The 135239-nt window shown below is 37.5% G+C and overlaps 6 protein-coding genes and 1 long non-coding RNA gene across 13 annotated transcripts; 2 read left to right on the forward strand and 5 right to left on the reverse strand.

The window, feature by feature from the left end:
- Positions 1 to 7280: 7280 nt before the first annotated feature.
- Positions 7281 to 10308, forward strand: LOC126824267 (trissin receptor-like). Its single transcript, XM_050553465.1, has 4 exons — positions 7281 to 7605; positions 8251 to 8687; positions 9382 to 9486; positions 9825 to 10308. The coding sequence occupies exons 1-4, from the start codon at positions 7281 to 7283 to the stop codon at positions 10092 to 10094; spliced, it is 1137 nt and encodes a 378-aa protein (XP_050409422.1). The 3' UTR covers positions 10095 to 10308.
- A 5802-nt stretch (positions 10309 to 16110) lies between these two features.
- Positions 16111 to 19905, reverse strand: LOC126824268 (probable cytochrome P450 12d1 distal, mitochondrial). The gene is made up of 4 exons (XM_056101698.1): positions 19771 to 19905; positions 18904 to 19094; positions 18129 to 18321; positions 16111 to 16258 (listed from the first exon to the last, which is right to left on the reverse strand). Exons 1-4 carry the CDS (start codon positions 19824 to 19826, stop codon positions 16111 to 16113), a joined length of 588 nt encoding a protein of 195 aa, XP_055957673.1. The 5' UTR covers positions 19827 to 19905.
- A 3625-nt stretch (positions 19906 to 23530) lies between these two features.
- On the reverse strand, positions 23531 to 27706 carry LOC130013215 (zinc finger and BTB domain-containing protein 17-like). Its single transcript, XM_056101961.1, has 2 exons — positions 26836 to 27706; positions 23531 to 26640 (listed from the first exon to the last, which is right to left on the reverse strand). Exons 1-2 carry the CDS (start codon positions 27690 to 27692, stop codon positions 24768 to 24770), a joined length of 2730 nt encoding a protein of 909 aa, XP_055957936.1. The 5' UTR covers positions 27693 to 27706; the 3' UTR covers positions 23531 to 24767.
- Positions 27707 to 28737: 1031 nt separating this feature from the next.
- On the reverse strand, positions 28738 to 38041 carry LOC126823547 (zinc finger and BTB domain-containing protein 49). Its single transcript, XM_050552443.2, has 5 exons — positions 37939 to 38041; positions 34944 to 35326; positions 33986 to 34161; positions 32041 to 32915; positions 28738 to 31845 (listed from the first exon to the last, which is right to left on the reverse strand). Exons 2-5 carry the CDS (start codon positions 35272 to 35274, stop codon positions 29973 to 29975), a joined length of 3255 nt encoding a protein of 1084 aa, XP_050408400.1. The 5' UTR covers positions 35275 to 35326; positions 37939 to 38041; the 3' UTR covers positions 28738 to 29972.
- Positions 38042 to 38441: 400 nt separating this feature from the next.
- On the forward strand, positions 38442 to 54901 carry LOC126824001 (acyl-CoA synthetase short-chain family member 3, mitochondrial). The gene is made up of 16 exons (XM_056102020.1): positions 38442 to 38739; positions 40146 to 40290; positions 41295 to 41483; positions 42393 to 42524; positions 43494 to 43637; positions 44663 to 44743; positions 45515 to 45610; positions 46000 to 46110; positions 46597 to 46640; positions 47829 to 47932; positions 48494 to 48589; positions 48917 to 48980; positions 50136 to 50217; positions 50915 to 51137; positions 51581 to 51756; positions 52530 to 54901. The coding sequence occupies exons 1-16, from the start codon at positions 38483 to 38485 to the stop codon at positions 52611 to 52613; spliced, it is 2028 nt and encodes a 675-aa protein (XP_055957995.1). The 5' UTR covers positions 38442 to 38482; the 3' UTR covers positions 52614 to 54901.
- Positions 54902 to 61019: 6118 nt separating this feature from the next.
- LOC126824595 (TNF receptor-associated factor 6) lies at positions 61020 to 94614 on the reverse strand. 3 transcript variants are annotated; one of them, XM_050553853.2, is made up of 8 exons: positions 94396 to 94614; positions 90539 to 90606; positions 84161 to 84499; positions 82528 to 82684; positions 80681 to 80842; positions 64381 to 64452; positions 63577 to 63654; positions 61020 to 62491 (listed from the first exon to the last, which is right to left on the reverse strand). In XM_050553853.2, exons 3-8 carry the CDS (start codon positions 84391 to 84393, stop codon positions 61466 to 61468), a joined length of 1728 nt encoding a protein of 575 aa, XP_050409810.1. In that variant the 5' UTR covers positions 84394 to 84499; positions 90539 to 90606; positions 94396 to 94614; the 3' UTR covers positions 61020 to 61465. The 3 variants fall into 3 exon arrangements, with proteins under 3 accessions (XP_050409810.1, XP_050409809.1, XP_050409811.1); XM_050553852.2 differs by lacking the exon at positions 90539 to 90606; XM_050553854.2 differs by lacking the exons at positions 90539 to 90606; positions 94396 to 94614 and adding an exon at positions 92536 to 92765.
- A 5303-nt stretch (positions 94615 to 99917) lies between these two features.
- Positions 99918 to 115869, reverse strand: LOC126824608 (uncharacterized). Of its 5 annotated transcripts, none has more exons than XR_007681579.1 (10): positions 115735 to 115869; positions 112019 to 112116; positions 111128 to 111250; positions 108772 to 108868; positions 107275 to 107408; positions 106699 to 106752; positions 103845 to 103927; positions 103670 to 103688; positions 101716 to 101760; positions 99918 to 100107 (listed from the first exon to the last, which is right to left on the reverse strand). It is a non-coding gene; the product is annotated as an uncharacterized LOC126824608 (long non-coding RNA). The 5 variants fall into 5 exon arrangements; XR_007681575.1 differs by having other exon boundaries at positions 106699 to 106755; XR_007681578.2 differs by having other exon boundaries at positions 106699 to 106755; positions 115834 to 115851.
- Between the last annotated feature and the right edge of the window lie 19370 nt (positions 115870 to 135239).

Raw genomic sequence — 135239 nt, forward strand, 5'->3', positions numbered from 1 at the left:
CACTATTAGTCCCGAAATGACCTTGTTTGTGTCGTGTGGGTTTTCTTTGTGTCTTCCGGTTTCCCCCTGCTAAAAGACTCCCACGCGCAAGCGAATTACTGAAAAACAATTAAACCATGGCCTGGTCTCTCTCTCTCTCTCTCTCTCTCTCTCTTTTTCTCTCTCTCTCCCTTTTGAATAATAGAGAACTATCCTAGGATGTAAATCGGTAATGTCTTCTCTAATTCATCAATCAACTAGATATAAGAGGTTTAACCAAGTAAATCTGAACTGTCATAAGGGCAATTTCTGTAACTGGTACATAAAAACATATAGGCCAATTTTAAAACAAAAACTCAGTCAGTTGGTGAAATCTAATATTAGAATACATATATTTTATATTGGAGTTGGCCAATTTTAAAACCAAAATTAAGTCAATTGATTAAATCTACTATTAGACTATATTCTATATATGTAACCAGGAAATCTGTATAATATATAGTGTTATGTTTGACAATCCTCTTTATATAACAAACTATATCGATATTTTAATTTCAACATCCACCATGAAACAATTGACTTAAAATAGTAGTGAAATGAAATGGGGTTTAACGTGCTATTGTTCTGCCCCGATTGGGCTAATGAAGACAGGCATATGCCATACAGTGTGCTATGAGGGGAATTTTGCCCGGGCAGCGGCACTATGGCCGACTCTTATATCGAATTCCAATTCCCAAGGGATCTTTTACGGGCACGCCAATTTATACACGGGACCTCGGTTTTTTGTCTCATCCGAACGACTAGACAGCTGTCCTTGTCAGGCCCTCTGTCCTGCACCACTGACAAGGGAAACCACGCCGGAAATCAAAATAGTAGAACTGTGTTGTACAATATATGTTTTTGATTACAACCTATCACTTTCTAAGAAGTCTCATCTTTAGATGATAATGTCTGTCATTGATCCAAATGGTGTGGCTACGATCCCAGGCGTGTACGTGACCAGTAGTGGTGGCCTACCCAGTCCAGTGGGCTTTCTTTGGGTCCTCCGATTTTCTTCCATTGCCAAAGTCCTACTTTGTGACGAATGGACTTAAAGTCTCCTATTGGTGTAAAATATCTACATGTATAATCTCCTTAAAATATTCAATTTAATTATAAAGTTCTCTTATATCTTATTTAAAGCGCATTTACATCGATAAATACAAGGAAACAAGATAAATGTCTAAACATGAAAGTGTGTGTGTGTGTGAGAGAGAGAGAGAGAGAGAGAGAGAGAGAGAGAGAGAGATGGGGTTTAACGTCCACTCGACACAAACTAGGTCATTTCGGAACAAACATATGGTTCAATTTTATTTCCATAATTCGCTTGCGCGTAGTGGTCTTTAGCAGTGGGAGGAAACCGGAGGACCCGGAGAAAACCCACGGGGTTGGACAGGCGACCCTACTCCTTGTCACGTACAACCGGTGAATCGAAACCACGCCAGTTGACTCAATGACAGACTTTATGATACAGCGCACACGTGCTAACCATTCAGCCATCCAACCCCCCTAAACATGAAAGTGTAGCATCAGATGTCACCATTATTGAAAATCGTCAAGATAGAATTTAATCAAATGCTTACAATATTTATATTTATAATGTCAATCTCAATTAGACTTGGATTTCCTTTTCATGGAACAAAAGAATATTTAAGTTTTCAAACTATTATATATAACAGGCATCATTATTCTACACACTGAGATCCATCTACTTCATACATCGAGAATAGATCTCTGCCCTAAATGGCGGCCATATCCAAAAATTAGTATATTGTTTTGTAATGCGGTTCTACTCCGTTTCACATCTGGCATACACACAAAGACTAAATAATACTTTTCAGTTTTACTGATTATAGCAGAATATATACTTCTCACAATTCGCGAAATATACTTAGTGTTTTCGACTAAAATCATAGATTTATGACTTAAAATGTCGGTCAACTAGCTTAGTGTATGTTGTCAGGCAGCCTAAGTTTAGTATGATTATATATCAACAGTCGCCATGTGACTAAGTGTTGTGTAACTTACACGCCAAAGGCAGATACACGTGCTCGCCTACGTCACCGCCATGTCATCAAGATAAAAAAATAAACCTCTCGATATGAAAATATTTTGGTCATGGTGTCCTCTTTGATAACTGAAGCATCATTTGCTAGCTGCGTATCATCTTTGTTAATCGCTGGAATTATTTGACGAGTCGGAGCACCCCATTTTCAACTGCGAAGCCATCTTCCGAGGACGCTGCGAAGCTGACTGGTGTCGGCTTTACGACTCATTGCTCCAATTTAGCGAACAACCCAAAGTTATTTATTTCAACTTGATTACAGTTTATTATTCAATCAATTTTGATTGACTTTCTTTATATCTACGCCATCCAGTTTTAAACTTGTGTACAGTGTTATTTGGTCGTGTGTTGCTGCCACTGCAGTCAGACTGTCGTCAAAAGTGGGTGGGAGGGGGATCCGCCGCGTCCTCCGATTTTCTCCCACGGCTAAAGACCCCTACGCGCAAAAGAATTATTGAAATAAAATTGAACCATACGTTAGTCCCGAAATGACCTAGTTTGTGTCGAGTGGACGTTAAACCCCATTTCTCTCCGTGTGTGTCATCAAAAGAATTATGACTTTTGTCAAGATTGGGCTAAATCAATTCAGTATTGTCTTAAATGCAGTACTTTCAGTTATTTTCAGCTGTACTGTTTGGGCTATTGGAGTTGTGGGTGTATTTTATAGTTTTGTTTCGCCGTTAGTGTCTTCTTATCAGCCAAGCAATACGACTGTCAAATAGATGGTTTATGCACGTGGGGAGTCATGGTGACTCAGAGAGTAAAGGAGAGAAACAGGGATTTTCCAGTGTGGCTTTTCTATGTCATTGGTGCAGGACGTGGGGGGCGGGGGACGGGGGTCTGGTAGAGAACAATGTGTAGTCGTTCGGATGATACGAAAACCGATGTCCAGTGCGTACATAGGCGTTTACGTAAAAGAACAATTAACAGAATTCGAAATAATAGTAGCCCGTAGAGTCGCTGTCCGGGCAAATTTTCCCTCATAGCACACTGCATAACGTATGCCCATCTTCATTATGCACGCGTCACAATAACCTAGCAGTCAATTTCGTTTTAATTCTGATGTTGTGCGATATTGACTAGCCTAGGTCACCCATAAGCGTCCATTGCGCCATACAGTACCGGGCCTTTAACGATACACGCTTCACTCAAATAACCAACAACAATGATTCTCAAGAAAATGAATTGAAATGGGGTTTAACGTCCTACTGTTCTGCTCCCATACTGGGCTAATGAAGACGTCCATATGCCATACAGTGTGCTATGAGGGAAATTTTGCCCGGGCAGCGGCGCTATCGCCTACTCTTATATCGAATTCAAACTGCCAAGGGATCTTTTACGTGCATTCCAATGTATACACGGGACCTCGGTTTTTCGTCTCATCCGAAGGACTAGACAGCTGTCCTTGTCAGGCCCTCCGTTCTGCACCACTGACAAGGGGAAACAACGTCGGAAAATCCCGATGAACTTTCTCGGCCAATGCTGGGATCGAACATCCGACCTCCAGGCTAGCGAGCCAGCGTCTTAATCACCTAGCCACCGTGGCTCCCGATTCTCAAGAAAGATGCAATAGAAATAATACGACAGGGTCTTGGCGGTGGTCATGTCCTGAATACCGTTTCCTGATAGCGATAGTCGGCCAGTTAAAATCATGAATAAGAACGTAAACGATTAAAAGATATAAGAGCGATAAACCGGGTAAGATTTCGGAAAACGCTAGGAAATAATAAACGGCCACAGATCACTAATGATTTCCGAATTCATTTTAATGTTATTTTTTGTTTCTTAGACTGGCTCTAACTTTACCCCAAATTTTCGTTTGGTGGAACGCTTTCTATCACAGATGGAGCAACATGTGGCAACCTATTGCCCAAAAGCACGTATGAGGTTCTTCATAAAAAAAACTTGAGACGCACATGCTGGAAGTAAACATGCAATTTTCGGCCCTACATTTCAACCTAACCAACCTCTCAACTTTTGTATCCTTCCGCCTCAAAATCATGAATATTCACCAAAACCTAGCAGAAAATGTATTTTCAAGCCCTTTTGTCCGATTCTACACCAAAAGGTCAACAAAAATCGCCATGCAAAAGTGGGGGAAAGGAAAAGGGAGAGAAAGACTAAAAATAGTTTTGGGTGACGGCGTAGGAATATTTGCTGAGCTGTGTCCTATAATAATGATAGTCTAACTGTTGATCATAGACAAGGGGACATAACTCACAAATAAAGGCACAAAGACTGGCAGGCCCCTTTCAGCATCATCATGATTACTGTATTTTTAAAACAATATGCCCATCAATTGTAGTTACATAATGCATATCAATCGAATATATTGACAGATTTGACGTAGTTTGTCTGCATGTGATGACGTATGAAACATGAATGAAGTCATAAAGGTTATAGCACTCGATATAATAGTCCAATATGGCTCTCGTCACGAAGTATTGTTTTTGTTCTTTATGATAATTAGTCCGTATCATAGAGCTTGTTAATTCAAATTGTCATGGTAACTGTCTATTTAGTAGTAAATAATGAGGAAATGTTTCTCCCCAAAGATAAATTTCTCTTTTGGCCTGTTTTTTTACCCGTCTATATGAGTACGATTGAGGTAGAAAAGTAGATCGGTAAACACAATTTGATTTAATATTTTGCTGCGATTTAAATCGGCTAAACCAGATTCTGACCCGAACCTTTATTCGCTACACGTGTAATTATCCCAGTCGGTACAGAAAAGTAAGACGTTAAACAGCATTTCATTTCATTTATCAACTTATGCGGAAACATTTGATATTTTACTTTTATGAAAAAAAGTATTGAAAAAATAATAACAATGACTAAATGATAATTTGTATCTATTATTTGCTTTGCTTCATCAAAAAGCAAAATATCGACATTTTATGAAATTTTGCTAATCCAGAAAAAAAAGGAGTACAAAAAATATGTGTCTCTTGATTAACGAATTAAAATCAATGAAATCTATGAGATACGGATTAAATATGACGAAATAAATATTTTTGCATTCCTTTGCCAATATTTTTAAAAAAATCCATATACAAATTTTTTTCTTAAAATAAAGTTGGGAAATCTGACCTATATAATTATGATAGAATGTTGTCGAAGATTATTAGATTGTAATGGACTTCGGTTTTTCGTCCCATCCAAACAACTCTAGGTTGTCCCTTGCCAGGTCATCCGTCCTGCACCTCTGCCAAGGGGGACCTACGCCGGAAAATCTTGAAGAAGAGGAATCGAACACGAGACCTCCAGTTTAGCGAGCCAACGTCTTACGCACTAAGCCACAGTGCCCCCCCCCCCTCCCATGAGAAATAAAGGAGTCGGGTAGAATCAACAGAAGGTAAAGTGAAATTCGCATGGCCATACTTTAATGTAGGAATTATCAGATATTAATAACTATTGGAACAACATGCTTGTGTAAGATTACTTTTTTTTATTGTGGTCTGCCTCAAAGCCTATATTTACCGTTTATTCTATAGCATTTGGTCGTTAAGCATGCATATGATTATATTAAGTTATATTAAAGTAACGATGCGTCATTTGCATTATTCGCTGAACACCATTGCTTAATCAAAGCTAATATGTACGCCGACTGATTATTTAACATTTAATCAAGAAAACAAAATCAATATATCAATACTAGATAACCTCATTACTCACATTCAGTCAGATTTAAAACATGTTTAACACTTCTGTTCACCTACAACAAAATGGCGGCTGGCTTTCTATAGCATAGACCTATGAAATTTCAATTCAACATATCTTTGTAAATAACGAACGGAATAGGACCATTTTGGACCGATATTCCTATTAGAGAGACAAATCTTTCATAATATTATAGTTTGCAAGGGAATGAAATGAAAATGAAATGGGGTTTAACGTCCTTCTGTTCTGCTCCGACTGGGGTAATGAAGACGGACATACGTCATACAGTGTGCTATGAGGGAAATTTTGCCCAAACAACTGCCATAGAATCGTTTACGTGCACGCCAATGTGTTCACGGAACCTCGATTTTTTGTCCCATCCGAATGACTAGACAGGTGTCCTAATCAGGCCCTCCGTCCTGCACCACTGACAAGAGAAAACAATGCCGGTCAGTTTGCAAGGGATTCGTATGACGCAATGGGACTTTAATACTTCCAGTATCGATACTGGACCACTAAAGACCAATAAATAAAAGAGGCGGATTTTTTTTGTTATAACCTTCCTGTTATCAGGTCTGATGACTTTAGTTCACCGATCGTCCTGGCACCGAGAGGGGAATAATCTATAAACCGCAAGTTCAACGTATTTATTTATCAATTCTAATGACAATATTTGTTTACAGTTAGATTGTTTATGATTGACACATTGTTTAAACCCGGTATTTCACTTCTCAACACCTTTCATCTCTGACTTAACAGGTGCGCGAATCCCACACTTATTGTAAAATGGCGTCTTTGTAATATTTCTGAACGACAGAATAATATATAGAAGAAAATTAATTTACGATACTTAACTTATTCAGATTTCTCTCAGACACAAAAAGTTTCACTAACCCCCATTGATAGATCAGTATCATCAACACACAGACGAGATGGTCTATGAGAACAGACAGGTCCGTGGACTTCAAATAATCTTGGAAGACGTTTAGTCATGACATAAAATCAGTTTTAGAAATCTAGTTATTGCGTACGAACTTCAAAGAACAATTCTTTTTATATTTTTTGTATTTTCTAAATATAAATTGTGAACAAACTCAGGGACAGTTTCGACATCAAGCGTTAGTGGAACGTTGAATCTATGTGGTTAGGGATAATGCCTCAAGAGTACAATATGAACCAGCTTGATTTGTTTTCTTTATTTGGTGCAACATGTCAGATTCAGCTCTAATATTATATGTTCTAGGATAACCTTCATTCAACTTTTCTTATTGGAGATACGGTGATTTCTGATCTAACATTAAATAACTTCATTAGTAGTTTATTGGACTAGAACTACAGCGAATTATATGAATGAATTCCTTTAACTAGTTTATATATTATATTCTGAACTGCAAACAGTATTTTTTAGCCGTTAACCTTTGGTAGTTCAACTGAATAATGATTCATTGATATGATGTTATGAACATATAATGATGACTTCCTTTAACTAGAGTTTACATATATTCTGCACTTAAAACAGTAATATTTAACCGTTAACATGAAGTGTCCATCACAGACTGAGATAGACCTAAGTATGATTGAATTCCCTGGGAAACAAAAAGAGATTGAGACATGGGAATTGTGTTTGAAGATAGGCGTGGTGATACTGCTAGAACTGATGGCTTTAATTGGCAATGTTCTAGTTATTATGATTGTGCTGCAGTCGAAGAAAATGCGGACAACGACCAACTTATATATAGTTAACCTCGCCATAGCAGATCTCTTCATGGCGAGTTTTCCTATGTGGATAGTTGTCGTTGATGACGTCACTAATACGTGGGTACTTGGAGAATTTCTGTGCAAATTCAATGCATTTTTGCAAGGTAAGTTGTTTCAAATACTCAGATCATTGTTAAACCTAGTTTGGATAATGATCACTAACCGGATTGGACAAATTTTATCATTGTAACAGAAATCTGATCTTTGTGCTGAAAAATGGCGGCTTTTTGTAGCAAAGTAATTTCTTCTTTTTTAGAAAAAAAGTACTTAATTAAGATGGTCCACGATTTTTCTACATTTTAATAATTGTCGTCATTGTCTATCTTTCGTTAGAATATAGAAATGGACTATAGACATTTAGTTCGACAGGGAAAAACATACAGGAAATAACGTCGAGTCTCACAAAAAAATAAGATACAAAGATGTCTGATGTTGTCATTGCTTCAAGAAGTTCTCATTTGATTCTTTTTAGCGAGGAATCAAAAGGGAAGCACGGTGACTCGGTGGCGCTCCCGGTGTGGCCGAAAAAGTTCCTCAGAATTTTCGGGCGTGGTTTCCAAATGTTAGTGGTGCAGAAAATAGGACCTGGCAAAGAATCACGTCTACTCGGAACGGAAACATGAGGTCCCGGGTACGCATTGGTGTGAACGTACCCCCACCCCCTTAGTACACGATGTGGTTTATGCCCGTCTTCCTTAGCCCTATACGTTAAATCCACTTTAATTTCAATTTATTTCGGTTCTTTTCAGTAACGGCTATGTGCGCTAGCACTTTTACCCTTCTGGTTATAGCTGGGGATCGTTTCTTTGCCATTATCTATCCACTGAATGCTCGAGTTACTCAACGTAAAGTCAGCGTCATGGTTATTGGTATCTGGTTGTCCGCCATTGCTGTAGGATCGGCGCCATTGTTCACCTACACTTACAAGGAAAGAACATGGAAGAATTATGTGGAGAAGTTTTGTACCGATGTATGGCCGACTTATACCATTAAGGAGAAGTGTGATAATGGTCTGACGTCTAAGAGAGCTTTCTGGACGATGGTATCTGTAGTATTAAACTGGGTACCAATGATAGTGATGACCATTCTCTATACCATCATTATACTGAATTTAAGGTTTAATAGAGTTGTACCCAGTAGTGGTGAACTCTCGTTATCTGCTATACAAAGACGTTCTAAAAGTAAGGTAAGTGCAACATCTACAGTCACGCCCAAGGAGAGGGGTCGAAGGGATGGCGGGTGTGTCTGGGGGCTATACATATCTATTTAATTTTTCTTAACGTCGGCATGATGGGTATTTGTGCTACAAAGCCCGACAATCGATCCCGGATGCCCTGATCTGGCTGTGCTGGGGTAAGTGTATCTGGATTGTATTGCCCCCTCCATCCGCGTGTTTGAAGGCATAAGTCCTGACCATTCGCACATTTCGACAGTAAAACAAATATATTATTGTAAAGGCTATGGTGGATGAATAAGATCTTCGCAATTTCACAATAACCCTCAGAACTGAATGAGTAGATTGAACGACACCACGGTTAGAAAATGATAAATAACTTTCGGTATCAACATGTTCTTACTCGAAGGTGATGAGCAAGTGGATGGGTGGATCGAGATCTATCCCATACTAAACTGTCTACAGTTAGCTCCGCTTGAGAAGTACGAAGTAGGTGGCTCTCTATGTGCAGAATGGATTTATCCGCGGGTTATTCGTTAGGAATGTAATCTTTCTAATGATGCATTAGAAGTGATCCATTTGAATAACAATGTTTATATCTTCAGGTTGTAAAGATGTTATTTTCGGTGTCGAATAACAATGTTTATATCTTCAGGTTGTAAAGATGTTATTTTCGGTGTCGAATAACAATAGTTTATATCTTCAGGTTGTAAAGATGTTATTTTCGGTGTTGATTGTATTTATGATCTGTACAGTTCCATTTCAAATAACAAAACTGTATGAACTTTATCGTGAAGAACAATCAGAACGGGTTAGTTATTTTTTTATAGCTTCCATTAGGCGATTGAGTGGTTTACTAGTCTAACGCGTGCGCTTTAGATCATAAGGTCTGTCATTGAATCAAGTGGCGCGGGTTCCCCGGTTTCTTCCCACTGCTAAAGACCCACTGCTATATTCAACAATTAATATGATTAAAAACTGATTTTAATTAATTTTCAAATTTGTAAGCCATAACATTTTGTCATTAAAATGATAAAATATTATGGCTTGCGAATGTGAAAATCGAGAATTTCTTAATTAATTGAAGTTTTATTTTATATAGCGTTTCATAGAAAATTTTTATTTTTATTTATTATTTATTTATTACAGCTACCAATGTGGTATACCCCATTTTACTTCACCTCGATAATCTTAATGTACACCAACACCGCTGTCAACCCTATTCTCTATGGTGGATTTAACGAGAACTTCCGGAATGGCTTTAAAGACCTGATAAATCGAGTATTAAGACGTCAGGGAAGCCACGGAATCAGTCTGATGAATGGTACTGGAAGACCGAGACCGAGTATTGTGGAAGAGCTGAGAATACGACCTTATGCTGCTAGTTCAGGACGACGCATGTCTTCTTTATACTGTTGACACAACGGAACCTAAAAACAAAATATGATTTGCATTTAAATCGCTTTGATAAGCAGGGATTGGCACTGCATGGAGGTATTTGTCAAAAATTAATGAACGGACACAAAATGGCTGTCCTAGGCATGACTTTGATGTTTGTTGAAGAGCGTTGTGAGAAGGGCAATGTTTGATTATTGTTTTGGGACGATGTTTGCAGACGGGGATCCGAGGATCTGATGTTCTTGATATTGGGTGGTGTATGGGATCGTGGAATTAGTGTTCTTATGCCATGATGCGATTGAAGAATAGAACACACGATAATGGATTTACGTATCATAATAAAATTTATATTGAATAATTATGTCTTGTAATTATGTTTCGGAGTTTTGTGATAAATTAGTATATTCTTAAATTTTTATATTTAATTTATAGATCTAATTATTTTCTTTTAAAGAGGTTTTGTCGCTTTTAGGCCGGTAAAAATAATATTCTTTCAATTTAACGTGGTTTGACTAAGTTCAAGTTAGATGGCCGAATGGTTTGCATGTGCGTGCTGCGCTGTATCATACGGTCTGTCATTGAGTCAGCTGGCGTGGTTTCGAATCCCCGGTTGTACGTGACAAGGAGTAGGGTCGCCTGTCCAACCTCGTGGGTTTTCTCCGGGCCCTCCGGTTTCCTCCCACTGCTAAAGACCCCTACACGCAAGCGAATTATTGAAATAAAATTAAACCATATGTTAGTCCCGAAATGACCTAGTTTGTGTCGAGTGGACGTTAAACCCCATCTCTCTCTCTCTCTCTCTCTCTCTCTCATTAGACTTTTTGCAAAATTTGGGATATAATTATCTACCAAGCTATTGCTGAGATATATTCGTATTAGCTTCAATATACCAGTCGTACTCATTTTGCACAGATTTGGAGGGAGTTTAAACAACGCCCGTTGAAAACACGTGACTCTTATGAGAACAATGTTTGGCTAAAGGAGGGTGGGGTGTCTATGTTTATTTTGATTAAGATATTGTTCCAAAATTAATCTCATTCATAACAACGCCTCTTTAAAAATATACGTTGTAGAATATCCTAAACAAATAATAAAGTATTCATGTATATATATGTGTGTCATAATTTTATTAAAATAAGAAAAGTAAGAAATACAACAAAACAATAAATATTATGAATCACGGTTACATATTATTTAAATATAACAATTTATATTTCACAATTACATATTATTTAAATGCCAATCAAACGATCGCCAAATCTCATAGACGGTGCCGACACAATTGATGCCTATTTCTAGTACAAATTTCATAATTACATATTATTTTAATAAAGGATTTATATTTCCAATAAAAGCCATAAGCATACTTTAATAAAGCCACAGTCTTATTAAAATTAGACTCCAATTTCTCTTCGTTTATTTATTTATTTATTTTTTTTTTTTTTTGAATTTGACAATACGGAATAATTTCAAGACAATAAACGACATCTAATTTTAACTAGATTGACATCGGTACATACAAATAAAACTTGTCGGTACCTTCATCCAGCTTGTTATAATACAAGGCAGTCATCAAGACATTGTCCATAAAAAAAAATTACACATTCTATTGGTTGAAAAATCATATTCTAAAATGCAGGAGCAAGCTTCGTCACTCTTAAATGCGACATTGTGGAAGCCGGCGTAAAACGACCAAGGAACTACATGTACTACTACTAATGTTGCAAAGACTAAATTTATTTAAAGATGCGTCATGTAAGAGCCCAATTTGCCTATTGCGGGTCTTTGACGTGGCTTCAAATTAATTAGACAGTTATTCATATGACAAGCCCATAATAAACCCTCAAGACTATCGGATGTCCGTGATTTTTAATGGATTAAAACCAGATCGCCATTTAATAATTTCATGTAAAGTGGATAATCGAGACTTTGTTTAATAACGTCACAAAAGTACTTGAAAATCGCGACAATATTGTCAAAACTTCAAACACACATAACTTCACCCAGAATAAAGAAAATTGACTGAAATATGCAATATATTCATTTCTAATATTATCTATTTTAGAATTATTTTAGCAGGTGCGGGCAGCTATTTATCTAAATCTTACATAATGCATCTTTAATCCAACCAGTTAATTTCTGAAAGATTATTTTCTAGTATTTCTCAAGCTCTTAAACTCAAGCATATGGTCGTGATATTTAGATAACATGGCTGAACCATGCTTATTCATTTAAGCTTCCGGTCTCTCTCTTGACGAAATTCAATACAAATTTCAATCATAGATGATGGAACATAGTTTATAGTTCACGTCTGTCTTTCTTTAAATGTATAGGATACTGGTTCTGCTGGAGCATTCAAGAATTGCATCTTTATTGGTAGATCTTTTTTACTTTCAGCAATTTCAAACCTTTGTAAAATCTGTAAGTATAAGTTGATATCTAGTTATTAAAGATATTCGATTTCTGAAACAACGTAGTCATAACGGGGCGTCTTCGTCGTTCGTCGTAGCTGACCGGGCCCCCTTAGTTCACAAAGAATTCTCAGACTTAAGTTAAGAATTACCTGAACTTTCAACCACTGTTTATGAGAAATATATTTGATCCAGAAACACAACACTTTGCACATAGTTTCTTATTGATGTTTTTAATACATTAAAACAACAAAGGTTTTAGTTAAGATAAGGCGAATAATTGTGAAAAATTATTAACTAAAGTTTGAGAATGTTTTGTTAATTCAGGGCCATTTTCCATTCCGGTTTTCCCCTTGTCAGAGGTCCTGGCAAGAAGAAATGTCTTTTCGTTCGCATGGGACGAAACACTCAGGTCCTGTGTATAATTGAGGATGCTAGTGCCTAGTGCAATAAGGTGGACAAGTGCCCTTGTTTTTGAGGATGCTAGTGCCTAGTGCAATAAGGTGGACGAGTGCCCTTGTTTTTGAGGATGCTAGTGCCTAGTGCAATAAGGTGGACAAGTGCCCTTGTTTTTGAGGATGCTAGTGCCTAGTGCAATAAGGTGGACAAGTGCCCTTGTTTTTGAGGATGCTAGTGCCTAGTGCAATAAGGTGGACAAGTGCCCTTGTTTTTGAGGATGCTAGTGCCTAGTGCAATAAGGTGGACAAGTGCCCTTGTTTTTAAATAAAATCATTTGATTTTTTCAAATAAATCCATTTTAGCAGATTTTCTTAACAACTTGTTCCTTTTTATCGTTCTGATACCTTTTATCACAGTTTGTGTCAATTTTAGTTTTCTGGTCTAAAAATATGCAAAAATACTATTTTTGGCAGATTGTGTGAAATGGCACTCGTCCACCTTACCTTATTAAACTAGCATCCTCAGTTCAGTTCAAAATTTCGTTTTACTTGTCTTCACTACACTAGGATCTGGAAGAGTTGTTATATAAGCCGCGTTCTGGTCAATGTGGGGATTAACCAATGAAGCGATCTGTTACTGCGCACGGAACTGTGGGTAAACCACTAGAAACGTCAACGCTGTTTGATTAATCAATGTCTTACGCCATAGGGTCAAAAGCCGCTCGTATGACCTCTATCACTACAACCGGGGGGGGGGGGGGGTCTTCATGTAGTGTACGCCATCAAAAGTATAAAAAAACGAAACGAAATATAGATCTGTATTTTAATCAGATTGTATCTAACTGGATGATGGTGCATAAAAACAAGATGTCAAAATACATTTCATTTCAAACAAATTTTAATTTGTTTAAAAACAAACAAACCTTTATTAGAATGAGAGAAACTTCTTGGGATGCTAATCTTCTTGCCGGACAGGAACGTGGTCCAAAACCAAATGGAACGGCTACATAAGGAAATGCGTTGGTTTTATTTGTTCTCAACCACCTCTCAGGTTTGAAACTCTCCGGTTCAGCTATATATTGTCCGTTTTTGCCAGCCATATCATAGTGAAGAACAATATTAGTCTGAAAAAAAAAACGAAATTGTAAAGAAAAATCAAAACAAACCAATAGTCAAGTTGTTGTATAACAAATTCGCAAAATGTAATTATTGGTGTTTTTTTATAATAACATTTCGCAATGGGCATGTCAGAACAGATTTAAAGCTTCGTAGTTTGTCTACAATATCACGCTGTGAAGGCAGGCGTTAAAAATAAACATATTGCACAGAAAGCTTCGCTGTGCAAAGGGACAGTCGCAAAATTTCAACACTTGCATCTAAATGAAAAGCCCTTGATAGATCTCGTCCTGCACCCATCCACCTGCCCATCCACGACAACGGAGTAAAAAAATGTAAGACATATTTCTGTTTATGATTAAATATCTAATTCATCATTTTCTATCCGTGGTGTCGTTCAACCCACTCACCCAGTTCCAGGGGTTATTCGTTTGTGGGGGTTGGGTAGCCGAATAGTTAACCCGTGCGCGTTGGATGAGAAGGTCTGCCATTAAGTCAATTCGCGTGGTTTGTATGGGTGGTCGAATGGTTTACGCGTGCGTTTTGGATCAGAAGGTCTCATTGAGTCAAGTGGCGTGGTTTTGATTCTCCGCTTGTACGTGATAAGATGTAGGGCCGCCTGTCCAACCACTTCGGTTTTTCCGGGTCCTCCGGTTTAAAGACCCTTACATGCAAGCGAATTATTGAAATGAAACTGAACCATATGTAAGTCCCGAAACGACCTAGTTTGTGTCGAGTGCTACCCCCCCCTCTCTCTCTCTCTCTCTCTCTCTCTCTCTCTCTCTCTTATTCATTTGTACTGAAAAGTTGAAATTTAGCGATGGTTCTTGATTCTTAGGTGCAATGACAAAGAACTGTACGATGCATCGCCGACATTATCTAAATGCCTCTTAGTTTGTGGCACTAGTCTCGCTTGTCGCGTCAGTCACAGAATTAGTTGTTATGTCTATGGGAAACTAAGAATCAATGTCTCTGGACAACTAAGACTATTGACCAAACATATTTGTTTCTCAGACTTATGTAAAGTCTTAAATCCTTGCAAATAAAATATTCTCCAACTTTGCAACAACCCTACGAAACAACCATTAGGCATTGTATTAAACGTATGCCGTAATATAAGTGAGCTTTTATCATATTTGATGAAATAATTTATGTGAAGTAATATATTACCTGTGCTGGGATGTGATATCCAGCAATAGTTGTTGGTTTTGATGTTGTTCGACCTAAACCAGGTGCTACAGGATACATTCTATAAAATAACAAAATTCCTCTTTACGTATCTTTATTATCTAAGGCCCCCAAAAATACCTGTGACCCTTTTTTTGTAGGCCCCATCCTCATTCCCCATGTCCTATGTTCTGAAATTTCGGTATTATAGCAGTTCGAATCGTCGTTAATTTAAAGAAACTTTACATCTCATCCATGGGGAACAAGAACCCAAAATTTTATTGAGTCTATGTGTTGGCTGGGTTGTCGGTGGCTTGGGCAGGGGTAAGAGGTCCCTTCGAGAAATTTTGGGCCGTGTGGGACAGACTACAGTCGATTTGTAGCATATTTGACACTGGCCGAACAAATGATTATAAAGCAATGAATTTCAGAATATGCTAATAGCGTTGATACAGTATGTTGTGAGGGAAATTTGCTCGGATAGCGGCACTCTGGCCTACTCTTATATCGAATTCCAAATGCAAAGTGATCTCTTACATGCAAGCCAATGTATATATCCGGCACGACTAACATAGGGTAACCACGTCGGAAAATCAAGATGAACTTCCTCGGCCAATGCAGGTATCGAACACACGATCTCCAGGACAGCGAGATCTCTAAAAGGAATATCCGCCCAATAATGGTTCAATTCCGTTCAGTATTTACAAATATGAGATTAATTAAAATTTGTCAACACTCGGCATCATTTGTAGATATAATTGGGATAAACAAGCCAGCACCACCTGTGCATTTTGCCAATGTATACACGGGACCTCGCTTTTTCGTCCGAACGACTGGACAGCTGCCCTTGTCAGGCCCTCCATCCGGCACCACTGACAAGGGTAGACCCCTGAAACAAAGTGTGCCATTGTGTCTCTTTCAGTTTTACGGTGACTAGAAATAAACCTACCTTAATGTTTCTTTAAGGAAAGCTCTAAGATAAGATGTGTGATCTAAAGCACCATTATTAATGTCACGTGGTGATAAGGATTTAATCTCATCATATACTTTCTGTTGAACTTCCGGGTGTCGTGACAGCGCGTGGAGAGAAAATGCCAAGCAATGACCAGTCTGAAAGACATAGAAATACAGTTAAATGACGCTTAACGTTGTACTTTTTGGCTCCAAGGGTTCTTTTACGTGCACGTCAATGTGTACACGGGCCCTCGGATATTATTCCACCCAATGAACCACCCAGGCTCTCCAACAGAAAGAAATAGAAACAATCGTTTATTGCAACGCCAATTATAGCATATTAGCAACCCTTGGTATATCACGATAAAAGAACGGTTCACGAGTGAAATTGGATTTAGATGGGATCTATTTTATTTCAAAGACTATTTATCGAGATTTAAATACTGTTTTTTTGTAATATGCAGTTTGCTATCTGTAGCAAAACAGTAGGCGTCCGAGGGTCTGACAGCAGATATAAGAGGGAGGGGGGGCTACTCTAAAAAAGCAAACGGGCTAAGACTAGTAATGTAGTGCGAGTTATAAATAGACAATTTTTCCCTTAATTTTTTTCTCCCCTCTTCCTGCATTTTTGGGTTGACTTTTTGGTCTAGAATTGGAGAAAAGGGATCAAATTTGCAATTTCATAGCAGTTTTGGGTAATACTGATGATATTACAGCGGAGGGATAGGGGGTGTAAAGTGTCCTTCTGCAGAGCAATCATTGTGTCGGAAGTCAGATTTTCACCCCAGTCAACTTCAAATCCGCGTAGCAAAAAATCTAAATGGTCAACCCACTATTATGATGAGGAGATTGCCAAACGTTGTCCCCATTGTCCCTATAAAGATTGGAACCAACGGAATGTTGAGCAAAAAGCTACAGCCTGTGATGTTACAGCCATTTAACATTGAAGTCAATGGGCAAATAATTGCTAGTCTGAGACCAAACAAACCAAGAACAGGACAGCTAGTGACGGCCATTTTAATAAGAAAACGTTCTTCAACTCACTGAATCTATTCCACCAAAGAATATTTCACTCAGAAACGTAAAGACTTGTCTATAGGATAATTTAGACTTATAGGTAAGATGTTGAACTAGATTCAGCGAATCATCTTCAAATGGCTTTTTAAATGCTGCATCCATATATTTCTCAGATAAACTGAAAACAAACATAAGCTAATATTTATTTGCTATGACCTTTGAATAATTGCGAATTCAAATGAATGGCGTTTTCTGAAACCAACTGCCTTCATCGAAGGTATATTATGGACATGATTGTATATTATGTAAATGACATGAAATGAGGTTTAACGTCTCACTTTTAAGAACGGACTGAGCTGAGATGAACTATGATGAGTGATTTTTTGGCCCGGAGATCGGTGGTATAGCCTACTCTATTTTCGGATTTCAACTGTCAAAGGTTCTTTTACGTGCACACCAATGTGTACACGGGACCTCGGTTTTTCGTCCGACTAGACATTATCTTTGTCAGACCCTGCGTCCTGCACCACTGACATGGTGAAACCGTGCCGGAAAATTCCTATATTCTCGGGTAACACCGGGGGCGAATCCGACACCTCCAGGTTAGAGAGAAAAGGTCTTACTCACTGAGTAAACCCAGGCGCGGTCCCAGGGGGGCCCGCACCCGTCGCAAGCCCCCCCCCCCCCTATTTTTGCGGTGGCGAACAATTTGTGGGAAAGGAAAACAAAAATAATTTAAAATGGTAGTGATCCCCGTCGTAATTTACTCCGAAACGAGGCGGTTGGTGATTTGGTTGATTGCCCGTCATTCCGCCCACCGAGGGCCGCCTCGCCCCTTTTCTGAAAATCCTGGATCCGCCCCTGAACCCGACTCCCTAAAATATTATTAGCGCTGGCAAAGATTTACCAAAGTAGCTATGAATATGTATTAAATTCAATTACTTTGTTTTAATAAACACATGAAATATGCAGAGATTTAGTTGAATACTTACTTTTTAATGATATTCATGGCACGGCAGTATTTATTAAACATTGATGTATTCATTATTTTATATAACGGTATGGATGATAATTCTTTCTGGGTTAACGTAAGTGATGTGCTCACAGCTTCAATAAACTGTTGTCCTTCTGTGTTGTCCGGATCCATAACACCTAAACGACCATCAAAACACACGATTCCTATAGCTGAAAACACACAAGTTAAAATTACTGTTACTTATTGTGTATGCTGTCCTTGGTGGGTGCATTGATACAATAAAAAATCTTATCTTATCTTATATTATCTTATCTTATTTGATCTTATCTTATATACCAGGGGCAGATCCAGAGGGGAGGGGGATATACTCCGCCCCCCCCCCCCCCCCACATAACACACAACACTTTTTATGAGAAAAGTGTCACGGTCGTGTGCTCTATCCTTTCTCCTCAGATGGTGGGATGGGATGGGCATTCAAAGCGCGAGATAATGATATAGCCATATGTAATATGTAATATCACAATTAATGCTTTGCATCAATAAAATTGGATCACATTGTCATCGTATTAATTTATAAATTGGTTTTCTCTCTGTATTTCGCAAAAATTTTCAAGGCCGGACAGACACCCCCCCCCCCTTTCCACTAAAGATACGTTGTCCCAGGTACCGGGCAAACCCCCCTCCTGTAAAAAATCCCGGATCCGTCCCTGTATACATCATGAACTGTTTGGTTCGTGCCTGTGTGTAGGGGCGGATCGGGTCTCAAATTAAATTATAACATAATAGCCTACCTTCAGTAACATACTTATATATTTCTGGTAAGAAGTCTGTTACTGTGCCATCTTTATCTCTTAATCCTGTTAATCTCTCGAGAAACTCTTCTGCCACTGACATCTGGTTCTTGACGTAAGCTCTCGCGGCACGTGGTGAAGATATCTCCTGCTGTATCTCGCGGCGCATGTGCTGCCACGCTTGACCCTGACTGTAAACAATTAATGTGATTAGAATCGTGGTGAGACGATTAGTTAATATTACTGGGTCAATGACCGCGTGTGTGATAGTTTTCTAGACACAACAGTAAGAGTAAAATAGTTATACGTTTGCAGAATCTGACCACAGAATTTTGGCGTTTATCTTATAGACTTTCGTGGGCTGGCAACAGGGGCGGATACAGGGTGTTCGAAAAGGGGACGGGGTGCAAATAAAAGTGTTGGCGAGAGTAGAGAAACAAAATAGGACACTTTCTAGTGATTGTTTTCAAACTCATTGTTACTATAGTGTTATTAGTACATGTAAGTCGAGTGGAAGATATAGATGTCCGCCGAGAGTCAGTCAGATACTGTCAATAACAAACCATAATGTGGTAGTTGGAAGACATCTATACGATGATGGCATGTCTGACAGGACTAGATTAAAGTTGCATGGGGCCCATAGGGCATATTGTGCCCATTGCCCGTCACAATCACATAGATAAAATACATTATTCTTTTTAGAACTAATTTGGAGGCCCCTTTAATATTAGGGCCCCTGGCTGCAGCCCAGCTAGCACGCCTTTAATCTGGGCCTGATATCTGGGTTACCAAGTACGTCAACAACTTCTCTGCGAGTCACGTATTAAAATTAAACTCATAATTATGTAATGATTTTAACATTTTTACCTTGTTAGAAGTCCCTGCACGTCTTGGTTGTACAGCTGGTTATAACGTTTTAACATGCCAAATAGCGCCCTTGTTGGTAGATCTCCTTCCGCTTTATAAACATCAACAAAATGCTCTGGGTTATAAAGGCGTATAACTGTGAATCCCGGAACTATTTCTTCTCTTACAATATCACCATAAAGACCTTGAAGCCGCCTCACAGATTCATTAAAATCCAATCCATAAAATCTACCTAAACACCAAAATGTCGGAATACATTAAAGATGCCGGGTCACTATGAAGGAGAAGACAACCGTCAAAATATTATGTATATCATACTATTACCATACGCCGGATTTAGATGACGAGGCGCCTTTTGCACGTTAAGGAACCCTTGTCAAATGAGTTTCGATGAGGAGTATGCGGACACGCCTAAGTGCAAAACGTCCCTAGTAGCACTCCGGTTGCTACAAAAAGGTACGACGTTAAATCCAATTCAATTTCACTTTTTCGACTACCAGATTTCAGGAAACTAGCGAAACAAAGTTCTCTTACCTCCTGGTAAATATTGCCACAATGCTCCTATTAAAGGTAGACTTGCAGGTCCAGGAATGCTGCTGGTTGGATTTGAAGCCACATGGCCCATTTGTTCCGACAGGTTTGGTAAACCAGATGCCATCTTCAGATCATGAACCGAAAGACTATCACTATGACCATGTCGGGATAAAATCTTCTGGCCACCAGCTACAAAGTTTCTCAACGCCTTCATGACTCTTTAAGAATTAAAAAAATAAGATGGCTGATGATGATCAGAAATTAAGTGGGGAGTTGAGGTGGAATAGCCTAGGGTTTATCTTCATCGGCACGAACCAGGCCCGTAACTGGGGGGGGGGGGGCGAAAATAGATATACATTGTCCGTCAATTTTACAGCACCCCTGAGAACACTTTCCGCCACTCGTTGCTCTGAGCTAGTTACGACCCTGGCACTAACATACAATTTGATTTGTAACTTTGTTGTTTGTCCGTGTCAAATTAATAAAAAGAACTATAATGTAAACATTACAATGACAATATATATTAAAGTTTAATCTTACCTTGTAAACAATTCCTTATTATGAAATATAGTATAAGGCAGAATTTGTAGAATGTATTTATTTATACTTACAACTTTCGTCATTTATAAATCTTATTACAACTTAATTCGCCATCCTGGAGAGGCACTGCCGTCTTCATACGCATGTCTAAAATCCAACTCTGGATTGACGTCAACCTTCCGAGTGGAGGTAAGTCAGGGCATTCGGAAGACCCATCGTCATAAACCATTAATGAATTGCTGAGTATGCTGTATATTCGATATGTCCCACAAGCAAAGAGGTGTGGCTTCGCGACGATGTAAGCGTGGTATGCGATGATAGGTTTTTATTTTGTTTATGATTTTTTTATGTCAAGAATTTATGTCTTGCAGGGAACCATAGCTGTAATGACGATAGTCTGAATGCCATACTTCGACAGGTTCTGAAATGATCTTATAACTGATCATTTACTATTAAATGGAACAGACAACATGGGACTCGGTTAGGTTAGTTACAAAGTACGTGACCAGTTCGTCAGTCCTTACAAAAGTAGGGCGCGATGTCAGAACCTGTGTATACACACATTTTCTTAACCCTACTATGCAATCCCTTGTAGACTGTATAATCCTGGCGTATAATAATGATACTTCGTTTCGTTATATTTTCGTTCCTTTTTATAAGTTCTCACTTTACCATACTGACACAGTATTCGGACACAATTTTCGTGGGATTTTGAACACTTTCTAACACAGATGGAGCAACATGTGGCAACCTCTTGCTTAAAAGCATGCATGAGGTTCACCATATGAGTAGCATACAAGTAAACATACAACTATTTTTTGCGGTGGTGAACAATTTTTTTACCCCATATTATTCTCGCGGGAAAGGAGAACAAAAATATATACTTAAAAATGGTAGTAATTCCCGTCGTAATTTACTCCGAAACGAGCCGGTTGGTGACATGGTTGATTGCCCGTCAGTCCGTCCACCGGGGGCCGGGCTTCGCACTCCCAAGTGGAGCAGCACGCCCCCTTTCTGTAAATCCTGGATCCGCTCCTGACTGTACGTTCTACATGTCAACGTAACCAACATCTTAACTCTCTTATCCTTCCACCTCAAAGTCATGAGGCAGAAAATGTATATTCAAACCCCTTTCTTCAATTCTACACCAAAAAGTCGAAACGACTCGCCATGCAAAAGGGGGAAAGGGAATGGGAGAAAACGACTATAAATAACTTTTACACTAAAAATTAAAGCCAACTGCAGATTTGGAAACCCAAAATGGGAAATCCCGAAGAAAGAAACCAGGACCTCCGGGTTATTGAGTCATAGCGCCATACTGGGTCATCGTGGCCTCTGGTATATAACACGGTTAATGTCAGCGGAGATAGATTATAGACTGGAGGCTCAGTGCGGGGGGTGTCCATAAAATGGCACAAAACCAGACCCAACTTTTCTAGAGTAAAATTTTGCGTAGAATACGATGCCGAGTGGTAATCAGTCCGCCGTTGGGTCGTTTTCGAGATGTTCGGGGTCAAAGGTCAAATGAGGTCATTTGCACTGAAAGAGAATGCGCAGACATTCTTATATATCTTGAAAACATGCTGAAAATGATCGAAGGTAATCAATCATTCTTTGAATAAAAAAGTAAACTTGCTAAATTCACCTTTGTTGTTTGTGACCCCGGGGGTCAAAAGGTCAAATTTCCAATTTTTACACTAGGAAGATTTAAAGCAATAAATATCAGCGTAAAATATAAAAATTAAAGCGAAATCTGTTCTAATTAAAAATAGGAGCCTTTAAAACTTACATTTAGGTGGTCTTAGCACCGTACATTTACATTGGAACGTCGAAAAAGATCTTGCATAACAGAACCAAAACAGTTGGGTCTGATTTTGTCCCCATTTAATGGACACCCCCCCCCCCCTCGCCCTGAGCCTCCAGACTATTATGAACAGGTATAGATTCCCCAAACACTACTTGTCAATCACCTAGAATGTATTAAACTATGAAATAGGTGCTAATTTGAGGGTAAGTCTATTAATATTGGTTAATGTCGTCAGTGGACACCGTGTCGAAAGGGACTTAATAATCTCATCTCTGAAATTTGACTGGGCCAAAGCCGTTGGACCATGACCTGGTGGTAGATGATAATGGACATTTTATACTAATGCTAGCTCTCTACTAGAACCTTTACAGAATTGGTATGGGAAAAGTTTAAGGCTGTAGTGTTCCAAAATTACTTTTTCATTATTAATGTGTGGGGCAATGTTTTGGGGTTTTGTATGGCCCAAAATCTTATCCAATATCATATTTATAAGAATGGGCCGAATTTTAATGTCTCTTCAAAATATCTTCAGTGATTTAGAGACTACTATATGGTTAGTTCCCTATCACTTCGTGTACAATGATAGGGAAGGGTATTTTGATTTGACAGTGACATTTCCTTGTGCTCTTCATCGACTTATGACTGTGTAGGGGTTTTTTTCACACAGAAATAGGTACATGGTTTGGTTCTTCTCGACCCTTACTGGGATTCAGCTCGATCCAGTTTAGTTTATTTACTGCTCGAGAACCTTGAACATCTTCGTAACCAGGTATAGACAGTGTTTAGGTTAGTCCAAAGATGGTCGTCTCCTTACTAGTAACCATAAAAATCCCCAAGCCCGTTATTGGGAAATGGGTTTTGGAAAAAAGAAGACAAACACCCATTTGAAACCAACTTTAATCATACAGATCTCTGCACTCGTATGTTAATAGAAAACAATAATAATATTCTTGATGTTGCCAGATATGCGAGTCCATATTCAGCAAATGTCATTGACCAAACAAACTGTAAATTCACACTAGAAAAACAACCAACATTAGTTCGGATGTTGTATCAACCAACATTAGCCCACATGTTGTAGCAACCAACATTAGTACAGATGTTGAAGCAACCAACATTAGTTCAGATGTTGAAGCAACCAACATTAGTTCAGATGTTGAAGTAACCAACATTAGTTCAGATGTTGAAGCAACCAACATGAGTTCAGATGTTGAAGCAACCAACATTAGTTCAGATGTTGTAGCAACCAACGTTAGTCTAGATGTTGAAGCAACCAACATTAGTCCACATTAGCCACCAACATTAGTTCAGATGTTGTAGCGACCAACGTTAGTCCAGATATTGAAGCAACCAATATTAGTCCAGATGTTGAAGCCATCAACATTAGCCCAGATGATGTAGCAACCAACATTAGTCCAGATGTTGAAGCAACCAATATTAGTCCAGATGTTGAAGCAACCAACATTAGTTCAGATGTTGTAGCAACCAACTTTAGCCAGATGTTAAAGAAACCAACATTATTTCAGATGTTGTAGCAACCAACGTTAGTCTAGATGTTGAAGCAACCAACATTAGTCCACATTAGCAACCAACATTAGTCAGTATGTTAAAATAACGAACATTGCCCAGAATGCTGAGCTAAACCCCTTTGATTTTTTTTTTTGGGGGGGGGGGGGCTGAATAGTTAGCGCGTGCGCGTTGTATCATAAAGTCTTTCATTGAGTCAGTTGGCGCGGTATCGATTTCCCGGTTTTACATGACAAGGAGTTGGTTCGCCTGTCCAACCTCGTCGGTTTTCTCCGGATCCTCCCACTGCTAAAGACCCCTAAGCGCAAGCGAATTATTGAAAATAAAATTGAACCATACGTTAGTCCCGAGTGGACGTTACACCCCATTTCTTTCTCTTTCTTTGATTTGGATCAAAAATATAATATTAAATTGGGTTACTAGTGTGTTACTTTGATTGCTACTCGGGCTCTATACGAATACATTTTCGTTCCGAAAGATTAAGCGGAAGTCGGCTTGTGTACTTCTTTTAGCTTAAATTCTGTCTTTTCGATATAAAAAGATAAATCGGCTTCGTCTTAACTATAGCTTTATGAAAAACAAACACAGCTTAATAACCTTGTTGATAGAAATTTTGTTGTTGGTAATAAACTTGTAAAAGGGCCGTGTCATATTGTTGTTGGTTGTAACTCGAATCAACGTCACCATCCGATACAATACCGCCATCTTGCCCCATAGACTGTGCGGTTTGAAGATTAACGGGAGAAACGCTATTGATGTTCTGGTATGACTGATTTGGTGACATCGTTGGTGCTGGTGGACTAATGGGCGAGTTGGAGAGATTATGTGCATAGGTTTGATAGGACATGTTGATTTGTGGTGGGCTGATTGGCGAATTCACCATATTGGATGCAGATGGGTAAGGCGAGTGGGATGTGGGTGGAGGGGGTGTGATTGGTGAACTAATCATATTATGCGGTGTCTGGAAATGCCCATCGGGAGAAACGGTTGCAGCAGGACTTATAGGTGAGTGTTGCATATAAAGATGTGATGACTGTTGCGCTGGTGGTGGTGTCAAAGACACAGGTTTTAGGGTGGTCGTCGTTCTCTCAGGGTCCACTCCCAGTGATTTTACATTGAGTAGATCCGAACTCGGCACTAGTGTATACGTCGTGTAGGTTGACGTACCATCTGACGAAGGCTGGTTTGTCTGAGAGACCGGAAGCAAAATGGCCGACCCGCTTGAAGATTGGGGTAAGGCACACGTGTAAGCATCCTGTCCATTCTGTTCGCCAATGTCCATCCATTTTATGCCACTGCACTTCCTTAGCACAGTCGTTAGTTTGTCCATCGATAAGATCTCCACGGGAAGAGTGGTGGCTACAGAAGCAGGATTTGCTAACGGAACAGTCGTAGCTATCGGGACAGACGAGTCTATCGGAACGGATGTGCATGTAGCAACTTGCACGAGATTTTCTACCGGAACGGCGATGTCGATCTCTAGTGCTTCAGCTTCTTTAATCTCTTTGACAATATTAGCCATATCAGCTGGAGGCATTCCGCTTGTCATTTTTTGCATAAGAAGCTGGACATTATCGACATTATGTTTATGTTTATTTGTAAGATGGAGTCTCATGTTACCCCGAGTTGTGCTTTTATAATCACATTCTGGACAAGAAAAGGGTTTTTCACCAGTGTGTGTCCGGTAATGGACGCTCATCTGTGTTTTTGTTTTAAATTTCTTTTTACATTCAGGGCAGCCATGTTTCCTCACCTCTTTATGTCGATGAAACACGTGACTGTTTAAACAGGTGCGTGTTTTGAAACCCTGTCCACATGTTTCACAAATAAATGGCGTGTCTTCTTTATGGGTTAATTTGTGGTCCTTCAACATAAACTTGGTAAAATATTCTTTACCGCATTGGTCACATTTGTAAATCTCCCAGCCTTGTGGTAAGGGCACGCCATGTTTGAAATATTTATGATAATGAATGTAACAGAAGTTTTGGTCTTTGGTTTTGTATCCACAAATATCACACACCTTGGGCGACGACTCATCCTTGCTCCGGATAATTACGTTTGGGATAACATTGGTTTCTTCAACACCATGGGTCTTCACCATGTGGCTTATACAACGTTTCGCAAACACAAACTCATTTCCACAAAGATTACATTTAAATTGTCTTTCATTCTCCGGAATGTGTTCAGCCATATTTTCAATGTCACTAGCAATTGCTACAAGATTCTTCGATTTTCCCCATCTACTATTGCGGCGCCTTTTATTTCTTTGACTAGGGGATTTCTTGGGAGATGATTTCGCTTTTGGTGTTTGGACTTGTGCCTCTGCAGGGACAGAAAACACAGTTATGGGAAGCTCGTCATCAACAGCTTCACATAAATGATCTTCACTCAACTGCAGCTCCATTTTAGCTCGTTTCTTTGGTGGAGGTCTAACTGTCATTTGATTTCCGGTCCCAATTTTCCTACATAAAAGAAAAATAACATTTGTTAAATCCATATCTCTGTAGAAAAGGTACTAGTAAATAATAACAAGATACCTTGATGACAATTTACTTCAAAAACGAATTTAGATTAAGCAGAATTCAATTTAATATTAATGAATTCAAATTGATTGTTTAGACTACGAGTCTAGGCTATCTTTTCAATGCAATATTTACCTAAAACGTCCTCTCTTAGCTGACGCATTTTGATCATCAGGAGAACTTGGGACAAACGATGTGGCGGATGCATCATTGACATCAGACAGATTGAGAGGAGCAGCAACAAAATTCTCATTGTCAACTAACTCGATCTTCCGTCGGAACTTGCCCCTTGTTTTTGGAGGTTGTACCTCGGGAGTATCTTGTTTTGGAGCACCAGCGAGCAGACGACTCTTCTTTCCCCTGTAAACTTCTGGACGAGCTTGAGGTACTTCAATGCCTTTGTCTCCTGCGGCCGCCTCTTCCATATCTTTCTTGGATTGTTCTTCAAGATATGTTTTACGTCTTGACTTGGGAGTTCCTTGGGATGCGGTCGATCTGGTACCGTAAGTGTGAGCCGCCGATGAAACTAGTTGGGATTTCTTTGGTAACTTTTTACAAACAGGCCTTTCGTCAGTGCCGTTATCATCTAGAAAGGTGCTAGGGGGAGATGAGGTGCTATTATCAAACGAACTGTCCGTATTAATTCCTTGCTCTGTTGTCAACACCAAGGAACTGGTATCAATACACTGATCTCGCCGTTCACAGACATCTATCACCGTAGGCTGGACATCAAAAAGTTTATCCCCACTGACTAGATTATCGTTTCCGGATAACTTCACAATAAGGTCTTTCAGCACCTGTATCTTAAAGATGTTAGCGAGGGCGGCGATATCACGGATGTTCTCAGATGTTAGATCAGCTTTTCCCAAGTAGAGAAATGATATAAATGTCTTGAGTGCCTCCATTGTAACTGTTACCGGCAGTCGTAGTTGTATCATCTTGAGGTTATCGTATCGTTTCAGCAGTGTCAATAAATAATCACTAGAAGACATGAGTATCAGTTTGTGGACCTGTTGAAATAAAAACATGAAACTATTAGTGTCCCATCCCAATAGCGAGAGAGAGGGCAAAATGCGATTTTACCTCAACTTGAAACAAACTATATGGCATATTGGGACTAACATATGGAACAATTGTATTTCAATCGTTCACTTGCATGCAGGGGACTTCAGCAATGGGAGGAAACTGGAGGTTGGGCTGTCGGTCTTACTCCTTGTCATGTAGAAGCTTGAGATCGAAACCACACCCTTGACTCTGTGACAGACCTTATGATTTAAAGCGCACGGGTTAGGCCAATCAGCCCAATCCATCCCAGCCTACGGACAGCCATCGTAACAAGGCAAACAGCTAATGGAATGGAATAGTTTTTACCATTTCGATAATTAATCTGGGTCCCTTTGGGACAGATATCTTTTCAGGTCAACATTAGTTTCACAGTTAAAGTTTTATAAATGTGAGCCGCCGATGAAACTAGTTGGGATTTCTTTGGTAACTTTTTACAAACAGGCCTTTCGTCAGTGCCGTTACAGAATTGGTATGGGAAAAGTTTAAGGCTGTAGTGTTCCAAAATTACTTTTTCATTATTAATGTGTGGGGCAATGTTTTGGGGTTTTGTATGGCCCAAAATCTTATCCAATATCATATTTATAAGAATGGGCCGAATTTTAATGTCTCTTCAAAATATCTTCAGTGATTTAGAGACTACTATATGGTTAGTTCCCTATCACTTCGTGTACAATGATAGGGAAGGGTATTTTGATTTGACAGTGACATTTCCTTGTGCTCTTCATCGACTTATGACTGTGTAGGGGTTTTTTTCACACAGAAATAGGTACATGGTTTGGTTCTTCTCGACCCTTACTGGGATTCAGCTCGATCCAGTTTAGTTTATTTACTGCTCGAGAACCTTGAACATCTTCGTAACCAGGTATAGACAGTGTTTAGGTTAGTCCAAAGATGGTCGTCTCCTTACTAGTAACCATAAAAATCCCCAAGCCCGTTATTGGGAAATGGGTTTTGGAAAAAAGAAGACAAACACCCATTTGAAACCAACTTTAATCATACAGATCTCTGCACTCGTATGTTAATAGAAAACAATAATAATATTCTTGATGTTGCCAGATATGCGAGTCCATATTCAGCAAATGTCATTGACCAAACAAACTGTAAATTCACACTAGAAAAACAACCAACATTAGTTCGGATGTTGTATCAACCAACATTAGCCCACATGTTGTAGCAACCAACATTAGTACAGATGTTGAAGCAACCAACATTAGTTCAGATGTTGAAGCAACCAACATTAGTTCAGATGTTGAAGTAACCAACATTAGTTCAGATGTTGAAGCAACCAACATGAGTTCAGATGTTGAAGCAACCAACATTAGTTCAGATGTTGTAGCAACCAACGTTAGTCTAGATGTTGAAGCAACCAACATTAGTCCACATTAGCCACCAACATTAGTTCAGATGTTGTAGCGACCAACGTTAGTCCAGATATTGAAGCAACCAATATTAGTCCAGATGTTGAAGCCATCAACATTAGCCCAGATGATGTAGCAACCAACATTAGTCCAGATGTTGAAGCAACCAATATTAGTCCAGATGTTGAAGCAACCAACATTAGTTCAGATGTTGTAGCAACCAACTTTAGCCAGATGTTAAAGAAACCAACATTATTTCAGATGTTGTAGCAACCAACGTTAGTCTAGATGTTGAAGCAACCAACATTAGTCCACATTAGCAACCAACATTAGTCAGTATGTTAAAATAACGAACATTGCCCAGAATGCTGAGCTAAACCCCTTTGATTTTTTTTTTTGGGGGGGGGGGCTGAATAGTTAGCGCGTGCGCGTTGTATCATAAAGTCTTTCATTGAGTCAGTTGGCGCGGTATCGATTTCCCGGTTTTACATGACAAGGAGTTGGTTCGCCTGTCCAACCTCGTCGGTTTTCTCCGGATCCTCCCACTGCTAAAGACCCCTAAGCGCAAGCGAATTATTGAAAATAAAATTGAACCATACGTTAGTCCCGAGTGGACGTTACACCCCATTTCTTTCTCTTTCTTTGATTTGGATCAAAAATATAATATTAAATTGGGTTACTAGTGTGTTACTTTGATTGCTACTCGGGCTCTATACGAATACATTTTCGTTCCGAAAGATTAAGCGGAAGTCGGCTTGTGTACTTCTTTTAGCTTAAATTCTGTCTTTTCGATATAAAAAGATAAATCGGCTTCGTCTTAACTATAGCTTTATGAAAAACAAACACAGCTTAATAACCTTGTTGATAGAAATTTTGTTGTTGGTAATAAACTTGTAAAAGGGCCGTGTCATATTGTTGTTGGTTGTAACTCGAATCAACGTCACCATCCGATACAATACCGCCATCTTGCCCCATAGACTGTGCGGTTTGAAGATTAACGGGAGAAACGCTATTGATGTTCTGGTATGACTGATTTGGTGACATCGTTGGTGCTGGTGGACTAATGGGCGAGTTGGAGAGATTATGTGCATAGGTTTGATAGGACATGTTGATTTGTGGTGGGCTGATTGGCGAATTCACCATATTGGATGCAGATGGGTAAGGCGAGTGGGATGTGGGTGGAGGGGGTGTGATTGGTGAACTAATCATATTATGCGGTGTCTGGAAATGCCCATCGGGAGAAACGGTTGCAGCAGGACTTATAGGTGAGTGTTGCATATAAAGATGTGATGACTGTTGCGCTGGTGGTGGTGTCAAAGACACAGGTTTTAGGGTGGTCGTCGTTCTCTCAGGGTCCACTCCCAGTGATTTTACATTGAGTAGATCCGAACTCGGCACTAGTGTATACGTCGTGTAGGTTGACGTACCATCTGACGAAGGCTGGTTTGTCTGAGAGACCGGAAGCAAAATGGCCGACCCGCTTGAAGATTGGGGTAAGGCACACGTGTAAGCATCCTGTCCATTCTGTTCGCCAATGTCCATCCATTTTATGCCACTGCACTTCCTTAGCACAGTCGTTAGTTTGTCCATCGATAAGATCTCCACGGGAAGAGTGGTGGCTACAGAAGCAGGATTTGCTAACGGAACAGTCGTAGCTATCGGGACAGACGAGTCTATCGGAACGGATGTGCATGTAGCAACTTGCACGAGATTTTCTACCGGAACGGCGATGTCGATCTCTAGTGCTTCAGCTTCTTTAATCTCTTTGACAATATTAGCCATATCAGCTGGAGGCATTCCGCTTGTCATTTTTTGCATAAGAAGCTGGACATTATCGACATTATGTTTATGTTTATTTGTAAGATGGAGTCTCATGTTACCCCGAGTTGTGCTTTTATAATCACATTCTGGACAAGAAAAGGGTTTTTCACCAGTGTGTGTCCGGTAATGGACGCTCATCTGTGTTTTTGTTTTAAATTTCTTTTTACATTCAGGGCAGCCATGTTTCCTCACCTCTTTATGTCGATGAAACACGTGACTGTTTAAACAGGTGCGTGTTTTGAAACCCTGTCCACATGTTTCACAAATAAATGGCGTGTCTTCTTTATGGGTTAATTTGTGGTCCTTCAACATAAACTTGGTAAAATATTCTTTACCGCATTGGTCACATTTGTAAATCTCCCAGCCTTGTGGTAAGGGCACGCCATGTTTGAAATATTTATGATAATGAATGTAACAGAAGTTTTGGTCTTTGGTTTTGTATCCACAAATATCACACACCTTGGGCGACGACTCATCCTTGCTCCGGATAATTACGTTTGGGATAACATTGGTTTCTTCAACACCATGGGTCTTCACCATGTGGCTTATACAACGTTTCGCAAACACAAACTCATTTCCACAAAGATTACATTTAAATTGTCTTTCATTCTCCGGAATGTGTTCAGCCATATTTTCAATGTCACTAGCAATTGCTACAAGATTCTTCGATTTTCCCCATCTACTATTGCGGCGCCTTTTATTTCTTTGACTAGGGGATTTCTTGGGAGATGATTTCGCTTTTGGTGTTTGGACTTGTGCCTCTGCAGGGACAGAAAACACAGTTATGGGAAGCTCGTCATCAACAGCTTCACATAAATGATCTTCACTCAACTGCAGCTCCATTTTAGCTCGTTTCTTTGGTGGAGGTCTAACTGTCATTTGATTTCCGGTCCCAATTTTCCTACATAAAAGAAAAATAACATTTGTTAAATCCATATCTCTGTAGAAAAGGTACTAGTAAATAATAACAAGATACCTTGATGACAATTTACTTCAAAAACGAATTTAGATTAAGCAGAATTCAATTTAATATTAATGAATTCAAATTGATTGTTTAGACTACGAGTCTAGGCTATCTTTTCAATGCAATATTTACCTAAAACGTCCTCTCTTAGCTGACGCATTTTGATCATCAGGAGAACTTGGGACAAACGATGTGGCGGATGCATCATTGACATCAGACAGATTGAGAGGAGCAGCAACAAAATTCTCATTGTCAACTAACTCGATCTTCCGTCGGAACTTGCCCCTTGTTTTTGGAGGTTGTACCTCGGGAGTATCTTGTTTTGGAGCACCAGCGAGCAGACGACTCTTCTTTCCCCTGTAAACTTCTGGACGAGCTTGAGGTACTTCAATGCCTTTGTCTCCTGCGGCCGCCTCTTCCATATCTTTCTTGGATTGTTCTTCAAGATATGTTTTACGTCTTGACTTGGGAGTTCCTTGGGATGCGGTCGATCTGGTACCGTAAGTGTGAGCCGCCGATGAAACTAGTTGGGATTTCTTTGGTAACTTTTTACAAACAGGCCTTTCGTCAGTGCCGTTATCATCTAGAAAGGTGCTAGGGGGAGATGAGGTGCTATTATCAAACGAACTGTCCGTATTAATTCCTTGCTCTGTTGTCAACACCAAGGAACTGGTATCAATACACTGATCTCGCCGTTCACAGACATCTATCACCGTAGGCTGGACATCAAAAAGTTTATCCCCACTGACTAGATTATCGTTTCCGGATAACTTCACAATAAGGTCTTTCAGCACCTGTATCTTAAAGATGTTAGCGAGGGCGGCGATATCACGGATGTTCTCAGATGTTAGATCAGCTTTTCCCAAGTAGAGAAATGATATAAATGTCTTGAGTGCCTCCATTGTAACTGTTACCGGCAGTCGTAGTTGTATCATCTTGAGGTTATCGTATCGTTTCAGCAGTGTCAATAAATAATCACTAGAAGACATGAGTATCAGTTTGTGGACCTGTTGAAATAAAAACATGAAACTATTAGTGTCCCATCCCAATAGCGAGAGAGAGGGCAAAATGCGATTTTACCTCAACTTGAAACAAACTATATGGCATATTGGGACTAACATATGGAACAATTGTATTTCAATCGTTCACTTGCATGCAGGGGACTTCAGCAATGGGAGGAAACTGGAGGTTGGGCTGTCGGTCTTACTCCTTGTCATGTAGAAGCTTGAGATCGAAACCACACCCTTGACTCTGTGACAGACCTTATGATTTAAAGCGCACGGGTTAGGCCAATCAGCCCAATCCATCCCAGCCTACGGACAGCCATCGTAACAAGGCAAACAGCTAATGGAATGGAATAGTTTTTACCATTTCGATAATTAATCTGGGTCCCTTTGGGACAGATATCTTTTCAGGTCAACATTAGTTTCACAGTTAAAGTTTTATAAATGTCATTGATGGCAACATTTTGTATTTGTTGTTACATGTATAAAAGTGGAAATTACCGTGCATCGATGAAATGCGAACGAGAAATTATTAGTAAAAAACACTGTCAAAATGAAATGAAATGAGGTTTAAAGTCCTACTGTTCTGTCCCGACGCTGAAGACGGGCATACGTCATATCAGGGAAATTTTGCCCGTACATCGGCACTACGGCCTAATCTATATCGAATTCCAACTGTCAAGGGATCTTTTACGTGCATGCCAATATGTACACGGGACCTCGGTTTTTCGTCACATCCAAACGACTAGACAGCTTTCCTTGTCAGGCCCTCCGTCCTGCATCAGTGACAAGAGAGAACGACGCCGGAAAATCTGGATAAACTTTCTCGGCCAATGCAGGGATCGAACACGCGAACTCCAGGCTAGCGAGCCGACACTGTCACATCGTACATTTTGAATAATGGTCATCCGTGTAAGTTTCATTAAACTGAGATCTCGATAGGTCATCTGCCATTCAGGACGGGTCAGTTCAGGTCTACAACAGGATTTTCCAGCCCCCCCCCCCCCACACACACACACCCAATTAAACTTTTTTGTTTAAGTCTATAGACTATTGGATACATTCTTACTCACCTTTATTTGTTGAGTATTTGTTAATATTATTGTATCACACATCATATCAACTTCCATTAACTGATGCATGTTTTTGTGTAGAATATCTGTCCAACCTATACCACCAACTTCAACACGATGTGATGGAGGGTTCGATTGCTCTACACCCCATCTCCCCATCGGTGCTTTGGCTAAACCTGTAATTAAATTAAACTAATTAATATTAAAATAAAACATGGCTTCTATAGTAGTAGGTTGCTGATTTTTTTTTTATTCGTATGCCAATCTTTGACATGTATAGGTAGACATAAAGTTTATTCGGGCCAAAATGTTTGATGGATCATTGTCCAATATGGATTCTTGTTTACAAGGAACCGCGGTTGTTCGGTGTGTGGAGTGCTGGCTCGCTAATTAGGAGGTCCCTGGTTCGCTAATTAGGAAGTCCCTGGTTCGATCCCGGTGTTGTTCGAGAAGGTTCTTCAGGATGGTGCACAGGATTTCCCCTGTTGCACAGCGAAGGACTTGGATAGAATGAAAGACAGGGGTCTCGGGTACAATAACCCTTGACAGTTGGAATTCAGTTGCTGACCGGCTAAATTTTTTCATTAGCTCGGTTGGAGGAGAAAAATAAAACCTTAAACCCCATTTCATTCATTGTTTTATTTACAAAACAAGTCTTAAGAATGTTCAACTTAGGGTTCAAAGGCATAGTCTCGGGTTTTATAACGAAACTGTGTTTCAATTTTTACCTTAAGTAAGAGTAAAAGAAGATGAATCAAAAAATAATTCGGAATCCGATTTGGCCGGAATCGTTTAAGACTTTGGGACTTTGGGTTAAAGGGAGGTAACTACATTGAAGTAAGGTTTTAAAAAGTCGAAATTCTAGCACGTTTTTTAAATGTGATGGATAAGACCGATTACTTCTGGTTCCTTTTAAAGGAACTAGATTACCCCCAAAAGGTTCAAATGAAGTGCCTACCTGAATTTGACCATGAAGATCCTAGAGATGAACTAAGGGATAGTTGTTGATCAGATATTGGGGAGATTGCCGTGGGATAACCACTGGTCATTTGTCCATCCCCATATCCCACAGTATGTCCCAGGCCGACATATGATTGGCCTGCATAATCTGTCAGATGACTGGTTTGTAAGTCATTATTTGGGTGGATATTTGCATTATGTAAGGAAATATGTGATTGGTTGTCGCCTTGGTAATGTTGCAATGTGCTGATATCAACCAATCCATGAAGGTTATACTGGGGTTGGTAACTGTAGTTTGGTAGGGCTTCATCTTCGGACAGATTTTCCATTTAGAAATTATTTCTGTGCTGTTTACATAACTTTATCCATCTCTTCTCAAATCTGAAATATAAAATATTTGAATGTTATAGTTATAATGACTATTTATAACGCCCATCGCTATGGAATACACAAACCTTGACAATAGTAAAGTATATATCATTCAATGGTCACAGTTTTAACACCTTGGTGACAAAACACCTACTTAATGACTACTGTCTGATTACTAACAATTTTAACTAATACACATTATGTATATAAACTGACGACTTTGATCTATTAGTGTCGTATATTTTCATTTATAACAGTTATTTGTTACTTAGTCAACGATATGAACGTTACAGTATATCTAATAATATAATAATCTTTATTCCAAATCTTCATCAGACGATATATAAATACAGTCGAACATGACAATCAATCTGTTTAAACATTTACCTACAGCCATTTACATTTAATTTATCGTGAATAAAAGCTTATTTACTAAAGTGATTTAATATAACTTATATAAATTTAAATAATTTGATTAAGTTTGTGCCTTTAACATTAAATAAATCTTTCATTTTATGTATAGGTTGAGGGAGATGTGTTATAAAAACGAGTTAAATATACCGCCCTTTCTTTAAGAAAAAGCCATCGCGAATCACACGTGCATTATAACTGAGCAAAAACCGTGACATTTTCCGGTAACACAACTTAAACATACATTATGCAAGAGCTAAATCTGCCTATTGCAGGTCTTTCTTTAGGCCTGAATTGTTATTTAAATTATTAATTATACATTAATTAACTTATCCAGGCTATAATCAACTCTCGATATGAACGCCAGCTTGCGATATTTACTGGATTAGGATCCGATTTGCTGCTCAACTTTCATTCATGACTTAATCATGAAATGGATAATCGAGACTATGTTTTTTACGTACCGACTTTAGTAATGATGATCGCGAATAGGCCGAAAATTCAATCGCTGAAATCTCGGTTCAGAGTGGATCAATTTGACTGAAATTTTCAGCAAATTCCCTTTACATCTAGTTTTTAACTATTATATATGAGAACTGCCAGTTCTTTATCTAATCTCCCATAATGTATCTTTAACGAAAATATTTGCAATTGCCATGGGCGCAAGTTTTGGCGAGATAGTAGGGCCTATATGCTTGATTGCTCATACTGTTATACAATCTTAATTTTGGACTGATACACGCATTAATGAACAAGTGAGTCTGCAAGGTGAAATTAAATGGATCCAATCGTAGCTTAGATCAAAACTCCCAAAAACTTCAGATTATCTGAACGTTTTAGCGATGTTCTGGTTGTTTTGTGTCTAATTTAAAGATGCTATCCCACGTAAAAATTGTGTGATTTGATGATATATTTGGGCTACAAATATCTTCAAATTAATTGATTTGTCAAAAGGTTTGCTTGAAATCCGTCTCAAAACACTATAATCGAGAGAAACTGTCCCAAACCGTAAAAAATCTATTTTAAGCAGTCTTTTTGGCACGGGTGAAGGGGGGGGGGCTCTTTTAGATTTTATTTGTCCATTTAACATATAATATTGAAGCCTTAATTTCATTCTTGAATTATCCTGTGTCAACATTATTGTCCGCCGTTTAATCGCAGTCTACTACAACTATGTTGGTGTCTGTCACTATTCTCACACCCTCTCGTCATACTAAGCACTCTTAAAGGATCCTACTCCTTGTCACACACAAGCGGGGAATCGAAATTAACCACGCAACTTAATTGACTCGATGGCAGCCCTAATTATGACCCAACGCGTACGCGTTAATCATTCGGTCACCCCATATCTTGCATCTAAATATCGGTAGGCCTACTCGTAAATAATCTATGATTGCTAATAATCTTCTTCCTATATGTATGACGCCACCGGGTTTATTTTATTGAAGGGCTGTTAAATATTATTACATAATCAAGTCTTTCAATCATATCACAAGACAATGAAGACAATACGTCTCATAAATTCCCTGCGGCTTTGGTTATAATTACGGCTAAGGTGTCGGTGAATCATTTCAAATTCTAAGTTGAACATTCCATATTTTCTTGCCTTTTTTTTCAGTTTAATTGTTTTCTTTTTTATTTATTTAATCTGCTTCCTTATTAAACGCATTATTTTTTCTTAAGACTTGGGGCCCACCCTAAGTCGTTTGTAATTTTTGTGTGAAAAAGGGGTAAATTAAACATTAAAATCTCAGTAACTGGCTGGGGGATATGGTCACAATTCATAAACAAATTATAAAACCTTCTCGGCTGGGATTTCCACTTAAACAGAACAAACTATACTATAAAAATATCGGCTGCTATGGCTATGCTTTGTATCAAATAAGTAGAATGTTACACAAAACAGGCACCGGTCTGTCATCCTTTTCTGTCCCAGACCGATTTGTCAACACGTAAAAAAGACATTACAAGTATAATACAATACAAATAAATATGGTTTAACCCTAAAAATATAATAATGTTCGTCATCTTTACAAATCAAGCCAGCAATGGCCTAAATTCTTCGTAAAATCAATGAAGCCGACCGGTAGCCCTTGTTTGTCGCCAAATTCTACCTAAATTAGACTGTTTTCGGAATGTTAAATACTTCAAACATGTTACGATAGACCTGTAGAAACGCTGTATGTTATTCAAATTCAAATAAATTAACTTACCGCTGGATAATAACAATAAATATCGAATGGAAACCAAACAGTAACAAAAATGGAGAACAGACTTCAAGCCAAGGTGAGGCGTAAACGTGACCTAGAGAAATACTGCTCTTTGATTGGCTGACGATCGGAGCTGTCGGAGAATCCATCTATATAATGCACAGTAAATATAAATACTCCCATTCATTTTTACCGTTTTCTTATCGTACTTCGCTGATAACGCCGTTGTAACTGATTAGATATCGTTCACGAAAACAAATTTCAGATGACCGTGCATGATGTTGCAAATAAATAAAATGAGAGCTATGGAACTTTTTAATATTTGTTGTTTTTTTTTAAAAAAACTGAAACATTATTGTGTAGTTACTGAAATTCATAATAAAATTAACTTTTAACCCAGAACGTTTGACTTATCTTTTTTTATATTGCCCAATGTATAATAATAAAATCACTTGTGAAAGAGCCAAGTTTATTTACCCGTTATCAAGTTACGAAAGTTTGTTAGGAAGCTTACTTTTCGGTCAAGGTCGTTTGATAAAGCTTCAAAATGGTATTGAAACGGCTGTTCGTTTCGCTAAACTATCGTTTAAAAGACGATTCCAATCTGCTGAGTTTATTTAGTAAATGGCGACGACAGCATAAGTATGCCGCTTACGCGGGGAACAAGCAGAATCTTTATGACAAGGCCTTCTCACGAGCAAATAATACACCTGAAGAGTTCTGGGCGGAGGCAGCCGATGGTGTTGTATGGAGTAGAAAGTGGAGCAAAGTGCTCGACAACTCAAATGCCCCTTTCACAAAATGGTAAACTTATACACTACATGTTTTTTTCAGCATGTAGGCCTATTGGATTTTTTTCTCTTTTTTTATATCTAGTTTTTCGAACTGAATGCAAACATCTCATTAAGATGTTATACTGAAATGAAATAGAGTTCAACGTCCTACTGTTCTACTCCTGTCCTAGTCCTGTTGCCATATACAATGTGCTATGAGGGAAATAGAAAGACCCTATTCTACATTAGCCCAGTGCACCAGTCAGAACAGAACAGTAGGACAATAAACCCCATTTCATTTCATTTCTAAGGAATACATGTATCTGATATGTCTCGTACATATTTCAAATGATTTTTTTGTTATTTGACTTATTACACTACCATACTGAGTAAATTTTACTATGATACAGATACATATCATACATGTCATTCTCCATCAATTAAAGGTGCATTATGTAAGATTTAGATATAGAGTTGACATATGTTGCTTTAAGTTCAAAAATAGATATAAAGTTATCGGTGTGTGAAGTTGTACATAGATTGTTTATTATCATAGCAACGATACTTGACAATCTAGACTAAGCCTCGATTATCCATTTTTAAATTAGATTATTAAATGTTTCAATCCAATTAAATCTCGACCATCCGATAGTTGATTATACACTTGCCTAGATAATAATAATTTTAAGAACACTGAACATTCAGTGAGTTTGACTGCTCTGTGGATAACCTCATAGACAATAAGCACAGGTAAAACAAAATTATCAGACATGCACATGTTTCATATGCACAAAATATGACACAAATTTAATTTTGATAATTAATTTGAATATTTTCTTCTTTTAAACCCTAGCTTGTTCAGGGTTGAAATACACTGGCTATTCTGGACAGTGTTTGGAGAGAGATCAACTGTCAAGTTCAACTTAAAGTTGCATGTCTTCTGCATAGAGGTGCTAATTAGGCCTGCTTCACAAATGATGTCACTGATTGGAGCAGTGTAGACTTTATATAGCATTAAAAAACAAAATAAAAGACCTGCAAAAGGCAGATTTAGCTCTAACATCATGCATCTTTAACCCCTCTTGTGGCAACAAAATAGAGAGAGAGAGAAATGGGGTTTAACGTCCACTCGACACAAACTAGGTCATTTCGGGACTAACATATGGTTTAATTTTATTTCAATAATTCGCTTGCGCATAGGGGTCTTTAGCAGTGGGAGGAAACCGGAGGACCCGGAGAAAACCCACGAGGTTGGACAGGCGACCCTACTCCTTGTCACGTACAACCGGGGATTCGAAACCACGCCAGTCGACTCAGTGACAGACTTTATGATACAGCGAGCGCACGCTAACCATTCAGCCATCCAACCCCCCAGCAACAAAATATAATCCCAGTTTTGGTTGTTATAGTACCTATATGCTACTGTATATTTTGTAGGTTCAGCGGTGGGGAGATAAGTACGTGTTACAATGCTGTTGATCGGCATGTTGAAGCTGGCAAGGGAGACAATCTGGCTATAATACATGACAGCCCAGTTACAAATACCATAGAAAAAATAACATATAAACAATTACTAGAACAGGTAAATATATTTATTAATTGGAATATATTTCTGTGCATCTATAGAGATTATAGAATATCCTATAATTTTCTAGTCTTTCAGATGGGTTTATAAACCAGAGAGAGAGAAATGGGGTTTAACATCCACTCGACACAAACTAATATATTGACTAACATATAGTTTAATTTTATTTCAATAATTCTCTTGCGCGTAGGGGTCTTTAGCAGTGGGAGGAAACCAGAGGACCCGGAGAAAACCCACGAGTTTGGACAGGTGACCCTACTTCTTGTCACATACAACCGGGGAATCGAAACCACGCCAGTTGACTCAATGACAGGCCTTACGATACAGCGAGAACATGCTAACCATTCGGCCATCCAACCCGCCTGGCTTATAAACCAATGTCAGAATATATTTTAAAGTCTTTTCGATACATATTGTCAGTAAAGAAATACAAATCGAAAAAAAATAACAAAGTATCTGCATCAAGTTCGACAAGTTTCCGGTGAGCTTTGTCAAGTTTCGGTCATGAACCAAACCAACTGTTCACAGGACACTAGTAGCAACAAGACGCCATATGGTGCTAGCAGCACTGGCTAAAAATAGACAAATGTCACAATTTGAAAATTGTTCCATTTACTGTTTTACGGGGATCACGGTGGCTAAATAGTTAAGACGCTGGCTCGCTAGCCTGGAGGTTGGGTGTTCGATCCCTGCATTGACTGAGAAAGTTCATCAAAATTTTCCGGCGTGGTTCGCTCTTGTCAGTGATGCAGGGCGGAGGACCTGACTAGGACAGCTGTCCAGTCATTTGAATGGGATGAAAAAACGAGGTCCTGTGTACACATTGGTGTGCACGTGAAAGATCCCTTGCCACTGTCTGGGCAAAATTTCCCTCATAGCACACTGTATGGCGTATGCCCGTCTTCATTAGCCCAGGTCGGAGCAGAACAGTAGGACGTTAAACTTCATTTCATTTCATTTTACTGTTTTACTTATTGTTGCTACTTGTTATATTGATACAGGTGAGTGTATTTGCGGGTGTATTAAGGAAGCATGGTGTTGGAAAGGGAGATGTAGTGTTAATATATATGCCCATGATTCCACAAGCTGTGATCGCCATGTTGGCATGTACGAGACTAGGTGCTATACATTCTCTTGTATTTGGTGGTTTTGCTGCCAAGGAGCTCTCCACAAGAATAACTCACGCGGAGGTAGGTATTTCTGTTAGTCATTTTAATATGTGAAATAGGAAATATTCTGAACAAAATATAATGTACTGGCGCACAAGTAACCTATCAAACAAAAAAGTGAATTTAAAGCTCATAGCTGCATGAACTTACAATAAGGGGGAGATAAATGAGGTTTAATATATCCACTAGATACAAAACGAGAAATCTGCTCAAAAAAATACTGGCACACACACATATCAATCAAATGACAGAGTTGTTAGCTGCATGGACTTATAATAAGTGATGGAGATGCATACTCCTCGCATTGTTTCGTTGGGTTATACCTAATCGCACTAACCACTGCTTTAACGAAAGCAAATTTCTGTTCCACATTATGACTGGTCAATAGTCTGATTACAAACCAATAGCTAACTGTGTTACAAAAGCATTACGCTTAAAACAGAGCTCCAAATTGGACCAAATATGTTTACATAACATTACGTCATGACTCACGATTTTATTATGCCCAATTAACCAGTGCATTGCAGAATATTGCAGAAAAACTAATTGTGTGACAAACGAGGCTATCAAATCGAAAACAATGTAACCAATACTGTTTGGAGACAAACATACTTTCACCGTTTTTGATTCCTTAAATCACTGTCCAAAGTTTAGGGAAGACCCAGATTAAACGAAGGGCTGTCATGTTGCTGTACTTGGGATAGATTTGATTTCAATAATTTGTTTGCATACATAGTAGTCTTTAGCTGTGAGATGAAATTGCAGAACCCACAGAAAACCCATAAGGTTAGGAAAGCCACCCTGTACCTTGCCATGTTCAAGTCTGGGTTCGAAACTACACCACTTGACTCTGTGACAGACCTTATGATCTAAATCGCATGTATTCTCCATATTTGAATGTTTTCTATGTGTTATATTATATAATTTCAGCCTAAGGTGATAGTGAGTGCTAACTGTGGAGTTGAACCTAACCGAATTGTACCATATAAACCAATGTTAACAGAAGCCTTAAATAATACACAATTTAAACCAAATAAATGTATAATATTTAATAGACCTGGGGTAAGTTTCTTGTGGTTTATTTAAGGCCCATGTCAACAAGCCTGGAAATAAGGCACCTGTCACTGACAATGTCAGACACAGATTCAGGCTTTGTCAGGCACTAAACCTCTGGTGCCTGTCATTTTGTCTGGCACTGATTTGTCTTTTTTATTGATATTATTAATGTCTGGCACTAAGTTGAAAATGTCAGGTACTATTTCATTAGTGCTGGACATTTTGTCAGGCACATGTAAAACTGTTATTTCCAGGCCTGCCTGTCAATAACAAAATGACAAAGAAGCTGCAGTGACGGAGAGAGAGAGAAATGGGGTTTAACGTCCACTCGACACAAACTAGGTCATTTTGGGACTAACACATGGTTCAATTTTATTTGGCATTGGGAGGAAACCAGAGGACCCGGTGAAAACCCAAAAGGTTGGACAGTCGACCCTACTCCTTGTCACATACAACTGGGGAATCGAAACCACACAAGTTGACTCAATGACAGACCTTACGATACAGCTCGTGCATGCTAACCATTCGGCCATCCAACTCCCCAAGAAGCTGCAGTTGTTCAGTGTGTAAGACCATGGCTCGCGAACCAGGAGGTCTTGAGTTCGCTCCCGGTGTTTGTTGAGAAAGTTCCTCTAGATTTGCTGGCATGGTTTTCCTTTGTCATTGGTGCAGAACGGAGGACCTGACAAGGAAGAGTGTCTAGTCATTAGAATGGGATAAAAAAAAAACAGGGTTCCATATACATATTGGCATGCACGTAAAAGAACCCTTGACAGTTGGAAGAAGGTAGTGCCGCTGTCTTTGCAACATTTCCCACATAGCACACTTTATGACGTATGCTGGTCTTCATTTCCCCTGTCAGTCCAGAATTCTGATTTTTACTGATGACTCCTTATAGTAAAACCAATAAATTATTTTTGCTTTATACAACATACCTAGAAATTATCTTGTTTTTCAATCCAAATTTTCTTCCAGTTGGATAAAGCTCCATTGAATAAGAATATTGATGCATGTTGGGAAGATGAAATGGCTTCCACTAATCCTGTTGATTGTGTTCCAGTTTCTGCTACTGATCCTGTTTATATACTATATACGTCTGGTACAACCGGACTACCAAAGGTTGGTTATCCAGTGTAATATTTACCTCATGTATCCTGAACAGGAGTGGATTGCAAATAATTTTGTATATGATTAAAATTTTGCAATATTGTAATATGCAATCTTTAAGTTTTGGGAAGTCACAGCGGCTCATTGAGTAAGGTGATGACTCACTAACCAAAACAGTATTGTCCAGTATGGTTTCTCCTTGAGGGGGGGGGGGTTACAGTGGCTCGGTGGGTAGAACGTTGGCTCGATCCCTGCGTTTTCCAAGAAAATTCATCAGGTATTTCCTGCTTGGTCCCTACTTGTCAGTGGTGCGAGGTCCCGCGTACACATTGGTGTGCATGTAAAAGATCCCTCGGCAGTTGGAATTCAATATAAGAGTAGGCCGTAGCACCGCTGTCTGTGCAAAATTTCTCTCATAGCACAATGCATGGCATAAGCCTGTCTTCATTGCCCCAGTCGGAGCAGACGTTAAACCCTATTTCATTTGATTTCATTTTTGGTTTCACCTTGTCAGTCATGCAGGATTGTCAGCCTTGCTTGACTTTTGGAATTTGAAATAATTTCCCAAATAGCACAATGCATGGTATATGCCTGTCTTCAATAGTCCGGTTAATGCAGAAAAGTAGGACGTTTGGGAGTTATCTTTTCATTCTCAATTTTACTTTCAAAACTTGAGACATAGCTTTAAAGCTAGTATATAGATATTCAGGGGATTATGTTGCTATAATGCATTATTTCTAATTTCGGGGGGTTGGATGGCTGAATGGTTAGTGTGCGCGCTGTATCATAAAGTCTGTCATTGAGTCGACTGGCGTGGTTTCAAATCCCCGGTTCTACGTGACAAGGAGTAGGGTCGCCTGTCCAACCTCGTGGGTTTTCTCCGGGTCCTCCGGTTTCCCCCCACTGCTAAAGACCCCTATGCGCAAGCGAATTATTGAAATAAAATTAAACCATATGTTAGTCCCGAAATGACCTAGTTTGTGTCGAGTGGACATTAAACCCCATTTCTCTCTCTCTCTCTCTATTTGTAATTTCAGGCTGTTGTACGACCTAATGCAGGTCATGCTGTTATGTTAAACTGGTCAATGAAAGCTGTATTTGATATTAATCCAGGAGAGGTATAGTGAAATTTTTTTTATCCTTTTAATAATAATGTTTATTTCTTGAGCCCCAAATCCATTCATAAGCATGCTCAAACCACTTTTAAAAGGTAAATTGTTACGCAAAGCTTCTATCTCGGAACTGTTTTAATTTTGATGATGCGATCTGAAAGTACAAGTTGGCAGATATACAGTAAGTAGTCCTGAAAGGTACATGGGAGTTGTACCCTTTTGACTCTAAAATCTCAGACATAAACATGTGAATCGTGAATCAGAAGGGATTTCAAGAAAGAAATAAATGGATGAAATGGTGTTTAACGTCCCACTGTTCTGCTCCTACTGAGCTAATGAGGACGGCCATACGCAATGCTGTGTGCTATGAGGGAAATTTTGCCAGGGCAGCGGCGGTATGGCCTACCCTTATTTCCAATTCCAACTGCCAAGGGTCCTTTTACATGCACGCCAATGTGTACACAGGACCTCAGTTTTTCGTCCCATTCGAACAACTATACGTTGTCCCTTGCCAGGCCCTCCATCCTACACCACTGACAATGGGGAACCACATCGGAAAATCCTGATGAACTTTCTTGGCCAACACAAGGGTTTGAGCAAGGAATCTCCAGGTTAGCAAGCCAACGTCCTACTCACTGAAAAATTGTGGCTCCCTTCAAGAAAGAGGTTATATGTGACGACTTGTTTTGACAATAATTCTGGCAGCTGTATTGTTTTATGAAGATACGATCCTTTGACAGTATGTCTGTAAGAATGTTATTGTTGTATAATTTTCAGGTATGGTGGGCAGCATCAGATCTGGGATGGGTTGTCGGACATTCCTATATAGCTTATGCTCCCTTATTGAATGGTTGTACTTCTATTATATTTGAGGTCAGTTAATATTCTAAAATTCATCTTTGACACCAAATAATTTATTAATATAGTTTGATCACATTTAGTTACTCCTTTGGAAATTTTTAAATACTTTGTTGAAAGATTAAAAAGGAATGCAATAAATACCTAGAGTATTTGATGTTTTTGTATATTGTCGTCAACTCTGTCCATCATTTAGACTATTAGTCCTACTGTCTTTTCACAATTCTTCTAATCACTGTACGGGTCACAGGTTTTGATACACTTTTTTTTAAACTTTGGCTGGATGAACCCTTTTGAAATTCAGAGTTTGGCATCATTTTTATATGGAGTTGTTGCCCCTGTCACAGAAACCCTGTAAACACTGATGGTATTCGTCAGCTAATAAGCCGTACTGTTAATTTCAGGGTAAACCTGTAGGAACACCAGATGCTGGAACATTTTTTCGTGTTATAAAAGAGCATGGAGTACATGGTATGTTTACAGCACCAACAGCATTACGAGCCATCAGGGCTGCTGTAAGTTTTTAATATATCTTTATTGAAGTTACAGTAATTTCATATATCACTACAGTAACAGTATTTCTTTTCGATGTCCTTTATTGTAACCGCTAAAACAGAGTGGCTGCTGTACAGATTCTTCTGTGTGTTAAATTCTTAATGGAAGGGAAAATGATTTGCATTGTTGGACTAATTCGATGGTTTCCCCTTGTCAGTGGTGCAGGACGGATGGTATGAAAAACCAAGAGCCTGTGTATACATTGGCGTGCACATAAAAGATACCTTGGCAGTTGGAATTCTTTATAAGGATAGGCCATAGTAATCTGTATGGCGTATGCCCGTCTTTATTAGCCCAGTTGTAGCATTAGCCCATATCTAAAAACTACATTTATTTGAGATAAAGTCACAGCTGTGCAATAGTAATTGGAAAGTAATTTGGTCCACATCGGAGGTAAGCATGTATTCTATAAATGTCAATGTAATTTTTTTTTTTTTTTTTTTTAGAACTCTAGTCAAGAATTTAAAAATAAATATTTGCCATTTACACAGTAAGTTGCATTCCTAATATATAAACTAACTTTTATTATATTAACTAACATTTACACAGTAAGTTGCATTATATAAACTAACTTTTATAATATTAACTAATATTTACATGGTAATTCCTAATATATAAACTAACTTTTATAATATTTACTAATATTTACACGGTAATTCCTAATATATAAACTATCTTTTATAATATTTACTAATATTTACACGGTAATTCCTAATATATAAACTATCTTTTATAATGTTTACTAATATTTACACAGTAAGTTGCATTCCTAATATATAAACTAACATTTACACAGTAAGTTGCATTCCTAATATATAAACTAACTTTTATAATATTAACTAATATTTACACGGTAATTCATAATATATAAACTAACTTTTATAATATTAACTAATATTTATTAGATAATCTAAAACCTGGTAAATCTGAAGTTGCTAATCAATTTTGTTTACATTAGCAAGATATTCTTTTAAAGTGAGGGGTTAGGTGGCCGAATGGTTAGCATGTACAAGCTTTATCATAGTCTGTCATTGAGTCAAATGGCATGGTTTCGATTCCCCTATTGTACGTGACAAGGAATAGGGTCTCCTGTCCAATCTCGTGGGTTTTCTCTCGGTCCTTTGGTTTCATCCCACTGCTAAAGACCGAAAGTTAGTCCCGAAAAGACCTTGTTTGTATCGAGTGGACATTTTGAATGTGTTTCTACACTGTATTTATTGTTATTTAATTTCTTGGAAATTCTGTGGGGGGGGTGGGGTGGATGGCCGATTGGTTAGCGCGTGCGTGTTGTATTATAAGTTCTGTCATTGAGTCAACTGGCATGGTTTTGATTCCCCGGTTGTACGTCACCAGGAGTAGAGTCACCTGTCTAACCTCATGGGTTTTCTTCGGGTCCTCTGGTTTTCTCGCACTGCTAAAGACCACTACGCGCAAGCGAATTACTGAAATAAAAATGAACCATATGTTAGTCCCGAAATGACCTAGTTTGTGTTGAGTGGATGTTAAGCCCCATTTCTCTCTCTCTTTTGGAAATTCTGATTATATTGACTGACAGATAAGTTCTGGAGCCAGTCAATTTCCACTATCAGTCAGTCAAGACTGGCTAATATGACTCAAGGGAGAACCATTGAAAAAAAAAACCATCAGTAAAAATCTAAGTAACTCTTATACATTTCAGATTTCGGTCATTATTTGTTGCGGGAGAACATTGTGATCATGAAACATTGGATTGGGCCAAAGAGAATTTTAAAACACCAGTCTTAGATAACTGGTGGCAAACCGGTATGGTTACTTTTGTTAATATTTAATTTCTTAATTCACTCAATAAATTTGTTAGGACGAAAAAATATTATCAAAATATGGAGAGAGAGACTATAGTTTTCTGTCTGTTCTATAAATAAATATTATTTTTAAAAAATATTAAAAAAGTAATGGAGCATAATGTGCAAATTTTTAATTCATGTGAAACATACCTACATCTAGATGTCTTTTAATCGATTGATTTTAACTAGAGAATAGTTTGTTCATAGATGAAGCGGGTGGGGGTTGGGTGACTGAATGGTTTAACACATGCACTTTAGACCGTAAGGTCTGTCATTGAGTCAAGTGGTGTGGTTTCAGTTTCTCACATGTACATGACGAGGAGTAGGGTCACCTGTCCAACCTCATGAGTTTTCTCTGGGTCCTCCAGTTTCCTCTGCTGCTGAACCCCCTACACTCAATCAAATTATTGAAATAAAATTAAAGCGTATGTTAGTCCTGAATTGCCCTATTTTGTGTCGAGTGGACATCAAACCCCATTTCTCTTTTTATATCTATATATATAGATGATTATCATTACAGAAACTGGAAGTCCAATAACATCAACATGTTTAGGTTTAGGAATGGAAAAATATCCACCACCAGGTGTAGCAGGTAAACCTGTACCAGGATGGAATGGTAAGTATCATGTACATATAATATATATATATGTGTAAAATATTCACCAGGTTATTTATGACCACTGTTTACGAATAAAGATAACCACATGACCACACTGTTGAAAAATAAAGATTATCTCATAACCACACTGTTGAAAAATAAAGATTATCTCATAACCACACTGTTGAAAAATAAAGATTACCTTGTAAATACTGTATTTATGAATTACGTTTATCATGTAAATACTAAATTTATTAATTCGATTACATCGTACATACAGTATTCATGAATTATGAAACCTTTTACTTTTTTTTACCCAATTTTTATATTTATTTTTGTTTTTAGTTGAAGTTTTAAGACCAGATGGCAACCGTTGTGATCCACATGAACTTGGTCAAATCGCAGTCAAGTAGGATTTATTTTTTATTATGTCATAATTTAATTAGTATTAGTTTAGCACATTTAGTTTATTTCTAAACCTCTTTGTTTTAAGTTGAATTAAAATGTTGATTTAATTTGATTTTATGTGTTTATTTCAATTAAAGGTGGGACAAGTCTACAGGATTAAATCAACACATACATTTAAACTAAATCAATACTTTTTTAATTTACCCAAATCAGAGAGAGAGAGAGTGAGAGAGAGAGAGAGAGTGAATGTGAGTGAGTGTGAGAGAGAGTGTGAGAGTGTTTAACGCCCACTCGACACAAACTAGGTCCTAGGTCATTTCAGGACTAACATGGTTCGATTTTATTTCAATAATTTGCTTGCGCGTAGGGTTCTTTAGCATTGCGAGGAAACCGGAGGACCTGGACAAAACCCACAAGGTTGGACATGTGACCCTACTCTTTGTCACATACTACCAGGGCCAGATCAAAGAGGCCTAGTCATTTTAACCAGAATTCTTGTAACATCTTTCTTTTATAGGGTAATTAATTGCTGGCCTCTGTTTATAGCAATGGATAAACATTTTTACCATCAATTTGAATTTCATTTTAAACCATGATTACAGATCCATCAGTACATGTATCAGTGTGATTTATCATGGCTGAGGTAACAGCCAGATCCTAGCTAATTATATGGATTAAATGTGACATTCACATTATGTCCCTTTCCTCCACATTATGTCCCTTTCCTCCACATTATGTCCCTTTCCTCCACATTATGTCCCTTTCCTCCACATTATGTCCCTTTCCTCCACATTATGTCCCTTTCCTCCACATTATGTCTGAGAAATCCAACACATTATGTCCCTTTACTCTTTACCGTAAACTCTGACACTAGAAATTCAGCTCCCTTTCAAGCCTGACTGACACCAGAAATCCAATACATTATGTCACTTGACTGACACTAGAATACCCATAGGTGCATATCAGTAGGAAAAGAACTGTGGGTTTGGTGCTAATGTTTACATTTGCACAATAGCAGATCTAGACGAAGCACATTTCCAGCTTTAGGCAATACTACTGTTAACTTCTTTGAATACTGAAATATCTTTCAAGTGACAAATTTCACAACTCTATACCGTTTATTCTCAACTAAAGTGTGTATTATTTTATTTTTCAGACTGCCATTACCACCAAGTTCTTTCTCTACTTTGTATAAAAATGATGAACGATTCCACGATACCTACTTTAAAACAATTCCTGTAGGTGTGAAACATTTTACTGTTTAATTTTCATTCATTCTGAACATTCAGTTTAAATTTTTCTGGCCGGCCAAATTTTTCCCCTAGCTCAATCACTGCATGTTGTATGCCGGTCTTCATTAGTCCAGTTGATGCAAGAAAGTTCCATTTCCTTTCATTTTGTTGCCTGGCAGCACTGTTTATATTTTATTAAATGAAATGAAATGGGGTTTAACATCCTAATGTTCTGCTCCAACTGGGCTAATGAAGACGGGCATATGCCATACAGTGTGCTATGAGGGAAATTTTGCCTGGGCAGCGGCACTTTGGCCTACTCTTATATCAAATTCCAACTGCCAAGGGATCTTTTACGTGCACGTCAATGTATACACGAGACCTAGTTTTTATCCCATCCGAACGACTAGACAGGTGTCCTTGTCAGGCCCTCCGTGCTACACCACTGACGGGAAACCACGCTGAAAAATCCTGATGAACTTTCTCAGTCAATGCAGGGATCGAACACGCGACCTCCAGACTAATGAGCCAGCGTCTTACCCACTTAGCCATCGTGGATCCCCGATATTTTATTAAAGGATTACATTGTATATATATGTTACAGGGTTATTATGATACTATGGATTCTGGGTTTATGAATGAGAATGATTGTTTATATGTTACAGGGTTATTACGATACTTGTAATGTGTTTATATTTTACAGGGTTATTATGATACAATGGATTCCGGGTTTATAAATGAGAATGGTTATATAGCTGTAATGGCTAGAACAGATGATATTATAAACGTAGCTGGTCATAGATTATCAACAGGAGCTCTAGAAGAGGCCATATTAGAGAATGATGACATAGCCGAGGCAGCTGTGATTGGAGTTAAAGATGCGTTAAAGGGTCAAGTACCTGTTGCTCTTTGTATCGTTAAAAAAGGTAAACATTTATGATATTTGTCCCCAAATAAAATCTATTCATTATTTTTTCAAACTCCATTATAAACTATATAGCCTACTCTTATATAGAATACCAACTGCCAAGGGATCTTTTACATGCACACTAATGGGTAAATGGGACCTTGATTTTCCATCCCATCCGAACGACTATACGTTGTCCCTTGCCAGGTCGTCAGTCTGTCTTGCACCCCTGACAAAGGGAGAACCATGCCGGAGAATACCGATGAACTTTCTCGGTCAATACAGGGATTGAACATGCGACCTAAAGATTAGCAAGCTAACGTCCTACCTGCTGAGCCACCGTGGCCCCTCATAGCACACGGTATGGTGATTGGTTGTCTCCATTTCCTCGGTTGGTGCAAAAAGACATAAAACCCTATTTCATTTATTTATTTAATTTATTTGTATTTACCCATGCTTTAGGTGTAACTAAACCAGAAAGTCAGATTATAGAAGAAGTGATAGCTGCTGTGAGAAAAAATATTGGACCAGTTGCTGCCTTTAAAAAAGCAGTAATTGTTCCTGCTTTACCAAAAACTAGATCAGGAAAAATAGCACGAAAAACTATTGCATCTCTGGCTGTCGGAGAAGAGTTTACGGTAATATTTTATTACAGTTCAAAGTAACAATCACTTAAGCATTTAAAAAAGGTTCCGTATAAGGGGTGCTTATATAAGAGAAAATTGTAGACAAGATCCCGAGTTGTCAGAGGGGTTGGGTGGCCGAATAATTTAAAGAGAGAGAGAGAGAAATGGGGTTTAACGTCCACTCAACACAAACTAGGTCATTTCGGGACTAACATATGGTTTAATTTTATTTCTATAATTCGCTTGCGCGTAGGGGTCTTTAGCAGTGGGAGGAAACTGGAGGACCCAGAGAAAACCCATGAGGTTGGACAGGTGACCCTACTCCTTGTCACATACAACCGGGGATTCGAAACCACGCCAGTTGACTCAATGACAGGCCATATGATACAGCACGCACATGCTAAGCATTCGGCCATCCACCCCATTCGGCCATTGTATTCATTTGAAAAGGATTGAACAGACAAAGCCTATATAAGTTCTTTCCCAGGATACAGAAAATAATAAACGATCTAATACATAAAAATAAGATTAAATGTAATAAATTGTGAAACCGAACATATATACAGTTTCGTGTGGAAATGATATATATGAAATATAGTTGATGCAATTATTTGATATTATACAATATGTTATGTCTTTATAACTCTGATATTGAATGATATTAAAACATGTTATGTTTTTATAACTCTTAATTTGAAAGACATTAAAGTCCATTATGTTTTTATAACTCTTAATTTGAAAGACATTAAAGTCCATTATGTTTTATAACTTTTGTATAATTCTAGATTCCAGTTACAATAGAAGATGCATCTGTTTATCCTGCTATTAAAAAATCTTTACAGACAATTGGACTGGCTCTCGATTCCTAAACTATACAGTTATACACTACCGCCTGAACTCTTTTATTAAATTTAAAAGAAAATGGTCCATGCATTGTGGAATTCTTTTTGATTTACTCGTCCATCAGTCACATGTGATAAGCAAAATTGTGCCTTATCAGCAATTGTTTTATATTTTACCGGGTTTTCTAATGAATTGTGTAGTAACTTAATTATTATCTTCATATATTGATAGATTTGTTATTTTGGTATTTTTTTTAAGTAGAAAATATTTGTATTGTCAAAGCATACAGGTGGTTATATATGTTTTATATCCAGCTAATACTTTTGATATTATAAAACAAAATGGAAAACATTCATAAGCAAAATTGTGCCTTATCAGCAATTGTTTTATATTTTACCGGGTTTTCTAATGAATTGTGTAGTAACTTAATTATTATCTTCATATATTGATAGATTTGTTATTTTGGTATTTTTTTTAAGTAGAAAATATTTGTATTGTCAAAGCGTACAGGTTGTTATATATGTTTTATATCCAGCTAATACTTTTGATATTATAAAACAAAATGGAAAACATTCATGTTTTTGTTTATGAAAATATATTATGTAGTTATTAGACTTTTTGAGATGACTCCTAGTTTGACGGTCAACAGAATAAGAGACAACAAAGGAATGGACTTTGTCAATGAAAAAGGAGAAAAGGTGCCTATTGTTTTGAGTTGTGAAGAAAGCAAGCACTGCTAGAGTGTTTTGTATTTTATTTTATGCCTTCTGATTTATATTAGGATTATATTTGTGCAATAATTTCTACAAAATCTTTTTCTATCCAATACGGACATATTTATATATTTTTCATATTGTCCGCTATATGAAACTGGCAGTATAATATTATAGTAGGCATAAAACTCTAATATTGTCCATGTCCAAGATATATGTAACTAGCCTGGCTCCCGGATCCACTCACTTGAATTGATTGTCCTTTTATTGTTGGAGCTGCAGTGGCTCAGTGAGTAAATCCCTGGCTTGCTAGCCTGGAGTTCTCGGGTTCACTCCTGGTGTTGGCCGAGAATAATTATTTCTCTTACCTGATATTGCTCAATTTCTTTATCTATTAATGTACCTATATATATATTTGATATATTAATTGTTTTCTATTAATGTAAGCTATATATGATCCGTATATTTGATACATTATATTAATTGTTTTCTCTATATTTTTGATAAAATAATATTTTATATTCATATATAATGTTTGAAAGGGGATTGTGGCTGGGACTGCTGTATTTTTCAGGGTTTAAGTCGATATTTTTTTCATTTTCAGCAGAAGTCGAGCCTTCTTCTGATATATGGATGATGTTTCACTTTGACATATATTTTTGGATGGTTGTCAGAAAAACAGTAAAATATGACTTATGTCCACTCCAACTTGTAGACCCTGTAAAACACAGTATATAGATCCTCTTCTCAATGTAATTTATGTACTCCCATTAATTTATAGGGCATAATTCTAGTTTGTATATGGAGATTATGAAACTTTAAGAGTTTGTTTTTTTTCACAATCACAGGATATTTCATTGGGTTGTATGGCATTTTGCACCATTGCGTCCAAATTACTTTCTATTGTGAACTCGTGGGTGTTGTTGATAGAAATTTTTGAAACCACACTTGTTTATTCAGGTTGTTTTAAGGAGATTATATATGAAGCTATACATGCTTGAAAATGTAGATAAACAGATTATGTTTTTTTATACATCCATATTTAAGGTGTAGTATACCATTGTCAGCTTCCAGCGACTTCCCATCAGAATTTCTTATAACCAATCTACAGGATGGTTTTTTGAGATTTTTTTCATATTTTCAGGATTTTGTCAAGTCCAAATTCAGAAATTTCTGATGGCATATAGCAGAGTTTACCCCTATTGACAATGTTTTGTTTCTTGTGTGTGTTTTAGGGGACCTGACGTGTCCCCATTTTTCTTCATGTATTGTTTTTGTTGATTTTCAAATATTAACTATACTTGTATGTGTGACTTAATGCAATATTTTATAATAAATGATTTACATTGTATTTATAATTCTCTTGTTACAAATACAATTCCTTACTCAAAAGTATTACCGCCAAATCATAGCAGGTCAAGTACTAATCAATTTTAAAGTCGGAAGTAATATTTTCAAAATGCTTGAAATTTTTGTTCAACAAAAAGCTTTATTAAAATATATTATAGAGTTATTACCTTCATTTAATTGGCTTTGTTTGTGTAATTAAAACTACATTTATTTTTGTATTCCAAATAATCAAACTAAATCCAAGTAAATAAACTGAGCGCCATGGAAAAATCACTTAGTTTTTCGTATAACAAAATGATCCTGTAAACATATCTTATTTATTTTGCTTCTAATTGTGAACAATATTCAAATGGGAACACATCAATAACAACACATTTGTACACTTATGGATGTTTAATCTGTAATCAACGGTACAAAGTCAGAGAGGTCAAAACCAAAAGTACGACACAGATGTCGGTAGCGCGTGTGACCTCCACGGGCTCTTACGCATGCTGTGCAGCGACGTCGCATGGAATTTACCAATGTTTGAAAGAAGGCCTGGGGCAAATGGTTCCATTCTTGGACAAGAGCAGCTTCTAAAGCAGCAATGGTGTGCATATGTGGTCATGATAGAGACGGCGTCCAATCTCATCCAAGACATGTTCTATCGGTGCCATGTCCGGAGACATGGCTGGCCAGTCCAAGACATTGATGTTGTTAGCAGCCAGGTAGTTCATACTAAAACGGGCGGTATGCAGACGTGCATTATCCTGTTGGAAGTGCTGAAGTTGTGGGTGCGCTTGAAACATCGGAACAACAATTGGTTGTAAGACATCATCACGGTAGGCTACAGCATTAACCCGATCCCTGCAAATGTGTAGGGCAGTCCGGTGATGAAATGTGAAGCCTCCCCACACCATTACGGGGTTGGCACTTACTTGTCCTTGTCCTCCGACGACTGCTGCACTTGTTCGAGTCGCTGGGCGGAATCTGTCACGCAGATGAGTGACCCGGATGTAGCGGTCTTGAGCCTGGGTTGTAATGCGTTGTGGACCAGGATGTTGACGGTCACCTGTTGATCCAGTAACTCGAACACGTTCCACCAACCTTACAATAGTGGACTGATGACAATTGAAGTGTCTGGCAATAGCACGTGTAGACATGCCAGCCCTGGACATTCCCATGGCTTCTTTCCGTTGATTTTCAGTTAGTTTCGGCATCTCTAGCAGATTGACCTTTCACAGTTCATGTACTGTACATTAAGTTGAAAACATGCTTTTAAAGGGCTCACACACAATGCTGCACGTGAATATTGGGTTTTTCATGTGCATCTCGTGCAATTTTTTTTGTGCAATTGCGTTTTGGAGCATTGTGTGAAACAATAGTTCATAGTATTGCATAATATTATACATACAAAACCACCTAGTAATAAAATATTTGGGAAAAAAAGTGATGCGTTTTCCATGGCGCTCAGTATATTAAATTGTAGTACTTTACATTTCAATGAAATAAAACAGAGTTGTCTCCCCTGGCATATCAGAGCTTCCCTCTCCCACTGTTTCTCACACGATTGGGCCCCTACTTCAATTGGAAGGAAATGAAATGGGGGTTTAACATCCTACTGTTCTGCTCCATCTGGGCTAATGACGACAGGCATAGGCCATGCAGTGTGGTATGGCTCATACCGTATGAGGGAATTTCGCCCAGGCAGTGGCACTATGGAGCCCATAGTGTATACCGAATTCCAACTGCCAAAAGATGTTTTACGTGCATGCCAATGTGTACAAGGGACCTCAGGTTTTTCATCCCTTCTGAATGACTAGACAGAAGGCCATGTCAGGCCCTCTGACAGGTTTCTTCAGATACATTCTCCATGGAATGCATAGAGAGCAGGTATGTCTCTATATTCTACAAAGCTTTTTCAAAATCTGGCCTTTGTACGCCTATTTTAAAAACTTTCCATGACACATTGGGACTGGATCAACACAGTTTCAGACAAGCACATGGTTCCACCAAACAAACAGTTGACACTGCCCAACTAATTCTTCAAGCACGCACTATTAATTATTAGATAAAAAAATATATAGTATTATGGTAATGTCTTTCATTCAGCTCAAATTCTCCCTCATAGTGTACACTGTAGTTCATAATAACACAACTTTATGGATTTACTACTTCTTGATTTATTATATGCAATGTATCAAGCAATCCTACTTTTCTGCATCCACTGGGATAATGATTACAGGCCTCCACCATACTGTATGCTATGAGGGAGAGAGAGAGAGAAATGGGGTTTAACGTCCACTCGACACAAACTAGGTCATTTCGGGACTAACATATGGTTTAATTTTATTTCAATAATTCGCTTGCGCATAGGGGTCTTTAGCAGTGGGAGGAAACTGGAGGACCCGGAGAAAACCCACGAGGTTGGACAGGCGACCCTACACCTTGTCACGTCCAACCGGGGATTCGAAACCACACCAGTCGACTCAATGACAGACTTTATGATACAGCACGCGCACGCTAACCATTCAGCCATCCAACCCCCCATGCTATAAGGGAAATTCAGCCCGGACAGAAGTGCTACAGCCTACTCTTATTTCAAATTCCAACTGTTCCAAGGGTTCTTTTACATGCAAGCCAATATGTACACAGGACCTCATTTTTTCGTACTATCCAAACAACTATACATTGTTCCTTACCAGACCCTATACAATAAGACAAACCAGCATACAAGACACAACAAGTAATAAACAACAAAAGTACTATCAAATTAAGGGGATGAATTTCATTTCATATATTCTAAAATTGTTTATTTAAAGATATACATTTGAAATATTAAACATCATGTACAAGATACACTGTTAAATATTAAACTTCATGTATAAGATACTCTGTTAAATACTAAACTTCTGATATTAAAATTCATGTACAAGATACACTGTCCAATATTAAACTTAATGTACAAATACACTGTCTGATATTAAAATTCATGTACAAGATACATTGTCCAATATCAAACTTCATGTACAAGATACACTGTTCAATATCAAACTTCATGTACGAGATACACTGTCCAATATTAAACATCATGTACAAGATATACTGTCCAATATTAAGTTTCATGTACAAGATACACTGTCCAATATCAAACTTCATGTACAAGATACACTGTCCAATATCAAACTTCATGTACAAGATACACTGTCCAATATTAAGATTCATGTACAAGATACATTGTTAAATATTCAACTTCTGTACATGTACAAGATACACTGCTAAATATTAAATTTCAACTACAAGATACACTGTTAAATATTAAATTTTATGTAAAAGTAATAATATAATATAAACAGTGATGGATTCTTTCTAAAACAATTCTATTATAAATTACCTCCAATCGAAGAATACATTATATTATACATATATAGTACAGGGTAATTATCACAGGTATTCAAATATTCTAATTCAATACAAAAAGGGGAGAGAGAGAAATGAGGTTTAATGTCCACTTGACACAAACTAGGTCATTTCGGGACTAACACATGGTTCAATTTTATTTCAATATTTCGCTGGCATGTAGGGTTTTTTTAGCAGTGGAAGGAAATCGGAGAGGCAACCCTACTACTTGTCAGTACAACTGGGGAATCAAAACCATGCTTGACTCAATGACAGACTTTATGATACATCGTGCCTGGAAACTATAAAAAGCGTGCCTGGAAACTATAAAAAGCGGCAGCAAAGTAATTTAAAGTTACAATTTCATATTTTCTAAGAAAGTCAAAACATAATTATTTCTATGTCTTTTGCTCAATAGGTTGTCAATTCACTATTATACAATCATAGGTTATCTTTCTCACACTTAAAATTCTTCACACCAGAAATAATAACACAATTACCTCCCTTGTTTTACTATTCCCCCACCATTTAAAGCTATCTTTAAACGTTTGAATTTGAAGTTGAAAATGATATTTTTGCCAATTTCTCAACTGGCAATAGTGAATTATAGGATTGTTCTTTAACAAGGTAGGACTATTTATAGATACCATCTATTTTAGGGCTTTATTTTAATACATTTTAAAAATATAACTTAAAAATATGAAAATGTAACTTTAACGCATCACCTTTATTTTTGCATTTAAATCTTGTATTTTATGCACAAATGTTACATATTTTAAAAAAAAAGTCTAAACATAATTATTTCTATATTTATTGCTTAACAGGTTTTCAAATCACTATCATACAATCATAGGAATCATTCTAGCATTTAAAATAGTATTAACACAGAAAATAGTCGCAAAATTACCTCCCTTGTTTCTATACGCTACATGGAAAAGGCAAAGCTCAACATTGACATTTCATGTTGAAAATGATATATTTGCCAATAGTGAATTATAGGATTAATGAGATTATTTTTTAACAAGGTAGGACTCTGTCTGTACAGAATCCATGTTTTTTTTAAGACTTAGCTTGAAAATATTTTAACCATTTGACTTTAAAAAATGCAACTATCAGGTTAAAATATTGTTAAGCACATTTTCTGCTATTACCCTCTAGTATATATGAATAGTTTATTATAAACTACAAATTCTATTGTAAAACCAATAACAACTGTTATACTGTATATACCTAACACACTTGTAAGGGTTTCAAATCAACCAGTTCAATCAAGAACAATTATAATAAGTTTAATGAATAAAGAACAATTATAATCATTTTACTGAATCAAGAAGAATTAGAATCATTTTAATGAATCAAGAACAATTATAACAGTCTTAATGGATCAAGAACAATTAGAATCATTTTAATGAATCAAGAACAATTATAACAGACTTAATGAATCCAGAACAATTATAATAATTTTAATGAATCAATCAAGAACAATTATAATGATCTTAACAAATTAAAAACAATTATAATAATTCTAATGAATCAAGAACAATTATAATGATCTTAAATTAAAAACAATTATAATTAACAAACTACTTCTACAAATAAAAAAATTAAATTGTTAGATCCACGTGCAACAATCTTACTACAGTTTGAGTCATACTAAAATGAATTTCAATTTCAATGATTTGTGATTGCCTACATATAAAACATATTTTAAAATTTAAAAATACCGTAATTATGTATAATTAATTCAATCTGCTTCTACACTTGATGATTTGAAAGAACAAATGGTGAAAGATTCAGATAAACGTTATTTTCTTCTTATTCATAAATTCCAAGCATTGAGGGGTTTTTGAATTCCTTGTTATATTGTGAAAATTGCGCTAAACATTAAGGACTGAAACACAGAGTGGAAGAAAGTTGGTAATTAATAGCTTTATACCGTCAAGATGTATGTCAAAATAATTGTACATTCTCACCTTCTTTCGCTTGAATTTTATAGAACACACTAGTACAGTTAAAAAAATAATTTTAACCGATACAAAGCTAACCAGAAAACCAATACTAGTTACTTTCAGAATGCTTGTAATGCTTTCAATCTTACTTTTATAATTTTTGGAACAATACTTTGAAACAATGTCTATATAACTCCTCTTTATTGGCTTAAAAAATGTGCAAGATAATTCTAATTTTAAGAAGAAATATGTATTATATTTGACTCTCCACTGTCATTTTAAAATAAACAATATTGGGAAACAGGCTTATCTTGACATTAAGACTATTGGAACAACAATTTTAGATGATCTTTAAATTCTGATTTTTTTTTTCACCCCAAAATACAAGGTTGACCAAAGCAGGCAAGGTTTCAAACATAATAATCCTATAGAGGTATTTAGTAACTGGACAGAGCAATAAACTATTACAAAATAACACATTTATTGAAGAACAACTGATAATTTATTGTGAAATGTAGTTCAATAAATTAATAATTGTTCTTCCATAACTATGTGTTATAGTTTATTGTTCCAAACATATTTCATAATAGTCAATCTGATTATAATACAGATCTATATTTCATTTCCTTTTTTTATACATTCGATGGCCTGTACTACATGAACATCTGACCAGTTGTAGTGGGAGGTCATGTCAGGGGTCATACGAGCAGCTTTTGACCCTATGACATCAGGCATTTGTTTAACCAATCAGCATTGATGTTTCTGGTAGGAAATCCACAGTTCAGTGCATCACACGCCAAGAACTTGCTGCAACAGACTGTTTCATTGGCTAATCTCCCACATCAACTAGAACCCTTGTTATATAACAGCTCTTCAAGATCTTAGTGTGGTAAAGACAAGTAAAATGAAATTTTGAACTATAAAAAACGAAATAGGATATGGGTTTTAACACTAAGGACCGGGTATCATGCAGATTTGATGAAAAAAGGAAAGAAACTGAGCTTACCATCTATAATCTAATACACGTATTCAGTTAATAGATTGCCATGCAGAAAGTATTAAATACCATCAAGATTCATGAAATAATGCCCAGTTTTTGCTACCGTTTAGTTTAAGAAACACCATTTAGTTTTGACATCGGTCATCTAGTTTATGACCATTTAGTTTAGTTTTGATATTGGTCATCCAGTTTATGACCATTTAGTTTCATAAACTAGACAACCGATGTCAAACTAAACGGTAGCACAAACTGGGCATTATTTGATGAATCTTGATGGTATTTAATACTTTCTGCATGGCAATCTATTAAGTGAATATGTGTATTAGATTATAGATGGTAAGCTCAGTTTCTTTCCTTTTTTCATCAAATCTGAATGATACCCGGTCCCTAGTGTAATCAGATTGCATAATAGCTAGATATTGAGAAAACTGTAGATTTGTACACATTAAGTAGTCATTAAATTTCATTTATTTATTTTTTTGGTTTATTTATCCATTTGGTATGACATGAGCTTTTATAATTAATGTGTCATTTTTAATAAAATGTCCGCTGTCCAAAGCAGCTAAGGGAACAAACTCCATGTAACCAAATCCCTTGTGGTTACGAGGTGTGGTAGGTTTTTGAAATGCAGCTAAAGTTGGCTTAGCCATTAAAGTTTCGACAATATGCCTTCTGTATTCACAAATGGAATTTTGGTCCAGAACTGAAAGTATTATTCTTCCATTAAAAGGCCATTCCAAAATATCGTCATATTCTCCTTGCAGAAAATGTACAAACACAGATAGGCAGACGCCTTTTGCATTATCCACACCATTTAGGTTAACGCGCACACACAACTTGTATCCATAGTAACTAGAATAAAATGGCGGACTATGTATGGCCGTTGTATCACCTTGTTGAGCCTCACGTTTAAGTTTATAATATTCCTTTATCTTCCATATATAAATCCCATTACAAGAACGTCCGTCCATTTCAGCAATATTATTTTCTAAAGATCTCATCTTTAGTTTTAATTCACGATTCATTCTCTCCATGTTTCTGTATTTTTCTTGCATCTCAGTGAGTTCCTGGGTGTGTCGCGCCAGACTCTCATCCTGAAGACTATTCTGTTGTCGTAGCGATTTGAAATCATTTTCGTAAATGGTTGATTTATAACTCTGTAAGTTTGTCATGCCATACATGTCTTCGTTATTCGATGGTTTGGATGTATAGCTCAAAAGAGCTTCGTCCATATTCGATGAATGTTTGAGAGCATTTTCATCTTGCGATTTCAAGGCAGTTTGATGAGTTGTCAGATTTAATTGTTGTAGAACTGGAGAAATATTAACTAGCATGTCCTCCGATACCTGTGTAGCGTGCATACTAGATGTCGTGTCACTCTCACCCGTCATAAAGAAGTGACGTCCAGGTGGAATGCTCAACCACCGACTTATCTGAATAACTTTACCACACAGTAACTCAAGATGTTCCGATGTAGCTGTATTCATATGCTCTTTAGATAAATTTTTCTGCATCTGAAAAATGCACAGCAATGTCAGACAAATTGAAATTATATTCTTATAAAGAAAAAAAAGGAGCTAGGGGTTTAACGTTCCCTAAGTCATTTTGGTACTAACATATAGTCTTTCGCAGTTGGCAGAAAATCAAAGGACATGGAGATAACCACAAGGTTGGACAGGTGACCCTTGAAATTATATTCTTACAAAGAAAAAAAAGGAGCTAGGGGTTTAACGTTCCCTAAGTCATTTTGGTACTAACATATGGTCTTTCACAGTTGGCAGAAAACCAAAGGACATGGAGATAACCACAAGGTTGGACAGGTGACCCTTATGCCTTGTCACATAGCACAAACCCAAGCAACTCGACTCAATGACAGACCTTATGATCTAAAGAAATGAAATGAAATGAAATGGGGTTTAACGTCCTACTGTTCTGCCCCTATGCTGGGCTAATGAAGACGGGCATACGCCATACAGTGTGCTATGAGGTGAATTTTGCCCGGGCAGCGGCACTATCGCCTACTCTTATATCGAATTCCAACTGCCAGGGGATCTTTTATGTGCATTCCAATATATACAAGGGACCTTGGTTTTTCGTCTCATCCGAAGGACTAGTCAGCTAAAGTGTATGGATGGTCATTATTTGAGGGATCCCTTGCAAACTTCAATATTGTGAAAGGCTACACTACTCCTTGACTAAATGACAGACCTCTTGATCTAAAGTGCATATGTTACACCATTCAGCGACCTAGCTAACATCCTTCCCCCGCCACCGCCTCATGCTATTGTTGATTTTAATACCCAAACGAATGATAACATCAGTAGGGAGAGAGATAGAAATGGAGTTTAACGTCCACTCGACACAAACTAGGTCATTTCGGGACTAACATATGGTTTAATTTTATTTTAATAATTCGCTTGCCCTGTACAACCAGTGAATAGAAACCACACCAGTTGACTCAATGACAGACCTTATGATGCAACGTGCACGCTTAACCATGCAGCCATCCCCCCAAATAACATCAGTAGGAATGCAATGATCGGTAATAAAGATCCTTGCTTTCATTGTCATATCAAATATTGTAGAGTTTGTTACATACCTTTTCTTCACATCCTAATGGTTGAAACATACAATTTACAACAGCCTTTTCACAATCACAATTCTCATGTTGTTGTATCTGCAATATGAACAATTATCAGATTAATATTAATAAGACAACTCTTGTTGACTCTACTATAAAGTTAAATAATCCTACATAAATTGGCTTTCAGAATATAAATAACTTACCAGTATATAAAAATAACATTATCATGGACTTTCTGGTTACAATTTCATTACTAGGCATAGTTTTCATTTTTTACAATTTCTTTGTTTTCAAACATATCTAGACCAGGGCCCTTATTCACGAAAACTTAAACTAAGTTACAACCAAAATTTTAAGAAATACTGCAACTTCATTGGATATATGCAAATTGATTTTACTGGTCAGCCAATCGAATTGCAGTATTTCTTAAAATTTCGATTGTATCTTAGTTTTAAGTTTTCGTGAATAAGGGCCCTGACCAGTGTTGCTATTTCAAAAATGTTCTTGTCAGATATTCTTACCGAAAATAGAGGGACATAACTCTTATCATTATTTAAACAGATGGGTTCAGACCACAATATAAAAAGACAAATGTATGTAAGATGAATCATTAGTTGGAGGGCCAGCTTATGGAACATATACTAGTTGGAGATCTGATTTTTGGAAATTATAAGGTGTTTAATTGTTGCTGTTATTTGCTCCTGAAATAAAGTGTTGAAGATCCATTCCAAGAATTTGTATTCAGTTCCGATACTTAGAGAACACACGTCAATGAGCTACATTCCCTGAAAGTTGACAATGTTAAAAAGAAATATTTACCTTCTTCCTCGCCATTTCCAATCCACAAAATTTACATTTAACTTGAAATTCTTGACAACGGTAATGATGTTTCTGTAATGTTAAATTAAATGTCATTCATGTAATAATTAATTTGTTTAATGAATAGTGAGAAATACGGAAGATTATAAAAACAGATTTAAAGGTGGGTTACCCGGCAACGGAACATACATTCACCTTCAGCTTAGTCATATGGACCGGTTTATGAAGGTTGCCACTAAATGAATGTATTGTCCAGAGTTTCAGAAAATTTGAAAAAAGAAATCCAAGGGCAATTGAAACAAGCGGTTGCCATGCAAGATACGCCCACATTTTGCAAGAGATGGACAGAGAACAAGCTCAAAAAAAGAAGTGATTTTTTTTCGTACAATCAAGGGCCATAATTCAGGAAGTTACAATCCGATATGCATGAATATTGAAAGGAACCAAGATCTTTGGGTTATAAATATGTATTTCAAGTTACATCAAAATCGGATCAAAATTGTGTCCACTCTCTAGAGGGTCCAAAACCTTGATATACAATATTTTTACAATATTTGCGTACGAGGGGCAGCCATTTTGTCCGGCAGTTTTGGTCCTATTTGTACGAAATTCGGACTCAACCATCATAAGGGTTTGACAGGGATATATTCAAACGTTTTTTTAAAATCGAATAAAAATTGTGACATCTAGAGGGATCACATCCTAAAAAGGCAACTTTTCGTACAATCAAGGGCCATAATTCAGGAAGTTATGATCCAAAATGTGCGTATATCGAAAGGAACCAAGATCTTTGGGTTATAAATATGTATTTCAAGTTTCATCAAAATCGGATCAAAACTGTGACCTCTATAGGGCCCACAACCATATTTTTACGCTATTTGAGAACGAACGGCGGCCATTTTGTCTGTCAATTTTGGGCCAATTTTCACGAAATTCGAACTCAGTCGTCCTTAGGGTGTAACGGTGATATAATAATACGTTTTTTTTAAATCGGATAAAAATTATGACCTTTAGGGTCCACAAGCTAAAAACGCGATTCTTCGTACAATCAGGAACCATAATTCAGGAAGTTAAGGTCCGATATGCGTGAATATCGAAAGGAACCGAGAACTTTGGGTTATAAAATTACATTTCAAGTTTCAACAAAATCGGATAAAAATTGTGATCTCTATAGGGTCCACAACCTTGATATACCATATTTTTACGCTATTTGGGAACGTACGGCGGTCATTTTGTCTGTCAATTTCGGGCCTATTTTCATGAAATTCGACCTCAGCTGTTTTTAGGGTGTAACGGTGATATAATAATACGTTTTTTTAAATCGGATAAAAATTATGACCTCTATAGGGTCCACAAGCTAAAAAGGCGATTTTTCGTACAATCAGGGGCCATAATTCAGGAAGTTACGGTTCGATATGCGCGAATATTGAAATGAACCGAGATCTTTGGGTTATAAACTTACATATCAAGTTTCAACAAAATCGGATAAAAATTGTGACCTCTATAGGGTCCACAACCTTGATATACCACATTTTTACACTATTTGAGAACGTAGGGCGGACATTTTGTCTGTCAATTTTGGGCCGATTTTCACGAAATTCGAACTCAGTCGTCCTTAGGGTGTAACGGTGACATAATAATACGTTTTTTTAAATCGGATAAAAATTATGACCTCTATAGAGTCCACAAGCTAAAAACGCGATTTTTCGTAAAATCAGGGGCCATAATTCAGGAAGTTACTGTCCGATATGCGCGAATATCGACAGGAACCGAGATTTTTGGGTTATAAACTTACATTTCAAGTTTCAACAAAATCGGATAAAAATTGTGACCTCTATAGGGTCCACAAGCTAAAAACGTGATTTTTCGTACAAACAGGGGCCATAATCCATGAAGTTTCAATCCGATACATGCCAATATGGAAAGCAGCCGAGATCTTTTGGGGATAAACCAATATTTCAAGTTTCGTAAAAATCAGACAAGAACTGTGACCTGTAGAGAGTCCACAAACAACCTATATAACCTATATATGCAAATTGATTTCAAGGGCAATAACTTTCAAAAGACTCATCCTTATGAAAGATTTAAATAGTTACAGCAAGTTTGGGAAAAAAACCTTTGACCTGTAGAGTATTTCCATGATAGGGACAATAACTCAGTAAATAACAGAAATTCAAATCTGAATATAAATTGAGTTCATGACAATAAGTAGTTGAATAAGCCCAGTTTATTTTAACACAAACTCTGCCCTGTAGAGTGTTTACAAGGTTTCAATGGCAGGGGCAACAAGGCAACAGTAAGGCTGATGTCCCCCGCTGAAATCCCAAAATAAATAGATGACACACATTAATTAATTGTACATTTTTTTTTTTCAAAAGTATCAAGCAATCAAACTATACACTAAGTTTCATCATTGAACTCAGTCAAGACATTCACCTAATGAACATTTACATCAAGTCTAAACATTCTACCTCAATTAAAAGCAGAGTTGTTATGTTCCAAAGTCTTGACCAATCAAATTGCTTATCGCTCATTAGCCTAAGCAGAAAATCCTCACCATCGAAATTAGTCAAGGTAATGATATAATGAATCAATATTCGGAATTCCATCGCTCTCACTTCATTATAACCAAAGTTATCGTGCCTCAAAGCATCAACCAATCAGATTGCTTATTTCTGCTTACCGTAAGCAGACAATCTTCATCATAAAACTCCACCAAGGCATTCACCTAATGAACGCCTACACCAAGTTTAAACATTCTACCTCAATTAGAAGGAGAGTTATTGTGTTCCAATGTCTCGACCAATCAAATTGCTTATCGCTCTGCTTACCCTCAGCAGAAAATATTCATAATCGAACTTAGTCAAGGTATTGATGTAATAAAGATATTCTTCAGGTGTCCTCACTCTCACTTAATTAAAGTTATTGTGTCTCATGTATATCAACCAATCAAATTGCTTATCTCTGCTTAACCTAAGCCGAAAATTCTCATCTTCGAACTCCATCAAGGCATTCACCTAATAGACACCTATGCCAAGTGTGAACATTCTAACTCAATTAGAATGAGAGTTTTTGTGTTCCAGAGTCTCGACCAATCAAATTGCTTTTCGCTCTGCTTACCCTGAGCAGAAAATGCTCATTATTAAACTTAGCCAAGGTAATGATGTAATGAAACTATACACCAAGTTTCATCACTCTCACTTAATTAGAACTAAAGTTATCGTGTCCAAAAGCATCAACCAATCAAATTGCTTATCTCTGCTTACTCTAAGCAGAAAATGTTCATCTTCAAACTCCATCAAGGCATTGACCTAATAAACACCTACACCTAGTTTGAAGATTCTAGCTCAATTAGGAGAGTTATTGTGTTCCAAGGTCTCGGCCAATCAAATTGCTAATCGCTCTGCTTACCCTCAGCAGAAAATGCTCTTTATCAAACTTAGTCAAGGTATTGATGTAATGAAACTATACACCAAGTTTCATCACTCTCACTTAATTAAAACTAAAGTTATCGTGTCCCAAAGCATCAACCAATCAAATTGCTTATCTCTGATTACCCTAATTCGAAAATGCTCATCTTCGAACTCCATCAAGGCATTGACCTAATAAACAACTACACCAAGTTTGAACATTTTAGCTCAATTAGAAAAAGAGTTATTGTGTCCCAAAATGTGTGACTGACAGACAGACAGACTGACGGACAGACAGACGGACGAACCCATTTTAATATTCCCCCTGCTTTTTTCGAAAGGCGGGGGACAATAACTTGCTCAAAAGATGAAGAGTGAAGATAAAGTTTGATAGTGGTATATGTATATTAGGAGCCACCATGAGATATGGGTTTCGATCTCAGGGTTGGAAGATTAAATTTTTCAGCATGGTTTCCCATGGAAAAAGAAACCTTGACAGTTGGATTACGAAATAAGAAATAAATGTAGGCCGTAGCACCATTGTTAGGTCAACATGGAGCATGTATTGTCTTCAATAGCCGGATGGGTGCAGAAAAATAGGATGTTTAACCCCATTTGATTTTTATTCGTTTTGAATGATTGGGGTCATGGTGGCTAAGTGGGTAAGGCGTTAGCTCGCTAGCCTGGAAGTCGAGTGTTCGATCAATGCATTTGTCAAATTTCCCTCATCTCATAGCACACTTCATTAGCCCAGTTTGGAGGAGAACAGTAGGAGTGATTACAATGAGTTTGACCAACCAACAAATGAACAGTGGAACTGACACTACATGACCATATTCACGTCTGACCACCTGAATTCTGATAGTGTCAGAGGTGAGTGTCATGTGATTCAATATAAACTGTCTAAGGTAGCATAAACGAATCAACAGTGGACCAATCAACAGTTGACATTGGAAATGATAATATGAGTCAATATTCATGTATGATCAAGTGGATTCTGATAGTATTAGATGTGTGTGTCAACTGATTCAATGCAAAATTTTTTGAGGGTCTGGCAAGGACAGCTGTCTAGTTGTTCAGATAGGATAAAAAACTGAGGTCCACTGTACACATTTTGACAGCTGGAATTTGAAATAAGAATGGGCCGTAGCACTGCTGTCATGGCGAAATTTCCATCATAGCATACTGCATGGTTTATGTCCTTCTTCATTAATCCAGTCAGTGCAGAAAAGTAGGACATTAAACCCCATTTCATATTATGTAAAAATCTCTTAAGCTAGAATGCACAAATCCCAACAAAAACATCCTGTCACAATGGTCTTCTATGTATCCTTGTTTCAAATTAAGAAGCAGGATATATTTCTGCCCAATCAAATGAGCTTTAATTTGAGGTTGATTAGCTGATATTTAGATCAAGGATGTTTAGTGCTTGTGTAAGAAAAATCGGAAATATGAGCCAGAGACGAGGAATGCCGCATAGCTGCTGCTTTTGTGAACATTTTTTTTATCAGTTATTTCAATTACTAGGTGGCGCCCAAAGTATGTTGTTAAAGAAATTGGTGTTTTTCCACCTCAGACGTATTAGTCTGGGGTTTTCCACCTCGCTGTCTAGACATATTAGTGTGAAGATGATGAAATAACTTAACAAGAATCAGGACATGGATTGTATGACAATTAATGAATAATATATATTACATACATAGAAAAATCTATTTCAATCACTGGAATGTGTGACAAGAGTTTTTTTATTTATAATACATACATACATACATACATAGAATGTGCTATGAGGGAAATGTTGTCCCTTATCAAGCCCTTCGTCCCACACCACTGCATGCATTCCCCCGGTAACCCGATTGACTTTCCCGGCCCACACTGAAAAGGAACACGGGACCTCCAGGTAAGCGAACCAACATCTTAGTCACTGAGCGATCACGGCTCCCTACATATATCGAAAATCTATGGAAGTAACTAATAACTTGTCCAGAATCAACCTCGGGAATGTGTGACAAAGTGTTAATTCAGAATACAAAAAAAAATTTTATGGCAATAAACATGGTTTAAAAATTAAACAAGTCACAGCAAATGGAGCTTTAGCAATTTCAGGTCCAAACAGAAAATATTCACATCATTTACTGCACTCAAATTTAATATTTAACAAGAGCATTGCTAACGCTGCAATATACGTCCACATTCCAGCTTTGATTGATATGGTACTTTTTAAAATGAAGAGAATGAAAATGAAATGGCTGTAATATGATCAGAGGCAAAGAAGGCTAGGCGTCGGGTTTGTTTTGCCAAATTTACAGACAAAATACTAACAATAAAGTGGGTGTGACACTGCCCCAAGAGGTCGGGGCAAGTATCAAAATAAATTGTTGCTGTCTTTATGGTATAAGGAATAAATATGCAAAGTTCCAAGATGATCCATTCAGAATTGCAGTCTGTAGACGATAAATACAAAAACTGGGCGTGGCTCTGCCCATGGGGGTTGGATATGGAAACAATATAAACAGGTACCATTCTGTTATTGAAATGGCAACATCAATAGTTGCCGTCCTTAGGGTATAAGGAATAAGTACACCAAGTTCCAAAATAATCCTTTCAGAATTGTGGCCTTTGGGCGTTAAAGGCAAAAATTGGGCGTTGCTCTGCCCCTGGACGTTGCTCTGCCCCTGGGCGTTGGGGCATTCACCAAAATCAATAGTTGATGCCCTTAGGCTATAAGGAATACATATGCCAAATACCAAGTTGATCCATCCAGAATTCGGGCCTGTAAACGATAAACATAAAAATTGGGCGTGACTCTGCCCCTGGGGGTGTGACATGCAGTTGTCGTCCTTAGGCTATAAGGAAAACATATCCCAAGTTCAAAGACAATCCATTAGGAATCGTGGCCTGTATGCAACTCACAGAGACACAAAGAAAAAAATGGGTGTGGCTCTGCCCCTGGGGGTTGGGCAATCACCAAAAAAATAGAGGTCAGCCTTGGGGTATAACGTATAAGTATAAAAAAGTTTTCAAGATGATCGATTAAGCATTGCAGGCTGTAAGTGACATACAGACACACAAAAAGAAAATGGGTGTGGCTCTGTCCCTGGGGGCTGGGCATTCACCACAAACAATAGGGATGTTCCTTAGGATAGAAGGAGTAAGCATGCAAAGTTTCAAGGTGATACGTTACGAAATGCGGTCTGTAGATAACAAACAATGAATACAAGAAATGGGCGTGGCTCTGCCACTGGGGGTCGGGCATGCACCAAGAACAATAGGGATCATCCTTAGGGTATAAGGAATTCATATGAAATTTTTTCAAGACGATCGATTAAGAATTGTGGCCTGTAGGCGACACACAGACACACAGAGAGAAAATGGGCGTGGCTCTGGCCCTGGGGGTTCGGCATGCGCCCCAAACGATAGGGGTGTTCCTTAGGGTATAAAGAAAAAGTATGCAAAGTTTCAATATGATGCGTTAAGAAATGCGGCCTGTAGACGACAAACAAACAAATACAAGAAATGGGCGTGGCTCTGCCCCTGGGGATCGGGAATGCACAAAAAACAATAGGGATCATCCTTAGGGTATAAGGAACAAGTATGTAAAGATTCAAGGTGATGACTTAAAAATTGTGGCCTGTAGGCGACACACAGCCACACAAAAAGAAAACGGGCGTGGCTCTGTCCCTGGGGGTTGGGCATGCACCCCAAACGATAGGGATGTTCCTTAGGGTACAAAGAATAAGTATGCAAAGTTTCAATATGATACGTTAAGAAATGGGGCCTGTAGATGACAAACAAAGAAATACAAAAAATGGGCGTGGCTCTGCCCCTGGGGGTCGGGCATGCACCAAAAACAATAGGGATCTTCCTTGGGGTATAAGGAATAAGTATACCAAGTTTGAAGAAAATCCAGTAAGAATTGCGCCCTGTAGGCGACACAAAGACACACGAAAAGAAAATGGGCGTGGCTCTGCCCCTGGGGGTTGGGCATGCACCCCAAACGATAGGGATGTTCCTTAGGGTACAAAGAATGTGTATGCAAAGTTTCAAGATTATTAGTTAAGAAATGTGGCCTGTAGACGACAAACAAACAAATACTAGAAATGGGCGTGGCTCTGCCCCGGGGGGTCGGGCATGCACCAAAAACAATAGGGATCTTCATTGGGGTATAAGGAATAAGTATACCAAGTTTGAAGAAAATCCATGAAGAATTGCGCCCTGTAGGCGAACCACAGACACACACACACACACACACACACACACACACACATACATACATACACACACACACACACACAGACAGGGGCGACGGCATAATACGTTCACATTATGAATGTGGACGTATAAAAAAACCTGTAACACGAACCAGGTAGTAGACGAGTATTTCATTCAAATGTACTTTAATATCTTGGTTATCAAAATGGCTTAGATTTGAATTTGTTATCTTTTATTTAGCAAGTCCTACGTTTTGTGCAAATGCACGATTTGCACTGGGCACGTACTTTTGTTAACCATCTATGTCCTAACCAAATTCTATTATTGCCTATTTTCAATTAACTAGAATTATGCTAGCATGAATTAAGAAGAATATTGAGCCAAGACCATTAGGCCATGCCTCCGTCCCTAAAGTCAAATAGTTGTTTTTATTAGGAATGAAATGAAATGAAATGGGGTTTAATGTCCTACTGTTCTGCTCCGAACTGGGCTAATGAAGACGGACATACGCCATACGGTTTGCTATAAGGGAAATTTTGCCCGGACAGCGGCAATATGGCCTACACTTATATCGAATTCCAACTGTCAAGGGATCTTTTACGTGCACACCAATGTGTACACAGGACCTCGGTTTTTCGTCCCATCCGAACGACTAGACAGCTGTCGTTGTCAGGCCCTCCGTCCTGCATCACTGATAAGGGGAAACCCCGACAGAAAATCGGGATGAACTTTCTTGGCCAATGCAGGGATCGAACACCCGACCTCCAGGCTAGCGAGCCAGCGTCGTACCCACTTAGCCACGTTTTTATTAGACATGACCAATAAGTACATTGCATGCACTAATATCAATTTAAGTTATTTTGTGTCCCCCACTGCTTTTCAAAATTACAGCTCATGTGACTGTGTGTTTAAATGTAAGTTATTTTGCACTTCGTTCACATTTTCACAAATCATACACAAGCGACAACTAAATGCAAGTTATTTTGTGTTCCATTCACATTGTCACAAAGCCTATATCCGCAACTCTGTGTTTAAATGTTATTTTGTGCTTCGTTCTTTTTTTCACAAATCCTACACACGCGACTGTGTTTAATTTAACTAAGGATATCCTCATCCGTAACTGTGTGTTTAAAATGTAAGTTTTTTTGTGCTCTAACTCATTTTCACAAATCCTTCACACGCGACTATTTGTTTAAATTTAACTAAGGATATCCTCATCGGTAACATTTTTAGAAATAGACTATATAAAGATTTTTTTTACAATTCAAAAGTGGTAGGAAAATAAGAAAACATGTGTAATGTTTAAAGGGTGATTGAAATCATGCTTGCATAGATGACAAATCAATGATATGACTGAACACCCAACCCTCTCTCATAGTTGAGATATTTATTATGACCGATCACCCCACTCTCTATCATAGTTTACCAGTGTATTTAAGATTAGATAAACAACATATTGGCTAGTCAAACCAGGATATAGAAAAGGGTAGCTTGATTATTGTAACAGGATTTGACCTAAATACTACATGTGTATGTTACATGTATATACGCCATTTAAAAACAAACAATTAAATAGGTCTCTTAATTTTATATATATTTTCCCTCATATTCCTTCACTACAGTTTCAGCATTTAGATATCTAATTTGTCATTTTCAAGTTTTTAATACTGACTTATTAATCATACATTATGCAAGAGCTAAATCTGCCTATTTCAGGTCTTTTTTTAGGTCTGAAATGTTATCTAAATTATTAATTAGACATTAACTAACTTATCCAGACCACAATCACTCTCGATGCCATCATAAGCCTGCGATATTTAGTGGATTTGAATACATTTTGTGATGGATTTTATAATCGAGACTTTGTTTATTATCGTACCAGTGTAAGTAATGACGATCGAGACTAGCCTAAAATTGAATCGCTAATATCTCAGTCCAGAGTGAAGCAATTTGACTGAAATTTTCAGCTTATTCTATTTTTATTATCTATTTTTTTTAACTATTATAGCAAGAATTGTCGGCTCTTATCTAATGCCATTTTAAATTATAGGAACTCACACTTTTCAACAAAACATTTAAAAAAATTCAATTAATTTCATATAAAATCAAATTTGAAACAATCTGTTTTCATTATCTATTTTTTAACTATTATAGCGAGAACTGTCATGTTTCAACAAAAAAAGCAAATGCAATTAATTTCATATAAAATTAAATTTGAAATAATCAATAAAGATAAGCACTGCACAGATATTCCTTGAACTCATTAAAAATGTATGTGTAAAATAAATTGAATCTTAAAACAGCTATATCTCAGTTATGTATATTGCGTAGTTTATGTAATAATGAGTGCAAGAGAACCACACTACACGCAAAACCGATAAAACAAACCTGCAGACACACAAATACATAGACACTGCAAGCAATAAGTTTATGTGACCAGTTTAACCTAGCTATATAACATTTAGTTTATGTAACAAGTTTAACCTAGCTATAACATTTAGTTTATGTGACCAGTTTAACCTAGCTATATAACATTTAGTTTATGTGACCAGTTGAACCTAGCTATAACATTTAGTTTATGTAACAAGTTTAACCTAGCTATATAACATTTAGTTTATGTGACCAGTTTAACCTAGCTGTAATGTTTAGTTTATATAACAAGTTTAACCTAGCTATATAACATTTAGTTTATGTGACCAGTTTAACCTAGCTATAATGTTTAGTTTATATAACAAGTTTAACCTAGCTATATATTTATTTTATGTGACCAGTTTAACCTAGCTATAATGTTTAGTTTATGTGACCAGTTTAACCTAACTATAATGTTTAGTTTATGTAACAAGTTTAACCTAGCTATATAATATTTAGTTTATGTGACCAGTTTAACCTAGCTATAATGTTTAGTTTATGTGACCAGTTTAACCTAACTATTTTTTTTTAGTTTATGTGACCAGTTTAACTTAAAGATACATTATGGGAGATTTTTATAGAGAATTGGTCATTCTTACTATAACAGTTCCAAAGTAGATGATACAAGAAGAATATATTGAAAATTTCAGTCAAATTACTTTATTCTGAACATAGTTATCATCGTTGTAATATTTGACTAGAAATGGTAGTGAAATGTGCTTTCACCTTGGCTGATCGTTTGATTGACAGGCGTTAACTCCACCTACATATCTCGATCAGCAAGTAAAGTTTTCAATGGCATGCGGAAACGCTCTACAGCAGCCTCGCTAAGTACACTCTATCATTTAGCCTCGATCTAACTGACGCATTCTCATCAGGATGCGCCATATTTGAATTAATTAATAAGTGAAATCCTTAAGTTTATGTGACCAGTTTAACCTAGCTATAACATTTAGTTTATGTGACCAGTTTAACCTAGCTGTAATGTTTAGTTTATGTAACAAGTTTAACCTAGCTATATAACATTTAGTTTATGTGACCAGTTTAACCTAGCTATATAATATTTAGTTTATGTGACCAGTTTAACCTAGCTGTAATGTTTAGTTTATGTAACAAGTTTAACCTAGCTATATAACATTTAGTTTATGTGACCAGTTTAACCTAGCTGTAATGTTTAGTTTATATAACAAGTTTAACCTAGCTATATAACATTTAGTTTATGTGACCAGTTTAACCTAGCTATAACATTTAGTTTATGTGACCAGTTTAACCTAACTATAATGTTTAGTTTATGTGACCAGTTTAACCTAGCTATATATTTATTTTATGTGACCAGTTTAACCTATCTATAATGTTTAGTTTATGTGACCAGTTTAACCTAACTATAATGTTTAGTTTATGTGACCAGTTTAACCTAACTATAATGTTTAGTTTATGTAACAAGTTTAACCTAGCTATATAATATTTAGTTTATGTGACCAGTTTAACCTAGCTATAATGTTTAGTTTATGTGACCAGTTTAACCTAACTATTTTTTTTTAGTTTATGTGACCAGTTTAACTTAAAGATACATTATGGGAGATTTTTATAGAGAATTGGTCATTCTTACTATAACAGTTCAAAAGTAGATGATGAAAGAAGAATATATTGAAAATTTCAGTCAAATTACTTTATTCTAAACATAGTTATCATCGTTGTAATATTTGACTAGAAATGGTAGTGAAATGTGCTTTCACCTTGGCTGATCGTTTGATTGACAGGCGTTAACTCCACCTACATATCTCGATCAGCAAGTAAAGTTTTCAATGGCATGCGGAAACGCTCTACAGCAGCCTCGCTAAGTACACTCTATCATTTAGCCTCGATCTAACTGACGCATTCTCATCAGGATGCGCCATATTTGAATTAATTAATAAGTGAAATCCTTAAGTTTATGTGACCAGTTTAACCTAGCTATAACATTTAGTTTATGTGACCAGTTTAACCTAGCTGTAATGTTTAGTTTATGTAACAAGTTTAACCTAGCTATATAATATTTAGTTTATGTGACCAGTTAAACCTAGCTATAATGTTTAGTTTATGTAACAAGTTTAACCTAGCTATAACATTTAGTTTATATAACAAGTTTAACCTAGCTATATAACATTTAGTTTATGTGACCAGTTTAATCTAGCTATATTTAGTTTATGTGACCAGTTTAACCTAGCTATATTTAGTTTATGTGACCAGTTTAACCTAGCTATATAATATTTAGTTTATGTGACCAGTTTAACCTAGCTATATAATATTTAGTTTATGTGACCAGTTTAACCTAGCTATAATGTTTAGTCTATGTGACCAGTTTAACCTAGCTATAACGTTTAGTTTATGTAACAAGTTTAACCTAACTATAACATTTAGTTTACGTAACAAGTTTAACCTAGCTATAACCTTTAACCTAGCAATAACATTTAGTTTTTGTAACAAGTTTAGGTTTACAAATTTGTGAAAGGTTATTCTGTTACTAAAATGAACATTTTTCTAACTGCGCCTTTCGGATCTTTAAACCTCCTGAACCATCACCTGATCGATTAAGTGATATTTGAGTCCAGCTAGGGCAAAAACAAATTCAGTTACAAATTACACAGCTTGATTTATAATAATATCACATTACTATAGCTGTAGAGAAGGCGGAACTGGGGTATCATATATCATTATTACCTTCATCATGTAAATTACCTTAAATAGAGAGTCAATTGTCACTATCTCAAACAAAGCCTAGTTACATTTATCTCTGGAGTGGTTTAATGCAGGCTCGTGAAATCACACAGTCTGCCTTTGAGTCAAATGGCGTCGTTTTCGATTCAACGCTTAAACTTGACAAGGTGCCTGTTCAACCTCGTGGGTTTTTTTTGGGCCCTCCCACTGCTATTGACCCATACACGCAAGCGAATTAATGAAATATTTTAGTCCCAAAATGACCTAGTTTGTGTCGAGTGGCTGTTAAGCCCCATTTCTCTTTCTGTCAAATTCATCTCTGTTAAAGCTGCCAATTGTCATTTTTACCCATTTACACCACGCTAAAATGGACCCAGATTTATCATTTTACATTTAATAAGAAATCAAAACCAAAAATACCAATGGTAGATAATCTTCCATTGCTTTTTTTTCTTTAAAAGACGCCCATCAATTTGAGCAGATGTAAATGTGAAATCAATCAGATTAAAAGTGGAAGGTGACATCCAGGGTCATACGAGCGGCTTTTGACCCTATGACATCAGACATTTGATTAACCAATCAGCGTTGATGTTTCTAGTGGGATAACCACAGTTCCATGCATCCCACGCCAAGAACTCGCCATAACAGACTGTTTCATTGGCTAATCCTCCCCATCAACTAGAATGTGGGTTATATAAGAACTCTTTCATATCCTAGTGCAGGAAAGTCTCGTCAAATGAAATTTTGAACTATAAAAATAGAAACGAAATAGGATCTATGGTTTAATCAGATTGGTGTGAAATAAGCCGTGGAAAATTTGATATCATTATAATAATGCAAATGAAGCACAAATATTTTTATAGTCCTGTAGTTTGATAAAGGATATCAAGAAAGATAATTCATTACTATCTATATGAGGCAAACTAGGTTATTTCGGGACTAACATATGGTTCAATTTTATTTCAATAATTTACTAGAAGGAGGAAACCCATGAGGTTAGACAGGAGACCCTACTCCTTGTCACGAACAAATGTGGGATTAAAACCACTTTGCTTCACTCAATGCTCAATGACAGACCCTATGATCTAAAGCACACATGTTAACCCAATTACCCCCTCCTACCCTTCCCCATCCACCCATCCATGAAGTAATTATGCATGACCAACAAAGCTATTAACACACTGTGCAATATATTTCATCAAGATGTCCCTTTAATATTTGATGTAGCTGTGTACATAAAGCACTAATCTGTAAGAGTTCAAATAAGCAGTGAGGCTTTTTTTTAAAAAATCCAGGAAGTTGAATTGAGTTTATGGTAGACTATCTTTATATAGATACATGTAACTCCCATGAATAGATGCTAAATTGATATCTATGTAAACATACCTCCTTTATATAATGATCTATATTATTTACCTATGTGAGTATATTCAAACAATCTATATTCAGTGTGGCTATAAATAACCATGTTTACAAAAATGATTAGGAATAAATGGCACTTGAGATTTCATTCTCCAAAATTCGTAAATAATTGAAATGAAATGGCGGTTAATCTATTTTTCTGCACCAACTGGATCAATCCAGATGGGTATTCGCCATACAGTGTGTACCAACTGGGTCAATCCAGATGGGTATTCACCATACAGTGTGTACCAACTGGGTCAATCCAGATGGGTATTCGCCATACAGTGTGCACCAACTGGCCAATCCACATGGGTATTCACCATACAGTGTTCCATAAGGGAAATTTGCATGGACTGACTCTTTATTTCAAATTCCAACTGTCAAGGGTTCTTTTATGTGTACACCAATGTGGACAGTGGCGTAACAACCTACTCTTATTTCAAATTATAACTGTCTAACTGACAAGGGTTCTTCTAAATGCATGCCAATGTTTTTCGGACAAACCGAACATCTGGACACTGTTCCGTGTCCGCCCTGCCATCTCCCCCCCCCACCAGCCGTTACTGCACCCAAGACAAGGGAAAACCATGCCAGACAATCCAAAGGAACTTTCTCGGGTAACACCTTGAGCAAACCCCAGACCTCCTCGTTGGCATATGACTCTTTCGCCAACCGTGACACCCTCATAGCTAAGTAAACACTGCTGTATTTCAGACAGGCTTTAATTTTATTAGAAATTTATCTTTTAAATGTTAGTAAAGTAACCTGCTGCTAAAATTTATCTCATGATAATAAAAATAGTGATCAATCAATATCCCATAACTCATGCTGTCGAGTTTCCCAATAGGAAAGACCATTTCCCAGCAGTAATGACTATTTCAAACTGGGGAAATGAAATGGGGATACACAGGTGAAAAATTGTTATGTCATGAAATTATAATATTAAAATCTTTTGTAAAGCTTTGGTGGCCACTTATTGCCTTGAATATTAATAATCTGGCCTTTTTTCGAGGAATATAATGTAGTGTGATGTGTTTATTACACTTGACAGGTCATTTCTCTACAACATCCAGGAATTTCTGTGCTACATAAAATTTTCAGTGCACTATTCCCCAGGTACTCAGCAGAATTGTCCACAATGATTGGGTCCTGTATTGACTGACAACTTATACGAGTCATGTTTGACATGACCTGCCAATTCAAGCTAGTCAAAAAAAACTATTTTCCTAAGGCGCAACTTGCAATAGCAATGTTGACTAGCCTTCTATAAGTAATATCAAATCAACCAATGGAATCAGTAAATTGAAAAAGGAACAACAGTATAATACATTTATACTGTTTGAATGGCATTTAGTAATTGAGCACATTAAAAAATAAACACAAAGTTATATGGATAACAATTACTATATTTCTATTAAAGAGAATCATTGTTGAAACGTAGCTTTAATAGAAATATAGTAATTGTTATCCATATAACTTTGTGTTTATTGTATAATACATTAGGACTATATACAGTCTTAATAGTTCACTAACTGTTGTGCTGTTTCACACGTACACTCATCAGAATATAAAGACTTTTGTTTTGAAAAGGAAAATAAACGTACACTACTAACAATAGGTTTATTTCCAAGATAAAATACAGAATATGAATACATGGAAAGTAAACTAAATGCAATTTATGGCATAGTATTGAATGTATGTGGGTGCTATTCTATTTAAACACCAGAGTTAAAAACAGAAGTAAATATAATGGGGTTTAATGTCCTACTTTTCTGCACCGACCGGGCTAATGATGACAGTGTGCTATGAGGGAAATTTGTCCCAGGATGTGACATTACGACGTACTCTTACACGCACGCTAATGTATACATGGGACCTTGGTTTTTCATATCATCCAAACGACTAGACTCTCTCCTTGTCAGGCCCTCCGTCTTGCATCACTGACAAGGGGAATCAACACCAAAAAATCCTGAGACACTTTCTTGGATAACAACATGAGTGAACCCATAACAATTTGGTGTAGTGAGCCAGCGTCTTACTAACTTAGCCACAGCGGCTCCCTATAAGGAAGTAGTGACTGAGAATAGCATCGTAATGATTGAGAAGAAATGTCTTTAAAGGAGCACTGTCTTCAAATGACCATAAATCTAAGAATTAAAAACACTTACTTGTAATCTATTGAAGATAATCGATTCACCACAATGTTCACATAGAATCTCTCGATTAATACAAACAGATGATAAATGTGTGTTGATATCTCTTCGCAGTAAAATATTTGGGCATTTATTTGGGCATGGAATCAAACCCAGGGGACAGTCATCCACATGCCTCTGCAAATAAATTAAAAAGAATATTTAAAAATTTAAAGATATATCAGGAACTCAAACATGAATGAGTCCAATCAAAAGTGAGAGAGAAATAGAGTTTAACGTCCACTCGAAACAAATTGGGTGATTTCGGGACTAACATATGGCTCCATTTGAGTTCAATAATTTGCTTGCATGTAAAAGGTATTTATCAGTAGGTGGAAACGCATAGGTTAGACAGGCGACCCTACTCCTTGTACAAGCTGGATATCGAAACCACGCCACATAACTCAATGACAGAAATGAAATGAATTGGGGTTTAACGTCCGACTGTTCTGCTCCTAACCTGGGCTAATGAAGACGGGCATCATACAGTGTGCTATGAGGGAAATTTTGCCCGGGCAGCGGCACTACGGCCTACTTTATCGAATTCCAACTGCCAAGGGATCTTAGACGTACACGCCAATGTGTACACGGGACCTTGGTTTTCTGTCCCATCCGAACAACTAGACAGCTGTCCTTGTCAGACCCTCCATCCTGCATCACTGACAAGGGGAAATCATGCCGGAAAATCTAAATGAACTTTCTCAGCCAATGCAGGGATCGAACACCCGACCTCCAGGCCTCAATGACAGACTTTATGGTCGAAATCCACCCAACACAAGAGATGTTGGCTTGTTTGCTAATTTTAGTTTATTTATCTTTTTGCGTATTGTGTTCCCAGTTAGTAGTACATAAAATCTATCATATCGCAACCCAAGACCCCTATATGCAAGCAAATTATTGGAATAAAATTGAATCTTATCCGAAATGACATAGTTTTTGTCAAGTAAACGTTAAACTATAGCTCTTCCTCTTTCTCTTTATTTGAACTCCTTCAATACCATTAGGCAAAGAGACTTTAATATTTAAGATACACTTAATAAATAGTCATTTAATCAAATGCATAAATTTTATATGGTTACCACTGCATGCGTTTATTTCTTTATCTATCACCCATAGCAATGTTTAACCAGCGGCTGCCAGGCAGGATACGCCCACATTTTCGAGAGATGGATAGAGGACAAGCTAACAAGAAAGTGATTTTTCCTACAATCAAGGGCCATAATTCAGGAAATTACAATTCATTATGCGTGAATATCGAAAGGAACCGAGATCTTTGGGTTATAAACTTACATTTCAAGTTTCAACAAAATCAGATAAAAATTGTGACGTCTATAGTGTCCACAACCTTGATATACCATATTTTTACGCTATTTGAGAACGAACGGCGGCCATTTTGTCTGTCAATTTTGGGCCGATTTTCACGAAATTTGAACTCAGCCATCCTTACGGTGTAACTGTGATATAATAATACGTTTTTTTAAATCGGATAAAAATTATGACCTCTATAGGGGCCATGAAGTTTCGATCCGATACATGCCAATATCGAAAGGAACCGAGATCTTTTGGAGATAAACCTATATTTCAAGTTTCGTCAAAATCAGATAAGAATTGTGACCTGTAGAGTGTCCACAAACAAATTGTGGACGTCCGGACGGACAGGGGCGACGGCATAATACGTCCACATGAAAATGTGGGCGTATAAAAATCTAATACAAGTTTTGTGTTGTTTGGCCTACTTGTAATTCAATGTATTATTTCTAAATTAATACCCTCGGAAGTGCAAATTTACAAGCTTTAGGAAGATTAAATAATGTTATATATACCTGAATAAACTTCAACATGACAACTTCATCACATCCATGATTATTATTTGGGCATTTTACATTAAAATTCTGGATTTCACGCTTGGCGAAGTTGTCAGCAAATAGATCAGACTCGACAATTTTTTCATTATCAACCGGACAACTCTTGTTTGATTCCCTGAAAAATAAAATTATTGATTTCCTAAATGTTTCCTTGCTGCATTAATAATAATGTACATTTCAGCCTAATACTGTGAAATGAGAGATGTCGATGGGTCTTTTATGAGCATGTCAGTAATAAAATCCTGTCGAGAGATTCTATTTTAATCACCCTTGTTTATCATGTGACATGATTTGAGAGAGAATCCATTTTTACATTGTATTTATTGTTTAGTCGTTGTCTATTTACCATAAGCATCGTAATCAAAGTACATTCCGGGATAATCCTCTGCCAATTTCTTTTTCCGCCGTTTAATCTTGCCCCATTACTAAGCATTACAAGCGCGACATCACAATCCTTTACTAAGTGCTGTAGTTGGTTAAATAACACTTACATACCCAACACCAGAAATTAATCCGAGAAATTATCTTAGATTGACGGGTGTACAAATCACGTCTGCTCCATGAAACATGACCCTGGATCAGGCCCCGAGTTAACAAAGCATTCTCAGACATAAGAATTTACTCAAAATTATTTGTCTTATTTTAACTAAAATATAGCCCTTTATAAAACATTTGTTGTTTTAATGTGGGGTCACGGTGGCTAAGTGGGTAAGATGCTGATTGCTAGCCTGCAGGCTGGGTGTTCGATCCCTGCATTGGCTGAGAAAGTTCATCCAGATTTTCCGGCGTGGTTCCCCCTTGTTAGAGATGCATGACGGAGGGCCTGACAAGGAAAGCTGTCTAGTTGTTCGGATGGGACGAAAAACCAAGATCCTGTGTACACATTGGCGTGCAAGTTAAAGATCCCTTGACAGTTGGAATTCGATATAAGAGCTTTCCGTAGTGCCGCTGTCCGGGCAAAATTTCCCTCATAGCACACTGTATGGCGTATACCCATCTTCATTAGCCCAGTTCGGAGCAGAAAAGTTGGACGTTAAACCCCATTTCATTTCATTTTTTTGTTTTAATGTACATGTATCAAATACATCAATGAGAGAGAGAGAGAGAGAGAGAGAGAGGGTTTAACATCCACTAGACACAAACTAGGCCATTTTGGGACTAACACATGGTTCAATTTTATTTCAATAATTCGCTTGCGTGTAGGGGTCTTTAGCAGTGGGAGGAAACTGGAGGACCCGGAGAAAACCCACAAGGTTGGACAGACGACCCTACTCCTTGTCACGTACAACCGGGGAATCGAAACCCTGCAGTTGACTCAATGACAGACCCTATGATACAGCGCATGTGTGCAAACCATTCGGCCATCCAACCCCCCTACATAAATAAGAAAATATATGCAAAGTTTTGTGTTTCTGGAACAAAGATATTTCTCATAAACAGTTATTGAAAGTTGAGTAAATTAAGTCTGAGATGTCTGGACTTCATTTGTGTAACATTCTAATGTTGTAGTATCTGAGAATGCTCCGTCATTAATCAAAGAATAATCTGTACTATCCACGAAACTCGATTAAATAAAATTATCTGTACTTACCGTAACCATTTAGTAATACAAGCTTTACAGAATCGATGACCACATTTGGTCTGCTGAGGTTCACGAAGAACCAAGAGACAGATGACACACTCGTACATGGAGTCTGGCTTGGGAACAAACTCATAGTCGAAACCTTCCACTGTTTTCTGTAGATGGTAACTGTTATCATTACTAGACATGGAGGAACTTGGGAACGACGTTCCACTGTATAACTCTTCCTGTTTCTCTGCCATTCTTCTCCACACTGTATCTAGAAACTACATGTAAACATCCAATCGGGTTCATGGTACCAGTGGTGACTTGTTAGTCCCACACCATGATTAGTCCACTGATTTACATCTGTAAATAAAACACTATAATCAATTTACAGTTCCATAGAAGATGAGAAAAACGAAATGAAACAGGGTTTAACGGACTACTGTTCTGCTCCGACTGGGCTAATGAAGACGAGCATACGTCATTCAGTATGCTATGGGGGAAAGTTTGCCTGGACAGCAGCACTACGGTCTACTCTTATATCGAATTCCAACTGCCAAGGGCTCTTTATGTGAATGCCAATGTGTTTTTGATCCCATCCGAATAACTAAAAATCTGTCTTTATCAGGCCCTGACAAAGGGAAACTATGCCGGAAAATCCTAAGGAACTTTATCAGCCAACACCAGACTAGTGAGCCAGCATCTTAATCACTTAGCAACCATTGCATTAACTTAAACTTTCTGAGCAGAAACGTAGATGTTAAACCTCATTTCATTTATTGATTCACGGTTACTATGTCACAAGTTCTCCGGCCCCACATTCTTACTTAAACCTGAAAAGTTCGCAAATGAATGAAAATTAGCAACTTGATTCATTGTGTAAGATTCAGATAAAGAGATGGTCATTCTTGCTATATTTCAAAAATAGATAACGAAAAATGAATATATTGAAAATTTCGTTCAAGTTACTTTGTTCCGAGCAAAGCTACGAGTGTTTGAAAATGTAGGCTAAGTCTACATGTATATTATCTATTTTTAAATTAAATTATAAAATGGCGATCGTGTTTCAATCCATTTAAATCTCAGCCATCCAATGTCTTAGAGAGTTGATTATAGGCTTGTCATGTGAATAAATATCTAAATAATAGTTTATTATATAACAACTGAAGACAAAATAAAAACCAGAAACACCTTCGTATTCGTCCGTGCAGGACCTCTAGGTGTTGTCACATATTTTGCCACTGTAGTAAACATTATCAGATTGATTCTTGAAATTGTATAACAGAAATATAACGAAGCCGGAAAAAATAAGGTACAGACATAAATTCAGGCACAATTCTTCTGGTGCTTGTCATTTAGTTGGCACAAATCCTGCACCGATCAATTTGTCCTTTATCATTGTTTTTATTGATATTTATAATACATGTTAAGCACACAGTTCAAAATGTCAGCTACAAGATCAATCGTGTCTGACATGTGAGGTATAACTAAAACTGTTATTACAAAGTCTGAATATACATGTAATACAATCACACGTATCTCACATTTCCATCTTTATCAAGACCAGTTAAACAGGTAATATGCAAGAGCTAAATCTGCCTAAAGCAGGTCTTTCTTAAGGCCTGAAATGTTATATATACTATTAATTAGACATTAATTAACTTACCAATTAATTCTCGATGCCATCGGATGGCTGTGAAATAAGTAGATTTAAATATGTTTTGTGGTCAATGCAGTTACCGTAAACGTGGATGATCGAGACTTTATTATTGTAACAACGGCAGTAATAACAATCGAGGCTAGTCTACTGTATCCCCAATACAAATTGACTGAAATTCTCAGTATATTCCCTTTTCATTATCTATTTTTTAACTATCAAATTAAAGCGAGAATTATCAGCTCTTTATCAATTCTTACATGTCTGTTTAATGTCTATTACATAGTGAGAACTGTCAGCTCTTTATCCAATTCTACCACAGTTTTTTCCACCCAATTTTATTTTTATCTCGCAATTAAATACTAAATATAAATAAGTCCTGACTGCTGCCCATCTAGTTACAGCACAAGATCTATTTTGGTTTGATTGATGCACAATCAAAAATAAACAGAAGACGAGGAAATAGTCCACATGTCAAAGTACACTCTGCCTGAGGTAATATTTAAAAAAAAGGTTATAACCTACAGTTTTAGACAGTCAAATTAGATTGGGAATTATTAGAACTCTGCAAATTAGAGTTTAAAATTTGCATAATTAATTTCTAACAACTTTTATAGCAAGTGAATTTGATTTCAGACTATTATTATTTATCTAAGAGGTCATTTTTTTGGCAATCTGCTTAAAATACAGATCTATATTTTGTTTCGTTTTTTATACTTTCGATGGCCTACACTAATGAAGATATGACCAGTTGTACTTGAAGGTCGTGTCAGGGGTCAAGTCGCTGTAACAGACCGTTTCATTGGCTTATCCCTCACGTCAAACAAAACGCCGGTAATATAACAACTCTTCCAGATCCTAGTGTAGTGAAGATAAGTAAAAAAAATTTTTGAACTATAAAAAACGAAACAAAATAGGATCTGTGTTTTAATCAGATTGGTTTTTTTTGGCAATAAATTTAAAATGGGGATTTAACATCCTTTTCTGCACCAATATCCATCGAAATTCAATTGTAAAGGAGTCTTTTACATGCACACCAATGTGTACACAGGACCTCGTACCATGCAACGACAACTTAGGCTTTCTGTATTGTATCAACTATCAATGGCAATGGGAGATCACCTGGAAAATATCGAAGAGAGAGAAAAAGAAATGGGGTTTAACGTCCACTAGACACAAACTAGGTCATTTCGGGACTAACATATGGTTCAATTCTATTTCCATAATTCGCTTGCGCACAGGGGTCTTTAGCAGTGGGAGGAAACCGGAGGACCTGGAGAAAACCCACGAGGTTGGACAGGCGACCCTACTCCTTGTCATGTACAACCAGGGAATCGAAACCACGCCACAGTTGACTCAATGACAGACTTTATGATACAACGCGTACATGCTAACCATTGAGCCACCCAACCCTCAAATCCTGCAGAAACCATCACTGACAGTTCAAAGATTTGGTCTGTCAGACATCCGAACATGACATTTTTAAAGTGTTTAAAATAGTATAATAACACAAACACAGTAATTTATTCAGGGGCCATAGCAGATTCTACCACAACATTAGCTTATCATGGGGGAGGGAGGTGATGGCCAAGTGGTCTAATGTCTGCACTTTAGATCATAAGGTCTGTCACTGAGTGTAGTTTCTATTCCGATTTTATACGTGACAAGGAGTAGGGTACCTTGTCCAACCTCATGTGCTCTCTCTGGGTCCTACCCTTCTAAAGACCTACATGTACATGCATGCCAATTATTGAAATAAAGAATCGAACCATATGTTAGTCCTAAAATGACCTAGTCTGTGTACAGTGGGACGTAAACCCCACTTATCTCTCTATATGTTAATCATGGTGATAAGACAACAGAAACGTACACCATATTTCCTTTCTGTTACAATTTTCCTATTTAGTAATTGGTTAATTCATATGAAACTGAAACCTACAGTATTTTGTTTATGAATCACTAGATTGCAAAATTTTACAAATCTAACTTTGATTGCTTTTGATTGGATTGTTGAGAACCAATCAGCCAATGAAAGAAGTGCTGAAATACTACAAGCAACTGTCAGTCTGACTTAAAGAGAGAGAGAGAGAGATAAATGGGGTTTAACGTCCACTCGACACAAACTAGGCCATTTTGGGACTAACATACGGTTTAATTTTATTTCAATAATTAGCTTGAGCGTAGGGGTCTTTAGCAGTGGGAGGAAACCGGAGGACCCGGAGGAAACCCATGAGGTTGGACAGGCGACCCTACTCCTTGTCACGTACGACCGGGGATTCGAAACCACTCCAGTTGACTCAATGACAGGCCTTATGATACAGCACACGCTAACTATTCGACCATCCAACCCCCTGTCTGACTTAAAGCAAAAGTCTTACTATATAACTGGGGTGATTGGGTGGCTGAATTGTCTGTCATTGAGTCAAGAGGCATAGTTTTGATTTCCCTCTTGTACATGACAAGGAGTTGGTCGCCAGTCCAACCTCATGGGTTTCCTCCCACAGCTAAAGACCCCTACGTGAAAGCGAATTAATGAAATAAAACTGAATCATGTTAGTCCCGAAATGACCTAATTTGTGTCAAGTGGACGTTAAACTCCATTTCTAGCTCTCTCTTAGTCTAATTAGGCCTACAGTTTGATATGGCAACGAAATATTTAAAGTAACTCTACTTTGTGTCGAGTGGACGTTAAACTCCATTTCTAGCTCTCTCTTAAGGGGTGTTGGATGGTTAACATGTGTGTGCTGTATCATAAGGCCTGTCATTGAGTCAACTGGCGTGGTTTCGAATCCCCAGTTGTACGTGACAAGGATTAGGGTCGCATGTCCAACCTCGTGAGTTTTCTCCAGGTCCTCCGGTTTCCTCCCACTGCTAAAGACCCCTACACGCAAGCGAATTATTGAAATAAAATTAAACCATATGTTAGTTCCGAAATGACCTAGTTTGTGTCGATTGGACGTTAAACCCCATTTCTCTTTCTCTCTCTCTAGCTCTCTCTTAGTCTTATCAGGCCTACCATTTGATATGGCAACAAAATATTCAAAGTAACCTGTGACATGCATATTTATTGAAATTCCAATCAATTCCAAAATGATTGTACATGTAATAATGTATGACTCATACATGTAATTAAAGTCACTGTGTGCCACCTGCGCTTTCCATGGCTTAATTCACGCAAACATATAGTTAAATGGATTATTGAACATTTCATTCCTGAATGAAATTGAACCGTTTTTCTGCTGGTTTTCATTCTAGTTTCACAATATTGAAAATGAAATGCCGTGTTCTGCTCCGACTGGGCTAATGAAGATGGGCATACGCCATGCAGTGTGCTATGTGGAAAATTGTGACGGGACAGCAGCTCTACGACCTACTCTTCTTATATCGAATTCAAACTGCCAAGGGATCTGTTATGAGCACACCAAGGTGTACACAGGATCCTCAGTTTTCCGTCCCATCCAAATGACTAGACAGCTGTCCTGCACCACTGCAAAAATTGTAGTTTTGCAGGATACCTCCAACCCCACAAAAGACGTTCAGAGATATTAATATTAAAATGTCTGTATCAAAGACCATCTGATTAAAATACAGATCAATATTTCGTTTCGGTTTTTTTATACTTTCGATAGCCTACACTACATGAAGATCTGACAAGTTATTGCGATAGGTCGTGTCAGAGGTCATACGAGCAGCTTTTGACCCTATGACATCAGACATTTTATTAACCAATCAGCATTGATGTTTCTAATGGATTACCCACAGTTCCGTGCAAAACATGTCTAAAGCTCGCTGTAACAGACTGTTTCATTGGTTAATCCCTCACATTATCCAGAACACGTCAATGATAACAACTTTTCCAGATCCTAGTGTAGTAAAGACAAGTAATACAAAATTTTGAACTATAAAAAACGAAATAGGATCTGTGTTTTTATCAAATTGCATCAAAGATTTGCACATGTCAGATACATTTTAAATTCTATGTGTAATTTAATCCAGAATTCACCCATGTGACTGTATGAATCACTCCTGGCAAACATCAAAAGAAGTATTTGTACAATATAGATATCCAAAGTGGTTTTGGCTCTTTAAATTTCATCGAAACCATGATATCATAAAATACAATATATTCTTTTAAAAAAATAAGAGTGAAACTTCCTGTATAGATTGAATGTGACATGAAATGAAATATGGTTTCAGGTCCTACAGTTGTCCCACAATTCTGCTCAGACTGGGCTAATGAAGATATACATATGCCATTCCAACTGCCAAGGGATATTTTAGCCAATGTGTACAGGGGACTCTCTCTCTCTCCTGACTCTGCTCTCTCTCTCTCTCTCCTGACTCCACTCTCTCTCTCTCTCTCTCTCTCTCTCCTGACACGCTCTTTCTCTCCTGACACGCTCTTTCTCTCCTGACTCTGCTCTCTCTCTCTCTCTCCTGACTCCACTCTCTCTCTCTCTCTCTCTCTCTCCTGACACGCTCTTTCTCTCCTGACACGCGCTCTCTCTCCTGACTCTGCCCTCTCTCTCCTGACTCTGCCCTCTCTCTCCTGACTCTGCCCTGCCCTCTCTCTCCTGACTATGCCCTCTCTCTCTCCTGACTATGCCCTCTCTCTCTCCTGACTCACTCCTCTCTCTCTCCTGACTCACTCCTCTCTCTCTCCTGACTCACTCTTCTCTCGCTCTCCTGATTTCGCTCGCTCTCTCTCCGGACTCCTTTAAATAAATTATTGAGCATCAACTCACCAATTCTACAATTCTAGGCCCTAGGCAACAAAAACCTTGAAACCAGCACCAATAACAAACTGCATTATCTGTAGTGTGAAGAAGAAATCAGCAAATGTCAATGTGTTGAAACCTTTCACACACATGTACAGAGCATACAACAAAATAGGGCCAGTACAGACAGTATACAATACTTAAACAGTACAACATACTTGACACAGAATGAATAATTGAGTACCAGGAAGTAATCCAGCAATGGTAATTCAAACCAACCAAAGAACTGTCTAAACCATGATAGATGTACAGATAGTGTTTGGAAATTGAGGGGATTCCCCTTAATAACTTAAAAAACATTTTAGCATTTTATTTCCTCTCTTATACACAATTTTCAAGCTATTGAAGCACTTCAAAATAAAGATAACTGCAATGATATAGTAAAATTATAAACCGGGAAAAAAACGTCTTAACAAATTGTGCATAATATAGGTCGATTAAGCTTGGTTTATATTTAGAAATAAGGAAGTACGTACTAAATTTCAAACAAATTCAATTGTATTTGACTGAGATACTATCACTGTAACCCAGGTATCATTTAATCTTACAAGTGTATCTAGCACTGTGGCTAAGTGGGTACGACGCTGGCTCGCTAGCCTGGAGGTCGGGTGTTCGATCCCTGCATTGGCCGAGAAAGTTCATCCAGATTTTCGGCGTGGTTTCCCCTTGTCAGTGATGCAGGACGGAGGGCCTGACAAGGACAGCTGTCTAGTCATTCGGATGAGACGAAAAACCGAGGTCCTGTGTACACATTGGCGTGCACGTAAAAGATCCCTTGACAGTTGGAATTCGATGTAAGAGTAGGCCGTAGTGCCGCTGTCCGGGCAAAATTTCCCTCATAGCACACTGCTTGGCGTATACCCGTCTTCATTAGCCCAGTTCGGAGCAAAACAGTAGGACGTTAAACCCCATTTCATTTCATTTCGTATCTAGCACTAATTTCTTTCACATTCGTTTAATATCCAATCTTTGTTTCAAAATTTGTAAAAACTGTTTAAAATCACCATAAATCGTTTAATTTGTACTTCTGTCCAGTTTAAAGCTGACCATTCAATTTTGATATTGGGTGTCCAGTTTACAAGTGTTTAATTTCTCAATCACTGTTAAAAAATAAACAACCCAATTGATTAATGATGTATAATGATTAATTTTTTAACAGTGGTCAGGAAATTAAATACTTCTAAATTGGACACTCATCACCAAAATTAATCAGTCAGCTTTAAACTGGACACAAGTACAAATTAAACGATTTTTGGTGATTTTAAACGATTTTTACAAATTTTGAAACAAAGATTTTTTTAAAGGAGCTATATGGCCAATATTTGGGATCTAGATATTGACACAAATGGGTCTCAACGCATGTAATAATATAATCTGAATGTATATCAACTGATTTACATTCAATCGTTTCCGTTTTGACTCTAATTTCAAATCAGTTACATGTATGTTCAACAAAATATGCCAGAAGTCTCAATCGAATGGCAATCTCTAGCATCTGGTTATTCCAGTCTATACTGATAGTATTTATTGCACATGCTCTCTAGAAAAGAATATGGTGTCACCATTTGACATGACTTGTGGAATCTAGCCTCGTTCTTTCTTGTCCCTTGTTACAAATGGCGCTGAAATGAATCGTGTACCAATGGTAAAAAATTTATTTTGTCTTAAAATATTGGATATCACTATAATACATGTAGTTCTAAAACAGATAGTCAACAATGAGCATATTGAAAATTTCAGTCAAATTACTTTATTCTGAGCAAAGTTATGAATAACTGAAGTTTCGGAAAGAATAGCATATTCTTGATTGTCTTTGCTACGGTGACAAACAAAGTCTTGACTTTGATTAAACCTAATGTTTTGACATGAGCCAACGTTTTCGGGTTTAGGGCTAAAAACCATAATGGCCGAAAGCTGTGCTTCTTTAACGTATATTTCATACAGAGCCATGCCTATTAATTTACCGTCTCGGTGGCCGAAACATCATACATTTTGCGGAATAAAACATATGGGTATTCCAATGTCTAGACTGATGACTGCTGGTGGTGTTGAACCCGAGTTGATCTTCCACACAGTAGTAGCCCTTTGTTTCTGGAATTTAAATCCAAACCAGACCGAATAAGCATACCATTTTAGAACATCTGATTATACAGCAAACAACTGTGCTATACACTGTAAGTCAATATACGTCTATAATACACTAGTTGATTGTGCGTTATACAATAACTCACAGTCAATATATATGCATTTACTCTACATGTAGATCAATTAACCATGCATTACACAATAACTCACAGTCCATATACATGTACATTTACATGACCAGTACATGCCTGTAACAGAGGGCCTGGCAAGGACGTGTCTAGTCATTTGGATGGTATGAAAAACAAAGGTCTCATGTACACACTGGCATGCAGGTTGAAATTCGAAATAAGATTCGGCAAAATTTCTCTCATAGCACATTGTATGGCTTATGCCGGTCTTAATACTTCTCAAGAAATGTCCATTATATATCTCTCTATATTACGTTACTTACTGTACAAATGTTATTAAATAAAAGCAGTAGTTGTATCCATCCTACTGTTTTTTATTGTCAATGAATCATAATATAGTGACTTCATGGTTACCCAGTTGGTACATAAAATTAAGACGTTTAATCCCATTTTATTTCAAAATGAAGTGTAGGTGTGGTTGATTTTATAAATTTATAAGAATTTGAAACTTTAACTGTCCCATTGGCATTATTGAGAAAGGTACATGTATTGTGAGCAGTAAAATGACACCTCCCTTTACACGTTTCTATGACTACATGCTTAATTATTGCCCATTGTGTAGATATATCATAAAATTTAATCATTATAAGGGAACCCCACCTTCCAAACAAACCTACTGTCTACGCCTCTATATCAATTTATCTTTTAGTTATTTACAGAAGCGTAACTGTTGCTACAACTAATTTTAATAATACTGCCATTTCTCTACAAGAGAGAGAGATGGGGTTTAACTTCCACTTGACACAAACTAGGCCATTTTTGGACTTACACATGCTTCAATTTTATTTCAGTAATTTGTTTGCGTGTAAGGGTCTTTAGTAGTGGGAGGAAACCTAAGGACTCGGAGAAAACCCACGAGGTTGGACAAGTGACCCTACTCCATGTCACGAACAACCAGGGAATAAAAACTCCGCCAGTTGACTCAATGACAGACCTTATGATACAGAGTGCACATGCTAACCATTCGGCCATCCAACCCCCCTTCTCTACAATAAAATCATTAATAATATTTATACTTTGTCCTAGTAGGTTCATATAACTTTTTTGTATATAGATTTACTGTTTTTAATACAATATGTAGTCCGATCCATATATACCAGTAGGTCCGCAATGTATTTGTATTGAATGATAACAACTAATTAATTAAACTCATATGACATTAATAAGATTTTTACTAAGACCTAGGTATATGTATTGAAAATATGGTATATATCCATGGTTTATTACTTTATATACCGTAATAACTTTTTTATGTAGTTATATACGAGTACAATGTACTTATTGAATGATATAAACTTTTCTTACAAGAATTAAAAATAGATGACTATAGAAACCGGTTCTATTCACGAAACACGTTGGCCATTAAAAGTATATCAGTGACACGTGACCCTGTCATGAATAATTTCCCTCTTCATTCACAAAAAACCGTGGACAAAGAATCACTTCGACAGTCTTTTTCATGTAAGCATTTATGTAGATCTATGACCATACTATATAAAAAAGTTTATTCTGGTGATCTACACATAACAAAACTAACCAAAAATATCTTACCTCAGTTTATTTTTAAAACTTCAGTGCTGTCGGTAGTTCATCATATCTGGTATAAGTCCATTGATGAATAGGAGACATTGCCGAGTTGAACTAGGACATAACCTTTGAAGACGTAAATTAATGTCTCTCCGACAGGATACACAACACTTCCTCATTCGTCAACCAATCGAAACCCTGGATCTCAAATATAAGAACCCATGTAACCGAGGCTACAAGTAGACTAGATTATTAATTTTAAAGGGACAAACTATTAAAGACGAATTTTGTGACTGATTACGACCGTCATGTATATATTTATGGATGCAACGTTTTATGCAATTTAAATTTAGTGAAATTGGTGAATGATCAGGGGCGGATCAGGGGCGGATCCAGAGAGTCAGCTACTCAGCTCAGCTACATAATTTTTTTTGTAAATCAACACTTTTTTTGAGAAAAGTTTCTCGGCCGTGTGCTTTATCCTTGATCGTCAGATGTGGGACATGATCGATGGGCACAGAAAGCACGAGATAATGATATAGACATTATGTGATATCACAATTAATGCTTTGCATCCATGAAATTGAATCACAATGTCATTGTATTAATTCATAATAAAAATTGACGTCAAACGAGGTGTTGAATTTCTCTGTTTAAAAAGCTCAATGTGTATGTATATACGCCAAAATGACGATAGAGACCATGCGGTGGGGGAGGATACATTGTCTGAGGAACCTGGCAAACCCCCTCCTGCAAAAATTCCTGGATCCGCCCCTGAGGATAGAAAATATTAGGACTATAGCATGTAGCCCTATGAGTTATATTAAATATAACGCAACCGAGCGAGCAAGGGGAAGCCCGGGCAACAAAGTTCATACGGATTGGTCCATGCAGCTTGGTTACTTCTTACGGTCAGCGGTGGATTGTAGAGGGTTTGGTAAGAAACATTCTGGACGATTGGATGGGACGGAAAATCGAGGTCCTGATAACATTGACAGCACGTTAACTATCCCCGGATAGGTGGACATCGATGTAATTCAAGGCCGTAGCGCAGCAGCTGCCCGGGCAATCAACCCCACCCCACGCCCATCCTCCGCACTCCTGGTCCCGGTTTTACAAAGCATTATCACACTTAAACAACTTCAAATCACTGTTTATGAGAAATATCTTTGGTCAAGAAATACATATATTTTCACAGTTTCTTATTCAATAAATTAAACAGAAATTTGATAAAGGACTATATTTTAGTTAAAATAAAGCGAACAATTTTAAGTAAATTCTGAAGTCTTGAGAATGCGTTGTGAAGGGTCGGGTGACGAATACCGAGTTGTTTCAGTGAAGTAAGACCCTAAATATCATTTCATTCGCATCTCTACAAAATCTATAGAACACGATATTATATAATAATCCTCCCTAGCATAACTATGGAATGTCCAACAGAAAGCTTTATCCAAATATATAGAAATGAAATGAAATGGGGTTTAACGTCCTACTGTTCTGCTCCTAAACTGGGCCAATGAAGACAGGCATACGCCATACAGTGTGTTATGAGGGAAATTTTGCCCGGGCAGCGGCGCTACGGCCTACTCTTATATCGAATTCCAACTGCCAATAAGGTATCTTTTACGTGCACGCCAATGTGTTCACGGGACCTCAGTTTTTCGTCCCATCCGAACTATTAGATAGCTGTCCTTGTCAGGCCCTCCGTCCTGCATCACTGACAAGGGGGAACCACGCCGGAAAATTCGGATGAACTTTCTCGGCCAATGCAGGGATCGAACACCCGACCTCAAGGCTAGCGAGCCAACGTCCTACCCACTTAGCCACGTGATCCCCCAAATATATAGAATACCAATCTGATTAAAACACAGATCCTATTTCATTTCATTTTTTTATAGTTCAATTTTTTTTTTTACTTGTCTTTACTACACGAAGATCTGGAAGAGTTGTTATATAACCTGCGTTCTGTGTGATGTGCGAGATTAGCCAATGCAACTGTCTGTTGCGGCGAGTTCTTGGCGTGAGGTGCATGGAACTGTCGGTATCCCACTAGATACATCAACGCTGGTTAATTAATCATGTCCCAGGGTCAAAAGCCGCTCTATGACCCCTGACGCGACCTCCCACTACAACCGGTCAGATATGCATGTAGTGAAGGCCATCGAAAGTATAAGAAAACGAAACGAAATATAGATCTGTATTTTAATCAGAATGACAGAATACTGCATTAGTATTTTCTTATCGGAATCTTCACAAATCTGTAGTAAACATACTCCTCGCAGTGTTTCGTTTGATTAGAGCTAATCCCACTACTCACTGCTGTAAAGAAAGCAAATTCTTGTTCTAAATTATGACTGGTCAATAGTCCGATTAACAACCAATAGCTAACTGCGTAACAATACCAAACAGATCTCCAAATTGGACCAAATGTGTTTACATAACGTTACGTCATGACTTATGCAAGATTTTATTATGCCCAATTAACCAGTGCATAGCAGAATATTGCAGAAAAACTAATTGTGTGACAAACGAGGCTATCAACACTTTCACCGTTTTTAATACCTAGACCGGGAGCCCAGGGGGTCAACCTAGCTGAAAAGTGTACCAATTTTCTCCTATATGGTATCGATGTATGTATATCTGTTATCATTAGAATGTAAGTCTGCCGGGTTTCTTGTGGTGGGTGTGGTATTCAACGCCCTAAATGCCATGACCCCCAAACTAGGCTAGATTAGCTCAAAAGTGTACCAAATGAAAATCGTACATCTTCAGGTATTACAAAAACACTCTGACAGACATTTCTAGTGGTGGGGTACCCCTGACAGAGCTATGTAATTGCCAGACATTTGTAGTGGTGGAGTATCCCTGACAAGAGTTATCTAATATTATGACCAAAGCTAGGCTAGATTAGCTCAAATCTGTACCACCTAAAACAGCTTTGGAGTTGTTCAGTACCACCACAGGAGTCATGAATGACCACTGACAGACAGTTTGTGCGGTGGGTTACCCCTAACAGACACGCCCCAAAATGCCACGCCCTCAACTAGGCTAACTTCGCAAGCGCTGTTCCCGTGTTTTAGAAAATTAAATTTTTAGCCAGGATGCGTAGAATACTAATACCTAGCACGTATGGAAGAGGCGATAAACTGCAGTTGCAAGAAATTGATTTTTGGGAAAAAAACATTTTATGGGGCTAAAAATGCGTTTTTGAAAAAAAAAATTGTTCCTGCAACCGCAGTTTATCGCCTCTTCAATACGTGCTAGGTATTAGTAATCTACGCATCCTGGAACAGTTTTTAAATTTTTGGACCACGGGAACAGTGCCGGCTAATCTATCCTAGTTGGAGGGCGTGGCATTTTGGGCGTGTCTATTAGGGGTTACCCACCGCACAAACTGTCTGGCAGTGGTCATTCATGATTCCTCTCGTGATACTGAACAACTCCAAAGCTGTTTTAGGTGGTACAGATTTGAGCTAATCTAGCCTAGCTTTGGTCTGGAAATTAGATAACTCTTGTCAGGGATACTCCATCACTACAAATGTCTGGCAATTACATAGCTCTGTCAGGGGTACCCCACCACTAGAAATGTCTGTCAGAGTGTTTTTGTAATACCTGAAGATGTACGGTACATTGCTGTGCGATTTTCATGTGGTATACTATTGAGCTAATCTAGACTAGTTGGGGGGCATGGCATTTTGTGCGTGGAATACCACACCCACCACCAGAAACCCGGCAGACTTACATTCTGATGATACCAGATATACATACATTGATACCATCAAGGAGAAAATTGGTACACTTTTCAGCTAGGTTAACCCCCTGGGCTCCCGCTCTATAAATCACTTTCCAAAGTTTTAGGGAAGGCCCCTGATTAAAAGAAGGGCTGTCATGTTGCTGTGCTTGGGGATAGATTCGATTGAACTGGAAGAATAGACACTCCCTCCAAAGCGCAAGTATCAGAAGCTAATCCAGCAATGGCCAGAGAGGGATTTCTCGGGCCATTGCTTCAGGAATATGGTAGTAAAGGACATGGTATTAACCCTAACGAAACTGTAGACAACTCGGTAAAAGGTATTTCCTGCATACCCCGAAAATTCGGTAGAAAACAAAAACGGATGGCCGTCTAATTTTCAAGACGTTTTCCCCATCCGCTGATTCTAGGACGGAAATTTTTTCGGGCAAATCATCTCTGCCCCACCCAAACGCCTATATATGGTCATCATAGATTGATGTACCCCCCACCCCACACACATTGCCTACAATGACATTCCAGGGTTAGGACTGGAGTTGATTCACATGACCACAACATCCACGATTCCATCTCGGTTTTTGCAGATAAAGTTTCATGGGTTTCCCCCTCGTCAATGATGCAGGACTAGGGGCCCGGCAAAGAAACGTATAATTGTTCGGATATGGCGAAAACCGGGGTCCCGCGTACACGTAAAAGAGCCCTTGGCCGTTAGATGTAACAGTAGGCGGTAGTACCGCTGTCCGGATAAAATATCCCAAATAGCACACTGCATGACGTACAATGCTCTTCATTGGTATGGTTGATGCAGGACGTTAAACCCCATTTCATTTCATTTAGGACTAGGAACATGGTCATACAGTATAATAAACTATCGGGTATAAAATAGTTGACAGAGCTAAATGATCTTGAAACCTCAACACCGCCAGCAGATTACAATGGGCAAGACATGTATGCCGATATCAGCGGCGTGATTGCCTATTTGTGCTCTTCACAGATGAAAGTCGCCGTCGATGGAAGGGACTGGCACCAAACTGCACTCAAGATGACCATCATAATGCGAGAACAAGGCTTGTTACCATCCGTGGAAACCTGACTGGCCAAAGAAACATGAAGTTCTGCAACCTGTGGCAGTGCCATTCATGCAACAGCAACACAGGGTCACCATTTTGCAGCATGTTAATGCCCGATCATATACCGCCAGACCGGTTCGTGATTAATTTTAGTTAACGTGAATCCAATAGTGCACCTCTGGGATCATCTTGATTGGCAAATGAGGCAACGGACACCTCCTCCAGCAACCGACATCAGCTTGAGCAAGCTTTATTGCAAGAATGGCAAAGGATTCCCATTGGCGTTATAAGACGACTGACAACGCCCAAGGGGGACGCATTTTGGCACGTATCGATCGATGCCCACGGCGGCCACACAGGTGTGTCAAATTATCAGACTGCATAAGGACTTATTCGAGGGCTTCTCCTGGACTCGTAATTATTTATCTAGACCCCATTGATCTTTAACCCTGACTTATGGCCCGTAGACTATTGTTAATGTTTTTGGATTTTGTTCCCGACATCAGAAACTTATTCCTCTCAATAAAATATTCATCTTTTTTATGGAACATGTATACCGAGTGTCGGCTTCTTTTTGCAAGATAGTTTATTTACCAGGATGGGGAAGGCAGTTTACAGCAACCACAGGTCAAGTCTGAAGTATTATAATACAATGTTTACCCATGGTTAGGCAATATATATTCACATATATATATTTTTTTTTTTTTATAAGGAAACACCAAACAAAAGAAGTAGAGCACTTTTTACTGCAATATTTCAAAGTTTAACATCAAATTTCACGTATTTAACAATCACTAATCTTAATAGGTTTTCAGTTTCTTGAATGATTAAAAAGGAAATCACGTGGAAAATAAATAAAAACGTCAGACTCAAGTAGGGTCACTTCTTCGCCTTTTTAGTTAATGTTTTCTTGGCCTACAATAGAAAATATAAAACTGAAATTAACTCGTCTAAAATTGTGAATAAGGTGAATTATATGAGACAACCGATTCAGTTCTACCTTTCTGCACCAAACAGGCTAATGTGGCCGTGAGGTCCGTCAGATATTACAAGTCTGGAATGGTTTTTCAAATCTTTAATTACTGGAAACTTATAATTAATAATAACTACATACACTTACAGGACCGCAAATAACCGACTAGTACCTTATGCTATTAAGTCGGATAGACCTAAAAGACTGATAAGAAATAATCCGCGAAAACATCAAACATGCCAGAGCTAAATCTGCCTATTGCAGGTCTTTAGTCCTGAAAATGTTTGATTTATTAATTTGATATTAATTAACTTATCCATACCATAATCAACTCGATGCCATCGTTAGTCTGCGATATTTAGTGGATTTGAATACATTTTGCGATGGGTATTTAACGTAAAAATGGACAATCGAGACTGTTTATTATCTTATCAACGTTAGTAATGACGACCAAAGCTAGCCTAAAATTGAATCAGTAATATCTCGGTTCAGAGTGAAGCAATTTGACTGATATTTTCATCATATTCTGTTTTCATTATGTATTTTTCAAGAACTTTCAGGTCTTTTATTTAATCTTACCTAATGCCCCTTTAAGATATCGAGATATTGTCCATTAGACCAGGGAAGATCGCACGTTTACCAAGAAGTTATTTTTTAATTTAGTTATTTGTGCTTGACTAAATAAATAGGACACTGCTTTCTTTTATATCTAGGTCTTATTCAAATATAGTAGTATAGATAATACAGTCTTCCTTCACATTATCCGTATATATAAAGAGAGAAATGGGGTTTTAACGTCCACTCGACACAAACTAGGTTATTTCGGGACTAACATATGGTTTAATTTTATTTCAATAATTCGCTTGCGCGTAAGGGTCTTTAGCAGTGGGAAACCGGAGGACCCGGAGAAAACCCACGAGGTTGGACAGGCGACCCTACTCCTTGTCATGTACAACTGGGGATTCGAAACCACGCCAGTTGACTCAATGATAGACTTTATGATACAGCGCGCACGTGCTAACCATTCGGCCATCCACCCCCCCACCCCCCCCACCCTCCGTATATATAAAGCGTGGGGCCTTTCTTCGATAGACACTATATTATGTCAAAAGGTATTTTACGTTACCTTAATCACTGTCAAATGATTTAACAGACTTTCAGGATTTCTCAAGTCATGTTACGTACGGGAATCTGTTGGGAAGGGGATTCTATACTGGCATTCATTGTTCTGAAATGAAATGGGGTTTAATGTCCTGACAGCGGCACTACGGTCGACTCTTATGTCAAGGGATCTTTTACGTGCACGCCAATGTGTACACGGGACATCGGTTTTTCGTCCCATCCGAACGACTAGACAGCTGTCCTTGTCAGGCCCTCCCGTCCTGCATCACTGACATGGGGGAACCACGCCGGAAAATCTGGATCAACTTTCTCAGCCAATGCCAGGGATCGAACACCGGAGTTCCAGTCTAGCGAGCCAGCGTCTTACCCACCGTGTACCCCATTCATTGTTCTACCACAGGAACCACAAATATAAACATAATACACACCTTTGGTTTTTCAGTCTTTTTTGCTGCAGCTTTGGATTTTACGTTCTGCAAGAAAAACAAGCCAACAGTGAGGCTGATGTCCCCCGCCGAAATAGCAAAATAATTAGATGACACATATTAATTAATAGAACATTTATTTTTTTCAAAAGTATCGAACAGTTAAACTATAGACTAAGTTTCATCACTGTCTATCAAATAGAATCAAGATTATGAAACTGATAAGCTCTGCTTGGCTTCAGCTCGAAATGTTAATCATTGAACTTAGTCAAGACATTCACCTAATGAACATCTACATCAAGTTTAAACATTCTACCTCAATTAAAAGCAGAGTTATTATGTTCCAAAGTCTTGACCAATCAATTAAATTGCTTATTGCTCCTTAGCCTTAGCAGAAAATTTTCACCATCGAACTTAGTCAAGGTAATGATATAATGAATCTATATTCGGAGTTTCATCTCTCTCAAAGTTATCATGCCCCAAAGCATCAACCAATCAGATTGCTTATCTCTGCTTACCGTAAGCCTACAATGTTCATCATTGAACTCCATCAAGGCATTCACCTAATGAAAGCCTACACCAAGTTTGAACATTCTACATCAATTAGAATGTGAATTATTGTGTTCCAATGTCTCAACCAATCAAATTGCTTATCGCTCTGCTTAGCCTGAGTAGAAAATGCTCAAGATTGAACTTAGTCAAGGTATTGATGTAATGAAACTATACACCAAGTTTCATCAATCTCACTTAATTAGAACTAAAGTTATCGTGTCCCAAAGCATCAACCAATCAAATTGCTTATCTCTGCTTACCCTAAGCGGAAAATGCTCATCTTCGAACTCCATCAAGGCATTGACCTAATCAACACATACACCAAGTTTGAACATTCTAGCTCAATTAGGCAGAGAGTTATCGTGCCCCAAAGTATCAACCAATCAAATTGCTTATCTCTGCTTACCCTAAGCGGAAAATGCTCATCTTCGAACTCCATCAAGGCATTGACCTAATAAACACATACACCAAGTTTGAACATTCTAGCTCAATTAAAAGTTATCGTGTCCCAAAGCATCAACCAATCAAATTGCTTATCTCTGCTTACCCTAAGCGGAAAATGCTCATCTTCGAACTCCATCAAGGCATTGACCTAATCAACACATACACCAAGTTTGAACATTCTAGCCCAATTAGGAAGAGAGTTATCGTGTCCCAAAGCATCAACCAATCAAATTGCTTATCTCTGCTTACCCTAAGCAGAAAATGCTCATCTTCGAACTCCATCAAGGCATTGACCTAATAAACACATACACCAAGTTTGAACATTCTAGCTCAATTAGGAAGAGAGTTATTGTGTCCCAAAAAGTGTGACGGACAGACAGACGGACAGACAGACGGGACAGACAGACGGACAGACAGACAGACAGACAGACAGACAGACGGACGAACCCATTTTAATAGTCCCCTGCTTTCTTCGAAAGGCGGGGGACAAAAATGCGTCTTCGCATAAAATATTCTCATTACAATAGTTAATGGACAGAGGATACACTCGCACGTTTAGGGAAATTTTACGAAATCGAACTGCCTTGGGCTTTTTATTATTGGAATAGTTTTTGGGCCAGGTTTGATTAATATAAAAATTGCTTTTCGTTGTTTTTTTGATTAAAATTGTATTTAACTGTAGTTTTGGCATGGTGGAGCTCAAGTGTAAAAATAGGCCCTTTACATAAGTACCAGAACAAACCGATCAAAAGCCTATCTGAATTAACACTTAGGACAAGTCAGTGGTATATTCGGGCAGACCGGTATCATCAAATTGTATTTACCATTTTATTGGGTTTGAAGTTCTTTCAAAGAGTATACCCGACATAGATCAGAATATCCGCGATATTTGTCCGCGACAAGAAAGCTCTACCCAACTTAACGGTATCAAATGACTTTTGTAAATAGAAATCAGACTTACCTTTTTCTTAGGTTTTTTCCTAGAATTAAAAAATACAAATGCATAAATTAGTTCGAAAAAAAAAGAAAACATGAACGAACGTATACAATATATTGTATAATCACTTATTATATAGATGGCAAAAAAAACACCCATATGCTTTTTAAAATGCTTGTAAGCAAATCGAGGAACTCACTTTTCTGGAGTTGGATCATCTTCATCGTCGTCATCCATTTCTTCCTCGTCGTCATCATCTTCCTCCTCCTCGTCATCGTCGTCCTAGGTGAAAAGGAAAAATGCTAACTATCGGACCATTGTATTACAAATCAATACAGACAACCAAGTTTTAAAATAAACTAATCCGACTTCTAAATGTAAACCGACATATTGTTACATAAAGGCTATGCTATGAGCATATTTGGGAGCCACGGTGGCTAGTTGGTTAAGGCGCTGGCTCGCTAGCCTGACGGTCGGGTGTTCGATCCCTGCATTGGCCGAGAAAGTTCGAGATTTTCCGACGTGGTTTCCCTTGTCAGTGGTGCAGAACGGAGGGCCTGACAAGGACAGCTGTCTAGTCCTGATAATACGAAAAACCGAGGTCCCGTGTATACATTGGAATGCACGTAAAAGATCCCTTGGCAGTTGGAATTCGATGAAGAGTAAGCGATAGTGCCGCTGCGCGGGCAAAATTTCCTTCATAGCACACAGTATGGCGTATGCCCGTCTTCATTAGCCCAGTTCGGAGCAGAACAGTAGGACGTTAAACCCCATTTCATTTCATTTCATGAGCATATTAAACCCATCAGCCATTGGAAATGAAATGGGGGATGGGGATGGGGTACTCTTCGTCCTCAATTGGGACTAAGAGGTACATATGCGATGCAGTTGCTATGAGGAATTTTAGGTGCACGCGAACTTGCACACAGGGGCCTCTTTTTTTTTTCTATCGTCCTGCACAACTGGCAAGGGGATTCGTAAAAATCTCGAGGATCGAACCCTGGACCACATGGTTAGTGTGCCAGCGAACCAAGTCACTGGCGCCTCCAGTTACTTTAGTAAAATGCCGATTGTTATCTTCCCCAGGGCCCGGTTCCCGTGTAAGGCTTATTAAGAATTTTTTAGGAATGTTATGACGTGATCCAAGATTTCATATCACAACTTTACTGCTATTGTGAATAAGATTATATTTAGCTAGGATTAAGTATATTTAGCTAGGATTAAGTATATTTAGCTAGGATTAAGTATAACTAAGCATGTCTTAAAAGCTTAGTCCATGGTCGTTTGAGTTAAACATTCATTACATCTTAAGTAGGAAGTCACACACAAGACAATGCTCAGACTTCTGATTAGCCGAGAATCGTCCTTGGTAGCCAATGAAAATACAAAGATTAAGAATGCTCAAAAGTGTTAAAAAGGGTATAAAATAATGCCCGGGATGAATGAACGTTTCAGATATTTGTATTAAGTGCTAAACGTCATGCGCTCAATACACGCAAGTTGTCAACCCCCACTTTGCTAGCAAAGGTTTTGAAGTCCTAAGACGGATATGTCAAACAATAGCATTTTTATAATTTATTCAAATTTCGTTATTGATTTATGAAAGGCGGTTTACGTAAATACATTAAAGATGTACATTATGGGAGATTACATAAAGAGCTGGCAGTTCTCGCTATAATAGTTAACCAGCGGCTGCCAGGCAGAATACGCCCACATTTTCGAGAGATGGATAGAGAACAAGCTAAAAATAAAGTGATTTTTCCTACAATCAACGGCCATAATTCAGGAAATTACAATTCGATATGCGCAAATATCGAAAGGAACTGAAATCTTTGGGTTATAAACTTACATTTCAAGTTTCAACAAAATCGGATAAAAATTGTGACTTTTATAGGGTCCACATCCTTGATATACCATATTTTTACGCTATTTGAGAACGAACGGCGGCCGTTTTGTCTGTCAATTTTGGGCCGATTTTCACGAAATTCGAACTCAGTCGTCCTTATGGTGTAACAGTGATATAATTATACGTTTTTTTAAATCGGATAAAAATTATGACCTCTATAGGGTCCATAAGCTAAAAACACGATTTTTCGTACAATCTGGGGCCATAATTCAGGAAGTTACAGTCCGATATGCGCAAATATCGAAAGGAACCGAGATCTTTGGGTTATGAACTTACATTTCTAGTTTCAACAAAATTGGATAAAAATTGTGACCTCTATAGGGTCCACAACCTTGATATACCATATTTTTATGCTATTTGAGAATGAACGGCGGCCATTTTGTCTGTCAATTTTGGGCCGATTTTCACGAAATTCGAACTCACTCGTCCTTATGGTGTAACAGTGATATAATAATACGTTTTTTTATATCGGATAAAAATTTTGACCTCTATAGGGTCCACAAGGAACCGAGATCTTTGGGTTATAAACTTACATTTCAAGTTTCAACAAAATCGGATAAAAATTGTGACCTCTATAGGGTCCACAAGCCAAAAACGTGATTTTTCGTACAAACAGGGGCCATTATCCATGAAGTTTCGATCCGATACATGCCAATATCGAAAGCAGTCGAGATCTTTTGGAGATACACCTATATTTCAAGTTTCGTTAAAATCGGATAAGAATTGTGACCTGTAGAGTGTCCACAAACAAATTGTGGCCGGACGGACAGGGGCGACGGCATAATACGTCCACATGAAAATGTGGGCGTATAAAAACTAGATAATGTAAAGGGAATTTGCTGATAATTTTAGTCAAATTGATTCACTCTGAGCAGCAGATTGGATTCTAATTCAGTAAACATCGCAGGCTAGCGACGACATCAAGAGTTGATTATGGTCTTATGTTAATGTTTAATTGATTTATATAACATTTCAGGCCTAAAGAAAGACCTGCAATGGGCAGATTTAGCTCTTGCATAACGTGTGTTTAAGAAAACAAATGCACCGAGAGACGGCACTGAAGAAATCAACTATATCAGTTAGTGCACATAGAGGGTCAATGAATCTAACAAGTGTGGGGCAAAATATTAACAAGCTTGTACCATACCTCCTCACTGTCTTCATCTGAAGCTCCATCGGCACTCGCTTCCATCTTACTTCTCTGCTGACAAAATAAAACCAGGTTATGTGTATTAAATATCGGGCATCTAAATATGCACTTCAAGAAACAATTGGAATACGGTTCGCGCACAATATGTTATATTAGGGTAGATGACGGAGTTGACAGGGGATCTAAAGGCGAAAACCCAGGGTAGAATAAACACCAATTACACTGCCCTGTGACTCTTGGGCTTAGATGCAACAACAGTGTTGATTGAAATGAGGTTTAACGTCCTACTTTTCTGCACTGATTGGACTAATAAAGACGGCCATATGTGATGTAGGGCAAATTTTGCCAGGGCATCAGCACTACGACCTATTATTTCGAATTCCAACTGTCCCATCCGAACGCCTAGACACTCATTGTCAGGATCTCCGTCCAGCACCACTAGCCAAGGGGTAAAATCGCAGGGAAATTTCGAGGGACTGAAAGCGAACTAGGGACTTTCTGGTTAATGAGCCAGCGTCTTACTGAGCCACCACTGTACCCTTTGCAAAAACAGTTTCGTGAACTCAAATCTACCTTAGCTTTACTAGCTCCAGACTGAGCCCCTCCTTTTCTTTTGGCCTTCAATATGGGTTTCTCCGGCGTTTCTTCGTCTTCTTCCTCCGTGAAACCTTCCTCATCCATGGTTTGATTACCTTCATCAGGAAATTCTAAATAAAACGTTATAAACAAAATAATGAAACTGACATACATACCAATAGTTAAATGAAGTCTGCGATATCACCCTCGATGGAAGCGGACGTCAAGCCCCACGAATGCACTAAATCTAGAACTGGTCTTGCTTTCTACTAAGATTTGGGTCCCAGAAAATTCTGCACAACGGATGATATACTAATAGTATTTATTTATATCAGATCCAAAATGCAGCATCACAGCTATTGTTATTGCACGATGTTGTGCCAGAGCAGCACAAAGTTGCAGACTGCTGAAGTAGACTGTATGGTTTTACATGGTTGAAGGCAGGCGTCGGCTCCACGTAATTAACGTTTCCTTTGTTGGATATTTCCTTGCTGCCGATTCCATCCAAGGATCTACGGGGCTGAGCTATATGTAACTTATACCAAGCTCTTTTTCGTTAACTAAGTTAACCAACTTTAACTCCACTGTCTCGGAAATGAAATGGAGTTTAACGTCCTAGACAGCTCTCCTTGTCAGGCCCTCCGTCCTGCATCACTGACAAGGGGCAAACCACACCGGAAAATCTGGATGAACTTTCTCGGCCAATGCAGGGATCGAACACCCGACCTCCAGGCTAGCGAGCCAGCGTCTTAGCCACCGTCACCCCCCCACACACACAGTCTCGGTATTATAACTATTATATACAATATCATATGTGAATAGTAGGCAAATATATACAGAATATGCAACAAAGATAAGAATCAAATACAATATTTTGTTTATTTCTTATTATTTTTTCTTTACACCTGCATCAGCGATCACTCTTGTTCACTAATACTCCCACACAAACACACTTCTCTTTATATTATTTATCTATAGCTCAGGTTAATTGGTTTCCCATTACTAGTGTTAATACATTGATCTTTATAAACAGGATTCCCCTCTTTTTAATCCCTGTAGAGTTTCCGTTGTGTAGGTTTTAGTTGTAAATGGCCCCCTAATCAAAGGTGTTAAGATTTAATTGTATTTCATTCTTATCTTTGTTGCATATTCTGTATATATTTGCCTACTTTTCACATACCTGTATCATTTGCTTGATCAAGACGAGGGTATTCTCGTCGAAACGTCGCTTAGTATAAACTCAGTAATTGTGTATCCATAAAATTGTACCTTGTGTTTTCACATTAAAATATGTTCAATTACTAAATGCCAATCAAAGATTATATACTTTTAATCTGACCACCAAAATTTCTCTTTGGATTATATATTTAGGCATAACCATAAGCCAGGGCTGTGGCTGTTTCAATTAGATCAAGTTTTGTGATTACCTAATGCTAGGAAATCCCCGAGTATTAATTACTTCTGGTTCATGCCTCCCGTCCTCGGTTAACTTACCTACTAACTGGACAGCTGATATATAGATAGGACCAGATCCGTCTACTAATGTAAACGTAACTGGAAATTTATCAGTAAAAGAAACATCTAAATAACACTGAAAATATATCAAAGTTATCAACGGCTATATTTTCTCGTCAATAAGTTTGTGAAGCCTAACATTCTAGTGCAAGTTGAAAGACTTCCAGTAAGGATTCGAGCATAATACAAGTTCCTGCTGCATAGGGCATTTTTGACAATTGATGATGCTAGTGTAATAAGTTAGACAAGTGCCATTGTTTTTAAATAAGATTTGATGGTTTACAAATATATCCATTTTAGCAGTTTCTCTTAGGATGTTCATTTTTATTTTATTATATTTATCACAGTATGTTAGTTTTAGTTTTCTGGTTTAAAAATATGCAAAAATACTATTTTTGGCAAATTGTGTGAAATGGTACTTGTCCACCTTATTACACTAGCATCCTCAATTATCACAGAACCTTTTAACCATAACAATTATCACAGGCTTAAATGATTTTCCCCCCCCGAGTGTAAAATACAAGACTCGATCAGAAACCTCTTGACATAGGGTCAATTCAAGCCTAGGGTTAAGACTGTGTTTAAGTGGTGTATTCCTGGTGTAAATTTGAATTCCTTAACCAAAGCTTCAATTTAACACAAATGTTTACACCAGTGTATTTTTAAAACTTCAACTTTCAATTTTGTCTACTGTCCTATAAACATTCAATTTGTTTCTGATTACTATCATACATAGAGACAATTATGTGTACGCTTGATACATAAAGCTAAGCAAGATATAGTCTAATCAACTCGACCACTTCTTTTGGTGAATTTGCTTTTGGGTATAAATCACTGCAAAAATGGGATTTGAACATCGGAAAGGAATTATAACGCATTATTTTATATAAACTAAATTTGAAAGCCTTAAAAAATATTTCAATTTTTGGTATCAGTCAAAACCAGTGTGGTAACAAATATATAACTTGGAACTGAAGAATTATTTAACCCTTGGGGTTAGTGTTTGGATTAATTTTTAATTTGTTTTTTTACAAGATATTTTTCATCAAGCTATTATCAATGAAGTTTAATTTAGACAGAAAAAATATTCCACGACGTCTGATTATTTTTTTCATGAAGATTTTTCGTAAATTTAAAAATTGGGATTGAAAATATATGTATATTCAAAGTGAAGAGCTCTGGTAGAAATTAGTGTTTGGGTAACACAGATGAGACTAGTGTTCACATGGTCTAATTATATCGAATTTTAACACAACCTCCATTACTACAGACTTTAACTGGGGTGATTTCTTGATGATTTTCATACCAATGCAATGACTGCATTCTCATTCAGTAGTGGATTCGACAGTAACAGTGTATAGAAAACGATTGACTCGGACTCGGTGACCCTTTCCCTTGGCCAGAGGGGCCCTTTTGTCTGCATTTAGGGCCCTCTCTAGGGTACATTTTCATTTTTCTCATCGGTTTTAGCATTTTTCTCCGGTTTTATTTTTTCATCTTTGAATTTTTTTTGCAAGGAGGCTGGCGCCTCCAGCGCCTCAGCTATAAAACGCTTTTGGTTTAAAGTTGACTTAGCACAGGTAAGACCAGTGCCTCACTGGGCAAATTCATGGTGTTAAAACACGGAACATGAAGTGACCCATTATATAAGAATTATAATCTGAGAAATTTCAAATCATAATGTGTTGTCCCGGAACAAAGTTCATAAATGTAGCTTTAACACTAATGAGATGCCACTTCAATTACCCCCCGCCCTTTACTTCAAACGGCGCTAAACACTGTTACCACTTACCATACGGCTTTCTTGAATTATTGATTTTATTATGTACACTGGTTTTATGATTAGTAGCATGACACCCGGCTTCGCCTGGAGGACCAAATTCGACGGGGTCCATGCTGCTAAATCTGATACATGTGGGGGCGGAGAGCGGCGACGAAGTGTGATTCGCCCGGGCCCAATTCCCACGGCACCCAAATTAGATGGTCTAAAACATTCAAGGGGCTATGCTGGTTCATTTGATACCACAATAATAACTTTGATGTAAATGGCGTTCCGTGTCCTGATGTATACCCATGAAATACCAGCCTTAAATTCAATGGCTAATATCTCGGTTCAGAGTGCAGCAATCTGAAATTTTAAGTATATTTTGTTTTCATTATTTTTTTTAACTATTATAGCGAGAACTGTCAGCTCTTTATCTAATCTTACCTGACGCCCCTTTAATGTGTTTTTCAATCGCTAAATGCTACTATATACAAACCTATCAAATTAGTAAAGTATCATGATAACTAATATTTCAACGGATCGGAGGATTGATCTATATATCTAACTTACCATACTGCTTTCTCCTCTAGTTAATGATATAAAGGGTTGTTTTATTTCTTCATTATCGTAGTTTTTAGTTTGAACTTGAACAATATTTACTTCGTCTTTCACGGCTTGTGCGCCAAGTACAGCCTGTAAGGTTGAATTTTAATTAATTTTGTGCCTTTTCAAAACTAAAGGAGTAGGCTAGGATAAGGTTTTGGTAAAAACGGCTTTAAGCATTTATGTAAGAAAAAAAAACTATCCAAATTTCAACTATATTTGCAATTTTGATCACCATATATGGATTTTGGTCTAGTACTAAGTGTTATATAACCACTTTTCAGATCCTTAAATTACCCAAACGAAATTCTGAATAGCTATAATATCCAGAACGGGCCCACAACACATTAGGATGACCTATACCAACATGCTAGATTTATGTATTTTGAAGCATTTCCATAAAGTTATAAAGTACCTTTGGCAGTTATAAATTAACGAAGTAGAGTAAATAATTACATTAGTCCAGGGCAGCGTATGTATCATTTTCCTCCGACAATATTTCAAAGCACTTATTTACAATTCCACTTTTTTTTTCATATCCTGAATGAAGATGACATACGCCATCGATCAACGGCTTTTCCATCAGCTCTTAAGAAATTTTATCTCCCATGAAGGGTTCTTTTGTAGAGAGAAAAATGGGGTTTAACGCCCACTCTACACAAACTAGGTCATTCCGGGACTAACATATGGTTCAATTTTATTTCATTAATTCGTTTGGGCGTAGGGGTCTTTAGCAGTGGGAGGAAACCGGAAGACCCGGAGAAAACCCACGAGGCTGGAGTTCTTTAGAGGGCCAGGTCCATACTGATCCACTTCCGGGTGGTGTGATTTTTATAATCGTCCACAATGTATACATACATGTTTGATGAATAAAGTATGCTGCATAAAATCTGTATCTTCATCTTCCTCTTGAATTGACCACGTTACAGATTGTCGTTCTTTACTCAATTCACATCCTTCAAAAACATAACTTAATTCATTTGATAGTGTACCTAATTTCAAAGTTGCTAGGAGAATATCATACAAAAAATATCAAATTTTTAAACAAGACGATTAAAGAAACAAAATTCGAGACACCATTTCATATACAAATGCAAAAAGACGAGTATGATATTTTATTTATGAACCAATTTCAATGGAGAAAAAAAATTTTGTCTCGTTCAGTGGATTTATATTAATTAGTGCCTAGCAGCAATGTATATGTGGTTAAGTGTGACTGATCGTATAACCAGGGAGGTTTTGAGCAATGGTCCGATATGGCACCTATCGGTTTAACCGATATCAGATATTGACCGCGAAATATATCGGCCGATACAGATACCGATACTGGTGGACATAAATATAAAACTATTATACATTAAAATGTCCAGATAATCTATGTAGATATTTGTCATTGTTAGTCGGGAAACGCATGGTACTATTTTACCACGGGAATCAAACACGAACGTGGTGTTTTTGAAGTAATAATTGGGTCACGCTTCCTATGCAAAGATACACACCATATATTATGAACTTAATTATTTGCTGTATCATTAATAAAGTCGAGATTATCATATTTTAAGTGTTGATTACGATATAATTCCATACAGTGATCGGCACGGACGGCACCTGCATGTCTATAAAAGTTCATGCGGTAATGAATGATACATCAAAGCGACAGCTTCCTGACCTGTCTGTCAAAAGTGGCAATCACGTGACATTCTCCCGCCATTTCTAAATCTAAAATAAAACATCTAATATGGGAACTTATTTGTTGGTAATATTAGTTAATAAAGTATGATCTATATTATCAGTTATTTGTTGATACAAATTATGTAAAAATTTCAAGTAGCCTAGCATAATGCAAATCACTAAATTATCTCTAAATTTTATCAGCATCTAGAAGCCGGACTGTCCCGACAGTAATCACGTGACATCATAGGGATATCCCCCCCCCCACTTTCATCCTTCATTCACGCGTAAACCATGTGTGATATTTTCCCGCCTTTTCCAAAAGTTTTACCCAATCCCATTCAGACAACCTGAATAAAAATATTGTTTAAAAAAAAATATATCAGCACGCATTAAAAACAGGTCAAGTTTTATCGGGTGGACTGTCGTACGTTAATGTCTGTCTGCACGTGCGCAGAAATGTTATTCTCAAAAACAGCATTGAGAGACCCGAACTCTCAGTGTGTGAATAAGAATTTTAAAGATGAGTTCCCGCGTACAAACTGGGTGATTTAATGGTATATATGGACTAAAAACATATTTTAAACTAATTAATTTGTCATAACTTTGCTTCAAATCCTTCTCAAACATTGTAATTGCTAAGGAATGTCCTGCTATAAAAATTCGATCAAACCAGGTCATGTTTACGTCACGTGACTTACCTCTCTTGGAAGTCAGAGGAGAATTCATTGCATACATAAGACGATGCTGTCTTTAATCGCTTACTATTTATTACAAATATCGAATCCTAATTAAATTCTCGGATTATCCACTACCCGCGTCTTTTTCCGTCATTTTTATCTCAGAAAGTGTTGAACGTCTAACTCTTCGTAAAGTTTATCAACTTGTACATCAAGCGCTCAATGTTCGCGTGTGACCTTTGACATCACGCGTGCAGAAATTCCAAATCATCGGGCTGTTGATTAGGGGAATCCTTACATTTTTGTCCTGTATACGCTCCATGAGTGTTATTCAGGGAATCTAGTAAGATTGGATATCTCTACTTTCCATATATACCAAAATTACCATACTTTTATTGGAAATTACCACCCGATAAATACTTTTCTGGGAACCCATCTTTAAAAAAAACAACGGCGACAGGTAAGGATTTTGACTGTTTATTCTTTCCTATCAGGTTCTTATATTAGCATCGCGCACGGCAACCGAAACATGAAACTTATTTCGGTTGCCGTGCGCGTGGCAATTTGGATAAAGGACATCGGTAAGTATTTTGTACTGTTTATATATTCCCTTTTTACGGCCCGTATGAGAGTCGTGTGTTACCAGTACGTCTAAATAGCAACTTTTATTTCGGTTGCCGTGCTCGTGGCTTCTTGGACATACCCTGTGTCAAGCAAAATAATGATTTGTTTACAACTCGGATAATATTTTAAAGGTATTTACCGAGTCGTTTTGAACAGATATCGTCAACTCCAGTATTGGCAAAATGGCCGTGTATCGGCCGATGCCGATTTCTCCCCATAGGCCACTTATCGGCTAATTACCGATGTTGAAACCGATTACCGGACCATCACTAGGTTCTGTCCTGTGGTGTTTGGATTTTAAAAGGGACCATCCCCAATTTAACAGTCTTAGAAATATAGAGGAATGGGGTATTTACCTTGTCTCAGAATTTCAGCTCAAAATATCGAGTCGTTTAAACATGAAGTCTAAACCGCTTATCCGGACACGTAACCCTTTTAAAATTTAGGGTCTATTTTTTTTGGTTGGGTGACCTGATAATCTATTGCCGTTCCGTAGAGCTCTGTACAGTGCATGCCCCTCGTGCTGTACTTGAATGAAGACTGACGGGTTTAAGTTAATTGAGTTAGTTGCTCGACCCTAATGTAGAGGATTTTAGGGGCTTTTAACACAAAATTAAACAGTTTTATTTTCCAAAATATATAATCGAGATACTGACTGGGTCGAGGGGAATTCCCTTTGGTTCATTCATAGTGCAGATGTATTATGGATACCATCCTTCAAAATGAAATGGGGTTTAACGTCCAGTTCTGCTCCGATTGGGCTAATGCAAACGGGAATACGCCATACATGTGCTATGCTGGGAATTTTGCCCGGACAGCGCCGCTACGGCCCACTCTTTTGCAAAGGGATCTTTGAAGTAACGCCAATGTGTGTACACGGGACTTCGGTTTTTAGTCCCATCAAACGACTAGACAACTCCGTCCTGCACCACTGACAATGGGGAAACCACACCGGAAAATTTCGATAACTTTCTCGGCAAACATCGTGACTAACCCGGGAGGATGTCATGCTTGGGAGTCGCGTGTATAATTCCCGATTACGTTTTGTTTGTTTAGTTAGTCCTACGACTATTGATGGGTACACGCATGTCATGAATTAAATACAAGTTCCAAAAACACTAAGTAAAAGTCTTGTTATAAATGATCAAAGTTATATTCGCGTTTTACTGCAATCGGAGCGTTCTGAAACATGCGATTTCTGTTTTGCTGGTAGCCTAAAAAGAAATTACAATGTATAAATATTTTTTTTTGTGTGCGTTTTAGTTTTTGGCCTGGAGACAATTAAGTACAATTGCAATGCCACGGGTCTCAAAAATCACTATAAAAATAAAACGAAACTGGGAAGGATTTATGTGGCATTAAAAGCTGTAAGTAGCTATCTCATGTATGATCCAAATTCCTGCCAAAGACATAATTATTTTGTTCTGTGCAACTTTTTGCGACTGACCTGTTAAATACAAAAATGTAGCGAACACGTTTGAAAAGTTTGATATGTGAAAGGAGAGAAGACGTGTAGACCTATAGTAAAAACCAATAGCAATGTTGATTCTAATGCCCTACATTGTATATTCATTCATGAGCAGTCACCATTTAGCCTACCCCAGAAATATTCCCCCGAAGGGTGATCTTGTAAAACTGTACTTTCTACCGACATAACGCTGCCTCCTGTGTCAGCTTCAATGTACATAGAAAAACTACCTCACTTCCGTGAACAGAACAGCACGTGGACACTGGTGACGTAATAGTGCGCGATTTCATTTCTGCTAGGCACGTGCATGCTTTCTCCGTGTAAGATAATTATGTGTTGCGGTCGCTGATTGGATTAATATTATTATTTTGAACTCAAAATTAATAAAGTAAAAGATTATCGATTATAATAATCAGATCAATCTATATGAATTTTGCAACCCCAAAAAATGAATTCGTTATAGTTGAAACTGTTGGTCTCTGCTGCCAACATCGATTGTAGGGTTTTATTTTTAAAATCTTAAAATGCATTTAACTTAGTTTTATTAACTACTTTTTAACATTTATTAAGTATCGGTTTATACATAAGATTGGTGATTTAAAATGTATGACATAATAATATAGCTTTAAATGGGTTGGGAATTACGGTCTTTTTTTTAAAGTTTTAACTATAGCTCTTAAAAAAAAAATGAGTTTTGTATGGGAAACCCCCTAAAATGATTATAACTGCTTAAAATAACTGCAGGCCTAATCTCGACAGGTGGGTTTTTTTTTTCTGTTTTGGTTGTTTTTTTTTTATTTCCCTTTTTTTTTTTAGGGCGGTGTGAAAACTAAAAACATAAATTTTAAAAGTTTTGTATGGGAATTCCCCAATCTAATCCTGTTCAATTAAAGCAGTTGCATGATCAGCAAGACCGCCCTGGGTTGGCGCGCTAAAGGTCACATGATTAGTCACATGACTAAATCGGCGAAAGAATACGTTTTAATGATATTTTATATGTTTGCTGTTATGAGAAATAGATTAAACAAAATAAACTAAAAACTACCGTTTTCTCAATTCTTATCACTAATGTGGCTATTTAAAAGAAATAGCAAACCAAATTGCGGACAAAACGTTGAAACAACTTTTAACGGTGAAGTGCCGGAATTCAACGGCTGAAATGTAAACACGAATTAATGGGCGATTACCCTTGTGGTTGTCTTTGCCGTTAATTAGCTTAATTAATCGATCTGTCAGGTGTTTATTTGTTGTTAGATACCATTATCTGTACTATGTATAGCGGTCTGTATTCGACATGTTTGTCTGTTATTGAAAACATCGCAATAAGATGCAGGATTTGTTATATTTACCCGTGCAAAATGTTCTTTTCAACGGTAGGTTGGCTACTTTCGGTTTATTGACAATATTATTTGCTACCGGTACTTTAATTTTCATATATCTTACAGTATTATCACGAAAGTTGTCGAACGATATTAAACCTGTGCACAAATGGGTTCTATTTAAACTATGTCTAATATAAGTAATTGGGATCAGTGATGTACGTATGTATTCTAGGTTTTCCAAAAGAGAGGGATGGCGGTACACAATTTTGAACTGACTTATTTAATTGATCTATCATATATTTGTTGGTGAAAAACGTTATTTTTTTTTTATTTTATTTATTTTTTTTTTTGACAGTTACCCCCCCCCCCCCACCAGCATTAAAAAAAATTTATTTATGACATCAGACTGGAAACCGTATTATAATTAATTTAAATGTCAATTCTGATCATATTTAATTTATGCTGTTAAATACCTATCCTAAGACTTTAGTTACCAAGTAATTGTAATCACATTAGAAATTCCTTGGGGGGATTGGAATGTCTTCTCTATATTTTATGTGGCTCAGTGGGTGAGATGTTGTCTTGCTAGCCTTGGAGGTCCTGTGTTCGAGCTTGAAAGTACATCTGGATTTTCTGGCATGGTTCCTCCTTCAATGATGTAGGAAGGAGGGCTGGGCAAAGGACAGCGTATTGTCATTCAGATGAGGAAAAACACAAGGTCCCATCTATACACATTGGCATGCACGTAAAAGAAGGGGGGATTTGGATGGCTGAATGGTTAGCGTGCACAAGCTGTATCATAAAGTCTGTCATTGAGACGACTGGCGTGGTTTCAAATCCCCGGTTGTACGTGACAAGGAGTAGGGTTGCCTGTCCAACCTCGTGGGTTTTCTCCGGGTCCTCCGGTTTCCTCCCACTGCTAAAGACCCCTATGCACAAGCGAATTATTGAAATAAAATTAAACCATATGTTAGTCCCGAAATGACCTAGTTTGTGTCGAGTGGACGTTAAACCCCATTTCTCTCTCTCTCTCTCTCACGTAAAAGAACCCTTAACAGTTGTAATTCAGGATAAAAGTAGGCTGTAGCACCACTGTCCGGGCAAAATTTCCCTCATAGTACACTGCATGGTACATGCCCATCTTCATTAGCCCAGTGGGAGCAGAACAGTACGAAGTTAAACCCCATTTCATTTCTTTATATTATTTACATATATATGTGGATTTTTAAATTTGATGTGGGCTTTATCAATGTACTTGAGATGTCCACCGAATTAAGTTGTCAAATACCCTTTCCCACATCCACTCTCGACACCACTCTACTCCTTCCACTCTATTTTTTTCTTCCAAATGTCATTCATTCATTCATTTTATTATTTAGATCTGTTTGATTGGACTGACAATAAACAGAAATGTCAACAGACCACAGCAGTGATTAATACCAGAGGATTAAAGCCGACTAGCAATAAATCGGGATCATTGGTGGAGTGTAATGAAGAACAAATAGCACTTTTTAGACATGGACAAAAAGTGTATGCTGTAAAAGAAAAATGCCCACATGCAGGTATTGATATATTATATTTTATTAATTATTATGGGTTTACAGTGGACATATTGATGTTTATTCAAATCCAGAAAGACTGTTTAATACCACTTATGAGCAAGAAATTGGGTGTGTGTGGCAGGGATATAGTAAGCTGGCTGAAAATATCACTTGTGGCCCTTACATCAAATGTGAAAAGGATTGCATATTCTGGTGATTGTCCACCACACTCACACAATTGCAATTTGTATGGTGTGGTAGATAGATAGATTTATTTGGGGCACAAACATAAACTACATAATATGTAAAAGAAATATTTGTGGTCCCTTGAATATTTGGAGTGCCTGACTGTAACCCAGTATGCCCAGCCCCATGATCCGAGCCTAGTGTCCGGTCATACTGTTCACAAGTCAATTTTCCAACAGATAATAAGGTCAGTTCCGTAGATGTTGCTTTTAAAATGTACACTTACTTCTAAATTTGTTGTACCCCCTACGATTCCCCTTGTCAGTGGTGCAGGACAGAGGACCTGGCAATGGATAATGTATAGTCGTTTGGATGGGATGAAAAACTGAGGACCTGTGTTCACATTGGCGTGCATGTAAAAGATCCCTTGGCAGCTGGAATTTGATATAAGAGTAGGCTGTAGTGTCGCTACCTGGGTAAAATTTCCCTCATAACACACAATATGGGCAATGGCGTACACCCATCCTCATTAGCCCAGTCAGAGCAGAACAGTAGGATGTTAAATCCTATTTTATTTCATTTTTATACCCCTACATATTTATGAGATGGCTCGGGGTACGATCCCGATATTGGCTGAGAAAATTCCCCGCAATTTTCCAATTAACCCGGTTGGTGCAGAAATGTAAAACTTTAAACCCGATTAGTACATGTACTTTGTTTCGTTTAAGTTTCATTTTGTGTAGGTTCACTTTCTCAATTAAACCGATCAAAATATCATAGGATTACTGCAATAACCGGATCAAAGGGGGTGGTTGAAGGGGCTGAACCCTCCAAATTAGTCCTACAACACAAATTATACCACAAATAAAATTTTTATATGTTACGGTAAGGGGGGGGGGGGGGCGCCTAAAATTTTCCTTGCTACGGCTACTGTCAGACAACCAGGGGGCCTACACCAGAATATGCCCCCTTTTCATTGTTGATGCAAGGGTCCCATGACATTTTCAACCAAAGGCTCATGCAAGCTTAATCCAACCCTGATAACTAGATTAGTATTTTAATGGACTGGAGGCTGGTCTGAGATACACATTATTGATGCATTTCTTTCCGACAAATTTGACAATTGGAATAGACTGTCATTACAGTCAAATTCTAACTTTAAATCTTCAGGACCACATGGCACAGTCGTTGTATATTGCTGTCACCTCTGTCTGTTCGTCCATCCTGTAAAGGTGTCTTGTAAATGCTCCCATTATCTACAACAGCATAGGCCTACATATTGCACAACATTTGTCGACTATGTGGGCGTATGTTTCATTGCCTGGCAACCTATCTTTTTTTACTTTAAAATCAGAAAACAAAATATCTGTTATTTTTAGACTATATATACTATATAATAAATAATATTGTTTCTGTTTGTCAATTTCTGTATTCCCGGTATATATTTTTGATTTATTTTAGGTGGTCCACTGCACCTTGGCGACATAGAAGAGTTGGCGGATGGCGGCTTGTGTGTGAAATGTCCTTGGCACAGCTGGAAATTTGACCTGGAAAGTGGAGAAGTGAAATTTCCAGAAGGTCACACTAAGATGGCTGTCACCTATAAAGTTCGAGTGAAAGATAATGGACAAATTTTAATCGGATTTGAAAAGTTTTCTGAAAAGTATTTTCAAATGGACAATGATTTTTAATAACCAACACACTCAGGTTCATCAAGTGGTTTGTGATATCATGTCAGAAATTGATTCAGGTTAAAGTGATGACCTGTTGTTCAACCAGCCGATGTTTTCATACATTGAAATGTAGCCACATATTACCAATGGGTGTCTAAGTTGTTGTTTGGCTCGTCATCGAGGTAGCGCTTTTCAGACTGCATTTGCCAAGTTATTTTGGTGAAGGAGTGGGGGGGGGAGACTACACCACTGTATATATAAGCTTTAGTGATTCAGAGGTTACGGGAAATAGTGATAATAGTGACTTGGGGAAAGTACTATTAGGAGCCAGGTATGATAAACCTACTACATGTACCTAACATATATCTTACCTACAAGCCTAAAATTAGGGCACCTGTCACAGACATTGTTAGGCACCAATTGAGGATTTGACCGATACAATCCCTCAAGTGTCTGTTATTTTTGTCTGTCACAAAGTTGTTTTTTTATCAATGTTTTTATTGTTATTTTAATACATGTCCTGCACAAAATTCAAAATGTCTGACATTTTGACAGGTGCATCTAAAATTATTATTTTCAGGCCTATTTATCTGGTGTGAAATTAAATAATTTCTAAATCTGACGTAAAATGGCGTAGTGTGTGATTCCAACTCTATTTTGGTTTCAATCTGATTAAAACACAGATCCTATTTCGTTTCGTTTTTATAGTTTAAAATTTCGTTTTACTTGTCTTTACTACACTAAGATCTGGGAGAGTTGTTATCATTGACGTGTTCTGAATAGTGTGCGGTATTAGCCAATGAAACAGTCTGTTACAGCGAGCTTTAGGCATGTTTTGCACGGATCACTGTGGGTAATCCACTATTAACATCAATGCTGATTGGTTAATCAAATGTTTGACGTCATAGGATCAAAAGCTGCTCGTATGACCTCAGACGTGACCTGTCAGATCTTCATGTAGTATAGGCCATGGAAAGTATAAAAAACAGAACGAAATATAGATGTGTATTTGAATCAGATTGTTTTGGTTTGTTTACTGGTTAGTGAACATGACAAAGTTTATTGTGATATATAGCTGTGTGCTATGCTAGTTGATATTAGTTAATATTTTTATAGGAAATGGAAACATTCTTTGACATTTTATACTTGGACTTGCACAAATTATACATATTTAGTGGGCATTGTTTTTTTTTTTATAAACTGTTGTCACACTAGTCTGTTCCCCCCATCTGTCAGGTCATCGGTGGGGGCTCAAGTTATCTGATAATAACTGTCAGAATTGTGGACCTTGATCAGTTCGAAAAATCTTATGGACGCACTGTATGATGGATGATAATTTTTGTCTCTAGAGTGCCTTTAAGGTTTGTCTAAGTAATCAAGGAAATAACTCTGACATCCATAGGCCCCTTCATTACACAAACATAAACACTGTGAATAATATTCAATTGGCTTGAAACATATACATATGTTTGTGTTTGGATCGACTTAACTTTTGTGGGTGTTGCCAGTCAACACATCTTTATGTAATATAATCAGTTTATTATTTAATCTTTATATTCTGTAAGCTATAATATTTATTGTTATAATATTGTTATATATTTTTGTTTGTTAATGGGTTAAGTTTTTAGGTTTTAAGTATAGATATATTTTTAACAGATAAATCAGGGGATGAGAGGTCCAGTCTTGATACTGATAAGTACATTGTCCTATTCCATAAGTTTTAAATTTTGTTTATTAACTGGCTAAAAATAAATAAATATATTAAGGTACATGCGTACATGCTTAAACAGAACAAACCCAAATTTGATACCACATTTAATGTGATATTGCATACGAATTTAGTGTTACATAGCATTATGCAATTTTAATGTTACATAGCTTATGATTGTGATGTTACATAGCATTTGATTTGAATGTTATGCATTCTACATTGTAATGTTATATAGTATAAGATTTAAATGTTATAAACCTGCAATTGTAATGTTATATAGTATAAGATTTTAATGTTATATATCCTGCAATTGTAATCTTATATATCATTCGATTTTAATGATGTATATCATTCAATTTTAATGTTTTATATCATATGATTTTAGCATTATATATCATTAGATTTTAGAGTTATATATCATTAGATTTTAGAGTTATATATCATTAGATTTTAGAGTCATAGATCATTAGATTTTAGAGTTATAGATCATTAGATTTTAATATTATATAGCAATAGATTGTAATGTTACATCACATACAATTTTAATGTCATATAATATAAGATTATTATGTTATATAGAATTGGATTTTAATGTTATATAGCCTACAATTTAAACATACATTATGCAAGAGCTAAATCTGCCAATTGCAAGTCTTTCTTTAGGCATGAAATGTTATCTAAATTATTAATTAGACATTAATTAACTTATCCAGACCATAATCAACTCTCGATGGCATCGCTAGCCTGCAATATTTACTGGATTAGGATCTGATTTGCTGCTCAACTTTCGTTCATGATTTAATCATGAAATGGATAATCGAGACTGTTTTTTATCGTACCGACTTTAGTAATGATGATCGAGGCTTGGCCGAAAATTCAATCGCTAAAATCTCGGTTCACAATGGATCAATTTGACTGAAATTTTCAGCAAATTTCCTTTACAGTATCTAGTTTTTAACTATTATAGTGGGAACTGCCAGCTCTTTATCTAATCTCCCATAATTTAATGTTTTGTGCTATAACTTCAATGTAAATTATGTAAACTGTATTTAACATGCATTTTAATATAAAGGGCCCTAAATCTCTGGTGGTCTTGGTTTTGTTGTCAAATTTCAGTAATTTGGACGACCTTGAAACCCTTGCAAACTACAATATTATGAAAGTTGAATCTCTAAACGGGACACCAGTCTAAAAACATATGTTCAATTTGAAATGTTACAACATTAGATGTTAGAAGACTTTCGTAATCCTCTGTGAAACAGATTACATCTCTGCAGATACTATCAACAAACCAGCGCCGCCTATAGAACACAAATCTGTTAACCCTTGCAGTGGCAGCTTTTCATTTCAAATTACAGGCAAGAGCACAATTCGACTACTGTTTCCCTCCGATTTCCTCCCACTGCTAAAGACCCCTACGCGCAAGCGAATTATTGAAATAAAATTGAACCATGTGTTAGTCCCGAAATGACCTAGTTTGTGTCGAGAGTGAGAGTACGTTAAACCCCAATTGTCTCTCTGAGTCTGAGTTTCCCAAACCTAGAAGATAAAATTTGTTTTAAAAATCATCTTGCTTACAAATTAAATATTGTAAGCTATCATTGAAATCTTCAAGTTGAATTTTTAACTAGGATTCTGAAGAATTGACAGGTAACCTAGATTAGTAACGACAATGCTGGTTGCAGCATCGATATCCATCAATTGTCGGGTACGTAGATTTCCATCTGACATCAGTAAGATACCATCCATAGCGGCTTCGTCCATTTCCTGGAATGGATTTACAGAAATAGTCTCTCTATCAAAAGATCTCATGAAGGGCTCCAAATTAGACCTAAAACACACAAATTTGTTATATGTCACGGTAAGGGGGGGAGGGCATAAAATGCGGGCTGCGGCTACTGTCAGGCAACCAGGGAGCCTGCACCGGAATACGCCCCCTTGTTCATTGTTGATGCAAGGGCCCCATGACATTTTTAGCCAATCACTCTATCATAAGATCTCATGACCCAATTGTTTTTAATTAAAACAAAAGAATGCAAAACACACAAAAAAATGTTCTCAAATAAATTAATGTTTCAGGCAATATTGGGTTATTGTGTCTCAAAGTTTTGCCCACACTGATCAGAAGTGAATATTCGCTAGGCCTCTACCATCACTGATAAGGATGACATCAATGCGACTTAATGAGTCTCAAATATTAACTTTTTTCCACCGACAAATTAAATGTATTAGAAAAATAAATAAAGTCCTTTTATTTGACGTATTTGTAGCTTGTGGGTAAAAATTATTTCCTATTCAGTGTAAATGCGTATTAAAATGACTAAAAGGCAGCATTCTGCCCGAAGCAATAACGTCTTATGTAAACAATGCACGCGCCATTTAGCCAATGTTAAAGGCAGTCATCTTTTACAGAGATATTAGAAGACTAGTAATTCTCTGTGAAACAGATTGAGTTTGGCCCCCCAGCCAGCCCTCCCTCCCAGAATACTGCTCGGCGAACGTATCGGGGGCTAGTCTATGCCGACGTAAACAAATTATGTTAAATAGATAATTTTGTTCCCCGGCTTTATGGGCCCCGGTGCAATGTACCGGCTGCATCCCACTCCCTCCGTATATTGATGTTGTTGGACTGGATGTTGTAACACAGGGGCACAATTTTCTGGAATACAAAGACAGTTCCTCTGGATTTTGCAGTCGTATTTCACCTCTGGCGTTGGAAATAAGACGTCTGTAGCGCCGCTGTCCGGGCCGCATCTCCGCCATGGTACACTGCATGCGGTACGTCTTCATTAGATAACAAACCCCAACTCTCAACAGTGTTTCGAGATAAGAGATGGTCCTATATAGTTCCACGTAGCAAAGCCCAACGCAAATCGCATCAGGCATCAATAAGCAAAATTGACAATATTTTTCATCAAAACAACGATTGATTATTGTTATTTATAACATTTCTGCACGTCCTCAACGTTTTTAGCTACATTCTCGTAGCTGCTCTGAACTATGTAGCCTACAGAAGAGTAAGACGATGAACCACGGTTCATGTCACCGTATATTAGGTTCAATGATATTTGGTTTACCAGACTAAAATTAAATGCTGCATATATACAGACAGTAAAAATGATGCCATACCCAGAATATACAATTATATTTAATTTATTCTCAAATAAATCAAAATTAAAATCGAAAGTAACTTTAAAATATTTTTTTTGATCATTAGTGGTCAATGGGGAATGTCACCAGATGAGACATCTTGCTGGAGTTGGTGGCCTGGTTCCGAACTAACACACCAGTTACCAGTTAAGAATTTTTAAGCGACCGGTACTGTACACGGGACAGTACATGCCTACCCTTTCTATCGTACTTTTGAATAATAAATTCCGATACAAACCTTGAAAGATGTAAACTAGAAGACTTACCGTTTGAAACAAGAGGTATGTAACACCACGTAACATAAAGACAAAAATCCAATCTTTTTCTAGATACAAAATGAAATAGGGTTTAACGCCCTATTTTTTTATTATTTTAATTATTTGTTTTGCACCGACTGGACTAATGAAGACTACGATCTACTCCTATTTCGAATTCCAACTGTCTTGGATTTTCGTCCTATCCGAACGACTATACGTTGTCCTTGCTAGGCCCTCCGCCCTGCACCACTGACAAGACGGTATCGCGCCCTAAAATCCAGAGGAACTTCCCGCCCATATCGGGAGCGAACCCGAGACCTCCAGCGTCTTCCTCCTCACTGGGCCACACATACATTATACAAACTATTATTTGAAGTAGAATTTCCTAGTGTGTGGCAATTTCCTTGAAGAAATGTTTAAATTACACCACTGGGTTACTAACTGTTCAAATATTTATCATCGATTTTTTAATTTATCATATCTTTGTTAACGGGGACATTTATTGGATTTATAACCTTTTTTTAGAAATTTTACTTACATTTGTGTCAGTTTGCAAGAGATTCAGAATCCTTCAAGTGACAATCAGCTGCTCTAATTAGCGGGGGGGGGGCACAGTGGCTAAGTGAGTAAGCCGCACAAGCCTGCAGGTCACGGGTTGGCTCCCGGTGTTGGCCGAGAAAGTTCATCTGGATTTCCCGGTGTAGTTTCCCCTTGTCAGTGGTACAGGACGGAGAGCCTGACAAGGGCAGCTGTGTAGTCGTTCGGATGGGACGAAAATAAGAGGGTCCGTGTAAAACACCGGCGTCCACGTAAAAGATCCCTTATAAAGATCGCTTTAATTAGCTCCTTTTTAGCATTAGTATATTGGCGATAAATTAGTATAAACTTCGATAAACGCAATAGGTAAACAAAAACAAAGCTGTTATAATGAATAGGTCAAAATACTTGTCGGTTGTAACATTTAATTTAGGTGCGTGTCCAGACAAGGGGGTCCGATGATCCGGACTCTCCCCTGCTGGTGCAGAGCATACTTTTTCTCTCCTGCATTCATGGAAATAACAGCGAAAAAACTAACGTGCGAGGTATTGTCGCCGTTTTGGCTCACTCGTACCCTCCCCTGTGGAAAAATTGTCGACCATAAAAAAAAAAAAATAAACATTGTCCGTCAAATTTACAGAATCCCTGAGAACCCCCTCCCCCCCCCCCCCCCTCTCGTTGCTCTTAGCTAGTCTTCATTAGCCCAGTCGGAAAAGAACAGTAAGGCGTTAAACCCCATTTCATTTCATTTCATGTGTCTTATGCTAATTAGAAATTTCTCGGATTTAATAGTAATAAAAAAACAACAATTATTTCCTAGGAAACAAATTTGGTTTAGCTTTTGGTATACAAGGGCTCGGGGTGTATAGATGGCTGGGTCTTCTTTGGGTTAGCCCACCTCTTTGTTGCCAATAAAACATCTTTCAGTAAGGTGCAATGAACGCTGTCTGATAAATTGATAGAACAAAATATGTTTTATGGTAATTTTCTATCACAGCCCAGAAAATACTTCTAATAAATCTGTTCGGTTTTTTTAAATTTTATTTCCAACTTCAAATAGCTGTTTTCATTAGCCAGTCGGTGCAGAACAGTGGGGTGTTAAACCCCATTCCAATTCATTTCTAACTTTAAATGCATTTATACCTAGCACACACATACAAAATGGAGTCTGAGCTACACTAATCTACCATTTGAGTTCAATTTTATACAATATCGTTACTGTTCTATTGCTAACACAAACTCTAGTGGTCTGACACCTTAAAGGTCTAATTTCACAAGTATTATGAACTGTTACGTATCAATTGTGTTTGATGAAAGAAAAAAGAACTGGAATATGAACAATTGTGGTCTGGATCCTTAAAGATCCACTTTCGCGAGTATAATGAACTCCAACTGTTACGCATCAATTTAGTTGTAAAGAAGAACGACCTGAAATGAACAACAGTGGTCTGAATCCTGAAAGATCAACTTTCCCCGAGTAGGCCTATTATGAACTGTTACATATCAATTTCATTGTACAACCAGAATTTGAACAATGATATTCTGGAGGTCTGTCTGACCTGGCCAATATGTTTTTATCACCTAGTAAAAGGTAATAAATCTCAGGTATATTTAAACAAAGCAAGTAATTCACAGATCTGTTAATGAGTAAGATATTGTTATCAATGTTAGACAATCAGATATCAATCAAATATAATCAGGTCTTATACACGCTAATCTTCATGTAATACTATTAAAGGCTAATCCTAGGATTTCTATAAATCGTCTATTGTGTATCAATATTAAATATAACTGAACAAAAAGAGTAAAATAAAAAGCACTGTTGGTTTGAATAAATAGCAAAATGATCGGAAAAGGCGAAACCTATATTTTGAGACTAACAAATTGTAATTTTTTATGTTAAAACAAAAAGCGGTTTTAATTTGGATAAATAGAAAATATGATAGAAAGGGAGAATTGGGGGGCGGGGTGTCTATAGTCTAACATTAAATAAACAAATGGGGTTTAACGTCTCATCAACGCAAAACTTTGGTTATTTTGAGACTAACAAATGGTCATTTTTACTTAAATGAAATGACATGGGGTTTAACGTCCTACTGCTCTGCTCCAACTGGGCTAATGAAGACGAGCATATGCCATACAGTGTGCTATGAGGGACATTTTACCCGGACAGCAGCGCTACGGCCTACTCTTAAATCGAATTCCGACTGTCAAGGGATCTTTTTCGTTCCATCCGGACGACTAGACAGCTGTTCTCGACAGAACCTCCATTGTGTACCACTGACAAGGAGAAACCACGCTGAAAAATCCCGATGAACTTTCTCGGCCAACACCGCGAGTGAACCCGTGACCTCCAGGCTATATCGAACTAGCGCCTTCCTCACTTAGCCACCGTGGCTCCCTTTTTACTTAAGATTAATAGTGGTTATACTTTGGATGAATAGCAAATATGGTTGAAAAGTTATGACCTATATTCTAGAAATGAAATGAATTCAATGGTGTTTAACGTCTCAACACAATACAGTTAATTTGCGACTAACATGGTATTTTTTATTTTAAAATAAAATTAGGTTTTACTTTGGATAAATGTAAAATGTGATCGAAAATGGGAAGTCTGTAGTCTGACATTAAAATAAACCAAAGAAATGGGGTTTAACGTCTCATGACATGTGCAATGTGATGAGAACCTATCCAAACGATTATACACTTTCCTGTAACTCGGCATTGCATTTCAAGGGCGCGGGGGCGCGGGGGCGCGGGGGCGCGGCGTGTGTTAAAAATTATAAGGTCTGTCACTGAGTCAAGTGGCGTGGATTTGATTTTCCCCTTATACCTCGTGGTCCAAGTCACAATCCTCGTGGGTTTCCCCTCACTGCTAAAGACCCGCGAGCGAATTATTGAAAACAAATTGAACTATATGTTACTCCCGAAACGACCTAGTTTGTGTTGAATGGACGTTAAACTTTCTGTATCACCAATTGTTATATGATAAATGACAACATTATATTCAAGTGCGTCCTTGGCGAATTGCTTTCGTGTATTCTGAAAAAAATTCTCACAGAAAGATATATATATATATATATATATAGAGAGAGAGAGGGGGAGATATAGGTTTTAACGTCCACTCGACACAAACTAGGTCATTTCGGGACTAACACATGGTTCAATTTTATTTCAATAAGTCGCTTGCGCGTAGGTGTCTTTAGCAGTTGAAGGAAAGCGGAGGACCCCGGTCAAAACCCATAAGGTTGGACAGGCGACCCTACTCTTTGTCACATACAACTGGGGATTCGAAACCCCGCCAGTTGACTCAATGACAGACCTTATGATACAGCGCGCACGTGCTAACCATTCGGCCACCCAACCCCCCTAGAAAGATATAACATTGTATATTATCTTTGTACCCGTCTCTAGATGTCTAGGTATGGGCCCAGTATTTCTTTTATTTGTGGAAAATTTACTCACGAAAACGAACAAGAAATGGGTTTAACATCATACTTTTTTGCACCAACCGGGAAATGTCGTCCAGCACCAGTGACAATGGGATCCCTGGCGGGAGCAACTCACATATCTCGTTAATAAGTCAGGACCATATTCACGTAAGCCACCTTGACTCTCCTCACGGAAACGGAATATTTTGCTTCATTAGTTTAAATTTTACTTGGGGTAGTCGTATGTTTTCATCTCAAGCAGAAAAAATCCGGCCGACACACGTCCTACCGTCCGAGATACGAAATCACTAATGACGCTAGACCACGTAACAGAAAGCAACAAGGTGAAAGTATATCTAATTAAATCTTTATGAGATTAAGGCCAAGATTAATTAAACATATAATGCGTGAGCAACAGTAATCCACAAGTCTATCTATCTTGACGCAAACTGCGATCTCTAAGGCCGAAAAACATACATATTTTGTGTTATTGGCCTGATTAGGTAATAAGAATTCAGTTGGTGTGGGAACCAGCTTATGAGTGTTATGTTATAAAATATATAATACACGGGTAACGATATAGTCAAGTACCATTTGATCACTAGCGGTCAGCGTGAACACCTCCAGCTCTTACAGGTAAGTCATTTTTACTTTTGAGAAAGAGAAAAAAACATTGTCTACTGAGTAAAATGAAAGTTGTTTAAAAGACAACCTTCCAATTAACTATCTATAAGATGTTTAACCGTTATTTATTAAAAGGTTACAAATATTTTTGAAGATTTTCAAATGGGTTGAAAGTTGAAAGAATTTCAAAATTTTGGATGTTTTTATTGATTCATGGTCTGTTTGAACAGTTATGGTATGCAGTGGTTCTCCTTTATAGGAAGAATGAAAAGTATAACAGTGTGCTAACCTTTCATTATAATTGTATCGAATCCCAACTGTCAAGGGATCTTTTACGATAACTCGGTTTTTCATCCCATTCGAACGACTATACGTTGTACGGGCAAACTTTTTCTCACGGCATACTGCATGGCGCATGCCCGTCTTCATTAGGCCAGTAGGAACAGAACAGGAGGGCGTTAAACCCCATTTCAATTTTTGAAGACCGAGATTTATGGCAATTTAAACATTTAATAGCGCTGGTTATGAATACGACGCCCAGTGTTAATATTTATTTCAGTCTCTCACACGTCGGTTAATAGAAATTGAATTGAAATTAAAATTCTAGTATACTGTTTTCGGTCTGAAATTTTAACATCAGACGGCAAGTATTTTTTTGATATCTAGTTTAATTCTTTTAATTTGTTTTTATATTCTCATAGATAATTTGCTACAGAATTCCACAAATATCGATTTAATTAACGATAAGTTAAACACGCAATAAGTTTATATAGTTTTAATAAATTAAAGATTCTTCTTCATAGATCTACAGTATTAAAGGAACATTATCAGTTTAAATAAGAAAATAAGTGGTCTTATACTTATTTCAAATAACCTTAGAAATTCCTATCGAAAATCCAAAAACATTTTTATGTAAAGGAATGGTTATTACTCTGGTTTTTGCTGAATACCTTAATGAACCTATGTGAAATGTGTACGACTCGTAAATTTAATCACAGAATGTCTATTTCTCAGCATTCGATTATCAAACTTTGCACAGTTAAATTTTAACATGCCAATATTATATTGGACGCCCTTGCTTACTTTTAAAGACCTATTTTCTATTTTATACACGGTGTTTAAATTCATTATTCCAAATTTTACATAATATTATATTTATGTTAGCCGTATTAACAAGTAGATGTTAGAATCGTCAAGTACTATTAACAAATGTCACGAATTCGATTTATAAATCATTAACCTCTTCAACCTACTGGCTAATAATTACATGTAACACTCCCCATTAATGAAAATACCTTTGTTCCATATAGCTTGGTTTATTGCCTTACTTACAGTATATACATAATCTTACCAACATTCCAATCCATGACACCATGCTGTCACACCCACAATATACACGATCTCTCTCGTCGAATCACGAGTAAATTCTAGTATCGTGCACGATCTCTCCCAGTTCTTTCAGGAAAACAATTCGTCGAATTATAATAAATGCTAGTGTCGTGCACAAACCAGGACACCATGCTGTCACATCCATATTATAAACGATCTCTCCTAGTTCATTTGTGAAACCAATTCGTCGAATTATGATAAATGTTAGTGTCGTGCACAAAGCAGGATATACCGTTTCCCGTACACCTTATACCAAGTTTCATGACACCATAACGTCACACCCACAATATACACGATCTCTCCCTATTCATTTGGGAAATCCGTGTAGCTAACTGTAAGTAAATTCGAATGTCATGCACGAGACAGGATATCCTTTTTTCCGCACATCTTATATCTCTTTCATAACACCATGACGTCATTTGGGAAATACATACAACATGTAAGTAAATTCGCGTGACGTGCAAGAGATAGGACATGCTTTCTATTTTTTACTGCACGTGATACCCCTTCACATGGCTAACAATTTTCGTTATACTATAATCCCTCTCAGTGAGTGAGAAGTCCTGTGTTCGATCCCTGTGTTGCCGAGAAAGTTATTTGAGATTTTCCGGTGGGTTGGCCGGGAAAATTAATTGAGATTTTCCAGCTGCATAAATGTTGGCGGCACTTGATCTTTAGTGTGCGTGAAATGTTTGTGTTTTTTTCCAGTGAGAAGGTTAATTCGATAATCCAATCACTGTTGATTTATGATTAGTGACTAATTAATGCTAACTTTGTGATTTGGGGGTATTAATGAAATATTATGAAGTCAGAAATAGTACGTAGTGGCAAAGCATTTGATAATATATTTTTATTAAAGACGCATTATGCAAGAGGTAAATCTGCCTATTGAAGATTTTTTGCTTTTGGCCTCAAATGTTATATAAACTATTAATTAGACATTGATTAACATGCCAAGGCCATAATCCACTCTCTCGAAAATTGAATGCTCTCGTTTGTCTGTCATTGGATTGAAACAAGATCGTCGTTTAATAATTTAATTTATAAATGGATAATCGAGACTTTGTTTACTATCGTAACAACGGTAGCAATGACAATCGAGACTGTGCTACGTTCCAAACAGCCATAACTTCGCTCAGAATAAAGTAATTTGACTGAAATTTTCAATATATTCATTTTGCATTATCTATTTTTAAACTAATATAGTGAGAACTGTTAACGCTTTATCGAAATCTTTTATAATACATTTTTAAAGATATTATTTCGTCCGTTTTATTAAACGTATCTTAATTGTAATTTTAATCAAAATTACATTCCTAAGTAATTGCGGTTGTACTTGACTAGGAGTAGGGTCACCTGTCCAACCTCGTGGGTTTTCTTCGGGTCTTCCGGTTTCCTCTCACTTCTAAAGATACCTACCCGCAAGCGAATTATTGAAATAAAATTGAACCATGTGTTAGTCCCGAAATGACCTAGTTTGTGTCGAGTGGACGTTAAACCTCATTTCTCTTTTCCTCTCTCTAAAGTAATTGCAATGATCACATTTATTTAAATAAAAAGGAATGAAAATGTAATTAATTGGATTTACAACGTAGTTATTGTATTGGTCCCGGACCGGCCTTCAGTACCGTCGCATTTTTTTTTTAAAAAAGCAGCCTGTGATACATATAACTTCCTTTTTAAAATCTCTTTCAAGAAGGTACCTTACTGAATTAACCACATTAAAATTGCGAACAAATCATCTCAAAGATGACAACTCCCCATTCCCCCCTTGTCGTTACCAAGAGAGAATGCGAATACGCATCACTGGGCTATGAATATCACCCAAGAATTCATATATCAGATAATTTCAACGGTTTTTTAAGAAACATTAGCAACAAGAAAGTTTTACCTGTAAACTGAAATTCACATAGGTCAGGGTTATCGATACATTTTACCCCCCTGAAACAAAGCCTGGGTTTTACTAAGTCCGTGCCTTCCTTGAGTAAACTACTCATGTAACAAAATCAACCCTATATATTATCACCAATCATAAATGTCAATATCCTATTGTTTGTTATTGTCTAGTTCTCACTACTTTATAATCGGTTTACTGTTATACTAGAATTACAACTTTCACTTCCAATAATCCAAGTTTGGTGGAAGTCTACATTCCCTGCAGTTATTGAAGAAACGGGCCAAAGCTAGTGTTAATTCAGGGGTCACAATTATTATATGGAATACAATTACTGCTTATTATACTGGGTGACGTTTCGATAATGTTTCTCTAATCTACAACATTGCTTGATAAAGACTCCAGTTCAATTACTAAATGCCATTGGAACATTTTACTGTTAATTCATTTATTAAATTCAAAAATTATTCCTTTACCGATGATTCGATTTTTACCAAATTGATATTTTACGATTTACAGGATCATCAGTCGTGCATATAATCATCTAGAACTTCTAGCGGGAATTGCATCATTATGGCTAGCCAATCAGAAGATATCTATGATAATAATGATGTTTACAGTCAAAATCAATCTAACAAGTAAGTAAAAGAATTTTAAAAGAAGTTTATTTCATGTGGCAATGGATATGATCCCGTCAATGCCCCACTGATGTAGTGCTTCTGTTCATCCAGCGATACATTCTATTAAGGCGTTGATAGGCCATAAGAATAGAAGTGGGATTAGAACATAGAACGGAACACTGTGGCACTCTAGCCTCGATAATTAATGAAGCCCTTATTTATAAAAAAACCCACACCAAACGCCTATCATAGTGCACCAGTTTATTATCTCTTTCGGTTGAAAGCGTTCTGTACATAAAGCAAGAAACCCTACTATGTTGTTAATGTGCCACAAGAATAGAAGAAGACCGAGAACGGAACCCTGTGGCACCCCGGCCTCGATAATCAATGAAGCTCTTATAAACTAACACAAACGCCCTTCCTAATGAATCGATTTTAGCATGTCTGTTAATTTAAAATTTATCTGTAGTTCTGCATGTAAAGCAAAAAATTCTAATGACAGCCGAAATATACGTGGACAGAGAACGGGGTCCTGCGACACAGAAGACTTGATATTACAAAATAGCGACAAACGCCTGTCCTAATCAACGTTTACGATGAAATTCGCGGAAAGATTTACGAAAAGAGTTTCTCAGATTTATAAAATCATTATAGCACAAACGTTATAAGTCCCCAAAAAAGTCGTATTTGTGTGGCCCAATGTTTTCATTATGTGAATTGAATTATTAACCTTGTGAGATTGTTTATTACTTATGATTTGAATCTGATCCTCGAGCTGACATCGATCAAAGTCGGGCCCACGCGAGACAGATTGTCGTTATTAAACAAAGACTTCTTATGCTTCAGTATTCGGATTTAATGATTAATAGGTAATAAGAACACATACCCCATACAATGGCGGGTATTGTGAGGTATATAATAGAGATTATCATCGAGGGATTTAGTCAACAATACACGATTAAACCTGGCAACCGATACTTGATGTTTGTTAACTGCTATTTAACCAGATTTCCACATGTAATTCCAGATAAAGTCGACCCTACACGATTTTACATATTTATAATGAATAACATTGCATAAACATAATTCCTTTGTAACTTTGGGCTGAATTTAACAACCCCACAACTCTACTGTTTTATTAACGTTCCCCATTCATAAAACGGACATTTCGGAGGTGGGGGGGATAAAATGAAATGAAATGGGATTTAGTGTCCTACTGTTCTGCTCCGACTGGGCTAATGAAGACGGGCGTGCGTCATACAGTGAGCTATGAGGTAAATTTTGCCCAGGCAGCGGCACTA

Source organism: Patella vulgata, chromosome 6 (assembly GCF_932274485.2).
Source record: "Patella vulgata chromosome 6, xgPatVulg1.2, whole genome shotgun sequence".
Lineage (NCBI taxonomy): Eukaryota > Metazoa > Mollusca > Gastropoda > Patellidae > Patella > Patella vulgata.

What these genes read in the sequence shown, in the direction of transcription:
- LOC126824267 (XM_050553465.1), top strand. Translation starts at nt 7,281, where the DNA reads ATGAAGTGTCCATCACAGACTGAGATAGACCTAAGTATGATTGAATTC. An exon ending in ATTCAATGCATTTTTGCAAG is followed by an intron (nt 7,606 to 8,250) that starts GTAAGTTGTTTC and finishes GGTTCTTTTCAG; the next exon opens with TAACGGCTATGTGCGCTAGC. An exon ending in AAAGACGTTCTAAAAGTAAG is followed by an intron (nt 8,688 to 9,381) that starts GTAAGTGCAACA and finishes TTATATCTTCAG; the next exon opens with GTTGTAAAGATGTTATTTTC.
- LOC126824268 (XM_056101698.1), bottom strand. Translation starts at nt 19,826, where the DNA reads ATGTTAAAACGTTATAACCAGCTGTACAACCAAGACGTGCAGGGACTT. An exon ending in GTGCAGGGACTTCTAACAAG is followed by an intron (nt 19,095 to 19,770) that starts GTAAAAATGTTA and finishes AATTGTTTACAG; the next exon opens with TCAGGGTCAAGCGTGGCAGC. An exon ending in ATATAAGTATGTTACTGAAG is followed by an intron (nt 18,322 to 18,903) that starts GTAGGCTATTAT and finishes GTGTGTTTTCAG; the next exon opens with CTATAGGAATCGTGTGTTTT.
- LOC130013215 (XM_056101961.1), bottom strand. Translation starts at nt 27,692, where the DNA reads ATGTCTTCTAGTGATTATTTATTGACACTGCTGAAACGATACGATAAC. An exon ending in GCTAAGAGAGGACGTTTTAG is followed by an intron (nt 26,641 to 26,835) that starts GTAAATATTGCA and finishes TCTTTTATGTAG; the next exon opens with GAAAATTGGGACCGGAAATC.
- LOC126823547 (XM_050552443.2), bottom strand. Translation starts at nt 35,274, where the DNA reads ATGGAAAATCTGTCCGAAGATGAAGCCCTACCAAACTACAGTTACCAA. An exon ending in ATCTTCATGGTCAAATTCAG is followed by an intron (nt 34,162 to 34,943) that starts GTAGGCACTTCA and finishes ATTTAATTACAG; the next exon opens with GTTTAGCCAAAGCACCGATG. An exon ending in CAAATACTCAACAAATAAAG is followed by an intron (nt 32,916 to 33,985) that starts GTGAGTAAGAAT and finishes TTATTTCAACAG; the next exon opens with GTCCACAAACTGATACTCAT.
- LOC126824001 (XM_056102020.1), top strand. Translation starts at nt 38,483, where the DNA reads ATGGTATTGAAACGGCTGTTCGTTTCGCTAAACTATCGTTTAAAAGAC. An exon ending in ACCTGTACCAGGATGGAATG is followed by an intron (nt 48,590 to 48,916) that starts GTAAGTATCATG and finishes TTTTGTTTTTAG; the next exon opens with TTGAAGTTTTAAGACCAGAT. An exon ending in TCTTTGTATCGTTAAAAAAG is followed by an intron (nt 51,138 to 51,580) that starts GTAAACATTTAT and finishes CCCATGCTTTAG; the next exon opens with GTGTAACTAAACCAGAAAGT.
- LOC126824595 (XM_050553852.2), bottom strand. Translation starts at nt 84,393, where the DNA reads ATGGCAGAGAAACAGGAAGAGTTATACAGTGGAACGTCGTTCCCAAGT. An exon ending in TGTATTACTAAATGGTTACG is followed by an intron (nt 82,685 to 84,160) that starts GTAAGTACAGAT and finishes TTTATTTTTCAG; the next exon opens with GGAATCAAACAAGAGTTGTC. An exon ending in CATTAGGATGTGAAGAAAAG is followed by an intron (nt 62,492 to 63,576) that starts GTATGTAACAAA and finishes TGCATTTTTCAG; the next exon opens with ATGCAGAAAAATTTATCTAA.